Source organism: Solanum stenotomum, chromosome 12, assembly GCF_019186545.1.
Source record: "Solanum stenotomum isolate F172 chromosome 12, ASM1918654v1, whole genome shotgun sequence".
NCBI classification, from domain to species: Eukaryota; Viridiplantae; Streptophyta; class Magnoliopsida; order Solanales; family Solanaceae; genus Solanum; species Solanum stenotomum.
In genome coordinates, this window is record NC_064293.1 from 18,818,669 (window position 1) to 18,956,687 (window position 138,019).

At 32.8% G+C, this 138,019-nt stretch overlaps 15 protein-coding genes across 22 annotated transcripts; 8 read left to right on the plus strand and 7 right to left on the minus strand.

Annotated features, from left to right (window-relative positions):
• The first annotated feature begins 398 nt into the window (after positions 1-398).
• Positions 399-1,964, plus strand: LOC125847932 (homeobox-leucine zipper protein HAT22-like). Its single transcript, XM_049527655.1, has 3 exons — positions 399-1,029; positions 1,274-1,353; positions 1,441-1,964. Exons 1-3 carry the CDS (start codon positions 616-618, stop codon positions 1,703-1,705), a joined length of 759 nt encoding a protein of 252 aa, XP_049383612.1. The 5' UTR covers positions 399-615; the 3' UTR covers positions 1,706-1,964.
• A 10,288-nt stretch (positions 1,965-12,252) lies between these two features.
• On the minus strand, positions 12,253-13,998 carry LOC125848582 (1-aminocyclopropane-1-carboxylate synthase 3-like). The gene is made up of 3 exons (XM_049528463.1): positions 13,720-13,998; positions 13,457-13,617; positions 12,253-13,347 (listed from the first exon to the last, which is right to left on the minus strand). Exons 1-3 carry the CDS (start codon positions 13,996-13,998, stop codon positions 12,390-12,392), a joined length of 1,398 nt encoding a protein of 465 aa, XP_049384420.1. The 3' UTR covers positions 12,253-12,389.
• A 2,949-nt stretch (positions 13,999-16,947) lies between these two features.
• LOC125848507 (1-aminocyclopropane-1-carboxylate synthase 3-like) lies at positions 16,948-18,802 on the plus strand. Its single transcript, XM_049528385.1, has 3 exons — positions 16,948-17,315; positions 17,422-17,582; positions 17,692-18,802. The coding sequence occupies exons 1-3, from the start codon at positions 17,037-17,039 to the stop codon at positions 18,647-18,649; spliced, it is 1,398 nt and encodes a 465-aa protein (XP_049384342.1). The 5' UTR covers positions 16,948-17,036; the 3' UTR covers positions 18,650-18,802.
• Positions 18,803-19,536: 734 nt separating this feature from the next.
• On the minus strand, positions 19,537-24,919 carry LOC125847696 (squalene epoxidase 3-like). 4 transcript variants are annotated; one of them, XR_007444464.1, is made up of 9 exons: positions 24,404-24,919; positions 23,393-23,504; positions 22,602-22,776; positions 22,238-22,406; positions 21,843-22,067; positions 21,387-21,662; positions 20,772-21,050; positions 20,424-20,614; positions 19,537-19,729 (listed from the first exon to the last, which is right to left on the minus strand). XR_007444464.1 is itself a non-coding variant. In XM_049527360.1 (8 exons), exons 1-8 carry the CDS (start codon positions 24,857-24,859, stop codon positions 20,498-20,500), a joined length of 1,809 nt encoding a protein of 602 aa, XP_049383317.1. In that variant the 5' UTR covers positions 24,860-24,919; the 3' UTR covers positions 20,132-20,497. The 4 variants fall into 4 exon arrangements, 1 of the variants encoding a protein (XP_049383317.1); XR_007444465.1 differs by lacking the exon at positions 19,537-19,729 and adding an exon at positions 20,085-20,103; XR_007444463.1 differs by lacking the exon at positions 19,537-19,729 and adding an exon at positions 20,132-20,354.
• A 3,296-nt stretch (positions 24,920-28,215) lies between these two features.
• LOC125848912 (RNA-binding protein 1-like) lies at positions 28,216-31,305 on the minus strand. Its single transcript, XM_049528876.1, has 3 exons — positions 31,062-31,305; positions 28,679-29,390; positions 28,216-28,442 (listed from the first exon to the last, which is right to left on the minus strand). The coding sequence occupies exons 1-3, from the start codon at positions 31,287-31,289 to the stop codon at positions 28,237-28,239; spliced, it is 1,146 nt and encodes a 381-aa protein (XP_049384833.1). The 5' UTR covers positions 31,290-31,305; the 3' UTR covers positions 28,216-28,236.
• A 510-nt stretch (positions 31,306-31,815) lies between these two features.
• On the minus strand, positions 31,816-37,584 carry LOC125849138 (uncharacterized). Its single transcript, XM_049529161.1, has 7 exons — positions 37,211-37,584; positions 36,111-36,157; positions 35,893-36,007; positions 33,224-33,269; positions 33,085-33,143; positions 32,895-32,990; positions 31,816-32,321 (listed from the first exon to the last, which is right to left on the minus strand). Exons 1-7 carry the CDS (start codon positions 37,490-37,492, stop codon positions 32,202-32,204), a joined length of 765 nt encoding a protein of 254 aa, XP_049385118.1. The 5' UTR covers positions 37,493-37,584; the 3' UTR covers positions 31,816-32,201.
• Positions 37,585-39,089: 1,505 nt separating this feature from the next.
• On the minus strand, positions 39,090-42,710 carry LOC125847192 (protein PHLOEM PROTEIN 2-LIKE A10-like). Its single transcript, XM_049526866.1, has 3 exons — positions 42,411-42,710; positions 41,976-42,177; positions 39,090-40,333 (listed from the first exon to the last, which is right to left on the minus strand). Exons 1-3 carry the CDS (start codon positions 42,708-42,710, stop codon positions 39,276-39,278), a joined length of 1,560 nt encoding a protein of 519 aa, XP_049382823.1. The 3' UTR covers positions 39,090-39,275.
• Positions 42,711-51,793: 9,083 nt separating this feature from the next.
• Positions 51,794-60,442, plus strand: LOC125848907 (uncharacterized). Its single transcript, XM_049528870.1, has 10 exons — positions 51,794-51,960; positions 54,168-54,384; positions 56,285-56,442; positions 56,551-56,696; positions 58,620-58,682; positions 58,783-58,875; positions 59,209-59,370; positions 59,494-59,600; positions 59,775-59,896; positions 59,976-60,442. Exons 1-10 carry the CDS (start codon positions 51,852-51,854, stop codon positions 60,230-60,232), a joined length of 1,434 nt encoding a protein of 477 aa, XP_049384827.1. The 5' UTR covers positions 51,794-51,851; the 3' UTR covers positions 60,233-60,442.
• A 1,612-nt stretch (positions 60,443-62,054) lies between these two features.
• On the plus strand, positions 62,055-70,552 carry LOC125847978 (uncharacterized). Its single transcript, XM_049527749.1, has 7 exons — positions 62,055-62,298; positions 62,918-63,369; positions 63,892-64,077; positions 64,485-64,592; positions 67,074-67,277; positions 67,352-69,222; positions 69,542-70,552. Exons 1-7 carry the CDS (start codon positions 62,223-62,225, stop codon positions 70,107-70,109), a joined length of 3,465 nt encoding a protein of 1,154 aa, XP_049383706.1. The 5' UTR covers positions 62,055-62,222; the 3' UTR covers positions 70,110-70,552.
• A 1,193-nt stretch (positions 70,553-71,745) lies between these two features.
• LOC125848295 (telomere repeat-binding factor 1-like) lies at positions 71,746-82,200 on the plus strand. 5 transcript variants are annotated; one of them, XM_049528146.1, is made up of 7 exons: positions 71,746-71,998; positions 74,055-74,255; positions 74,469-74,689; positions 75,601-75,685; positions 77,150-77,233; positions 78,096-78,442; positions 81,921-82,200. In XM_049528146.1, coding segments are annotated over exons 2-7 (888 nt in total). In that variant the 5' UTR covers positions 71,746-71,998; positions 74,055-74,105; the 3' UTR covers positions 81,922-82,200. The 5 variants fall into 5 exon arrangements, with proteins under 5 accessions (XP_049384103.1, XP_049384101.1, XP_049384102.1 ...); XM_049528144.1 differs by having other exon boundaries at positions 71,747-71,973; positions 74,038-74,255; XM_049528145.1 differs by having other exon boundaries at positions 71,747-71,973; positions 74,043-74,255.
• A 376-nt stretch (positions 82,201-82,576) lies between these two features.
• LOC125848305 (ADP-ribosylation factor-like protein 8a) lies at positions 82,577-85,650 on the minus strand. The gene is made up of 6 exons (XM_049528159.1): positions 85,572-85,650; positions 83,654-83,735; positions 83,515-83,547; positions 83,307-83,428; positions 83,037-83,198; positions 82,577-82,873 (listed from the first exon to the last, which is right to left on the minus strand). The coding sequence occupies exons 1-6, from the start codon at positions 85,607-85,609 to the stop codon at positions 82,756-82,758; spliced, it is 555 nt and encodes a 184-aa protein (XP_049384116.1). The 5' UTR covers positions 85,610-85,650; the 3' UTR covers positions 82,577-82,755.
• Positions 85,651-86,721: 1,071 nt separating this feature from the next.
• LOC125847193 (60S ribosomal protein L35-like) lies at positions 86,722-87,085 on the plus strand. The gene has a single exon (XM_049526868.1). The coding sequence runs from the start codon at positions 86,783-86,785 to the stop codon at positions 87,083-87,085; it is 303 nt and encodes a 100-aa protein (XP_049382825.1). The 5' UTR covers positions 86,722-86,782.
• A 3,834-nt stretch (positions 87,086-90,919) lies between these two features.
• Positions 90,920-95,572, minus strand: LOC125848292 (adenylyl-sulfate kinase 3-like). The gene is made up of 7 exons (XM_049528139.1): positions 95,109-95,572; positions 93,957-94,097; positions 92,624-92,773; positions 92,403-92,521; positions 92,219-92,303; positions 91,488-91,534; positions 90,920-91,188 (listed from the first exon to the last, which is right to left on the minus strand). Exons 1-7 carry the CDS (start codon positions 95,410-95,412, stop codon positions 91,090-91,092), a joined length of 945 nt encoding a protein of 314 aa, XP_049384096.1. The 5' UTR covers positions 95,413-95,572; the 3' UTR covers positions 90,920-91,089.
• A 26,554-nt stretch (positions 95,573-122,126) lies between these two features.
• LOC125848307 (60S ribosomal protein L26-1) lies at positions 122,127-122,788 on the plus strand. Its single transcript, XM_049528161.1, has one exon. The coding sequence runs from the start codon at positions 122,203-122,205 to the stop codon at positions 122,641-122,643; it is 441 nt and encodes a 146-aa protein (XP_049384118.1). The 5' UTR covers positions 122,127-122,202; the 3' UTR covers positions 122,644-122,788.
• Positions 122,789-129,177: 6,389 nt separating this feature from the next.
• LOC125848266 (calcium-transporting ATPase 2, plasma membrane-type-like) lies at positions 129,178-135,126 on the plus strand. The gene is made up of 7 exons (XM_049528103.1): positions 129,178-129,721; positions 130,989-131,043; positions 131,122-133,073; positions 133,194-133,352; positions 133,832-134,003; positions 134,134-134,432; positions 134,549-135,126. Exons 1-7 carry the CDS (start codon positions 129,545-129,547, stop codon positions 134,786-134,788), a joined length of 3,054 nt encoding a protein of 1,017 aa, XP_049384060.1. The 5' UTR covers positions 129,178-129,544; the 3' UTR covers positions 134,789-135,126.
• The last annotated feature ends 2,893 nt before the right edge of the window (positions 135,127-138,019 follow it).

The window sequence follows — 138,019 nt, forward strand, 5'->3', positions numbered from 1 at the left end:
CACTTTGAATGTAAAAAAATTAAGACTCTTTCAAAATTGGAGAGAAGAGTGATGATTAAGTGTGAATTCTTTATTATTTAATATTTAAGAATTAATAATCATCTAATATCCAAAATAGAAAGAGTTCCTCACTTGTTGACACATTTATACTGGGATTACACATTGGTTTGGTGGGGGTCAAATGTCAACTTATGACAAGCGAGAAACAGACATTTCACAATTTGTTGCCAATATTATTCTTTTTCCTACCCATTCATCCCTTTGATTATGGCTATTTTCTCCTTCTCAAATTTACGTGATATAATTAAAATTTTAATAATTCATTAAAAAATTACTAATTTAAATATTTTTAAATTATTAATTAAATTAAAATTAAAAAGTTTGAATCTAAAAATTTCAATGGGACGGAAAGCAATAGTACTAGTACTATATAGTATAAACTGTAGAGCTCCATTTTAACCCACCGAGCAAGAAAAACGTCTTTCTTCAATTTCATTTTCCTTATTCTCCTGTTTCCCTAATTTAACCAGAATATTTTCTTCCTTCCAAGGCTCTCTTTATAGATTTCAACAAAACTCAGAATTGCTACTAAATATATACGATTTCTCACTGATCATGGATAGTAATTGTGATGATATATATAGCAGTGCTGGTCTTGATTTAGGATTAGGCTTTTCATCAATGGGGAATCAAACATCAAAAAAACACGGACAAATAGCTGCAGTTAAATTCGATCTCGGTTTTGAACCCTCTCTGAATTTAAGCCTTTCTTGGGGTGATCAACAGATGGTAGATCTGAAGACGGAAAATAAGGATCAATTATCTGTTGCTTCGTCGTATTCAAATGGCAGTGTGAAAAGGGAAAGAGATATTGGTAGTGAGGTGACAGAAGTAGAAAGAGTAATTTCTCATGATGAAGATTATTATGAAGATGATGATGCTTCAAATGGAAAGAAGAAACTTAGGCTCACCAAAGTACAATCTGCTCTGTTAGAGGAAAGCTTCAAGAAACAGAGCACTCTTAATCCTGTAAGCTATCCATCCTTTTTCTCGCGAGATCATTTCATTTAAAAGTTTAAATCCTTCTTTCATGAGTCAAACACATGAAAATCAATGACTGATCGTGAGAATTGAAATTTCTACTACTCTGATACCATATGAAAGTTACGAGTTGTCACTATATCTTATATTTTCTCCGTACGTAATCCTACCCAAATTTGATTTGATTTGTATAGATATTGGATTTTCTAAATGACCTTTTCGAATAATTCAGAAGCAAAAACAGCACTTAGCAAGGAAGCTTAACGTAAGGCCTCGTCAAGTTGAAGTTTGGTTCCAGAATAGAAGAGCAAGGTTTGATATCTTATTCCTTAATATCCACGCATACTCAACTATATAAATTAAGAATCGAATTAAATCAGATATTTATGTTTTTTACAGAACGAAGTTGAAGCAAACAGAGGTGGATTGCGAGTTTTTAAAGAAATGTTGTGAGACACTAACAGATGAAAACAGAAAGCTTTACAAAGAATTGCAAGAACTGAAAGCTTTAAAAGTTGGGCAGCCGTTGTACATGAAGCTGCCGGCTGCAGCCACCCTCACTGTGTGTCCTTCCTGCGAAAGAGTCGGCGCCGGCGCCGCCCAAAACTCAACCAAGCCTCGTCACCTCTACGGCTCCTTTACCAATCCCTCAGCAGCTTGTTAATTAATTAGTATTCAAATTGTCTTGTTAATTAATGTCTTGTTGATTAATTAAATTCTTAGGAAATCTCCCAAAACTTATTAAGATTTTTTTTTTTTTGGTTAAGGGTTTAATTTGTACTATAATGAAATGACTTGTATAGTTCATTTGTTAATTAGAGGTTTGTTAATTAATCATTAATCAATATTCTATTTACTCATTTGTTTCTTTAATTTGTCGTAGTACAACTATGTAAATTGTTAAGAAATATACTTATTTTTGGTTATCTGTGGTTCTTCATCTCCTGATCATTTTCAAATTACTTGAGATATTATTTTGAGTACTTTAGCTTAATATATACTGAGATTCGTAAAGAACTTTACGATTATCAATTCAATAAACAGGGCCGGATCCGTGTGGATATCCAAAAACTCAGTAATCTTTTTCGAAATTCTACAATTATATTAAAAATTCTTTTAAATACATAACCATATAAAGATGGGAACCCATTAACAACTGGAAGGATAAACGGCACTTGTTTTTGTATATTCTGAAATACCTTTATTAGAACCATGAAATTAAAATTCTGAATTCAGCTCTGAATTATAATTAAAAATGATCACTTTATTTTACAGATTATCGAATATATATGTTTAAAAATCATGTAGGTGTGTTGCCTGTTGGTGTTGGTCCATTTAATCTGATAATACCAAAAAGTTGGTACATATACAGATATATACTATTAAATCTCAATGTATACATGAAATGCAGTTTCCACGTTCTGTTGCGTCATTGGATGTAAATTTTTTTTCTTCTAATTTATGTGGGTTTTCTTTATTTACTTAAAAAATAATATCATTTTTCTTTATTTAAAATATAAATTTATTTTCTTCTCTGATTTTATTTTGATTCATAAATTTTAAGAGTTTCTCTTTATTTTTTAAATTACAAATTGATTAAACAACATTATATAAATTAAAACGAAGGAAATAATACAATTAATATGCATGATCTAGTTCTTCTCTCTCTCTCTATATATAAGAAAAAGGAGATTATAAAGTAGTGTTGTCTAATTAGGTAGTCTTTATACCTTAATTAACGAAACAAAAAGATAATGATTTGGATTGTTGAACAAGGAGAGGTTAGTCATGATAGAGATGATGTGTATGTGGAAAGCCAAAGGTAGGAGTCAGCTCACGTGCATTTGTCTCTATTTTATTTTATTTTTATTTATTGAGAAAGTATCAACATGAAAAAATGAAGGAGACATGGCCTCCCATATAATGGGCGTATAGAGATTAATTTGACATCGTCATAAAAATACATAAACTTCAAATCTTGACTCTATTTATGTGCGTACATATACGGTCTCGTTGGTTGATAAGTAGTCCAAATATATATAGTTAAGTTATGAAGAATCGTCTGAACATGTTTTGTAGTGCAATGGAATATGAAGTGTTTTTTTTCCCACAGGCCACAGTAGGATAGGGACGAAGAGAGGTGGGTGCCGAACATCCAATAAGAAGAAATAGCTTCGTCAACAGCGCACGCAAGCCGCTCAGGATATACATGCTTTACATTCTAAGTAAATTAACTTCACAAAAAGTCATGGGAGTGAATGTGAAGAGAGATATTGAGGAGATCTATGTGGGACGCACATATCATGTGATATTGAAAAGATCACACGTACCCCATGCCTAGCAAGTTTCTCATAAGTTACATTATGAACATGAAGACTAATTGTATCAGTATCACAACCTACTACTACCTCTTTGATGTTTCATTTGCAACCACTGCTTATTGAGATGTTACAAATTGCTTGTTATTTTCCTATCATCAACATGGTCCACATCTTATCCTGTTTTCTTTTCTTCCCTACTTTTTTTAATGGTTGATTTTTTTGATGATCACTCAATTAATATTGATCTCTTTGTTTTAATTTATGTGTTAATATACAATTTTTTCTAGTTCGTTTTATTTAAAAAAATATTATTATTTTTTGCAATTCTTTAAGATTATAGAATTGATACGTTATATGTATTTTTTAGATAAGATCATAAAATTAAAAAAAAAATTATTTTTTTAAACTTCATGTCAAGTTAAAATAATACAAATAAATTGAAACAAAGAAAGTAGTTATCATCTCATAAAATCACTTTTTTTATTGAAGAAAATTAGACTCAAGAAGGAAAAAAATGATTTTTTTGAGATAATAACAATTAGTTGAGTGACCACCTAAAAATCAACCTCTCTTTTTTTAATACACATTTGTTTTGGTACGTTGGGCATGGATAGATAGTTCAGAAATGAAATTAGTACTTTGTTATCTCTTTTTGGTTATTAATTCTTATAAATGGGTTATACTAAAATTAATAATTAATATCACGATAAGTTATTCCAGTCAAAACATAAAATAATAATATCATAATTAATTATTCTAAGATAAAAATAACAAAAATACCTCTAATAAGCATGGTGGGAGTCAAGTCTACCCCTACTCCCTCCTCACATACCAATAACTTAAAACCATTTGGTGATGACTTACCTAAAAAAATAATCTTTTTTCTACTAAATTAGATGAAAAGTTTTTGTAAACAAATAACTTCTTACAAAGTATGCCATATATATTATTTTTAACACAATAAATAAAACATTCAATTAAAAAAGCAATATGAAATTAATTAATCTTAATATAATTAATATCAGTATAACTAATTATAGGACTACTAAATAATTCAAAAAAATATCTTAAGTGACACGTTATATGATTGGTCATAGGCAAGAGTCCTAAGTTGAATCATTGGAGGATCTTTCATGGTCTAACTTTACGGTCCACTTTATAATTCATTATGAATTTGCCTAGGATATATTGTCCATGTTATTTGGTGTCCACTTTTAAAAGAAACAAAATAAATAAATATTTAAAAATTGTGAGTAATAACTAGGAAGAAAATGGAATGATGAGTGACTTTCCTAGAAGCTGCAACTTTCTGCTATTCTTATCATTCATCATCATGAATTTCATCACCTTTCCCTCTCGTTTACTACTTTTTTCCCTTTTTACACTGCAATAAAAGAAGGTTTTAACGATGATAGAAATATTGAAGTTTTTATTGATATTAATTAATTATTATTAAATTCAATATTGTTATAAGCTTTTAGTTATATTTATAAAGAATATTGATTGCTTTTAAAAAAATAATTTAGCAACAATTAAACACTATTATTCTTAATTAATTATCGCTATATCATCTTTTATGTTCATCTTCTCAATTAATCCCTATCGTTTTGTACCTGAAATAATAATAATAATTTTTAAAAATATATTCAGTACTTTTAATTAATTTAAAAAATGCAGTGTACCAATTCAGGATTCAATTCGACAGTTATAGCCCAATAATTTTTTATTGACATCAAACAACCAATCAACAAAGCAAACTTTTGATTTAAAGAGTATTTTAGAATACCTATATTATACTTCCTTCGTTCCATATTATATGCCATCCCTTTCTAAAAATAGCTAGACCACAATATATGTCATTTTATAAAATTTATACATAAATTACCATATTTTGCCCATTATACTCTTGATAGGTTAATTAATTAATCTTGAAAATATATTTATTTTGACTAACCTAGAAAATCTACAAGTAATTAATTTCATTGGGAGAGTACTTCATTCATTAATTAACTACTTTAATTTCTTTATTCCTTCAAATGGTACTGTAAAAATGAATTAAGTATAAAAATATAAATAAAATAATTAAAATACGATCCAAAACTTTAAACAAAACAACAAACCAATATTTGTATTTGAATCTTCTTCAATATGCGCCTCGGTATTTAAATCAAAAAACAAATAATTTATCGAACTAGAACTAAAATACATTTGTCGTCTAATTTCATTATCAATAACATCAGATTCAACAGGAAAATTTAGATCAATTTGAAGTAATGAAATTTGAATATTTTATGATGTTGTCATGTTTGCTTTAAGAATTTATATATAAAAATATAAAAAAACATTTTACACAAAATACATTTGTCGTCTAATTTCGAACTAGAACTAAAATACATTTGTCGTCTAATTTCATTATCAATAACATCAGATTCAACAGGAAAATTTAGATCAATTTTACACAAATGATTTATCGAACTAGAACTAAAATACATTTGTCGTCTAATTTCATTATCAATAACATCAGATTCAACAGGAAAATTTAGATCAATTTGAAGTAATGGAATTTGAATATTTTATGATGTTGTCATGTTTGCTTTAAGAATTTATATATAAAAATAAAAAAACATTTTACACAAAATATATAAGAAAATTGAGGTGGGAATAACTTGAATTTTTAAAAATTTTGGATTAATTGGTGAAAAAATTTGGCTCCAAAAATAAATTCTCTAAAATTTAAATAGTAATCCAAATGCATTTATATTTTTAAAATTGTAACATATTCATCATTTATTACAAAATTGTCTTAAGCAAACATTAAATAAGGGCATAAGGGTAAAATTACCTCATTTCTTAATGCAAGTGCAAATAAAAAAGGTGACATATAATATGGAACGGAGGGAGTAATCATTGATTTTCTTCAGCTTACCAGTCCTGAACCCTTGACCCATTAATCAGGAGAAAACTCATCAACCAGTTAACCACTGTGACTAAGAAGACCGGTGACATCAAATAGCCATATTAAAAATTTATTTCAACGATCACTAGAACTCACATGCTAGATCTTGTCGGAATGAAAATCAAAATAATTTTAGTTTAAGAAATGAGAAAGAAGCGTAAACACGAATGGCATTAAAGACTGTTAAAATTTTGTTCTCACGTTGCAGCGGCAATGGGTATGAAGGTATTGATAGAGAAGAAGATTTACATGTACATATTATGTATGAGTTATAAAAAGATAATTTTTAGATATATATTGTGAAGAATCGATGCCAATACGATTATTCTCATTTATGTATTTAATTTTTTTTTTTATAAGAATGTATGCATATAGCACATATATTGAGTGAGTCATTTTTAGATACACATAGATATTATAAAAATATATGTATACATTTAATTTAATGTAGATAATTTTGTGATCTAAATGTGGTTTATTTTCTTTACGATAACTATAGAAAATGGTATTGACGTATGCAATAAGTATATGTATACATTTAATTCAATGTAGGTAATTTTATGATATACATGTGATTCATGTATACATAAATATAATGAATTTTTTTAAGAGAAACTTTCACATTTAGCAAACATCAAAATCATATTTGTATGTTATAGCTATAGTTTGCATAATTGCACTTCATAACACATTTTATGTTTGCTATGGAGCTTTTGATTTGTATAATTCGCTAGATACATTTAATTTTATACAAATTGTTTAGTTTTGTATAAATTCATTTGTACATTGTGATTTTTATAATAAAATATGTATTTGTATAATTATAAGTGTATAGGACAAAAATATATGTATTTGCATTTGTATTTGTATATACACTTTTCTCTCGCTTTATACAAATACAAACACATTTTATACCGAAATGTATAAAATGACTAATTGTATACCGAATCAGCTGGCAAAAAAAATAGAATATTTGCTGCGAATTACAAATAAAATAAACTATAACTATAACATTTAATTTAAATTAATAATTTGCTATTTCATATAAATTTGTTATACATACTCCGTTTAGCTATACATTTTTAATGAATTTAATATAGTACAGACAGAATATCTTGTGAGAATTTGATTCATGTATACACAAGTAACTCGGTATATAATTTGTTTGCATTTAGATTCTCACACGCACCAAAAAAATATTTTATTTGTTTCAATTTATTTATCATGTTTTGATTTGACACATGATTCTAAGAAAGTGAAGAATTTTGTGGTCTTAAAAGTTGGGCAGCCGTTGTACATGAAGCTGCCGGCTTGCAGCCACCCTCGCAGTGTGTCCTTCCTGCGAAAGAGTCGGCGCCGGCGCCGCCCAAAACTCAGCCAAGCCTCGTCACCTCTACTGCTCCTTTTCCAAGCCCTCAGCAGTAATTAGTATTCAAATTGTCCTGTTAATTTATTTCTAATTAATGTCTTGTTGATTAATTAGATTCTTAGGAAATCTCCCAAAACAATTTAGCAACAATTAAGCACTATTATTCTTAATTAATTATCGCTATATCATCTTTTATGTTCATTTTTTCAATTAATCCCTATCGTTTTGTACCTGAAATAATTTTTTTAAAAAATATATTTCAGTAATTTTATTACTTCAAAAATTATGCTTTGATATTTGAGATAAGAAAAAAAAATGTTTTTTATTAATTTAAAAAATGCAGTGTACCAACTCAGGATTCAATTCGACAGTTATAGCCCAATAATTTTTTCTTGACATCAAATAACCAATGCACAAAACAAACTTTTTGGTTTAAATGGTATTTTAGAATACCTATATAATCATTGATTTTTTTCAGCTTACCAGTCTTGAACCCTTGATAAAGTGATTAGGAGAAAACTCTTCAACCAGTTAATCACTGTGACCAAGAAGACCGGTAACATCAAATAGCCATATTAAAATCAGTAGCCAATTTTTTTTTCTCTCTTCATTAAAATATACTTCAACAATTTTGTATCACTTTTAAATATATCCCATATCTTTTACCCTTTTCTTCAATGCCTTTTTCTCCCTCTTCATTAAAAATTTATTTCAACGATCACTAGTACTCACATGCTAGATCTTGTCGGAATGAAAATCAAAATAATTGTAGTTTAAGAAATTTAATTTTATTCTCATGTTGGAGCGACGATGGGTATGAAGGTATTGATAGAGAAGAAGATTTACATGTTCATATCATGTATAAGTCATAACAAGATAAACTTTATATATATATATATGGTTTAGGTATACATTGTTAATGAATTTAATATATATAGCACAGACAGAATATGTTGTGAGAATTTGATTCATGTATACACTAGTAACTCGGTATATATTTGTTTGCAGTTAGATTCACACACAAAACAAATACTTTATTCGTTTCAATTTATTTGTCATATTTTGATTTGACACGAGATTCTATTCTAAAAAAGTCAAGAAGATTTTTAAAATTTGTGGTCTTAAATTTAAAAAAATGTCAAATATCTTAAAATGTCTTTTATGATCTTAAACATATCATATGAACTAAAAAGAAAAGTAGGACAAACATTTAAATTTAAGAATACAAGAATATTCATCCCTCGAAACCAGGCGTTGAGAAAGAAATTACCTGACTTATCACTTTAATTTAGAAATAACAAAAATATTCATTCTTGAAAAAGGGATGCAACTTGTTTTTATTAGTTAGCGATTTAGTCCCAACTAATTAACTTCTTGTTGCTATAAAAAATATTTGAAGAAAATTACATGGTTAAGTAAACATATACTAGTTAATTAGTCATTATAGCTATAGTTTTAATTAATTACTATTCGCGATCAATATTCAGTGATAATTATGTGGACTAGGATTTTGAGTTTGTATAATTCGAATTTGTATAATATAATTTGTATAACTTTTGTATAATATAATTTGTATAACTGTTTAAAGTTCAAATGTTTGTGTTTGTATAATTCGTTATTTCGTGTTTTATACAGAAATAACTCAATTTTACAAACGTACCCGCAAATTATACAAAGTCACCCATAAATTATACAAATCTGCGAATTATACAAACGAGGCAGCTTAAACTGTAGCTACAACCTGTAAATATGCAAATTATAAGTATGGAGCATGATTAAATTTATTATAATGACTATTTACAAAAAAATTCCATTTCTTTTTTTCTTTTAGCTATTTGGCTGCCAGTATTTTATGAGTATTATTATACTTATATGTCAATTCCTCCCCACCTGTGACTCATGTTGAAGTGCAAGCCTGTCGAAGTGCAAGCCCAAAACTCAAAATGGCAATAACTGGGCTCAGGCAGACAAGGCTTTGGATGGATTGAGGCATTTGTACAAATGGCAAATACGTGATGTATCAGTCACTATCAGAGGCGGATCTATTAAGGGGTGTGGGGGTGCCACGCCATTCCCGAACTTCGACGGAAACTCTATATATACATAGGTATATATATATAATATTTATATTTATATAAAGCGTGCCACCCATAAAACAAAATTGGCTTGTGGTGCCACGGTAGGAGGGCAACTTTAGAAGGTTGATGTTGCGGGTTCGAATCCCATTTGTACCTATTTTTTTGAGAAAGACGATTTTTTAAGAAAAAGGAAATTGCTGCACACGTTCTTTTAAGAAAAATTAGAGAACTAAAATTAATTTATATTGAAAAGACGAATAATTTAATCAAATATAAAATTAATTTAATCGATAAGTCTATTTGGCACCCACGGAGTCTAAATCATGGATCCGCCACTGGTCACTATACGCGATATATCAAGATGTTGAGTGATGTATCTCAAATAGAGACGCGATATATTCGAAACTAAAACGCGATGTATCGAAATATTTTTGGAATGTATCCAAATTTCATCAAATTTAAGAAATTTTTATAATTTGAAAAAAAGTAGGGATAAAATGTAATTAGCTTTAATTATCACTATAGGATTTGTGTAAGATTTCCATATATTAAATCTAATATATTTTTAACGAAAATTTTAAATTTGCCGTTGTCATCAAAATAAAAAAATTTTTGGAGGTGGTGCCAGTCAGACAGACAAATTTTGATTAATCTGAATTGGACTACATGCATGAAATAGGAGCCAAGGGAAAAGAACACAAATAGCCAACTAGCTAATAAATGGATTGTGCAGGTGTTTCTCTGTTCCTCTCTATGGACTTGTTCATGTGAAACCCATACCACTTGTTATTTCTTGCCTTCTCCAAAACTCGTGATATCTTCTATATATATAGACCAATGTCAATTTATTATAATTTGTAATTATAAAAGGTTATTTCTATGCCGATAGCATTGTATAAAATGTTTTACACTAAACTAGTTTTATCAATTTTTATTTTCTACAAATTATCATATACTAGACTTTTATATATATATATATGTGAATAGTTGGTTAACTTTAAATAGATAGGTGCAAACTTTGTATATTATTAGTGCACAAGCACAAAATTTAACCCCATACTTAATAGTAAATATTACTTGTACAAATAGAGGATCGGAGCTTCATTTATTTTAAGGATGATTTTGTCCATATATACAGCTACCTAGCTAATTTAATTGTTTTTAGCTAACTTTTTTGTCAGGCTAAAGTGTTAACAGTCGAAATTCTTATGTTAGAGATCTACGTCTCGACAAAAACAACTCCATCCATATTAATCAAATCTTTTCGTGTCCCAAAAATGTTTCAATATTTTGTTTTCTCATCAATTCAATTTCTGTTCACGTTTTCTTTAATTAATGAATAGATTTATTTATTTGTATGATTTAGATATTTCGTGTTTTTTAAAATAATAATTTAATTGATGAGATTTGATATGAGATCGATGATCTCGATAAAATTAATATTTCAATATTTCTTCTTAGAACGTATCGATCATTTGACGTCATAAGCGGGATCAAATATGTTACCACCAGAAGCTATGCTTGAATAGCAAATGGATTCTTGTAATTGATAAAAATACAATGTTTTAAGCTCTTATGTTAATTTGTTTTCCATAATGTAGTTTTTCGAGTACAAAGGTAGATTTTATTTTCGGGCACATACATAGAGTACTTACTCAAACATAATTAAACAATATGGAAATTAAAGAACCAAAAAAACTATGTTAGTGTGTATATATTATTGTTCATTCTATACTAGTATAATACTAATGTACAATTCAATTGTGGTTTAAAATGCAGGTTTCTTTTCTTATGTACGTAATCTTAATTGTGATTAAATTTCACATTTCAAATTCTTTATTAACATGAAACAATTATAATTGCTAATTAGAAAATTGACATCAAAGTAAGATAAATGAGTTATAGTGCTATTTGAACTAATCTTGCTCCCTGTGAAGTAAACCCAATCATTTTACTTGCAAGTGATCAAGTTTAATTTCTAATGTATGTAAATTGTAACTTAGTAATATCTCCTCGGAAAAAAAGGCTCTACCCACTTGCATAGTTGATGATTTTTTTAAAAATAAATGTTAAAAACATAATTAAATGAATAAAAATATTTTTTTAATAATTAAAACTTCGAATAAAACAGTCACATTCTTGACTAGCTGGCTATGGGCAACACATGACACATTTGTCTGTTTGACACTTTTTGTGCTACATAACAACATCGTATCTTTTTCTACTTAAGAATATCATTTTCAGAGGTTAAATATACCAACAACCAACTTTCAGTTTAAAAAATAAATTATATTATTAATGTAATTTAACCGTAATAATAGATTATCACTCTATGTTTAGTTTACATATTAAATTAGATATGGAAAGTTATATGGTATAGACAAATGTAAATTGAAATGGAGTAATAGAATTAATTGAACATTTTGTGAAGAATATTGATAATGTGGATTCATTACAATATGTATGATAAGCACTTCTCGTCCTATATCGATCACATGGACGGAGTGCCCCTCTACAAAATGTATGTATTATATATGAAACAAAAATTTAGAAACTCAACATTGATCTAACTAAATGTAGAGATAAAAAAAAAAGAATCATTTAGGAACTTTCACATGTCTAGACTATCGTTCTCTTTGACGTTCATTGAACGATAGTCGAAAAACCCACTTGGAAAATGACTTCTTCTTATTAGAATGCTGCTGATTTTGAATATCTTCCTTGTTATCCCTTGAATCAACAAAAGCCTTCAAACGTTGTATAGCGATATTTAGCGTATCTTCGGACATATTAGCAAAACATGCACGAAACCAACCCGGTTCTGTACAGTGGCATGACGATCCAGGTGAAATATTTAGGCCTACTTCGTACACTATTTTCTTCCATAATTCCATTTCTCCATCAAATGTATTTGAACTTAGAAGATGTCTCATATCCACCCAACAAAACAATCCAGCATTGCTCTCAAGACACCTTATTCCAATTTCTTTAAGACCACCAACTAGCATTTCATGACGTTTCTTAAGCCTCTTTTGATTTTCAGACACGTAATTTTTTGTGAATTTTTTGTCTGATAGCAAAGCGGAAAGAAGGTATTGAGTTTGAGATGAAATTAATCCAAAACTAGACATTTTTGTGGCTGCTGAGACGACCATAACGTCGTTGGAATAAATGGCACCAACTCGAAATCCTGGAAGACCCAAATCTTTAGAAAGACTATAGACAATGTGAACTCGATCCCATACTTCAGTGTACATGTAGTTATTTTCGATTAATACTTCCATGACACTAACGAATTTAGGTGAGTTAAAAACAGTGCCAGAATATATCTCGTCACTGATGAGATGGATTTGTTTTGTAGATACGAAGGTTAAAAGAAGTTGGAGTTCTTTTTTGGTTAATGTTGTGCCTAATGGGTTCGAAGGGTTAGTGACTAAAACCCCTTTCACTCTAAGGTTCCGCCTTTCGGCTTCTTTGTAAGCTTCTTCAAGAGCTGATTCCGTGATTCTAAAGCCGTTTGAACTTGTGCATTGTATTGGAACAATCTCAGCTCCGGTTCTCCATTTTAGGTCTCTATCAAATCTGCATTATTACACAACATCATAATTAGTAAAGAACATAGTTCGTCTGTTATAACAAGTAAAAATACATGACTAATGTCAGTACTGTATATAAATTAAACAAAACGTACCCAGGGTAGTATGGAGTAGGAAGGAGAAAAGCATCGCCAGGATCAGCAAGGCAAAATATGAGTGTCTCATTAGCAGAAGTAGCACCAGCTGTAAGTACAAGCTTGTTTGAATCAAAACTCACTTTGTTCCCTCTGATTTCAGACATGAATTGAACCAATGCCTGCACAAAAATATACATTACAATGTGAGATTGTGAAGTTAATGATAAATATATGATGAGTCAGTGTATATAAGTTAAATTCTATTGTAATAACCAACTTACATCTTTGAAAGCGGGAAGACCATGGTAATCTTGAAATAAGGCAAGCTCTCTAAATATTGAGTCACCATTTCTTTTAAATGCAGCTGCATCTGGATTTTGAGTAAGCCATGACTCTAATAAATCGAAAGAGAGCTGATTCTCTGCAAGACCCATCTGAATGATTCCTTTAGGATTACGAATTTCATCGTATGGGTTTTTCTCGTACTCTTCCCATCCTAGGAAGTAGGAAGAATCTTGTCCATGCGAGTTACACATGGCTTTCTTCGATAAGAGCTTCATTTTTTCTGAGTAAGAACTTGAATTTTATGTTTATTTTGAGAGGCAGAAATAAGAAGAAAGAAAATATTGAATGGAGATTGTTGCTATGTGTCTGGCAGATATCATGGTGAGGTGTGTGTATATATATATATATATATATATATATATATATATGTATAAGAGATTAGCAATGAAGAACCAAACATATCACCATATGTTTTCAAACTTTGACTATACAATTTTTGTTTTTTTCTACTTTTTTGTCCCCAAAATAAAACAATTAATTTTAGTGTGTTTGGGATTTATACACTAATTTGACGCGCTTTTTTAGTCGTATATTATAATTGAATGTTTTATTTGTCATAGGGACATTTAGGGATCAATTTTGTACTGGCTTGTCTAAGGGTGTAACAAAAGGGTGGGACTAATGTCAAATCCATCAACATTTTTGGTAAAAAAAACACTTCGAAAAACATAACAAGTGATGTCTTGGACTCTTGGTGAATGGTGATGCTACTGCCTACTGTCAATGTTGATGCTGTTAGTCTGCTACTATAATACTGCGCTGAATTAGTACCAATATTTTCTATTTGAGAGAAGTATTGGTTATACACTTGCCACAAATTATTAGTGTTATTCTCGACTATTTACAATATTAAAAATACATTTTTATTTGACTAACTAATTTAGATATACCTATGATCTATCACATGACATATTAAGTGGTCTCAAACTCAAAAATAAGACTCTTAATAAAAAGTCGAGAGAATGTTGAAAACATCTTAAACTTGACGAGAATTTTGAGGTATATTTCACTCATATAACAAAATCGGGGGTATATTTAAGTCCAGTTGATTAAATTTATGATTGAATATATTAAGAGTGGACCCTAGATATGTAACAACTTAAACTAAAATGAAGTAATCACGCTTCTAATGAAGCATATATTAACAAATATATAATTTATCTAAACAAATAAAAGTGAGTCGATCATCTCTAATAATTTAATTTAAATTATTAAATGGGCACTTTTTTAGTTTCTCGCTAGATGTGTGGACATTTTTTGTGGTCCTATCTAATTCAGATTCGAGTTGTGTAAAATTTATTAAAGGAAAAATTATTTCTTACCAAAAAAGAAAATACATTCAAAGACTTGAAAAATATACCTTTAATGTAAGATTAAAGAAATTCTATTCATACCACAATAATCCTTGATAATCTTTTTATAATTAGATAAGTGATCACAATATATAGGACTACGTATAAAAATATGTTATCCAACTGATAGGAAAAAATATTTTTTTTTAATCCAAGTTCTAATAATTCTTTTTTATCTATTTCACGAAGCAAGCCATATCAATATGATAGCGTAATGAAAGTAAAAGGCCCACTCTCTATTAAAAATAGATGTTTGAAATTAGAAAGGTAGATCATATAGGGAACTTGAAATCTTATCATAGGTTTGGAATGAACAAAATATGTAACTTATGTTTGATTAGCTTAATACATTACATGTCGATTAGGGAAGTGAAGAAGAGACATAGAAATAATTCCATTAAAAAGTTAAGATCAGTCACAATGCTTTTGTTTGCCATTGTCCCATCTCCTCACTATGTGTTGTCCACTCAAATCTATTCTTGTCCCTCTGGGCTAAAAAATAGTTAAAAATAAGAATCCAAAATCTTTTTAAATATCTCATTTCTAATTTTTTCCACATGGTAGTTTCTTTTTCTTTTTAATTATTTAAAGTGGAGAGCCTATAAAATAATGAGTTCAAAGTCAACATCCGGTTACCAATATAGTTTGGGATTTTGCATTCGAGGAATTTTTTTTTAAAACCTTAAAAAAACACGATGCATAAGTTTAATTTAGTTTGGACATAAGAAGCATTCACATTGCTTAATGCACTTAATCTGACCCAAGTTACATTTAGACACAATCAGGATAAGTGTGTCTTGTATCAACAAAGATAATGTATCGGGATGTTGAGTGATGTTTTTGAATTTCTTAAATTTTAAGGTATTTTTGTAATTTGAAAAAGAACAGGAATATGATGTAATTAACTCTTAACACTATGAGATTTTACTCTCTTTTTTTATCAAAACCAAACTCAAATCAAATACTATCAATTTTCCAATCTAAATTGATTTTTATCCAAATCGTGAACACTCTTAAACAAAAAAGTGAAAACAATACCACAATTGGCCTAGGTATAGAGCCCCACAATTGCTAAATATAGGAATCATGAGTTTTGGAGAAGGCAAGAAATAACAAGTGGTATGGGTTTCACATGAAGAAATCCATAGAGAGAGGAACAGAGAAACACCTGCACAATCAATTTGTAAACAAGTTGGGTATTTGTGTTTTCCCCTCCTACTTCATACAAGGAGCAACTCGGTATGCTCTATTTACACAATGTTTAGTCCAATTCAGAATAATCAAATTTTGTCAAATATCTATGTCTGACCCCACTTTCCTTACCTTCAATAGAAAATTGTTTTTGTCTCTCATGTCATTTCATGAGGCGCCTAAGGAAAAGAAACCATTGTTTCATCTATAGCCATGTACTAGAATGTTATACTACTAGTCTCTGTTGAAGTTTATAGTAAAATAATGGGCACAAGTGTTACCCATTGTTTCATCTATAGCCAAGTGCTAGCAAAATATTGATAGGTGTCACATTAGTGTCACCCTTTTGTTAAACCCTTAGACAAGTCAGTGCAAAATTGATCCCTAAATGTCTCTACATCACAAGAAATAAAAACATTCAATTATAAAATACGACGCAAAAGCGCGTCAAATTAGTGTATACTTCCCAAAACACACTAAATATAATTGTGTTTTTGGGCACAAAAAAGTAGGAAAAAACAAAAATAGTATAGTCAAAGTTTGAAAACATATACAAATATGTTTGTTTCTTCATTGCTAAACTCCTATACAATATATATACCTCACCAGGATATGCCAGAGACATAGCAACAATCTCCATTCAATATTTTCTTTCTTCTTATTTCTGTCTCTCAAAACAAACATAAAATTCAAGTGCTTACTCAGAAAAAATGAAGCTCCTATCGAAGAAAGCCACGTGTAACTCACATGGACAAGATTCTTCCTACTTCCTAGGATGGGAAGAATATGAGAAAAACCCATACGATGAAATTCGTAATCCTAAAGGAATCATTCAGATGGGTCTTGCAGAGAATCAGCTCTCTTTCGATTTATTAGAGTCATGGCTTATTCAAAATCCAGATGCAGCTGCATTTAAAAGAAATGGTGACTCAATATTTAGAGAGCTTGCCTTATTTCAAGATTACCATGGTCTTCCCGCTTTCAAAGATGTAAGTCCGTCATTACAATAGAATTTAACTTATATACACTGACTCATCATATATTTATTATTAACTTCGCAATCTCACATGCATTGTAATGTATATTTTTGTGCAGGCATTGGTTCAATTCATGTCTGAAATCAGAGGGAACAAAGTGAGTTTTGATTCAAACAAGCTTGTACTTACAGCTGGTGCTACTTCTGCTAATGAGACACTCATATTTTGCCTTGCTGATCCTGGCGATGCTTTCCTCCTTCCTACTCCATACTACCCTGGGTACGTTTTGTTTAATTTATATACAGTACTGACATTAGTCATATATTTTTACTTGTTATAACAGACGAACTATGTTCCTTACTAATTATGATATTGTGTAATAATGCAGATTTGATAGAGACCTAAAATGGAGAACCGGAGCTGAGATTGTTCCAATACAATGCACAAGTTCAAACGGTTTTAGAATCACAGAATCAGCTCTTGAAGAAGCTTACAAAGAAGCCGAAAGGCGGAACCTTAGAGTGAAAGGGGTTTTAGTCACTAACCCTTCGAACCCATTAGGCACAACATTAACCAAAAAAGAACTCCAACTTCTTTTAACCTTCGTATCTACAAAACAAATCCATCTCATCAGTGACGAGATATATTCTGGCACTGTTTTTAACTCACCTAAATTCGTTAGTGTCATGGAAGTATTAATCGAAAATAACTACATGTACACTGAAGTATGGGATCGAGTTCACATTGTCTATAGTCTTTCTAAAGATTTGGGTCTTCCAGGATTTCGAGTTGGTGCCATTTATTCCAACGACGTTATGGTCGTCTCAGCAGCCACAAAAATGTCTAGTTTTGGATTAATTTCATCTCAAACTCAATACCTTCTTTCCGCTTTGCTATCAGACAAAAAATTCACAAAAAATTACGTGTCTGAAAATCAAAAGAGGCTTAAGAAACGTCATGAAATGCTAGTTGGTGGTCTTAAAGAAATTGGAATAAGGTGTCTTGAGAGCAATGCTGGATTGTTTTGTTGGGTGGATATGAGACATCTTCTAAGTTCAAACACATTTGATGGAGAAATGGAATTATGGAAGAAAATAGTGTACGAAGTAGGCCTAAATATTTCACCTGGATCGTCATGCCATTGTACAGAACCGGGTTGGTTTCGTGCATGTTTTGCCAACATGTCAGAAGATACGCTAAATATCGCTATACAACGTTTGAAGGCTTTTGTTGATTCAAGGGATAACAAGGATGATATTCAAAATCAGAAGCATTCTAATAAGAAGAAGTCATTTTCCAAGTGGGTTTTTCGACTATCGTTCAATGATCGTCAAAGAGAACGATAGTTTAGTCATGTGAAAGTTCCTAAATTCTTTTGTCTTTTTTTAAATCTCAATAGTTAATTAGATGTTGAGATTTATAAATTTGTGTACCATAATACATACTTTTAAATTGTTTTAATTGTAGAGGAGCACTCCGTCGACCATGTGATAGGACGAGAAGTGCAATTACATCATACATATGGTAATAAATCCACATTATCAGTTCTACGCAAAATGTTCAATTAATTCTAATACTCGTTTCAATCTCTCATGTTAATAAAGTATAAGAACTTTTATCTAATCAGGTTATCATATTACTCCTTTTTTTTTTTTAATGACACGGAAAACCTACCCTGGCTATCTTTGGGTACGCATAGGGTTAATCCTTCGCTCCTATGCAATAACTCGCAAACCACATAGAAGAGGTAACTTGCACTAGGCAAGTGTTGTGCGACGAGCTCGACCAAGGGAAACCCTTTGCTTTTGAGGGCGGGGAAGGGGTTCCAAAACTTGAGACCTCCAACATGGAAGTCCCAAGCCCAAATCACTAGGCCACCCAAGGGATACGACTCTTCATTTTCTCAAGGGTATATTTGGATGAGTTCCTGTAATATTAAAGATTTAACGGTTTAGATTAAATTGATTTAACAAACCTCTTAAATTTCGCAAATATGCCTTATTTATTGAGGAATAATTGCAAATGGAAATAATAGATAACACAAATTGAATCACACTAGAGTATCTTATTCCAAGGTGTTGATGTTAGATTTCAGCCTTAGGTATTAGAGTTTCAAACTCATACAGGTAAGATGTTTATTTATTTATTGATAATTGTGGTGTCTGATTCAGCTTGCACACACCTTGATTAATTCCACGAAATATCTACCACATCTCACCAGCAACAGATAAGGTAACTCTTTGCACCAAGTTAGGCGAGATGGGAAGAAGTTAGATGTTTATGAAGACTGAAAAGTTGCATATATATAGACATAAAAAAGATGCAAGTCATGTTGACAATGTGAATTGCTCAAAATGATGAAGAGCGTGTCTTTCCATGTTTTCCTTTCCTTTTTGTGGGAGGTGAACTATTGATGTTATGAAAACCTGCTAAAAATCATAAGTAACGAGTTGTAAGATGTTTGATGGTTCAGAAATAAGGAGACTCTTCACATGTATTTAAATTTCCTTTTTGGTTTAAGCCTATTTGTACACCTTTGATACTTCAATAAGGCGAGCAGTTCAATAATACTTTTTCGGAATTATGCTTTCAGATTCTTAACACAAACAAATTGTACTTCCAAAATTATGAGCTCAGACATCAAAGTGATGCACAAATCTTTATGTATGCTTCGTATTAAAAATATTGACTCCAATTGAACGCGATAAAGTAGGCTGCATCGATCTCTGAAAGGAAGTGCTCCAAAAACCACATCTTTAAACAGAGAATGAATCTAGAGTCTTCCAGCTTCATAAGGAGACTGTACGTATTTTAAAAGCATATTGAAGTTGAAAACCAAAAGGCAGACCTTTATAACAAACTGATAAATACATAAATGTGATGTACAATACAGAAACCTTACCATTGATGTCTATCTCAGAGCTACAAACGACGTACAAATTGTACTATCTAAGATATAAAGTCAGAGCCACAATATACATTTTTACAGAGTAGGGAGTCTGACTAGATTTCAACGAATACGTACTTGAAGTTCCTTTTGGTATAATATGACTACAATAAGGTTTAGTCGTCATTCTTTTTTTTTGTAGAGTTTGGGGTGAGGGGGAGAGTGGAACTTACATTTCGTGCTTCAAGAAAGGAACTGCAAAACTGTTGATGCTATTCATGGAACAAAACTTCAACAAATTTTCTGCTTAATCTGACTCTGTCTTCACGGGAGGAGCTCTGTGATACGCTGGTATTGTTGTTGGGAAGAACATTTGCCGGATCCCTTCTGCCTTTATGATAGGAAATATGATGCCTGATGCAGACTGAACAAAAAAAAAGAGCATGCATGCCAAAATGGTCAAGACTTTTTAACAAGGTGAACGAGTATTCAGGAATTTCAACTGGAAAGTAGCTCAATATATAAGACACATGCTCAAAGAGTCAACGAAGACAGTTTGAATACTGCATTAAGGTACATACCGAGATTAATCTAGCTCCGATCCACAACTTCTTTGGAGAAGGAAAAGGTACAAGTAAACGACCAACTCCATAAACGGCCACTGCAAAGAAATGGAGTACCAAGCTCATTGGATTAGGATTAAGACCAGAGAGTAGAGCTACAGGTCCAGTCGAACAAGTTCCTCCAAGGCTCAAATAGTCAAAACATGCATCTCGCATCTCCCTCCTCGCTTGATCAGGAGAAGCACAGAACACCTTATACAGAGCTCCAGCCAAAGTATTTATGGTGGAAGCCACTGGCTGAAAACACCGACCAATACAAGAATAAGTAACCGGCTAATAAAGTCAGAAAAAGTCCCTTCCTTCCAGAATTCCAGTTCTATTAGTTTGTATTCGTTTAGAGGGAATAGCTCTAAAATAGTGATGCAGTTTTAGACAATAACCCCATTTCAAATAACATATGATTTTTCTGTAGAGATAAAAGACATCATATGCCACGTTAAATTGCTAGAAAGAAGGTTCTCCCTATACTTGATCAAGAAGCTGAAATAAAATATTTTTCTAAATAAGCCACAACACATATTACAAATCAGTCAACTGATGATAGAGTAAACCAGACAACAGTTTTAGCTTTACCTTGCGCAAAGTATAAAAGGACTCCAGATATTTACACAACTCATCTGCATCATTCAGGTCTTGCAATGGCATAAGAAGACTCCTTAACACTGCAATGTCTGAAAGCGCAACAGTCATTCCCCCGCCAGTTAAAGGATGGCGCATGTTGAAAGAATCGCCTAGCAACAGAGCTCCAGGTGTAGGATAGGGAGCAGCTGGCATGCTCCTGTTTGGCATAGTTTTAATATGCCCCTTATCAATTGCAGATAGAAACGCATCACGTAGCTCAGGTGGTACCTGAAAAAATGTAAAGATACAATCACGGTAGCACGTTGGGAGGAACCAAATAGATATCTTCAGAAACAGGCAATTGTATGTGAGGTAGAAAAAACAAGGAGAGACTTAATATACTGGCTGTGTATATGACTATATTCTAAAGTTAAAAAAAATAGTACCATGCAGGGAAACTGTACGTACCTGGGGAGCCACCATAGTTTTCAAATAATTTGCCATATCACCATTAGCAAGAGAAGGAAGCTTTTGACCAGGTACATCGACCAAGCAGCGAATTTCCGTGCTACTGATAGGATAAAATAAGATGGGAGAAGGATCTGCCAGAATAACATGCCCATGGTTTGGGTATGGAAGTCGATCATTCTCCAATTCCAATACCAGACCAACAAAGCAAGAGGGAACTTCAACCTGCAAATGTCAATACTCACACTTACAATGATTTTCAAGATTTTTAAATTTGCCAAACTCAGCGCAGGTAACATATATCACCAACCATATGAAGGTTTTACTTGACCTGATGTGTGCATATGACACTACAGACACAAATCAACTGACATGTTTAGTGGTATTAACTTCACCTTAGGGTCGCAAAGTGAGCGTCGCAAGTTTGAGAAGCACCCATCACAAACTACTGTAAGAGGAGCATGTGCTTTAAGTTCTTGACCAGCCTTCGTTTTGTACTGAACACCCTTAATGGATCCATTTTCTTCAATCAGGGATGTTACGGTGCCTTGTTCCAATCGTACACTGTACATAATTTAATAAAAGCAGTCAGTTGATTATTTGCAACTATGATAAGCAAAAGGATAATTACAATTACAAGACTGCATCAATTACTAAAAGCATGAAATGTGTCTAGAACAGTTCTTTTTATTAATAAGGAGAGATAAATATGATGTGTCAAGAACAGTTCTAATAAATATACTACATGGGAAAGCTTACTTGGGAAGAGTAGCTGCTTTTTCTCTCATCTTTTGTATGAAACGCCCATTGTGGAAGCTTCTCCCAGCCACATCCGAATGGAAATTTTTCAAGGGATAGGAAACGTTTGTGCTCTTTCCATCCTTGAAAAGAGCATATCCAACCACCCGTTGGGCATCAATATCCTCAACACAATCTGCATCACAATGGCAAAGGTCAAGAGCACAGAAATTACGCAAACCTAGAATAGTACATCGAAAAGTGAATTCTATATCCTAATCAAGTTAAAACCTATGTTGCTCGGACTCTTCAAAAATGTCAATGGGTGCGTGTCGCATTCTCCAAAAGTAGTGTAGTTTTGGAGAATCCAACACGGGTGCGGCATCGAAAGTGAAGAGTCCGCGCAACTTAGGTTAAAACTACAACTTATTTTATATACTATAGTAAAATACTCCCACCGTTCACTTTTGATTGTCCACTTTGGATTTTGCACGCTCTTTTAGAAACAATGATTAATATGAGTATGTTTTACCACAATACCCATATTAATTGATGTATAGTCTTAGGTCTTGGAAAATGTTTTGAGAATAAGTAATACATGTTGAGGGTAAAACATGAAAAAAAATATGTACTTTTATTGATATGCTAAAAGTAACAAGTAAAAGTGAAAGTGAAAATGTGTTTTTAGTATAGTGGACAAGTAAAAGTGAACAGAGGGAGTATATCTTGTGCCTACCTGCTCTATCACAAAATGATCAATTATAAGCTCTTATGTTTGTTTGATTTTGTTTTTTTTTCTTTTTTAGACAAACCTTCAATGCCCAACTCAATCAATTTAAGATAACCCCCAGGCTGTAGCAATTCGCCAACAATCCGGTCTGGCTCTGTCAAATCCCTTTCAATGACGTGAACATTTCGTCCTTCCTGCAGCAGTGGCAAAAAATAAATGTTTAGATGCTAAAGGAGGATCAGGACAATTGGTAAAAGCCACTAGACAAACATTTTCTTGTTTCCTGCTCGTGGACACAAGTTTTAGGAATCAAATGCCAAATTTTCCATGACAGCTAGACTCCTAGTTTCTTACTACAAGGCAAGCCATTAAAGATCACAACTAACCATCAAGATAAGAATATTGACAGCACCTGTATGTTGGATTAAACAAAATACTCTACTCCCTCTTCCCGAAATGTTTGGCCTATGTCCCTTCCCAAGTTTCAAACTAAGTGAAATTGAGACCACATCATTAAATCGTCTTCTTTTACCATTTTAATACGAGAAGAATTGCAACTTATAATACTTTCCCTATGGTTTCCGTTAATCTCAATTTTCATTAGAGGAAAAATGAATTTATCTACTCCAATTTATCTCTAGAAGTTAGTCCAATTAACTCTTGATAAGCAAAAGTGCCCAGTAAAGGAACTAGTATCTATACATGCAAGTAATTCATATTCAAAAGACCTCCTGGAGGGGAGCTAAAAGTTAGATTTTTTCATGAATTTTGCATATCCAACAATAACAACATATCCGGTGAAATCCCACAAGTGGGGTAGGGTGTATATAAACCTTATCATTACCTCATATAGAGAAATTGTTTCCGAAAGACAATCGGCTCAAGTGCAGCAATTTCAGGTATAAAGAAAAAGAAAACAGTGACGAAAACATAATACTAATAAGAGGAATTTTCCATATCCAAAAAATAATTTTTTCATCATCCCTCTTTCCATTCCAATATTATGACCTTGCCAATAAGAAAATTTTCATTTCTTTCAAAGGAACTTTTAGAAATATGAAAAGCGTAAAGTAGAAAGCAATTGGGAATAGACCTTGGCAAGGGTATGAGCAAGAGCAGCACCAGCAACCCCAGCTCCAACAATTATAACATCCGCATCGGTCCCTTTCTCCAATTTGCTAGAAATTACGTTGTGGGTGTCACATTTTTGGGTAGATTTAGGATCCTTTTTCTTATAATTGGGGGTTCTTGGTCGCAAAATATAAAGAAGAAGGAACCCCAATAGAGAAACAACGAAACTGGGAACAATATATTTATCCATCATGAAATTCACCATTTTCTCGCTCTGAATAAGATCAAATTGTGTATTTCGCAAAGATTTGGTCAAAGAAGCCAAAGGTAACTTCAATTTTTTCTTTGTATTTGAATCAGAGGCCTGAGAAAATGGTGATTTGGATGGTGGAGGAGGGGTTGCAGATAGAGGAACTTTGTGTTTGGAGAAGACGAGGGAGAAAGTTTGGTAGAAATTGTTTGTATTTATAAGAAGCATCGAAATCCGAAATTGGGGATCCAATTGGACCGTTTGATTTTGGGTGAAAATTGCGAGGATAACAAAACAACACAAGAGACAATATTGAAATCTGGCAGAACCTCAAGAGTTCCTAGGGGCCAAGAGTTCCTAGGGGCCAAGTGCAAGAATATTTATTTTTTATTTTAATTTAAAATTTGTATTATTCTAATGTTTTCCAAACATATATATATATTATTTTACATTATTTATATTTCATTTCGACGTTCTCAATATTAACCTTTACTTCATATGATTTCATGCAATTTTTTGTATTATTCATTTGATTTAGTTTTATCTTTTTCATTAGTATAATTTTGTTATTGTTTCATTTTTTAAATTAAAATAAAATTCAATGTTGAATAAGGTTATGGGCATAAGCTTTCCTTTTCTTTTAAATCATATTTATGTATGTTGACTGTTGAGTTGAAATTCGACATAAGAGTATTATGTTAATTTTTTGTTTTGAATTTAGAACTTATTATATTTTCAATTTCATTTGTTTTAGGAGTATTGAGTCGATATTTTACATTGCAATCTATTTTTTTAATTAGACTTGATAAATTATCTTTTGTCAAATACTTTTATAATTTTATGACATCATATTTATAATATTAATATTTTTATCAAACATACATTTCATGATATTCATTGAAACTTTGTACTTTTAATTTTTATGATTAATTTAATTAAAGTATACATTAATTATTTTTATAATATTAGTTAAGAACATATATATATATATATATCATTTATAAAGACCCTTATTTATCTAGTATAACTTTTTAATTTTAGATGATAAATTTTAATTTTTAAAATTCAATATAATCTTATAATTACACTTGTACAACCAAACAATACACTTGCAATTACACTATACATTTGGCAAACAAACATATCATTGTAATTACTATACACTATACATTTGGTGAACAAACATATCATCGTAATTACTACGTTGTGTGAAGTGTAATTTACTAGGTCATTTATAAAGGCCCTTATTTATCTAATATAACTTTTTAATTTTTGATAATAAATTTTAATTTTTAAAATTCAATATAATCTTATAATTACACTTGTACAACCAAACAATACACTTGCAATTACACTATACATTTAGCAAACAGACATATCATCGAAATTACTATACACTATATATTTGGCAAACAAACATATCATCGTAATTACTAGGTTATGTGAAGTGTAATTACTAGATTGATAATAATTATACTAAATCTAATTACCTGGACTTTTCAATGTCAATAACACTTATAAATTTTTTTTTAATGCATTGCAAGTAGTGATGACAAATAAACGGAACTATCGAATTTGGGGGTATTAAAATAAAATAATCCCTTCTTTCCTAAATGAATCAACTATTTGAAAAAAATCTTCTCTTTTAGAACTCCATTGTATTTCTTTTCATCAGATATTAACATCTACACTTTTTTGATGATTCATCACAAAAAAAATGTTATAAATTCCTTTTGTTATAATTTTTTTAAAAAAATAAAATATGATAAAGTTCATATATCAATATCACAATAAGTTCGTATCATATCGACAAATCATGAAAACATAACTTTGAACAAGCCTAAATTTTAAAATTAATGATGATAAATTAGTTTTTTAGTCCCTCATATTTGCAATATTAATGCACTTTTGATTTTTTCTTAAATTTTTATCTATTTTTTAACATTGATTTTATCCATAATTTATGTATAAGATGTTTAATCATCTTTTTATATATTTAGTAGAAATAATAACTTCATGTGAGAGAAGGTGAGAAGAAGAATGTCTTATTTTGTTTGCTAAAAATATTATTACACCTAAAATTTCACGTGTAATAGTACACATTTTTCTTTTCTTACAATTGTCATATGTCAAGATATTCTTAGTTTAACTAGAATAATATTTCTACTGAACAATTAAAATGTTTTCTCCCCTTATCTTTATGAAATTATTATTTCTACTAAATATATTTAAAAAATGATTGAACATTTCATATTTAAAATTGTGGACAAAATCAATGTTAACATAGGCAAAAATTAAGAGAGGACTAAAAGTGCATCAATATTACAAATATGAGAAACGATTAGTGCTCCATATAAAAATATAATGCAAAATGACTTTAAATCTTAACCGAAAGATAAAAGGCCATTTTAGACTTTTTCTCGATCAAAGTTGGTCAAGTTCGGCAAGTTACGTACAGCATCATAAAAATAAAATACTCTATTAGATCAAATACACCCTGCAAAAAAAATTTAGACAATGTGTTATTTGCCTTAGAATGATAAGTTGAAAACAAAAAGAATCAAAAAAAAGATCGAGAAAGGGAAATAACAGAGTATGACAAATAAATAACTATAAATATAAGAAATGCTAAAAACTAAATGAGTTTTTTTGTAGCACAAGTCACAAGAAATGAGCATGATTGATTTTTATTCTAATAAATATGTACGAATAATGATTTACTCTATGCATATTCAGGACTAATTGCAGCCTATTAATCAATATATACTCCGCTTATAAGTGAATTGTTGAGTTTTGACATATATATTCTTTAAGAAAAATATTTAAAGACTATTTTTTACTATTATAGTTTTAATTATTTTTTAACTATTCTACTAGAAAATATAAAACATTTAAGGACTTTATTAAATGAAGAGAATATTAAAAAAATTCTCAATATTTTCCTTAAACTTTGAATAATTAACTTATTTTGAACTATAATCTCAACATTTCACTTAATATATAGACCAAAGAGAGTACTCTTTTGCTGTGGAAAAGAAAAAGAAAAACATCGCATGTTTTTTTTAGTTATCTTAGCTAAATTTACAGCATAGTAATAAGGTTTGAAAATCACTTTGAAAAAAAATAAAAACTCCCCTAGGCCCTAGTTAATAACTAGGACTCAAACTCGAGGCCTCTGATTAAGAATAGAGCGGTCTCACCACTACACTACAACTTATATTGGTACCTACTTATCATCTTTGATTTGCAGGTATGTATCTATTTGAGAGGTTGAAGGGAAATCAATTAGAGTAGCAAATACTTCCTTCATTTTTATTTATCCACTATTTCAAAAATATTTTTTATTTTTACCTATCATTTTTCACATATAAAAAAAAATAAAATATTTTTTATATGTTTTACTCTTAGCATTATTTTATACTAAACATCCATGAATAAGAATAATGTGATAAAATAGTCATGTCAATCATTTTTTTTAATGGAGGTGACAAATTCAAATCTGACAAGTAAAAAGTAAATCGAGAGAATATTATAAATACCAACTCATAGTAGTAAACTAAACAAAATTGAAACACTTACTTGAAACTCCATTAATTCCCTGTACTTTAGGTGTCATCTTCAGTATTGACCTGGAGAATTTTCAGCAAGTGATCTTTTCCACCATTGTTTTCTTTTGTATTGTCCTGGGGAATTTTCACCAAGTGATCTTTTTCACCATTGTTTTCTTTTGTATTGTCCTGGGGAATTTTCTCCAAGTCATCTTTTTCACCATTGTCTGTTTCTTTCTCTAGTGGCTTTGCACTCTCATTAGCTACATCACAAATAAACTTATCATGTAGTGTAATTTCAAAGGCTTTAAAATACACCACACAACTATATATGACTTGTTTCAAACGTCTTTCTTTCATTCTTAAATTGTATATCCTGTCAAACATTATTATATAAACTGGGATAGATGCTGTAATACATAAAACTTACAAATCTTTATGAAATATATTACATAAAACTCACAAGTAAATCCAATAGAGTAGATGAAAACTAAATTACCTGGAAGTGAACCATTTCCAACAAGTTGAACCTCAATATTATTGCATCCTTGGCCATTCCCTTGATTTACCACATTATTCTGAACAAAAGTTGAGTAAGAGCCCCTATTATCATCCACTTGATTATGCGTTGAACCGTAGCAGTTGACTGGATATGGATATGTAGGGGTAAAATATGGTACCACAGGCTGTGGGGGAACATATAGATTTGTACCCAAACTAGTCCAATTAGTAGGTACCATAGTATGATTGTGGCAATAATAAGGGGAAAAAATCCCATTATTATTACAATCATAAAATTGCCACATTCCATAGCCAGAATTTGTAGGGTAAAAATTATGATAATAACTACTATTCACAACTCTCCGTTCCCTTGGCTCTGCTTTTTTGACCTCAACATATTTATTTATCAACCAGTGAAGTTTCTCTTGCAATACATGTGTTACAGATTCTTCTGAATCATAAGTAACAAACCCAAATCCTCGGGGCGTTTTGGTTTCTTTATCTGAGATAAGGTTAACTTGTTCAATTGTTCCAAATTTTTCAAAAGACGTTTTAAAATCTTCTTCCAATAAATTCATAGGCAATCCACCAACAAAAATCTTTCTTCTGTTACTTTTGCTATTGCTATTTTGTCTTTCAAAATGTGGGCATTCTGAACCAAGTTGGCATTGACCGCTTGCACCTTTAGGTATCGCCAATTTAACATCAACCTATAATAATAATCATCAAACACAAAGCATTCATGGTCGCTCAACTAATATAGTTATACACAAACTTTTTCATAATAACAACAACAAACATGCCTGAGATCTTGAGTGTAAGGAGAATAGGAGATGTTACGAATAGTTAATTCTGATAGATTAAAAAATAAACCAAAATAGTATAAGAAAAGAAATATACAAAATTGATTAAAAATTAACTTCTTATATCTTTTCATTGATTAATAGTTTTACTTATTAAATTCTTAATTTTGTGAATTTTAGCTCGGCTTGAACAAGCTAACCGATTTGTGGGGCTTGAGAAATATGGAAAGGGTCAGCCCGTGGGCCAAATAAAAATTAAAAATAAAATAAAGTATTAAAAATAACAAGAGTCTAAACTCAAAATCTGTTAAAAGTTTGGAATATTACAATTTAAATACAAATTATGTTTATAAAATATGTACTACATAAAATAAAAACTCCCTAAAATTTCTAGGGAATCACTAAATAGGTCGTATCCTATGGAATATTGTCATAGTTTTTGTGTTTTATTATGATCATTGGAAAACAATTAGGTTAATATTTCTATTTAGAAATTCATGTTTTTACTTGAAATCAAACTTAATAAATATCTTTGATTAACAGGCCGTAACACTAACACCATATATTATTGTCTTGTCGATATTTATGATAATATTTTTAAATTATAATTTAATTTAAAAGATTATAAAAAATATATTTTTAAGAAAAGAGGGCTAGCCACGTAGCCCACGTACTTGTGGGCTGGGCCAACCATTTTCTGGTCTACACCAAAAATGGGCTAACCCGACCTGAGTCGTAAAATTTCAAAATCTGTATAGATTAACCCGAATGAGATGGGTCAGCCCAGATTAACTGGTCTACTTTTCACGCACGCACTCGATCAAAAAAGGTTTTTAATTGCTATTTGGCCGTCAGGCCTTTTTTATGTAATAATTTTTTTGGTAAGGTTTTCTTACAATGCTATAAATAAAAAAAAAACCTTTGAAATTAAAACTTTTTAACTTCCCTTTTTTCCTTACAACAAAGGGGATTTTGTATGCATAAGAATATTTTCTACATAGTACATGAACATAATTTAAGAGAATTGAATTCAAGTTTTAAGTTAGTTTTTGTTGATTTATTTTCAGATTGATTTGTATTAATTCATATTCATGATTGTTTTTCTTTTTTCAAGTTTGCAGATTTTTGCGGAATTGTTAATTATGCTAACGTTTCGAATTACTTAATTAGTCAAATCAGTCCAGAGAGAAACAGAGAAAAAAACGCGCTCTTGAACTATCGGAGTAGCTCTAAAATAGTCCCTGAATTTAATCTTTTAATTAAAATCGGATAACCAACCACCGTTAAGGCAATCGAAAGCTAAGGGCAATATTATTCAATATAGGTGTTTTGAAAAGCTAAAGTCTGTATTTGTATTAAAAAATACATAAAAATTCACGTGTTAATGCAGATTTTATTGTAAAACTTTTCTTTAAGAAAAACCAAGACAATTTTATGTACTGACATCACGTCACGGTAATTATGCATGATAAACTAAATTTGCAACACAGAAATACAACAAGTTACGTATCGTGATTTAAAATTATATTATGAGTTAATATAAGTTAAATTCGAGAGAAAAAAAAGAAGAGTTAGTACCGTTCTTCCAAGGATTATATGTTGCTGATGAAGAAGTTGATCGATAACAGAAGAATCGGCAAACGTAACAAAACCAAAGCCTTTTCCACAATTAGTCTCCCTAAATTTGATTACCTGTGACTTCACCACTTCTCCATAACGACTAAAGTGTTGCGTAAGTATTTCTTCACTTGTCTCCACCGATATTCCGCCAACAAAAATTTTCCCTTGCACACAATTACTCTCCATTGATGGGAATGAGAAACAATTTCGAAACTAAAATTCAAAGAGTTTATGTACGGACAAATCATATATGAGGAAGAGAAAAAAAAGGAATTATGAAAGAGTCACAGTTCGATTGAAAGTGCCCTTAATTAATTTTATAATCTTAATATATTTGTGGGTTTTCTCCCGCTTATTTTGGGGCAATATCCCAATAAACCTGGGTAAAAAGGCGGGCTCCAAATCCCAATAAACCTAGGTAAAAAGGCGGCCTCCACTGATAAGAAAAGGAAAATTTTGTGTGTGTGTGTGTGTGTGTGTTTTTTTTTGAAAGAAGGCACGGCATCATAAAAAATGTTCTTTTAAAAAAAAATTATTAGTTAAATACAAACACTACATAAGTACTTTTTCGAGAAATAATTATGACTAAAATACTTTTTTCCAAATAAACAAATTTTAAAAGCTTAATCAAACAAATTATAAAGTTATATTTCAGTAAAATGTCTATTTATAAATATTTAACTAAAGGATCCTTCGATCATGTAGAATGAGTGGTTAGTTTTCCTATGAAATACCTGAACCAAATAAAGTGGGATGATACAAAATTTACCAAAACATAACCTTTGTGATTTTTCAGTACTAGATTCTGTAATATACTTTCAAATTTTGACATGGACTATTTACCTCTCATTCTCCTCATATATTAAAGGTTATGCGCACTATATAACATTTTGTTTGGTTTGGGAACAAGTTATTTCACAATTTTATCCCAACCCATCCTAAAATTAAAAGTTATCCCTTATTGCTCGTACCAATTGAGCCCTTAGTTACGACTTCCAGATTTACATACAACATATACAATTGGAAAACTAAACCAATATATGCATCTACTTCCCTTGGAAACTGGAATAGAGATGAAACACACATTGAAGGCAGTAGTTATGCAACAGGAACTTTGCAGCAAATATCAAAGATATCTTCCATAGGAGCATGGTCACCGGTCCCTTCATCCTTCCATGCGTACAACAACTGCTTCCCTTTGAACAGAAACATCCCTCCCTGATATCAACATACAAATGAATATTACTATATATCTCACACACGCCAAGGGCTCGAGAGAAATTATGATTATACAGGTGCTAAACGAGTGTGTTGGACTACATTTGGGTCAAAACAATATACGGGTTGGATCACAATCTGCTCAATAGTTTCTTGGGTCAAGACGAGCCCATTAATTTAGACTAAACAATAGTCATAACCCCAACCCGTCCAAGTCAAATTTATATGTTTCATTTGCTCATTTATAATTTGTTTAATTAGTAAATTAAACTAATAAAGCTTTATTCTTTTGTTTATCATATATCAAACTCAAAAAGGCTTGCTTTTCTATGTTAGATAAGCTTTTTTATGGGTCAATTTGTGCTTCATATGCAAGCCTAAATTGGTCCAATTTTTTACATGAGTTAACATGGGCTATGCCCAAAACGACCTGCCAACTAATATATATCCAGACTAACCCGCTCATGTCTGGATGAACCCACGGATGAACTGGATGGGTCATATTTTTATGGCCTAAACATGACACTCCTAGTTCATGAACAATAATGCAGCAGTAGAAGGAAGAACTTAAACCTGCTGCAAGACACCACTTCTGTCATCAGGGGTTGCTTCAATGGTGTAGTTCTTCGTAGCTTCCCGCAGTTCATTGAATCTAGAGAGCACTTTAGCCTGACAAGTAAAGGGAAAAAATAGTTAAAGATCAAGTCATTCTCATGGAGCAGAATGATCATTTTTATGAAGGGAAATTCCTTGAGATCATTACACTAGCTGGGTTGAAAAATGTGCGGCCAATGCCATAATACAGGCCTAGAACATCGTATGCCTGAGATACAAGGGAAGTGTCAAAATCGTCAAAGGCAAAATGAAGCATTCACATAGTTGTGGAGATAGACAGATACTATCCTTACGGTCCGGATCAGCATACAAGCAATCCAATGGAAATGGTAACTGGCCATAAATATGAAGCAAAAAAGAATCAGCTCAGGATCCTTAAAATATACAATCAAGTTGTTGAAAGCATGATAAGTTCACAGTTTAAATTAAGAAGTATGCCACAGTACTAAATAACTTTGGGTCACCTCAATGAATCACCATTATTGGTTATTTGACAAAACATAATGAAAACAAACAGTGCCCATAAATCATGAAGTCTAGTCATTGTGTTACTTAAGCACAATTTCTGAGATATACTTGCTAGTCCTCCTTATGTAATTCATTTCGTAGGGAAATCAACTTTCCCTTCTAGTCCAGATTCCGAGATAAACACCAATATTTGGAGACCTTACTTTATTCAACATCAAGGACATATCACAAATGAAAAATCACTATGTATGTTGTGGGACATCCGTTTATTTTCTTAAACAAACATAGCATGCAAAACAAGGATAAAGCAAAATGCCAGACACAGAACGAAAGAAGGATTCAAGTCCCTGGATTAATTCCCAACCCTTATTCTTCTTCTTTTTTAAAACTGAACCCTTATTCTTCTTAATATTGTATAAATTAGTTATTACCAAAACTCCAATTTTAATTGACGTTTTTCAGTAGCACATGTTTTTAACTCATAATATGTAGATATCAAACCTCCAATATTAGTCCACATTTGCAGCAACAGCAACAACAACAACAACAGTGCTCTTTGTTATCCGTGGTGTTGGGGCCAGCTTGTACGCACCTTAACATAAAAAGTTCTTGATATTCTTATTGGTAAAATCTGCAATAAGGTTAAAATACTCCTGGAAAAACAACAGGTTCAAAATCCACACTAATATGACTAAAAACTTATTCTCAAATCTCAACTAGTAGATATCACTTATATAGATCTTTTTCTTCCATTGTCGTCATATTCTTAGCTAAGTTTGCATTTGTTCCAAGAAATTATAGCTCTTTCGAGACAACTTATTTCCCCATGATTTTAGGTCCACCTCGTTCCCTTTTAACATCTTCTATCACCATAGTTTCACATCTACAAAACGATGCATACGTAGGTAGGTCGACTAAAGACATGACCAAACCATCTCAAGCAACCTTCTCTCGTTTTATCCTCAACTCGTGTTACTTGCACCTTTTGGAGATATGGTCATTTTTAATCTTATCTGATCTTGTATGACCACGTATCCATCTTAGCGTTCACATCTCTGGAACACTCATCTTTAGAACTTACCTTTCACTTTGGTAGACATCCTCCGATCACATCAAACCTTAGTAGTAGTTTTCCTTTTCAACAACAACACCAACATATCCAATGTAATTCGCAGGTGGGGTTAGAAAGGTAGAGTGTACGCAAATCTTACCCCTACTGGGCTGTTTTCGAAAGACCCTTGGCTCAGTAGTTTTCCTTTTCAACCATCTAATATTCTATGAGTAACGTTCATCTGCCATTCCATTCTCGTGAAACAACAAGCCTAGATACCTAAGTATTTGGCACCACAGTCTCATTTAGCCTCATCTCAACTTCGCTCTTCTCATACGGACTAAACTTGTCGTGCATGTATTCAGTCTTACTTCTATTCATCCTAAAACCCGTACTCTCTAACTGCTTCCTCATTGATCAAGCTTCTGGTTGACATCCCTGCTGGTTTCAGCAATTAACACTTTTGTCAGCAAATAGTACACCCCACAGAACCATCTTGTATTTTGTTGGTTAGCTAATTCATAACTAGGTAAACAAGTAGGGACTCAATATCAATCTCTGTTATAGACCCAATGTTATAGGAATTTTTTTTGTATCTCCTACTACTATTTCACACTAGTAACAACTTCTTTATACATGTCCTTTATGGCATTAAGATATTTAATATGGACTAATTTCTTTTCCATCACCCACCAAATGACCAAAGGACCTTTCATGGTACTTTATCATATGTTTTCTCTCGATGACACCATGTTTAGATCTTTCCTCTCTTCACGATAAATTTTGATCAATCTTCTTAGCAGGAATATAGCCTTTGTTGTAGATCTACCATGCATAAATCCATATTGGTTCTCTGTTTAGGACATACTAACTCTATATTTAAGTAACAAAATCAAGCAAACTTCTTCCAAATCAGAATAGAGGCAGATTCAGACAAACAGTATCAAATTTCAACCGACGACATATAGTTCTATGCTTCCAAACTAAGGTCAGTCAAGAGTTAAGGCAAGTCACACACTATTTTCTTGCAGAAACCACATTTTGACATTTCTTGAATCAATTATGTGGTGTTTGTTTGTGGACTTGACTTGCAAATAAAGAGATTTAAGCTTGCATGTTAACTTTTATTCATGAAACTGAGAACGCAATTGTAACTTGAACTTGAATATATTTTTTCAAGTTGAAGGCGTATTTCGAGTAAGTTTTCACAAATATTCAACTTCCACTCATGGATTTCAACTTTGAATGAAACAATTCAAACAAAACTTCAACTTTGAATTTGAATATGTTTCTGAAGGAACCTTAAGTTCATGGAGCCAAGTGAGCCAGAAGTTTGATATGACATGTAAGACCTTATCTAGCTTATTTGAAACACTAGAAATAATATGTCAAAGAACTAAATCATTCAAAGTAACAGCCAAGGTGAAATGAAGATACCCTTTCAGCAAGAATACGTGCTTTATTAGGAGCACCAATACCAACTGCAATTAGCTTTACACCAGCAGAATCAAATCTCTCCTTTGTCTCTTTGAGTGCTTTAGCAAGTTCCCAGCTAACAAACAGCAATGCATATCGAACGAGAATATCAAAAACAAAAATTGTAGATAAAACACCAAAACAAAAGGTCTTGCTAGAAAAGTGAGGTCATAATTTACCAGCAAGGACAGCCAAAATGCCTCAGAAGTGCAACAACAGCTACTCCCTGGTGAAGAAAACGACCCAATAACAAAATGTAATTATGTTACCAGAAAACGTCGGTCAGCCATTTGAAATTCATGAAACGGAGGTAGGTAAGGGTAACTACAGGATAACATAGGCTACAAGCCCCATTTTTCCATATAAACCATATATGCACCACCAAATTGTTTGCCTTAAGTTTCTAATCTTCCCTATCCCTATTTAGTAATTTTCCTTTTTTTTTCTTCTGTATTGTTTCAGTCAACCTGGGCATACCTTAAATTTAATGTACTAGTTATACTGTTAGCTTTTTATTATTATTTATTTTTTAATGACCATGGTGTCCGCACTACCTTTAGCACACCTCAACTAATTCCACGAGATACATGTCACCTCCCACCAGCACTAGGTATTAGGTAACTCTGACCATCTAGGCTAGTACAAATGAGAAGAACCACCTAGTATTTTTGTTTCAATTGAGATTTGAACCTGCGACATCAAGGCTCTCAACCACTTCATTAGCACTAGTTGTATTGTTATAGTAAGAAAGGATTTCTCTTTACAGTTTGTCTGGGTAATTGTTAATTATTGTTTCATAATGTATCATATTGTGTTATATTGTATCGTACTGTATTGTTTAAATGAATGTAGCGTTTGAATAGATTGTATTATTCTCCGTCATTACATAATGCCACACATCCATACTTTAAACAATAAACCTACTAGAAAAGTAGGGTACGTGGTAGAGCTACTGTGAAAAAGATAGGGTAAAAGATAAAATATAATTATTAAATAATTTAAATAAAGACAAAATGAGAATAAAATATTAAGGTAATGATGCGATCACACCAAATCGATCATTACATAAAATATGGGTCTTTTCGTTGTTTCGTAAGGATGGATTTAAATCAAAAGATACAATAGATTTTAAGTAATAATCAAAACAAACATTGTATTTAAACTAATAATACAGTACCATACAACGGGTAACAACCATCCAAACAAACAAGGTGTTAGCAATTCAAAAAAATCCCCAAAAATAGGAAATTGAGTTGTTAGAATTGTGAAATAGCAATACCTCATTTTGATCCCAAAGGTCCTCAAACTTGACGGACTGACCAGTAGCAGTGAAAATTGTAACATCTGCAAGTACATCACCAATGTCTTGAGGAAAAGCAGCGGTGGAAGCAGCAGCTTTAGGCAGGAAACTAGAAATTCGTTTTGGTGTAGTGGCGGGGAGAGAAATAGCAGAGGAAGGGAAAGGGTGAAGAAACTTGAAGGTGTTGGGAGTGGAAGAGAAGGAACAAAAAGAAGGAAATTTTGTAGTAAGTGTTAGGCTACTCTGCTGCAGAGATACCATGGTTGCAAGTTGCAATTGGGTTGAAATGAAAATTTGTGGAAGAAATATGTAGCAAAGAAAATTGGCAACTTCTTAGCCCATTTTTTCTAGCTAGAGTACTAGATCAAAATATAACCATCCATTTTTTATTTTCGTGGCTTTACTAAGTTTGGACTAGACTAAATTTATCATTCAAAAATCAAAACAGGATATTTCATTTATTTTATTTTTAAGGTGGAATTTATCTCGATGAACTAACAAATATAGCATTTAAAGGGTTGTCATCAAAATAAGTCATAAGAAAATACTATAAAGTATGAAAATTTGTAATTTAAAAGTATTTTTAACTACTTTTATTAGGCAAAATTAAATTCGTTGATTTTTGAGAACTTATGTTATGTGGTATAACTTGTGTTACTGAATTTATGAGGCATAGCTTGAGTCACTAAACTTATATTTTGGGCTTAATTTTTTTTTTTTTCTTTTTGCCTTCAAATATAATATGTGACACTACGCTTGTGCCTTGGAGTATTACATGTGTCTTAATGTAATCCTTTTGTCTTGAGGCATAACTTATACCACTGAATATATACCTTGTGAAAATTTTCTTTTGAGTTACAACTTTTTTTGTTTAGTTTTTTCGATGTCAGAGACATCTTCAATCATTAGTTTTACTTAAAGCTCTGAAGGGAAATAATTGAAGATCAATAATTTAAAGTAGTAAAAATTTAAAGACCATGTGATGGACCCAAAAAAGGAGACAAATTCATAAAAACATGTAGTTTAAGGTTTTTTTAAAAAAATTATTTAGTTTAAGGTTATATTTCAATGCACAAGGATAATATTCTTATAATATAACTTCGCGATCTCTCTTATTTTTTTAAAAATTTTTTTTTTTTTTAATTATTCATATCTAGGATACAATTCTTGTAATTGTGCCCATATTTGACTAGCAAAAGCAATTAACAGGATAGCGTAATTTAATTAGGTGAAGTAGGTAATTTTCAAAAATTAGGATTGTGTTGATTTAATGCGCCACTAGGTGAAATCAGTTCGTCGGCACTTGATTGCTTTCAAAAACAAGGATTGCAATCAACGCGCCACTAGGTGGAATCAGTTCGTCGGCATTGATTGCTACTTGATTACCTGTGTATTGCGTTAAACTTTTAGTTTTGCAAAGAGCGCAAGTGGGCAACGCTCTTTTAAAAACTTAATAACTGCAAAATCTCTCAAATTTCCACTTAATTCCGCAAATCTATAATCTAAATTCCTTGCTTTGTGGCAATCATTGGCCCGCTTCACTTATGCAATTGATGATAGTATTATAAAAAATTGTCAAGCAACTGAGGATAGACAGATGTAGAAAAAATGTAGCGATAAAGTACTAAAGTTAGAAGGTAACTGTGCTCCAATTAAAGCTCGTAACGGTATGAGCATGAGTATAAATGTGTAATGTTGGATTGAAGAAACAGCGCAAGGACTTAAAATAAGTATCTTATTAGTATTAAAATAACTATATAATGGAAAAGAAGTTAAATTTAAAGTTTCGAAAGATCATTAATAATAAAATTTTCGTAAGAAACGTATCAGATAAACAGAAGGTCAAAACGAAGTCACTATTCAACAGATTGATAAAGTTAACTGAAGTATACATTTCCCTCAATAATTTCTTACCAAAACCATGATCATAACCTAGAATATAAAAATCAAATACAACAACTAAAAGAGCATAGACAATACACTTGAGATACAATATACAATGCTAAAATTCATCATTCAACAACCCCTGATAAAATATTGCAACTTAAGTCATAACCAAAATCCAAGGACCATTCAGTATGTCCACACACAAAGTAAGACATAAGCTAACAACAACAGAGTACTTGCAACTCACACACCTATAAACTTCAAAACTCTGCTCCAAAACCTCCTCATTCATAAATTCAACATATATTCTCAAACGCTCCCACAACTTCTCCACAAAAGATCTAACACACTCAAAAACAACTCTCACACTCAAATCAAGAATATACCTTTTACTCATTGGCACAGTTAAAGCAGTACTAATAGGCACTTCATCATCCATTTCTGTACTTGTCAAAATTTGATAAGAAGTTTTGACAAATGTTTCTGTTGCACCATTACATATGGTCACCAGCATTTCTCTCATTTTCGCTTCATTCTTTGGATTTGTCAAACCAGAAAAGATTTCATTGTAAGTGTTGATATTCATTGTTTTGTCTAGATAAACAGTAACAGCAGTGCTCACAAATACTTGTACACAATTCCCTATCAAAGTATCAACATATTCAGGAACAGAGTAACCCTGTTTAACAGAACAAAATGTAAGTACCAAATTCCTGGTGAAATTCCCAACAATTACAGAAGCAAAACCACATCCTGCATCAGAAAACAGTTTATTTAAAACCTGATCGAACAAATCAGAATCTAATTCCTCTGTTTCTTGATTACAATAACCTCGAAGAATTCCGATAGTTAAAGCACTAGTGACCTTAACAATAGACTCTGAAAACTCAGCTGAATTAGTAATCTTGGAAATTTGCTTCAAACTTTTTGGAATTTCATCAGAATTTGATAACATAAACTCCTTTAGATCTTTAGAGAAAATCCCAATTATATCAGCAGAATCAGACACCATTTCAGCTAAAGAAACAACTGAACCAAGAAACTTCAACAATCTTTTCCTCTTTTTAACCATAGATGGTGAGTAATAAGCTTTATATGCACCAAAACCAGTGATTCCAAGAGCTCCCAAAGCAACAAGCAAGTTCTTGTTTTTTTGAGTATACCCCATACCCGTTTTTATTTGTTTCATATCCATACAATTCAGAGCAAAATCTCCTTAATTCTCAAGACTCAAAAGGGGTTTGAGAAACAGATTGAATAGAACTTGCTTAATGTAGAAGAATATGAACGGATTTTATTTTTTTTCCCTTTTTGGGGTCACAGAAGCTAATCCGGTAGAAATTATACATGTACTATGAATCTTTTGATAAGAACGACTTAGATTAGGACAACTGGTTTCACTTTCAGCTTGCAGGTGTCCACATTTTTGTGAGCTAAAAAAAATATTTCAAAAAGAATGATCTTCTTTGTCTGTTTCAAAAAAAAAATTTTTTTTTTTGGTAACATTTTAATTTCAGCTTTTCACGTGGCATGTTTAAAGCCACAAAATTGAAGAGCAATTTAGTACATTTGACATAACTTTAATTTAGTACCACAAGATTCAAAAGTCTTCTTTATTTTCTAAAACTTTGTGCCAAGTCAAATCAGATCACTCTTTGTGAAACGAAGGAAGTAATATTTTTGCTCTGAATTTATGTGATATACTCCTCCCGATCATTTTTCTTTTTATACGCATATTAAGAAATCATAAATAAGAGGATAATTTTATCGATTAAGCCCTTAAGAACTTCTTTGAAACTTTACAAACGAACACTTTCAAAAATAATTAATTACAAAGATAATATGAAAAATGTTTTTTTTATTTAGTCGGTGATCAACTACAAAGACAATTATATTTAGTATAGTGATCAATTAATATGGGACAGAGAGAGATAGTAATTTAATTTGGTAAAGAAAAGTTTAAAAAATAAAATTATAATCTAAAATAAGTTATAAATATTTGAGCAAATATTATCTCTTATTTATGAAAATAGATTTATTTTGATCTTTTAAATATAATTTTGAGCATAATTAATTTCTTTTACTAAAGTGGAGCATTTTTTAATATATTTTGAAGGATCAAAATAAACACATTCTCATATATATAAAAGATAACTTAGCCCAAAATAAACCTACTCTCAAATTTAAAATAAGTTTTTTTTAAAAATAAACTACAAAAAATAATGTTACGTAAATCAAAGAAATATTTGGTTGATATTAATTGGAGGATGATTTCTTCTTAACAATTTCCTCAGTGATTGATATTTAAATTAAAAGCTACCTAAATTTAAAATATGTTATTTTGCTTCTCCTTCACGCGAGAGAGAATTACAAAGCGTAAACTATAATTTATACACGTTTTTCGTTTGACCATAGATTATCAAATTTAAAAAATTAAATTTTTTAAGTTGTGTTTTTTAAAATAATTATTTTTTTAGTTGCTTTTGAACATGAATGTCCATACATTTTATAAATGAAAATAAAATTTCTCCCAAAAATTGTTCGATAGGTTTTTGAAGACAATTTTTTACCACTAATCTAGTAAATAACGAGAAAATGAGCTCCAATGCACTTGTAGATAAGCTGAGAGTATATCAAGTACGTACAATTGAATTTAGAGTAGGTTCAATTAAATTCACTATTTTTCGTATTCGAACTATAATTTATTGAATTTAAATTTTAAATTCCCCTTTTGAGCTAAGGTATTAGAGAATTGTGCTTGTATCCATAGAAGTACTCAGTGTGTCGGGGCTCAAAAGAAGAGAGGAACACCACGCGAAAGAAGAAGGCGATTGAGGTAAGCCTAGTGAAGTTGTACCGCATGCTCCAAAAGTAGTACTATTCGATTCAATATGTTTTTCGCCTGCTTCAATAATTGACTCATTAGAAACCTCGTCATTTGATATCAACATTGAGGAGCAAGGAGGAAGAAACTCTCTCCATTGCCCACCAATATTACTCTTACTTGATAATGAATAAGTTGGTGAAAGATCAAGAGGGGGAGGAGGAGGAGGAAAGAGCTAGTAATGTTTCATTTAATATGTAAATTAATTTTTTAGATCTGATCATACAATTCAAACACGATATTATACGTCTAGTTAGCTAGCTAGTGTTCAATTTTCACTAGAACTACTCATTATAAAAAGAGTAAATTAATTAAGGGATGCATGTAATGTAATGGTGTGTGCTTATTGCTTAAGATAAAGTTTTAACTGAGATGATCACACAATTCAATTCAATATATATCAGCAACCTCTCGTGAATGTCCGGGGTTGGAGGTGGAATTGGAGTGAGATTGAAACTCGGGTGCAGCAGTTAACATTTGGACAACTTGTCTGAAATTAACAACTTCAACCCTATAGATTTTAGGGGGAATTGGTGGCGATGGAGCGATGGGCTTCTTGTTGATTGATCTTGATGAAAGGCTGCGAACTCTATGGAGAGAAGAAAGATATGGCTTTTCTTTCGTTTCTTCGTGTTGATCATGACCAGCAAAAGAACTTGAAGAACTAGAGAAGGAAGAAGAAAATATTTTACTTGAATATGATTCCATTTTTGAGTTATCAAAGTATAAACTTGTTAAGTAGAATTTGTATTGTTAATTTTGATGAGGCCTTGTATATATAGTGATTAGTGAAGGTGGCTAACAAAGTTGGGGGATTTTGTAAGGACAAAATATAAATTGTGGTGGTAGTAATAGAAATTAAGAAGGTTGTGAAGAAGATATTTAATGAAAAATGAAGGGAGGATGTAATGTGAAGTTTGTCTTGAGCGTCGGCTATATATATGGATGGATGAAGCTGATCAACAATAAATCCAATATTAATGTCCACTGCTCAATTTTGACCTAATTAATAAATTGCTCTCTTTTTTCTTGTTTCTAGTAACTTTCTTTGTTTCAAAATAAGGGATGTTTTGGTTATAGTAAAATAAATGAAAAAGAAAGGAATATGACCTTTATATCTTAGCGAAAAATATTTTTTGATTTTTTTATGAAAATAAAAGTTCAAGTGTTTAAAAAATGAAACATTTTTATTTATTGTGAAATAAGATTGGAAAGAGGGACCTCTTGCGTCTCATTATCATCGCTCACTCGGTTATAATTATCACTTTAAGAAATAATCGTTAAAGAGATTGGCCAATTATACAACCCGAACTAAATTCGTGCGACTCAATTCATTTTCTTTCCTAAATTTTATATATAAATTCCCACTCGATCAACCAAATGTACAATCTAATTCAATTTTTTTCTCGAATTTTATTTAAAAATTCTCACGTTATTTGTTGTTACCATTAAAAATATACTTTACATGTTATTTCTTACAAAATTATTATTATAAGTATCTTAGTAATACAAACTAACCACAGATAAATAGTATTACAAGATTTTAAGAAGGAACTGATTTTATTTTTTCAAAAGTATCCTTATTTACATAATCAACAATAATGGAGTATTTTTCTTTTATTATTGTTCGGAGTAAGATAGTTCCTTATTTTTTTTAAGAATAAATGATTTTTTAAAAAGATTTGTCCAATTTATATACTTCTTTCGTTAACTTTTACTTGTTATAATTTGATTTAATGCATTTATTAAGAAAATAATTAAATGATATAAATATTTTATCAAACTATTTTCTATTAAATGATGTCTTAAATAGTGATTTGCAAAATAAATATCTAATGCTGAGGATAAAACATAAAAAAAAATTAGTATCTTTTTTTGATAAATTAAATAAAAATAAAAATTTATTTTAAAAATAAATAACAAAGAGGGTAGAGGGAAGGTAAAAAAACAAACGCCATTTATTTTTGGGAGTAATGAAGTAACCTTTCTTTAATGCTTGATGACTACCTGAGGACTTATCTCAGTTACACGTGCAGCCTTGGAGTTATTTAGTGGCGGCGCCGATCTTCTCTCTCCTTCGACTGATCCTTCACTGGTGAATAATTTTAGCTAGAGATGTATAAAGAAAATCAGCATACCGGACTAAATTGATAATTTGGGGGGTGGGGGGAATCAATAAATACAAATTTGATTTGATATTTTTAGTTTATGTTATAATAATTTTGACGTAATAAAATAAAAGTTTGATTGATCATCCGCAAATTAGAGCACACTATTTTGTAATTTATCTTATTCAATTTTCTGATGAGCATTTTATATATTTTTACGTGTGTGGCTCTATTATTAGTACATTGCTTGTTAATTAAAAGTTTAAAAATATTATGAATGGACAAATAAAAATGAATTGAAAAAATATAACAAACTTTAATTATGTGCAATCTTGCAAAAGTAACGTCAAACAGTCTATTCAAACCTTCATTTATAAAACTCCATATCCAGACCATCTCCAACCCATCTCTATTTTACTCTCCATTCTCTATATTTGGAGAGTAAAATAGAGAATGGGTTTTCCAATCACTCTCTATTTCACTCTCTATTCTTCAATTATAGAGAGGTGAATAGTAGTTCTCCAAATTTGGAGAACTACTATTCACCTCTCTATTTTACTTTTTGATTATTATAATATTATTTCTATTATATTACTATCATTTGTAATTATTTTCTAATGTAACATAACATTTAAAAATATATTATCAACAAGTTATTACTTCCGCCCAAATTAATAATTTTTCTATTTTATTTTTTAAAAGAAATGATCACTTTAAATATGTAATTTAAAGTTATTTTAATATTATTGATATTATATAAGATTATTAATTATGTCTCTAATATTTGTAATTATTTTCTAAGTAATATAACATCTAAAACATTATTGATAAGTATACTACTTCCATCCCGAATTAACAATTTTTCTAATTTAATTTTTAATATTTTTTTTGTCATTTAAATATGTAATTTAGATTATAATTATTTTTCATTACGAAGGATGCACAAAAATTACATGATAATTCAAACAATCTACTTTTATGTTATAATGATAAATTATTAAACTACACTTTTTAAAGAGCATGCAAATATTTGATGCAATAGTTNGGATTTTGTAAGGACAAAATATAAATTGTGGTGGTAGTAATAGAAATTAAGAAGGTTGTGAAGAAGATATTTAATGAAAAACGAAAGGAGGATGTAATGTGAAGTTTGTCTTGAGCGTCGGCTATATATATGGATGGATGAAGCTGATCAACAATAAATCCAATAGTAATGTCCACTGCTCAATTTTGACCTAATTAATAAATTGCTCTCTTTTTTCTTGTTTCTAGTTACTTTCTTTGTTTCAAAATAAGGGATTTTTTGGTTATAGTAAAAATAAATGAAAAAGTAAGGAATATGACCTCTATATTTTAGCGAATTTTTTTTTTTTGATTTTTTTATGAAAATAAAAGTTCAAGTGTTTAAAAAATGAAACATTTTTATTTATTGTGAAATAAGATTGGAAAGAGGGACCTCTTGCGTCTCATTATCATCGCTCACTCGGCTATAATTATCACTTTAACAAATAATCGTTAAAGAGATTAGCCAATTATACAATCCGAACTGAATTCGTGCGACTCAATTCATTTTCTTTCCCAAATTTTATATATAAATTCCCACTCGATCAACCAAATGTACAATCTAATTCAGTTTTTTCCTCGAATTTTATTTTAAAATTCTCACGTTATTTGTTGTTACCATTAAAAATATACTTTACATGTTATTTCTTACAAAATTCTACAAAATTATTATTATAAGTATCTTAGTAATACAAACTAACCACAGATAAATAATATTACAAGATTTTAAGAAGGAACTGATTTTATTTTTTCAGAAGTATCCTTATTTACATAATCAACAATAATGGAGTATTTTTCTTTTATTATTGTTCGGAGTAAGATAGTTCCTTATTTTTTTTAAGAATAAATGATTTTTTAAAAAGATTTGTCCAATTTATATACTTCTTTCGTTAACTTTTACTTGTTATAATTTGATTTAATGCATTTATTAAGAAAATAATTAAATAATATAAATATTTTATCAAACTATTTTCTATTAAATGATATCTTAAAAAGTAATTTGCAAAATAAATATCTAATGCTAAGGATAAAACATAAAAAAAAACTAGTATCTTTTTTTGATAAATTAAAAATAACAAATAAAAATAAAAAATTATTTTAAAATAAATACTCCCTCTGTCCCAATTTATATGACTCACTTTCCTTTTTAGTCAGTCCCAAAAAGAATAACACATTTTTATATTTAGTAACAATTTAACTATAAAATGTCTATTTTACCCTTAATGAAATGATTTACAGCCACACAAATTTCTATCATTTATTTTGGACCATAAGTTTTAAAAGTCTTTCTTTCTTTCTTAAACTTCATGCCGAGTCAAATTACATCACATAAAATGGGACGGAGGGAGTAACAAAGAGGGTAGAGGGAAGGTAAAAAAACAAACGCCATTTATTTTTGGGAGTAATGAAGTAACCTTTCTTTAATGCTTGATGACTACCTGAGGACTTATCTCAGTTACACGTGCAGCCTTGGAGTTATTTAGTGGCGGCGCCGATCTTCTCTCTCCTTCGACTGATCCTTCACTGGTGAATAATTTTAGCTAGAGATGTATAAAGAAAATCAGCATACCGGATTAGAGCCTGTTTGGATGGGCTTTTAAGCTGGTTAAATTGGCTTAAAAGTCAATTTTTGATTTATTAGAGTGTTTGGCAATTATCAAAGTGACCTATTTTAAGTAAAAAATGACTTATTTTAAGCCAAAAGATAAAAGCTAGGGGAGGGGAGCTTCTTTTTTTTTTAAACTTAAAAGCCCTTTTATGTTGACCAAGTATATTACCTTTTTGCCCTTAATTCGTTTATACAATTTCCAAATTGCCCATATTGAATTATTATTATTATTTTATTTTTTTAATTAATATATTTTTTTATTATTATTATTATCATTATTATTATTATTATTTTATTATTATCATTATTATTATTATTATTATTTTATTATCATTATTATTTTTTAAATTATTATTATTATGTTATTATTATTATTTTATTATTATTATTATTTTATTATATTATTATTATTATTATTATTATTATTATTATTATTATTCCTCTTATAAATAATTTGTGGTGGTAAAGAAATATGTGAATGATAGGAAAATATTATTACTTATGGATGTAAAATATAAATTAATTTTGTTTTAATTTTTTTTAAAGTATAAAAACCTTAAATTAATCAACTTTTCATCATGTTAACAACTTAAAGGGTATTTCAGATATTTTGATAAAAAAAAAGTGTTTACCAGCACTTATTTGCCAAACACATCAACAACTTTTTTTTCAACTGTAACACTTTTATCCAAACACATAACTACTTATTTTAAAAATAAGTTCCAGCACTTTGAAAAGTTACTTTTTTATACAAATTTGATTTGATATTTTTAGTTTATGTTATAATAAAATAAAAGTTGGATTGATCATCCGCAAATTAGAGCACACTATTTTGTAATTTATCTTATTCAATTTTCTGATGAGCATTTTATATATTTTTACGTGTGTGGCTCTATTATTAGTACATTGCTTGTTAATTAAAAGTTTAAAAATATTATGAATGGACAAATAAAAATGAATTGAAAAAATATAACAAACTTTAATTATGTGCAATCATGCAAAAGTAACGTCAAACGGTCTATTCAAACCTTCATTTATAAAACTTCATATTCAATCTTATTTGAAAAATTCAATCAAGCAGAGTCATAATCTTTGAGAAAGACAGTAGACGGGATTCTTCTAGAACATAATTAATAATCCTCTATTTCTATTTACTTATCTATTTTCAACTTGATATACTTATTAATTGTCATGAACTCATGACATAGTGAATTTGTTTTGAAATTAATTTACCTATTAGAGATATTTTACTTCTTTTCAAGAACATCTCTAAATGAATTGAGGGACAAGTCCAAACAATATTTACCGAGTATAAAGGGGTATAGAGAGTATCTTGAATTGTTGGGTGACGCCAAGTTAATTTGATGCTCATATTATCAGTGTCTTTTGAAATTTTACATGTATATTCACATGATACTCCTCTGTTATATTTTACTTGTCAAATTTGACTTAACACACATATTAAGAAACTATTGATGGTTAATAATAAATTTATCATTTTACTGTTATAAATTGATAGATTCGGAAATATCTTTACTTACTATTTCCTCTCTGTTTTTATTTATATGTCATCCTTTCTAAGAATATAGATAGTCTTTAAGTATGTGTCATCTCATAAAATCATGCATAAATGACATTATTTTTCCCCCTATTTTACCCTTGAGAGTTATTAACCTTGAAAATAAATATTTGACCAACATAGAAAAACTAAATAAATAGTTTATGTCCATTGCTCAAATAAATTAATTCATGTTCATTTATTGAAAACTTGTCTTCAAGAGAATGCTAAATAAGAGTATAATGATAAACCTACCTGATTTCTTAAGGAGCGTGAAATCTAAAATGGTGACATATAAATAGGAACGGATGGAGTATATTTTTCAAACACATTAACTTAATATTAATAAATTAAGGATATTTGAGTATAGATTAAAAAAAATCTCAAAAATAACACGTAAAAAGAGAAAAATTGAACAAATAAAAGGTGACAGAAAGAGAGAAATTAATTTAGTGTTTGTCTAACTTATTCATTGCCTTCATTTATATGTCATACCCAATTAACACTACAACAATTGATAACTAATTGAAACAATAGTGTAAATTGAAAAATAAAAAACATTTGTATCAAATGATTTTTTCCTATAATAAAAATACGCATAGTTTGAAATAAATTCAATTTATCAAAACAATCAATATTTGAGACAGGTAGTACCATTCTTGGGTTTACGTAGCCAGGAACTACATATTATCAACACTTGCAATCACTTCTGGTATTAATACGTTAATTACTCTGTCTATTTGTGTTATTTTTTACTTTTTGATATTAAAGTTATGTAAATTTTGGTAACATTTTAAAGTAATTCTATGTTTTTTCATGCCATTGATATGACAACTTAATTTTTCATACAAAATTTAAAAATCTAGAGCTAATCTCAAAATATTTAACTAATCTAATGCAACACAAATGATTGGTTAAAATAATTTTTGGGAACTAAAAAGTACCAGATAAATAGATAAATTGATACTGCGAGAGTATAACACCTAATATGTCTTAAATATCGTGACGTCTTGGGAGTAGTAATCTGTTTCTTGTTATGAACATTTAATTAGGGGTGTGTATCGGATGCTTTGGTTTTCTATTATAGATTTAGTTAATTGATTTGTTTTTTAAACATGTTAAGTTAAGAATGATAAAGATATTTTTTATCGATTTTTGATTTAGTTCGACTTTCGACTTAACAAATAAGAAAATATTTATAAAATAAATATATAATTTCTTCAATTATTTGACGCAACAGGATAATAATGTAACTTTAAATAATGCTCACAAAATAAAAACTAAAAAAACTACACATGAAATTAAGAACTATACAAGTGCAACACAAATAAAAGAACAACGACAATAATGTGAATTAAAGACTAAAGAGCAAGGTAATCATCAATAAAGTAACGCTATTATTATTTAATATTTATGTAATGGTAAAGTAGTAAATTACTATAGTTTTATGGGTTATCGATTTATTTAATAACTTATATTTAAAAATTAAAACCAAACTAATAATTCAATAATTTTTTTTTATAAACCATTAAAACCTGTTAACTCAATATCAATAAACTAATAATATTTTTTCGTCGATTTATTAATCTATTCGATTTTACAGACCCAACATTTAATGATCAAAATGTATTGCTTGCCAATAATTTGGAATTCAACTAAGTAGTACAATTACGAACAAGAGTTTTGGTCTTCGAATAACAAACTCACTTGTAATAATTCAAAACAAAGACCAACTAGTCATATGCCCAACTTGTTGAAAAGTCTCGAATCTTTCAAGGTTCATTATTGAAAGTCATACTACTACATTATTTTGTTTTGACTATGAAGCACCTACGTATCACTCTTATGTTTATTTTTATTTATTTATTATATTAAAAATAATTATTTATTAAGTATACAAATTTAAGAGATAATTTATTATTTAGTTTTTAATTGTCCTTATTAAATTTTCAAGACGGTGAAGTTATTATATTCAAAGGTTAAGACTTGATATAATAAAATTGTCATTCTATTTATTATAAAAATAAAAATATTTTTTAAGTTTTGTCTGATTTAATTTTCTTGATTCTTTTTCTCTAATCCTATTTACCTTCTTTTTTTAATTTTTAATTTGGAAAGACATATAAAAAGTTAAGGTAAAGTTTAATTCTTTTTACCTATACTTTTTCCATTTGAAAATTACTCATTTTTATTATTAAAGACATAATCACACTGTTGAGTGAAGTGGATTTGCTTTAAAACAACAAATTAATTAGATATTAATGCATCAAGGTGGAGGCATAGTCGGTTTAATTGAGAAAATCGTAGATATTGGTGCTCATGGACAATCCAACAATATTTTTTTGCAACAGAATACAATATAGTATTTGAATTTTTTATGAATTAATTACGAACAAATATAATTAAAATGTTAATGCTACTATAATTGATCCAAATTTTAGAATCTTAAGCAATTTGGTCCACAACAATTGCCTCTTCTTTTTCTCTTGTTTTTTTTTTTTTTACCATCGTCCTTTTTTCTTTTTCTTTTTTTTTGGTTTTTTAGAGAGGCCCCACCACCATGGAGCTATAGATCCCACAACAGGTTACAAGCTTAAAATGAATTTAAATTTTTAAACCTAAAGTATTTTGGAGTTGTTTTGAATTAGATTTGAACTAAATTTCAGATTTGACTTTTAGAATTTGTTAATTATTTGTGTTGGTTCAATAGATTTTAAACATTAAGAGGAGTGCAAAATTTAAATTTGAAATAGAATTGAGTTAAATTTCAAAAAAGACGTTAGAAAAAAAGACGAAGTAAGTTTTTGTATAATAATGTATATGATTTATAAAAAAAAGGAATTGACATGTATATATAATCCATAAATTAAATTCGCATATTTTAACCAAATATATACTTAGCAAATAAAAAGAGATTTTTAGGAGATAACAATTGATAAACATAACATACAACTATATTAATCTAGATAAATAGAGGGATTGAAAAGTGGTAGAGAAAATTTAGGCGAGAGAGAATATGAAATACATATAAAAAAATATAGAGAGATAAAAAAGATAAAAAAATACTACTTAAGAAGAGAAGGAAAAAATAAAGAAAATATTTCTCAACCCGACAATTCAATGCCAAAATGAATATAAAAATATTGTCAAAAAATAAAAGTGAGGTATTTACTTCCAATTAAGTCTATATGTATTTTATAATTTTGTATAATATTTATATAATAGTGTATATGGTGCACACAAATTTCAAATTTCTTATTTATTTGATTAGCGAATGCAATTATTTTCTATCAACCGGGAAAATGTGTAATTTGCCCTATTGCTCAAAATTTCTGTTTCTACCGTTGATGGGCCTAAAGGATCTTTCAAGTTGGGCTTGCTCTAAAACTTGCACAAGACCAATCTTAAATTCTTTACATATAAACTAGAAAATAACGAAATGACCCCAAAGGACTTGGTATTTTCAGTTTGCTCCTCCATAAAAACGCTCTCTTAGTTCCAAAGCAACTCGAATGGCAAAAACAATGGATGTAGCAATTCCTTCGCGTGGAGTATTTGCTCTTCTTCTATGGCTCCTCGTCACATTAACCTCCATAGCCCGCGCTGATGAACTTTCTTTAGGTAACTTTCTCTTAAATTCTAGGGTTCTGAAATATTCTTTTATCTTTATCTTTTCTTTCACGACTTAAGCAAAAGTTTCTGGAGAAATTATGAATTATGTTAAGATTAGTGAGTTTTTTGATACTTAAAGAGTCTTGCTTTAGGCTTTTAGTCCTTGTAAATTACTACAATTACAGAAACTATGCCTCAACCCCGCGTGCGGGATCACAGTGGGTATATTGTTGTTGTTATTGTAATTCTAAGAAGGGCTTACTGATTTTAACGTTGAAGTTGCTATTATTTGATGGTGTAATTTGAAACTGTATTTGAGTTTTGATGGGTTAAAGTAGAAAAAGATAAATCTGTTTGTTACTTTGCTTGTTGCTTGTCAAAACTGTGATATTGGGAAGATACATTTTTTTTAAAAAAAAGTAAGGTAATGTTTTATGTATGAATGACCAGCAACAAGGATGAACTGGAGCGAGCATTGAGAAAATTACATGCACCTGTTGGTTATAACAGAGTATGTTTGTTTGGATATCAAGCATGTCTAACCCAGGATAACTTCGTATGTGTTCGGTAGGAAGGAAATTGTTTTCCAGCAAAACATTTTCTAGGAAAATAAGTGGTTTCTTATTTATTTTCTTGTATTTGGTATGTAAGTAAAGAGTATTATCCTAAAATTATTTGTATATGTCTAAGACAAAATTATGAGGATGGGGTGGGGAAAGGAGGTAGGGGGGCCAGGGAGTGGGCTGGGGCTGGGACGGGGGTAGGTGGTGGGGTTGAGGTGGGGCAAGGGGTGATGGGGGTTGGGGGTGGGTGGTTGTGAGGGTGGGGAGGAGACAATGCGACTTGTTTTCCCTACTTCCATTATGAAAGTCATTTTCCTTATTTTCAAGGAGCTTGCTTTTCTTGATGACAAGGAGCTTGTTTTTCTAAAGAAAATATTTTCTAATTTTTTTGACCAACCAAACAAGAGAAAATGTTTTCCTCCATATTGAATACATCCTTTAATCAAAATATCTTTTCCCTTCACTTAGTCAACAGATTCTACATGTGCAAGCAGAATGCAGAAACTACTCGACATCTTCAACTACACTGCCTAGTAACAGAAGATTTGTGGAACATGCTTTTGTCTCTTTTTGTACTGAACTGGGTAATGTCTGGTAGTATAAAGGAAGCCTATGTGAGCTAGAATAACTGGATAGTTGGTACGTCCATCAGAAGAATCTGGAAACTAATCCCTTTTTGTATCCTTTGGTGTGCTTGGAATGAAAGAAACAGTAGATATTTTGACGGAATAGCAATTCCAATGCACTCCCTTAAAGCTAGATGTCTTTTATTTTTATACAGCTGGAGTGCGCTAACACATGCGAGTTCCCCTGACAATTTTTTGGACTTTGTTATTTCCTTAACCTAGCATATGATGTACTATATTGGAGCTAACAAAATCTTTTGTATTTTCTTCCTATTTTATTTTTGCATCTTCATGATGCCATCAATGATATCACTTCATAAAAAAGGAGTTTAAAAAGTCAAACATGGCCTCAATATCTTGAGAAACATTTGCATTTGCAATGTTGTCTCAAAAAGATAGAAACATAATAGGCATTTTGTTGCTTATCAGAATTGCTACATTGAATATGGTATAAAAAAGGGGTTCCTAAGCTCCACAGTTAGATGGCCTGGGTATGTTTTCTCTTTTTTTCCTAACCTTTAGTTCCCTTGTGGTTTTTACTTCTCAACTATCTGTACCACTGATTTGCAATGCACTATAACCTCATGAATTGGTACTAGCATGTTCTTTGTTTGTTTGTTTTATTTTTATATTTCATATTCAAGTACTTGCGCATATTGTGCTTTCTCCTTTATTGAGTTCACTTTGATTTTTTAAATCCCTATTTTGTGTCGAGAGAGTGAGAGAGAGAGCTTAGTCAGCAAGTATTGGAAGTTTTTCTTGATAGCTCCTTCTTTAGTGTGGTTGGTGCCGCACTGCCCTTGCATAAAATCCAACAGTTAGGATTGGGCTTGCTGGTAAGAGGTGATCCTTAGGTGAAAAAGAGTTGTATAGAGTTCTCATTGTTCCTTTTTCGCTAGCTGTTAGCCAAGCATGACCTCCTACAGAACATTATAACATGTTTATACCTTGAAATGGTATGTTTTTTTTGAACAATTAGTAGCTGGTTATACTCATTATAGTTTATTTTTCTCTTTGTGTTGGACAGTTGTATCTCAATCTACCACGCTGCAGATATCTCCAGGAATAGTAGTGGAAAATTCTCCTGACTCTAAGCCAGGAACTAAAGTCATTTGTGAGAGAGTTCAGATCCATGGATTGTCAAGGCTAAAAAGTCTAAGAAAGTATGCCCATTCAGTAAAGGTGAATGTGTCATATCTGAATCCAAGTGGGCGTCCACCTAATGCTGAGGTCTGTTTCCATAGGTGAGCACTAACCCTTTGTTTCTTTGCTAATTAAACTGAGAACTAATGGAACTCCAAGTCTCCAATGATGCTTCTTGTTGCATATTTTATTTCTTCTGCTGACCAGTAGTAATAGGCTAATAGCATAATGGCTTTTATGATTGTGAAAAATCACAATAGATGATTTTCTCAAAAACAAAAATCATAATAGATGACCCTTCGGGGTGGCCCATTGGTTTGGGCTTGGGACTTCCATGTTGGAGGTCTCAAGTTCGAAACCCCTTGCCAGCGAAAGCAAGGGGTTTGCCTTCTGGGTCGAGCTCGTCGCACCGGGTTTGCCTAGTGCGGGTTACCTCTCCTATGTGGTTTGCGAGCTATTGTATAGGAGCGGGGGTTTTACCCTGTGCGCACCCAAAGGGTAGCGGCTGCAGGTTTCCCTTGTCATCAAAAATAAAAATAAAAATCATAATAGATGAGTTGCTGACAACTTGATATATATAATGTCGGTGTATGATCTATCATCCTTCTTTTTATTAATATTACCTAGCTCTCAACATAACAATTAGTTATGTGATAAAGAAATTGTTTGAATCTGATGGTATGTTAATTAATCTCCAACCTTAAGTATTTGTTGCTACTCGTTAAAGTTGTGGCTGTATGCCTTATCATATTTTTATTGGTCTGATAGATACCTAAGAACTCAGGTGCTTTATTACGTATTAAATCTGTATGTTTGAGGGACATCATTTCAAGAGGTAAAATCGATACCCTTTCTCTTGTGTAGTATAATGGCTAAACTAAAGGTGATGACTGTTAGGGATTATTTATTACTAGTATGACCCATTTATAAGAAAAAAATAACAGCTTCATAAAAAAAAAAATAAAAAATAGCAGAATAATTTCTAGTATGACTTGTCTAATGGTAGTTGCTTTTGCTTCCAAGTTTATGCCTTTGAGCTCTTTTCTTTGAGAATGGTAAACTTTACTTCTATATATCCACATCCACAGGTATACTACAACAAAATGTAGTCCCCCATTACAAAGAGTTCCCTTTCCAAAATCCTAATAGTATATCTAATTACAGCCAATCAATTACATTAAAAACATCTTTTGTGGCTCTGTGCAGTGTGCTGTCTATAACTACTTGTTTACACCAAAAATAGTAAAGCCCTAAGCAGTCTGTCTTGATCTTCAGTATGTTGCTCTTTTGCAATATAAAACATCTCTGATTCCTCTCTTTCCATATGATCCATCTAATACATGAGGAACCATCTTCCATCTCTCCTCCTTCTTCACTGCATTGCCTTCTCTGTTCCAGCTTCTTAGCACTTATTTGATTCTCCCAGGTTTCACCCACCTGATCTTCCTCTTATGGATGAACATCTGCCGCAACTGGTCTGTCCATTTGCAGTGCAAAAAGAGATGGTTGACTGCCTCTATCTGTTCTTCTCATAGATAGCATCTAGACCATAGGTTGACTTTCTTCTTGGTAAGGTTTTCATGAGTGAGGACTGCTTCCTTTGCCAATAACCATGTTAAGTAGTTTACCTTATAAGACACTTTGGTCTTCCAGATCATTCTCCATGTCCATCCTATCTCCTGAGTATTTGTTGTAAGCTGACCTGACAGTAAAAATACCTCTGCTATCCACCTTCCACTCCAAGCTGTCCTTTTCTTCTGTAAAATTGGAACTTTGAGGGACTGTATTATGAAAAGCTGCTATAAAGGTCATTTCCCAGTCATTTAGGTTCTATCCTTTTAAGCTCTTAATATGAAACTTCACCAACTGAAATGTCATCTGATACAAAAGGAAGATCAAGAGTTAAGAACCTTTTGAAAGTTAGATAGGTATAGGTGATCCACTTCATCTTTACTGTTTTAAATTTTTATAAATTGTCAAGGGTTATTATCATCTTTGCAGGAATCAATCCCTTGCAATTGGGATGTGTCCGCCAGGCCAATGGATGAAACTAACCAAGGGTTCATGGGTGAGATCAATGTCACCTTTCGAGCACAAGTTCTTGGATATTAGGATGACAGGCTCATCTAAGGAAACTTTTCAGGTCTCGCTGCATGAAGGTTTGTTCTCCCTGGGCCAATCTGAAATCAACTTATTTTTGTTGTTTTATTGCTTTTGGAATTTTAATTCAATTTACCAGCCTTAATATCCTTTATCCTTTTATGCAGATTTTTTTTTGTATCGTGTTGTGTTTCTGGTATTGGGCATATTGCTACTTGCTCTGGCATCCTTCCTTAGCAAGTCTCTAGTATTTTTCTATGGTGGTGCGATGGCAGTAGGGGTTCTTCTTGTGATATTGATGGTCCTTTTCCAGGTAACTTTGTACCCTTCATTCTCAAAGAAGTATGCATACTTCCGTAAACTTGTCCCTTTTCTGAGTGCAAAGAAGAGCCTCTGCTAGGATTGCTATCTTCCCTGTTTTTAATATTGAAGAAGCATGTGCGTTCTTGTTGGGATTGTCTTTTCAGTTTCAAATCTTGATATTTTAGTTCAAATTTACATAGCAAACTGTTTTAGTTGATTTCAGTAGCTAAAATAATTTTTTCAATCGTATTGTGCGAGATAATATTTTTCTTGAAATGGAAATTGCTTTGCAACTGTAAACTGCAGAGTAGCACCATAATAACTCCACGGTAGTATTTTTACAAAAATCTTGTGCTGCTGAAGATATATCTGTAACTTACAAAAATAACCCAGATGTTGGTGGGTAAAAGAGGGAGAATAAAGCTAACAAGATCGCTAAAATTGTTGACAAATCACATCACAAAGTAGATAAAAATAAAATATCCAAGAAGTTTAAAGTATCTTTGTTACCTGAGATTTGGACTTGGAAAGTATGTTTGACTAATTTTGTTTTCTTTTGCAGTGATAGTTTTTATAATCTAATGAATCTTTAACTTCTAAAGTGTATAATTCATAATGAATAGTTTAGGTTTCTTCCCCTAAATGGCACATGTGAATTAAATCGCAGATATGCTTAAAAAGAGGGAGGAAATGAGAACAATACAAATATAAGAAGATGTTGATAAATGTACTTATTGCAAGGCATTTTCTGAATGTCCCAGGTTTCTGTGAAAAAAATGTTGTAAAAGGTCTTGCATAACTTTTATCATATAAGATTGGCTATTATGCCCTCTTTGGAGAAATGGCATTTTTTGGGCCATTAGAAGGATTTGTAGGCAAACCAAATCCCAACTAAAGAAAAGGATAAGTAGGCAACTAAATTGAACAAAGGGAGTACAAGTAGAACTTATCAACAATTTTTTTTTTTTTTTTGAGTTAATTCAAACTCTCATTTTATTCTTACTTCACGGCAATATAATAATTATGAAATGTTGGAAATCTGGAAATAATAATTTCTGCTGTTCAGAACTACAACAAAATAGAGCATGTGAACTGAAAAGCATACGGACGAGATATGAAATAATTCCTAATTACTAATCATTAAATAGATGTTTCTCTAAAGAAAGCTAAATGGCTTTTAGGTGATACTATTCCATTGCAAAACTGGCAGGTGGTGTCATAACCCACGATGGATGAGCGATCTAATCTCCGTGTATATAGAAACAAAAAAGAAACAATTTTATGTCCACTTTACATATCGATAATCTTTTATAGTTGTTAAATCTTATAATTATCATGTTAAAGAAGGCAATTTTTTTTAACTATAAAGAAGGCAAATTACTTTGAAACTATAAAGAAGACAACTTTTACACTGTTGTAGACGTGATTTCCTTTTTTCATATGAATTGATTCAACTTGAAGTGGACGGTTGATATCTGTGGTGAATTAGTCTTAATTTTGATTTCATGATGTAGGCGAAGATCATGGCATTTTAGAGATGTACAAGAGATCTTTTTAAGTGTACTTGAAGTCTTAGAGAGTCTTATGTGGTAAATTAGTTTAGCTTAATAAAAAGCTAATATTCCAATTTGGGAGCTAATCAAGAAATTTTAGATTTACATCTTTGAATGCTACATTAGAAACATTATTCCAACTAACAATCCAATCCTGTGACGTGAGTATATCATCGTCAACAATGTTAATCAATCAGAAAATATTCAATATTTTATTTTATCTTGAGCTCTGTGCATAACATCTGTATCATGTACGAATGTGTGTAGATGTATAATTGTAGGTATACTATCATCCTTATCAAGAAAACCAAACATGTAGGTGTATATCATGCTTCTATGTTGAAATTTTCTGATTGACAGTTGTTGTATTCTAATGACAGGGAATGAAGCTTCTTCCGACTGGTAGGAAGAGTTCACTAGCAATATTCTTGTATTCATCCATTGTGAGTATCTTTGCTAGTATGAGTATACCTATTAACGGTTATTCTTTGAGTCATTCTTTTCAAATTTTGTTATTAAGAGTTGCCATTGTTTTGCATTCAGGTTGGTGTAGGATCTTTCATTCTAAGCTATGTGCCACAATTATTGCGTTCAATACTGCGCGAGATTGGTGTTGGTGAAGACATGTACAACCCTGTATGTAAGTTCTTCTTATTGGTTTTATTAGTTGCCTTATTGTTTGAACTTAGGGTTCGTCCATTCATTTCGTTTAATATTGGGTTCCTGTTAGGAAAAACCTTTTGCTGAGGGTTTCTCATGCCAGTAAAATCTACCTCATATAACTTGATTTTGACTGCCTTTATAAGTTAAATGTCAAAATTTAATGGCTGAAAAGCATATGCTGCTAACTCCTGCTGTTATTTCACGATAAGATGACTGAATTTTCATAAGTTCAATCTGATTGGTTTCTGCACTGAGCATTCCACTTACCAAGGAATTTAGGATGACACGGACCGTCTTTTGTTGCAGCTGGCAATATTTCTGCTGCTTTTCCTTGTGATTGCTGGAGCTTGGTTGGGGTTTTGGGTTGTTCACAAACTCGTACTTGCAGAAGATGGATCAATTGACACCGGAGTATCTCAATTTGTTGCTTGGTCCATTCGATTTCTCGCATCTGCGTTGATTCTTCAGGTTTCCATTTATATGATAATACTACGAATCCGTTTAATCCTCCAAAGTTCTCACTCTTTTTGTTAGTCTATATCCCTTAACAGAGTTCAATTGGGCACTGACGTAACTTCATTTGTTTGTCAGAGTTCTGTGGATCCTTTATTGTGTGCCGAGGCATGGATATGTGGAGTTCTGATATCATCAATCTTGAGGAGATTATGCCGTCCCAAATATGTTCTGCGCTTTTTCAAGTGAGTGCCTTTTTTTTAAAAAATAAAATAAAATCTTTTACCATCCTTTCTCCCCATTTTCTGATTGATGCTTATGTAGTCTGGTTGCTTTATTCTATTGTTATGTATATGGGCGGATGACTTCCGCTTTGGAGTCGCTTTGTATTTTCACACTCCGGTTTTCATGCAAAGCAGGAATTTATCACAAATAGACACGAGTTATTTCTGGGAATCTCAGGATTTGTACACATCACTGATAAAAGGGCCATATGATTCCAGGACGTTCAAGACAAATCTAAATGACACAATCAGCCCAGGTTAGCCTAAACTAATTATTAGTAAGATGAAATGAAGAAGTATTAGGTGGAGTTTCTCTGATATGTATTTTTCCTGCAGGTTTTCCTCTCAAGCCGCGAAGCTTGTTGTCAGAAAAAGATACCTTCTATTCTACTTTCCATAACACTCCTGAACGGAAGAAGCTTTCAAAGGATGAGTGGAACAAGATAACTAAAGACACCACAAAGAAGGCTATGGAAGAGCTTGTTTCTTCCCCAGATTTTAGCAAATGGGCCGTTGCTCACGCAGATAGGATTACTCTTGCTCCAAAGAAAGAGACAACTGCTAGGCAGAGAAGGTGGTACCAATGGCTATGACTTTAAAATGTGATTCTTGTGGGTGGAGAGCTTAGGTGTCCAGAATTGTTGTAACGTGTTCCGCGTTTTTCACTTAGGTAGTGAACCTTTTTTCAGTGAAGTATGTATTATGGTGTAATTCTCAACACGAAAAAAGTACTATGTAATATGTATTATGGTGTGATTACATTCTTATTAGTCTGAGCTAGTGTAACCTTATTGACTTTTACAGGCACTGAAACTGACTACTTCAAGCACCGTGCATTAATGTTTGCTGAATGTATAATAATCAGCGAGTAACTACTGTTTTATATGACATGGTGTCCTTGGTGATTATTATACAGTTTGGTTAAATTTTCACCACTCTCTTTTATTTAACTTGACTTATGTTATCTAGGCACAATGCTTAAAGAAAACTTATTAGAGATGTATTTTTTATACTAACTTCATTAATGAGAATCATTTGCACAAATACCTCCATTTTAGCGTGGTCTTTAATTTTCTCAAATTCATAATTTTTAATTTTGCCTCTACTGTTTATTTAAAAAAAAATTGTGTGTCAAAATATAATCAACTAAAATCGAATTCCGCTGGACAATTAATTTTGCAAAACAAAGTTTTAGAGAATGTCTGCCTTGAGACACAAGTCATGTAGCGAAGACTTCAAAGAACTTTGCTTGCTTTTTATGTCTTGTGGCACTAAATTCATGCTTTGGAGCATAATTTTTCCCACTGAACTAATGTTTTGTGGAATAACTTGTGTTACTGTAACTTATGTTTGGGAGCCTAATTTGTGCCACTGAACTTATGTCTTGCGATTTTTTTTTCGTTGTCAAGGGCATTTTGACATTTTTTATTACTTAAAGTACTAAAATGACGAAAATTAGAGACCACAATTTAAGAGACTAAAATTAAAGACCATCTCAAAATTGGGACAATCCATACAAAATTTTTGTATTAATGATGTTTTGAAACTCTAAATTTGACTATCACTCCCTCTAGTTTATAATAAGTGAATCATTAGGGGTATGACACCCTTGAGAAAAATATTTAAGGACATAAATCAAAAATTACTTTCCACTATTACTCTTTTGATTATTTTCAAATTAGCTTCCTAAAAAATGTAAAATAATTAAGATTCTCATTAAATGATGGCTAAATATGAAAAAAAAAAGTCTCAATAACTTTCTTGAACTTTGAATAATTCACTTAATTCAAATTATGAAAAAAACACTCAACAAATTCACTTAATATGAACTAGTAAAAATACTATTTTGTGTAGCTATTTAATATTAAACATAACATGTAGAAAAAGTAATAAAACTCTCTTGATTTGCTAAAAAGAACAAATAAAGAAAGTTATTTTTAAAATAACGAACAAGTAAAATGAATTGGAAGAAGTAATCTAATTTCTCAAATATTTCTATAAAACTAACAAAAAAAACTTGTATTCTCGTTAAAACTTTCATAGTTATTCCATTTTATATTACTTGATTCATATTAATTTGTCGTAATTTTTAAGATGAATTTTACAATAAATATATTTTATTAAATTAATATGATATTTTAAAATTCTAAATTTGACTCCAACTACTTTATATAATTATTTAATATTAAAAATAATATAAGAACAATTTTTTTTTATAAAACACTCTTAATTAGCTAAAATGATCAGATAAAAAGAGAAAAAAAATATATAGGGTCATTGATTTATTTTCTCTTAATTAAAAATTTTACTCCGCTATATTGGCGACGTCCAAAGTCCAAACCCTTATAATTTATTTATTTATTTTTTTTCTGAAAAAGAAGAAAAAGTTCGTCGTCGTGAAGCCTCACTCCTCCGACGGCACGAATTGACTGATTGAACTCCTCTTCTTCTTTTTTCCTTATTCCGATTCTACAGAGGTACAATTTTTCTTTCCACTCATCTCTCTCCTTACTATCCATTTTTTGCTGTTGATTAAGTTCAATTCAGAAAAAATTCAAGCTCATTGTCCTTTGAGAGAAGATAATGGAGAAAACTCCATCTGCTTGTGCTATGCAATGGAACATAGAACTTGAAAAAGGCCTCCGTTCTAAAAAACCTGGTGAGTAACAGTTTCTTTGTATGCTTGTTACCTATTCTATTGTAATGTATTTTGTTGTTAGTTTGAATTTAATATTTGTTTTCGTTGTTACTTAAATTTATCGTATCAGATTGTTAAATTCATAGTTAAGTAGCTACTAAAAGTCTCATTTTACGTAATGTGATCACATCATTACTTTTTTTTCTTCTCATTCAAAAAATCTTATTGGATGATAAGTTTTTTTTTTTTTAATAATAGTTCTACCTCGTACCCTTATTTGTCTTGTAGATTTGTCGTTGTTGATGTGTGATACTATGTAACAACGGAAATGATACAATCTGTGCAAATGCTATATATATCAAAGTAATAAAATACAACACAATACGATACATTATGAAATGATATGTAACAACCATCTAAACTAAGTGTTATAATGCTGCACTTTGTAATTTTGTCAGCCAAATTAACTCCTTTTTATAAGACCTTCTTTTTGTTCTTAAAATTTTCAATGATGATTCCAGTTTTATTGTCAATGTATCTTTAATGCTGTTATGAAGAGTTATTGTTATATTTAAACTATTTTATGATAACTATTATCGTTTCTGACTGATACTTTTCTATTCTTTCCCACGATGGTTAGGTAAATCTATCGAAGCCATACTAGATATTGGACCAAGACTTGAGTGGTGGAGTAGAGAGTCCAATCTTCATGCTGCCGAGTACAAAATATTTGGCTTAATTCCGGGGGAAGATAAGCTATTTGCAAATGCTATCCTTCTTAGGCTTGCAGATGCATTTATGTCAGGAGACAAACATATGAAGATTTGTATAGTGAAGATTTTCTTGTCAGAGCTCAAGCAGAGGAGGCAGTTGAGGAGCCAGGGAAGAAAAGATGAGGGAATCCTTTCGAAGGATAAAGTAGATAGCTATAGAGAACTTTTGACTAGAATAAAGATAGTATTCGACTCTGGAAATGTTGAAGAGAGAGCACTGGCTTTAGTTCTATTTGGTTGCTGGGCTTATATTGCAAAAGATAGTGCTGATGTTAGATACCTCATCCTTTCAAGCTTGTGGTCGATGCATATTCTGGAGGTAAGACCTGTCCATCTTAATGAGTACTATATACAACAGATTATCCACTGCTTGTAAGATTCAGTATAGGGAAGCCGTTATGAAGGTATAGCAGTACACAAAGTTTAATCTGATGTTGCAACCTGTCCTTAACACATTTGGTTGGAAAATCTGCTTGCACTTAGAGCTTCCCGGTTCCCAACACACAATTATAGGGATGATCTGGAGTAAGGTGTGCTGAAGAGAATTACCTGTTGGGACGGAGCACTAGTGTTGTAAGATATGAATGATCGAAATTTCCTGCCATTTTACCGAAATAGGACTCCAAATAATTTCCAGAATTTGGCAGCTTACTATCCAGTCATAAATAAGCTCTCCATGGTTTTTTCTCCATAATTAAGGAAGTGCTTGTAGGAATTTACACTTTGTGCAACGCACTGATCTAGACTATTGTATCATTTACAACAATTACATATTGTTCCGTTTGCCTCTAACTTTTGACATGATTGATAATTGAAACAACCATTTTGCGTCTATCTACAGGCAAAGGCTTCTTTGTTTGCAGCTGGATGCTTTTCTGAACTGGCAGACGATTTTGCTTATGTATTTCTGGAGATGCTTGGAGGTCTGTTGGTGTCATCTGAAACATCAAGGGCTATAAGGTTAGCTGGAGGACGTGCTTTTGCTAAAATGTGGTGCCCAATTTTACTAGCAGATATAGCTCATAAGGTTCAGTATTTCTCTTTCATATGAGTTTCTGCCACCAAATACATGTAAATTTTCTTATTGCACCTGTGACTCATTATATGGACCCCCTATCCTTCTGTCCCTTTCTGCTCTATTCTAAAAGAGCTTGTTTTTTGAAAAAGCACTGTTCAGAAACCATGTTGTAAATACTCATATAGATGACAACATTATGCATAGTGAAATGCAATGTTTTTCTTTTTTATGCATGAAATGCAAGTTATCATCTCTTAACTAATTGTGACTATTGCTGTAGTTTTTGTTACAATTTCCTTAAAATAAGTTTTTAATGATACCAGGCCAATCTGTATTGTCTGACAATTTGCTTACATGATGAAGAAGTGAATTCAGATTTCTATTGCAGCACTAAAATTGACTTTTTCATATTGCAGACTGGTGTAAAGCTTATCCTAGAATCTTCAGAAGAAGAATTCTCTTTGGTGATGTTAGTTTCACTTTCCAAAATTGCTTCTAAGTGGACACCTTTAATTCCTAGACAGGTATATTTTTTACTCATTTCGTTTGATTTGCATCTTTTCTAATGTCAACCAATGTAGGAAGAGAAAGGCAGAGAAATACAAAAATGATAAGGAAAATAAGAAAAGAAATGGAGTCTAAGTTTTTCTCCGAGATGAAGGTAAAAGAACCGCACACTCTAGGTTGTGGCCTAGTAGTCAACCAAGTGGATTGAGACCTCAAATCCAGCGAAGGCAAAAACACTAGGGGGTCATTTGATAGCTGGCTAGAGTTATGCAGGTATTAGTAATACATGAATTAGTTATGAGAAAGTTTATGTATTATTTTATGCAGGGATTAGTTATGCATGATTTAGTTATTCATGTATTACTTATAGATGTATTAGTTATTCTATCTTCTATCCTGCAAAAATTATACATAGATTCCCTCATAACTTGTACATGTATTAATTATGACGGTTTCTAAATTACAAACCAAACATTGTATAAATTTTATACATAATACTAACCAACTACCAAACATGGTGTTATGTATGTAGGATCTAATACATGTATAATATTTGTCCTAACAAGTTACCAAATGACCCCTAGGTGATTTCTTCCCATCTGTCCAAACCTTGGGGGATAGAGATACCTAGTACCTATGCTGGTGGAAGGTAGGAGGTGCCCTGTGAAATTTGTTGGGCTACGCGCAAGGCACAAGCTGGCCCAGACAATATCTTTATCTCAAAAAATGAATAAGGTAAAGAACTTCAACAATGATAAACTTAAATAAACAAAGAAGATGAAGCCAGGTTAACTTTTTTGAAATAAAACTTAAGACCCTAAAGAGCACAAAACAATGTTTACCATATTCGGAGGTCTCTATGTAATGCAACAAGATGGATATGTTGGTAAATGGTATGACCTATAGGTCACGGGTTCGATTTGTGGGAGCAGACAATAATGCTTGCATTAGGGTAGGTTGTCAACATCACACCCCTCGAGGTGTGGCCCTTCCTAGGACCTCGCTAATTTAGGATGCTTTGTGCAACGGACTATCTTAATTTGAGGTTAATTATAGAGAAAATACATAAAAAAAACCCTGAACTTGGTTGGACAACTTACTTTAGCACTTAAACTAAACGGGCATTTAAATACTCCCCTTAACATTTTTGAAGTGAATTAAATACAACCCTAAGGGCTGACGTGGCAAAGAGAGTGAGTTCACTCACCTAATAGCGTGTGAAGGAATTAAAAAAGGAAAAAATAATTATAATCATAAACATGGCATTTTTTATAGGTCAATATATAATTAATATTTTAAATATTATTTTCCTTATATATTAACTTTTATTAAGATCCAAAAATAGATTAAAATGAAGTTTTTACCTCTTCTTGGCTTAGCAACAACTTTAGCTTCGAAGTTTATTGTTAAAGATGTGGTGGATCTATTTTAGGAAATTGGAAGTAACTTGGAATTCGATAAAGATGTGGTGATGCTGGAGAAGGAAATGTGGAGTAAATTTTATGGGGCTGGGTTTTGGAGAAGTCCCTCTCAAAAGCTTCGAAGCTCACTGTTAATGGTATATTCAGGAAGAGAGTGATAGCGAAGTGGTGGTTTGGGAGTTACGATGAAAGGAGTTTGGATGGTGAAGCTCGTTGAAAAATATGAAGAGGAAAAAAAAATGAACAGTGAAAAGCTAAAAATGGTGAAGCAGAAGAAGGAAGAAGGAAGAAGGAAGAAGGAAGAAGAAAGAAGTGAGGGGGGTGGGTGGGGGCTGGGTTTGGGGAAATGTATTTTTGATTAATTAATTGATTAGTGTAAATTAATTCTAAGAAGTGTTACGAAAAAATGGTGAAAATAATTAATAAACAAATTAATTAATGACGGTGCTGACATGGCTATGTTGTGGCACTTACATGGCTATAATGTGGCAAGTGAGAGTGTTATTATAATTTATAACACTTCAAAAATGTTAAGGGGGGTATTTAAACATCCGTGTAGTTTAAGTGCTAAAGTAAGTTGTCCTGCCAAGTTCAGGGGGGATTTTATGTGTTTTCTCTTAATTATATAATGTCATAATCTTGCAAAATTATAAAACAGGATATGAAAGGAACCACATGAGGTTGCCAAAGATGGTTATAGCATCTCCTATGTGAACTTCCAGATATATCATTGTAGGCATGGAGTTGGTTATAGAGAAGCATTTGCCAGTGGAAGCATAGTCTGAAATATAGAGAATCTCCAGCTTTAGAGGACCCCTAATTTGCTTTAGAAGACCAATTTTTCACCAATATTAGAATGAAATGGGCCTGGATAAGGCACAATGTATATAGAAGATTCATATTAACTTACACCAACTAGCTGGTTGATTGACTGATTTAATAGGAAAGCCATGCAATTTCTGTCATGGCTGAGTTGGTCTGTGCAAACAAGCTGAATATATAATATTGAAATTAAGGATATCTATTGTACTTTATACCTGATTTTTTTGCATATTTATCTCTTGATTTTGGTTACAGGTGGAATTGCTTTCCTCATTTTTGACTAAGGATAGAGGTTTGAGCCTGCAAGTTATGGCATTAAAATGTCTTCGTTTCATTTTAGCCAAAGGAATGTATCACTTCCCGGCCAATTCAAATGTGACTCTAAAGTTGTTTGGCGTCATAAATCAGTTAGATTTTCCACCAGCTTTGCATTTTGATGCTCTAAGAGCTTTATGCAAGGTATTTCCTCTCGATCTGTCAAATTTGTGCTATTGTAATCATACTAGTACTGCTTACATTCTCTTACTTTGCAGATACTTCCCCCCAACCTAGATACAATTCCATGCACAGAGATCCTCACTATTTTCTCCAAGTTCTTACAAATTGTTGAGTTCAAACTACAATCTCCAGTCATCTCAGAGAGGGTGTTTGCAATTCATGTATTAGCTTGTATTTTTGACAAGCTTTTGGGGATACTGAAAGATGCAGCAGGTGGAATTGGCTCAATTGTTTCATCTCGTATGCTTACATTCACCTTAGATCGCATCTCCCAACTAATTAAGTTAGTGGTTGATAATCCTCATCCAGACAAAGGAACGGAACAGGAGGTAAAGAGTTTACTTTTTATTCTAGTTGATTTGGTTGAAAGACATCAAAATCTCTCTGGTATTGTGCTGGATAAGATCTGTATAGTTATTGAACATCTGGTCGGCATGCTTAATGAAATCACCAGTATGACGGATTCAGTCTCAGAAGATCATCATATAACAGAGCTTGACAAAGAAAACCATACATCAACTGCATCAAGAGTCTTGATTTATTTATCCCAGATTCTGATAACTTGCTTTGAAAAGCTGGATGTCTCCACTGGTGGTGCCACCCTAGTCTTTAACAGAATGGAGCATCTGGTTGAGCATGTGCACCAGTGCAGCTTACTTCCTGTTTACATCCACCTAATATATGACCTTTTATTGCACTTCCATGCTGCATATCAGTGTATGTGGCTGGAGATAGGGGAAGATCTGGGTTCTAATAGAAATTTTCGTCCATCTCGTTATAGTTCTCTCTCACATGATGGTTCCCTGTCCCAGCATGAAATTCTCATTATTGATCGTGTGAAGCAAATTTTGGTTAAAAAAGATTATTGGTTGTCTTATAAGCTGGCAAAATATGCGGCATGTAATGGTGCATGGTTAGTAGCTGCGTACATATTTGGGGAGCTAATACCTATGGTTCAATCTGATATCTGTTGTTTTTGGTTAAAATCCTTATCCCATCTTTCAGAATTAGAAAGGAAAGTTCAGTTGTTCGGGCTTACTCTTTCTGGAAATGCAGCTGGGGAAATTATGACAGCTGATCACATTGAAAATGTTATTGGGGTCGCCAACAAGCTTTGTTCTTTAGAGGAAGCTTTTGATGCCTCTGTTTCTGGTCTTGCTTTTAGTTTTCAGAGATGGTTTATTACTTTAAGATCAAAGGTTGTCGGAACTGTGGCAGATGTACTAAAATTATTGAGCATGAATTTGCTTTCACAAGATGCCACCGGAAGTACAGAACAAATAGAGGCGAGGATTTTGGTTCAGCACTCGAATTCTTCGAAAGGACTCAGCTCATTGTTGCAATTGCTTGCCCATGCTTCTTCCCAGTTCATGAGGCTAGTAAAGGAATTTGATCTCTTAGCAACGTCATTCATTGTCATGGACAGGAAAAGTATGAAGATAGTTTCTGATCTTGGATTAAGTTGTTCACTGTTAGCCTTTAGTACTGGATTAACACTATGTTTTGCCAGTTCCCATGGTAAACAAAATTGTAGTACTTATGGTCTTGAAACTACAGACGAGCAATTTCATACTCAGCTAGTTCATGACTTGTTAAGAAGACTTGGGTTTACAGACTTAGAGACTAGCAAAAATCTGCGGCATCTTTTGGATTTCCATCGAAGCTCTAGGAGCTGTTCCATGCAAGAATTCCGAAATGAAGTCTCTACAACTTGTGTTGAAGCAAGAGATGTTGCTAAACTTTGTAAATATTCCATTCAGAGATTTCTTCGTTTGCAAGCGATTCATGTACATGAAAATAATGGTATATCCCGAATTCCTCGTGATGCTTTGCAGTTGCTGTTCAATATTATTTTCTCGTGGATACAGATTCCTTTCCGGACTCCCAAACATTTTTTTCAATTAAGGTACATGAAGTTTCATTCATAGACTTCTGCAATCAACTAGAAGGAGCTATTATTGAATTTATTGAGATATTCTACTGCTGTTAGTCTGTTTCATATTTCATATGGTAGCCAACTTATACTTTGATGTCATCGACCCTTTTTGATCTGAAATTGTCTTCGGTGGGAATAGAAGTAGCAGATAATTTGAAACAGTAGTGGATTTTTAGACAAAACAAGTTTTGAGATCTGTTTGATTCAATTGGATTGGTTCTAGAGTTGTACATTTTTATTCAATATTAGAATTCTGATAGTATTCTAATATTGAACTGTGAAATGGCAGGCCCCCTGTTTCTGCTGAGCTTTTCATAACAAATGAAGATGGTCAAAGGATAGACGATATATCTGTCTTGTCAGGCTTTCGGCTCCCTCTAACTCTGTGTATTCAGCTAAGAAATATATTGCCAGACCAGCTGTCTCAAGTGTCGAAGTTGTACTGCATCCTTCACTCAAGGATATCCTTTCAAGTATTCAGTGCAAACAAGGATAAGAAGGTATCAGAGTCCAGTTGTCAAGCTTGGAAAAGCGATCACATGGTAGGCCTTAATGACAAGCTATTGCACTTCACAACAGGGACTACCGAGAGAGATGGATTACATGCTATGGAGAATGCTGGAGGGACTTCAGCCGTGGATAAATTTGTGTGTTTTGATCCTAATGAGAAAGGGCAAGGATTTGCAACCTGCTTGCTAGATGTTTCTGCATTTCCTGTGGGTTCTTACCAAATCAAATGGCACAGCTGTTGTATAGACAACAATGGTGCTTACTGGAGCCTTATGCCCCTGAACACTAATCAGTTCTTCACTGTACAGGAATCTTCTAATAGTGGTCAGTCTGTTAGAGTGCCATAGACTGCAGTTATTTAGTTAGAGCTAGGATGATGTTTCTATTATATAGAGCTCGAATGGTATTTCTATTATCAGAACAATTAATTTGAAGCTTCTTGGTGAATTGCCTAGAGTACCATGGACCAATCTGATTGTCAACAATAGTGCCAGATCCAAAGCCATGTTTACACTATGGTTGATGCTGCAGGTGTGGTTGTTAACTGCCACTACTTGGTGGATGGTAGTGGATAAGACATGTGCTTGTGCCAGCAACATGAAGAAAACAGAGAACATCTTTTCGCTACATGTGTGTATTTACTCAGGGATTATGGAATAGAATCCTTTAATGGCTACAGGGACAACCTCTGGGATCACAAAGCTGGGAGCTACACTTCCAATGGATATTAGGGAATACTAAAGGGAATTTTAGAGCCGCACAAGCGTTTAAAATTATATATGCTAAATGTGTACACAGTATCTGGAAAGAAAGGAACCTCAGAGTTTCTTAACACAAGCAGAAACTGGGACTCTCTAGCCAAACGAAATTTCTTATGTTTGTAATATTATAGCTTCTATTAGAATTAGAATTAGAATTAGAAGTAGACTCCAACAGCTTGTTTTTTGAAGTTCTTGTTAGGTAGTTAGACTTGACAGTTAGTCTTTATGTTGATATTTGATAGCCGCTTGTGTTAACTATGATATGGCTCTTGTAAAGTCACTTTGGTAATCAAGGAAGTTGATAGTCACCAAAAAAAGTGGGTAATTTTGATCATTTGCGTATTAGTTCGTGGTATTACTCGACTTTTATTCGAAGTCACAGCATAGTTGTGCAGCTCTTCCCCTCTTTCTTTCGATCCTTTATTTCAGGGTTCTCTTCAGTCTTCCACTAATTAGCTCCTTTCAAAGTTGGCCTAATCTTACTCTTCCTCTCTTGATTTGTGTGCATGAATATGATACTCTTCAATCTCACATTTTATCTGAATTTTTTAACAGGATTCTAACTTGGAGATCTTATGATAGTTTTAATATTTCTAACGTTTGGGAGAAGTAACAGGTGAAAGGTTGAGCTATAATCTAATTAATCCAGCGATTTTATGAATATTTAATAAGGATTCTAAGTTGCGGATGTTATGATGGTTAAATATTTAATGCTATTTTTTTTTGGGTTTTCTTTTCTAGGAGTTCTAGGGAAGTTATTTCTCTCATTTTTAAGATATTTGTTTTGCATAGAGAAAATGTTTTTTTCAATAACTTTGATTAATAGCTATGAAAAAAAATTAAAAAATATTTACTTTAGTGTCAATTACTTTGTTTGATGAAATTATATTTTATTAAAATGGCGTCAAGAATCTTAAAACGAGAGTTCGATTAAAATTTTATGTACGCTCCAAAAAGAAGAAGAAAAAGGTTGGGAGTTGTTTTATTTTTATTAAGTACTTTTTCTCAATATTGTTAATAATATATTTTTTATGTTATAATTTTATAATCATATACACAAATTCATACATAATATAATAAACAAATGTTAATCAAACAAAATTTAATATTTTATTTATTAAGTATGCATAGATTGTGAATATTCATTTTCTTTATAATATAAAACAAACATTACAATAGCACATACATTATTTATGCAAAAAATTATTTTTTGTTAGTACGGACTACGGCATGAAGTCGATACTATCGAGGACTGCTTGCAAATTTCACTGAAGTTATTGCAAATCTCTTTTTCGTCCCTAGGGTTTCCAATTCATTCTCGTCCCTTAGATTTCAATTTCAACAGTTCGCCGGGGTTTTGTCAATTAACAGGATAACAATGGCGTAAATCCTGTTCGCCGGCGATTTACTTTTGTCACCGTCACAAACTCTGCGCCGGCACTTTCTTCCGGTATGACACAAACAGAACTATCCAGGCTATTTATGCTCTCTAGAAACTTCGATTCCTTTTCTGATGTTATTGTTCTAACTTTAAGCTTGAGAAAACATATTTTTTTCGTGCATGTATAATTATTTGGACTGATTTGGTTTGACACTTTAACCAAATCCGCTAATGAATCTGACTTCTCCTTGTGAATTAGCTGAAAGCAGTCTCAATTGGATTTTTTTGTGTAGTAAATTAAGGCTTAATAACAATTGACAATTTTATTAGGAACAAAATTGAAATTAACAAAATCTCGTAGTTCTGGAGATGATCACATTCTTTTTTTCTGAAACTGGTAATGTTGTATTCCTCAGCATCCTATATGCTGGAGAATAAGGAAGAAACTACTTACAGAGAGCCTAACAGACCTACAAGCTCTAGTTCCTCTATAACTGTTTCTTTACACCAAAAAGAAAAAGAGATACAATACAATTCCATTTTACTCTATGAATAGAATTGGACCTATCTTCAAAAAATCTGCTATTTCTCTCTCTGCATAGTCCACTAGATGCAATGTGGAATGATTTTCCACCATCCCTTCTGGCTCTTGCGTCCACCTCTTCTAATCCAGATCTGCATTGTGCTCAGGCACAGTCGATTTTGTGTCTGTGAGAGTAAAAAATAAATTCCATAGTTGTGCTGTTTCCCCACAAAGTTGACATCTGGATACTATAATCCTCCCATTTTTCTTCAAAACCTCTAGCAACCATGTGAAACATTTTACTTTAGTTGGTGCTATGTTCCAGACATTGTTCCATAAACCTTGTTATCTCACATTCTTTTAGTATTCCAAGCATGTTGAATGGAATTCAGAATTGTTCTCAAGTTCTAAATGAGAGATCAATAAAGTTTAACGAACTGTGCTCTGAATACTCTACTTCAAACTAGGAAAGGATGCCTTTGTAATGCTACAAATCTATTGAAGACTGTCATGAAATTGAGTCCTAATTATCCATACTAAAGCATTAAGTATGACTGCAAGTGCCTTAAAGTTGACGTTCCACTGGTAAACAGCCAGTAGGACAAGGAAACATGTGTTTAGCTTTCCAAACCAAGGTGGCACACTAAAATTTATTCTAGTCAAATTTTATAAATTGTGTTTCTTCATTCAACTTGTTTGTTTGACTGTGTGCTGCAAATGTGCTGCTTCTATTTTTTTTCAACTGTAAATGTGCTTCACTATGCATAAAATGCTATTTAAAATCCTGGCTACATGAGCATATGCCACTGTCATGGTACAAATTTTTTTTCCCAACCGCTATTCAGACAATTCCGGGTGGTCCTTCCATCACTTGCAATATAGATAGTGTACATGCTGGTGGCCGTATTACAGCTTCTCATACCTTGTCAATTAAGTGTTATCTTAAATAGTTGTCAGCCAAGTTTTGTTATGTCAGTTTCAAATATTCTTCTTTTGATCAGTCATATTGTTGAATATTCTTTTGAGGATCAAAAAGGAGGTGGCGACTACTGATTGGACTTTTTTTCACTTTTCTTTTTTTCTGTACACCTTTGAGCATATCACTGATGGTGTTGGTGTGCCTGACTCAGTTTTCAGTAGTTGTCAGTATTGCGTAAAAGTGCTATCCTTCCAGCCTGGAACAGTGCCAAAAAATTTAATTTGAGGTTTACCAATTTAAGCTTTTACAAAATTTTCATGAAAGTGTAATCTTCCTTGGGGAAAAAGTTTTGACTGTAAAAGAATTTCTCTTACTCGAAAAGATGACTTTTCACTTTGTGCGTGTACTCAAAGGCTTATTTCACCTACTCTTTTTGTTGGTAGTTGATTGTGTGTTTGGACTGATGATAAAGACACAACTGTGTTGGTGCGATTTCACGCTTTCAGGGTTGTCTTTTTGTATGATGAACTATTTTAGAAGAAAAAGTAAGGTAGAACAAATACATCCTATTTTGTAGTTTTAAAGTATGGTTTCCTTGAGATGGTTTCGGCCTTAAAGGTTCTTTGAATACTTTATGCGATGGCATTGTTACTTTCTTTTTTCACAACTTAGCCTTTTATTTTCTGAATAGTGAAGACGCTTCTGTAGATAGGAGAGCTCAACTTCTGTATTCAGTGCTAGAGAGTTGTCAACCTATTAATGGGTGCACCAAAGCAGAAGTGGACATCAGAAGAAGAAGCTGCCCTTAAAGCTGGTGTAGCGAAGTATGGGGTTGGCAAATGGAGCACCATTCTTAAAGATCCGGAGTTTGCTGCTGTGTTGCGCTCTCGCTCAAATGTGGACTTGAAGGTACTAGACAGAACAACATTATCAAATCTTGTCTTCTCATTCTGTTGGAAGCTTGTTTAGCCAGCTGGAGTATGTCATGTATTCACATAGTAACAGTATTGATGCGTTTCTACAATGTCTCTTCTGTCTGGTTTTGCCTTTTCTTTTTCCCATCGTTCTGGCTTGCTTTGGTTAGTAAAAGTTGCCTTGATGGGCTTAGTTTTGCCTGGACAGGATAAATGGAGGAATCTACATGTCATGGCAAGTGGTTGGGGATCTCGGCATCGAGGGAAGATTGTGTCTAAAAGTGTTCAGCCTACACCGAAGCACGATGACAACACCTTGGTTAGCTATGTGGGTGAGAATGATATAGAAATTCTTGATGTTAAACCTCTTGCATCGACTGGAACTGGTGATGTACTGAAGGATGTTGGCACAAAAAAACCACTTTCAAGGTTATTAAGCCACCGATCACTTAGATCTTCCTTATTCAAATCTTGGATTCCTTACAACTAGTCTTGAATGTTGTGCTGGGAGAGTGTTTGGAGAAAAATACTACTTTATTTATTGACTTATATGAATCTGAAATCACTTTTTAAGAAAATAGTGTACTCCATAAGATATCTAACAATTCAATTTTGAGATGGTGAAGTACTCAAACCCTGTTAGAAATAAATAAACAATCAAAGCATATTTTGAGATACAACTTTTCATGCATTTAATGATTAATACTCCCTCCATTTCAATTTGTTTGTCTTACTTTCCTTCTTACTCTCTTTAAAAAAGAAGCCACTTGCTATATTTAGTAACTCCTTACCCCCATATCCTACATGGCATATTTAAGACCACATGATTCAAAAGGAATTTTTGGTACTTACATATCTTTATTAAGACCATAGAATTCAAAAGTCTTGATATCTTAAACTCCGTCCTGAGTCAACTAGGACAAACAAAGTGAAACACAGAGTAATATTTTTCATCAAAAGGATAATTGTAAGTTATCTAATATAATTTTTTGTTTTTTGAACTTGGTAACTTAACTTATCTAATACCCTCCTTTAGTTAAGGAACTTAATGTAAACCATTTAGTTCTGGAAGTCATTTGGCTCTGTTATAGAAAAGGTTTAGTGGCCAACTTGATATTTTCTTATTATTGATACTTGTAGTCCTTGATAGATGTTACCAACTATGCAATATAGCTTTTTGAAAATGATTGATTTATATCTTTTGGTCTGAATTCAAATTTGTAATAACAAGTTTGGAATTCGAGTAATTTAGTTCTACAATTGCCTCTTTTTTCCCTTCTCAAAAATACTCACCCACTTTACAATGTATCAAACTTGTGTTGTTTGTTCATTGGTTGTAGATTAGATGATCTTATACTGGAGTCAATAGCCAAATTGAAGGAATCACGTGGATCTAGTCGGAATGCAATTTCTTCTTACATAGAGGTAATATTTTCCTATTTTGAGCATATTTGATATAAGTCCGAGAAAGTGATTTAATATTTTTTTTTTAAGATTTAGTTAATTTTATATTGCTATTAGTATTAGAATGCCCCACATTAGTTGAGGGAACAAATTATTGTCTTCTTAAATGGGTTTTGAGCAATTCTCACCAGATGAGCTAGTTTTGAGGTTGAGTTAGGCCCACGGTCATCCATTTCTTTTTTTGGTGTATCCATGCTGGATTCCCATGTTATGTTGTCTAGTATTGGGCGTACCCCAGCAGTGGGGAGAGGGAGGGCGTTGTTAGGATGTCCCAAATTGGGTGAGGGAATGATTTGTTATCTCCTTATATGATTTTAGACAAGCCCTACTTAATTAGCTTTTGATCGAGTTAGGTCAAGGTCTATTTTCTTGACATGTTTGGTTTACCTAAGTATCATACCAATTACTATTGGAGTCACCTTCTGTTTATTCTATGTTTTCAATTTTTGATGACAAAACTACGTGTATATGCTCTCAAGTTCTGCCTAGTTAAACATTTTCAAGACATTTGTATTAATTTTATTTTTTTCTTCTAACGAAAATCTGCCGCCTCGTACACAAGAAGGAGAAGCAGACCCTTACCGTGTTCTTTTCAAAGAACTCTAAAAGATGTTGAGGTATAATGAGTCAAGCAGATAAACAAGTTTAAATTGTTCCTTGATTTTTCAAGAAAACAAAAAGAATAAATATAAGTTGCTTTTCTGCCTTGTTTGAGCAAGTCCTGTAATATATGTTAACAATTTGCTATAAGTTAAACATGCATGTCCTGTCTGTATCTTAGTTACTGATTTCACACGGGAGCCAAGACTTGCTGTGAGCTAAACATGCCTGTGCGGTTTGTATCTTAGTAGCTTATAGTTATGATGGAATTTCTGTAACTTGGCTTTCACTAGTTGGCAATGCCTTTTGATCTTCATTGCACAAACCTGAGCACCCGGAACTATTTAAGAAGTATCAAACAGAAGAGGAAAAAGGTGGAAACTGGTAAAATGTACTAGGGAAAGGTTATGTGCCAACTGGAAAATGGCCCAACTTGGTCATTGGGATTGCCAAAGGTTGCAGGGAATTGGTAGTGGTAATTGTTCTTCCCCATGTGTTGTGTTCTAGTCAAATTTCTCATCGTACACTGGGACTCTTTTGTGTTTTCAACGTAGACCAATGTAAGTGAGATGCTTATGCTTCTTTTTCAGGGGTTAAGATGGGATTTGCTTGTAAAGGTTGAAGTTGCTCACTGGGCAAAGTTTCTTTAGTTTTAAGTGCAGTTTATACTAATTTTATCCAAAAAAAAGTTTGCTTTATCCTTATTTATTCTACTCTTATTTTTAACTTAGATGATACTAGTGTATGAGTCTTTTAAATGCTGGCATAGTCTTTTCATTACTTTAGATGCCTATAACTCAACAATTTCTTTTGTTTTGTTTAAAGGAGCGGTATGTGGCACCTCTAAACTTTGAAAGACTGTTGGCAGCAAATTTGAAGGTGTTGACTGAAAAAGGAAGACTGATAAAGGTAATCAACATGGGAACTGGTATAAAATGATGCAGAAATCACTCTACCCCTTCTTTATGTTCAATGAGGATGCATTTGCTGCATGTTAAGACATGCAATGCCTGTTCCACGTTAATGTAGCATTAACATCAGTAGATCATGTTTAGTGATTACTGAGGAGAATTAAGATAAACTGTGTCATAGATTGAATTGTCCTTCTTGTGTTTTTTTTTTCTTGTCAATATTTGGTTCTTTTCTATTGCTATGTTGAATAGGAGTTGGTGGATGTCAGATTATCATGCCCCAAAGATTTAAGTTTCATCACACACTACAAAACTCTAACTAAAAGGTGCTTCTAATTGACACTAAGCTCCATTTGTTGTATCACATCATGCCTAAGTGTGGAAGGTATAAAGCAATGAGAGAATGAAATGTCTGAATTCATTCTTTTTGGTTTGCCATGCAATTCTCGTTCAGTTATGGACCCTCTCCTGAATCATAATGTGTTTTCTTGAATTCAAGAAAATGAAAGCTCATACAGTGGTCTTGTGGCTACTTTGTTTAGAGTTTTGAATTTTGTTAAAGAATGCTAAAAAATTTCAATGCTTGGAAGCATAGATGTTGGTTGTGGAGTAAAATTCTTCAGTTGATTTGAAACTGCCACCATTTAATGCATGAATTTAACTTTACTATTGTTCAGTTCTTTTATATTCATTCTTAGAGGATCAGACAAACACTGTGATATGGGTAAATGATCAAATTTCCATTTTTCCTTTTGGGGGATTTAAAAAAAATACTTTTTTGTGGACACTGGACGGCCCAATTATAGATATACTTGTCTGTTCCATAACCTGGATCTTGATACCTCCATCCACATTGATAGGTAAAGCATCACTACAGGATTGCACCGAGTAGAGCATCATCTGATGGCAAGGGAGGCCCTTTCTCTTCGCTTATGGGCGGAAAGCTTGATTCCACTATGGTAGAAAAGAATGAAACTAGATTACTGACTAAAGCACAGATTGATGCGGACTTAGAGCAAATGAAGAGCATGAGTGCAGAGGAGGCTGCTGCAGCCGCTGCACAAGCAGTTGCAGAGGCTGAAGTTGCCATTGCTGATGCAGAACGGGCCGCAAGGATTGCAGAGGAGTTTGAAGCAGAGGCGGAGGCAGCACAGTGCTTTGCTGAAGTAGCATCGAAGGCACTACAGCATCAGACTATCCTTGTCTGGTAAGCTAACCTTTTAAGAGTGAACTTATTGTGGTGGTTGTTGACAAACTTCTTCTAACGCCACAATGAGCCCATTAATTCTCTAAAACATTGTATTATCAGGTGATGTTATGCTGGTGATTCTCCAACTGCTAAAATATCATTGACAAAGGAAAAGTTTTAAATTGTTGGAAATATTAGAATTCTAGTCTGAGGACATATTAAACATTAATAAAAATATTTCATTTTGTTTAATATTTGGTGCAAAATGCCACACATATCATACGTAACTTATGCTCCTTCTTAAAACTCTTATGTTGCTTTCAACAATTTTCATTGTAATGTTTTTTGAGAATTGAGAGTCTTGCTTCTCTAGGAACTAGAGGCGAACCCAGTATTTGAAGGCTTCGGGTGCACAAATATTACTTTAGCTCAAATATGAGCTCTAAGCTGAACTTAAAATAAAAATAGTTGAAAGGGCTTTAGCTGGATTTGAACCCTGGTCTCACGGGTGATTTTTCTGGCTTGTACCAATGACACAAGGGCATTCATGCTCCTCATGGGTGCACTGCTAATTATATCCTAGTATCTTTTAGTTTCTCAAAATAGATATACACAGGGGAGGACCCATGTGGGTAACAGGGGGTTCACCCCAACCCCCTCAGCAAAAAATTACACTGTATATATATAAGGTAATTTTCTGTATTTATGTGGATATATATATTTTGAATCCCCTCAATGACAAGGAGAAAGAGATAGCCCAGTGGCAAGTTCCCTGAAAATTAAGCCTTACGTCGAGGGTTCGAATCCCTGCATTAGCGTTTTATTTTTTTCTTTTTCAGTTTCAGTTTTTTTTTTTTTTAAGGTTTCAGTTCCGTTTTTGACGTTTTTTTTAGTTTTTTATTTTATAAAACATGCTAAAAGTGTGGTTTTAAACCTAAAAAAATTCAAGGGTCCGCCACTAAAACTAAATACTACTACTTTCTTGAAATTTTGTTTTGTTGGCTTATATATACACGTTTATACTTTTATTTTTCGAACCCCCTGAACTAAAATCTTGGATCTGCCACTGGATATACATATATACACATGATTTTTTCCGAAGTTGACGGGTGCACGTGCACCCCCATTTATAGGTGTGGGTCCGCCTCTGCTAGGAACTATAAGTTTTAAAGACAGTTAGTCTACCTAATATGAATTAGTGACAGCGTGACACCTGTCTTTTCTAGAGCAGCTAGTGCCATAAGCATTAGAAGAATTGCCATATATTAGAGATAAAGTGAAATTCCAGTAACTTAGGACTGACTGTAGATCCCTCTAAAAGTTATATATAGGTTAATGCCTCTAGACTGAAAGATCCCATACAATCATATTAGATACACCCTTCTAGTATTCCATGACCACCCTTATGTATAGATTCTGTGATATTTCTCCATTTCGTATTATCCCTTGGTAGTTGGTACTTTGTTTGTCAATGCCTTCTTTTAATTATTTATATACGGAAGTTCTAATAATGGAGTGGAGAAGAACTGGGGATTTGCTATTAAGACCTACAAGAATAATTTACAAGAAATTTATTATGTTATTGTGAATTTCATTTTGGCATGATTTCTTCATTATTGTATTTTTTTTTCCATACTTGAGTTTGATATGTTTTACTTGAGCCTAGGTCTATCAAAGATAGCCTCTAAGGCTGCCTACACACCACCCTCTGTAGACCCCACCTATGAGATTACATTGTGTTTGTTGTTGTTATTAATTCAGTATTAGAGAAAGAAGAGTACGTATGCTTCTGGCATGCACTTTCTTTTTCTCATAGTCCCTTAAGCTACTGCTCTTCCACATGCCTTTTAATTAATGTAAACCAGGTTTTTAACACTGGGAAATATGAGCAACAATATAATAATCAGTTTGGTAAGTTCAAAGACTTGGATGGAAAAGAAAGGAGGATTTGCTTTCAGACTATATAAAATCATATTGTTATCAAATGTTTTTCCTTATACAAATTGCAGAACCTTATCTGGTTGCTGGGACACATGCCAGCATTGAGTTCATCCAATTCCATTATTTTTTACATGGAGTAGACGTGTGTGCATGTGTGAAAACCCACTAAAATTTAGCAAATACTAAATATGAACCCATAATTCTGAAAGTAAAATTAGTTCAGTGTTATAAACCGTAATGTTTGAACCCATCAAGTTTAAATCCTCAATCCGTCCCTGTCCAGTTGGAAGAACCAAGAGCACTTGTTTCTTTCAACAATCTATTCGTTTAAATCTCTCTCTCTCTCTCTCTCTGTGTCGTACGCACACGGCGCACACTACCTAATGTAATCTGATGTTTAAATGTAATTTAATTTTAGCTACTCCCCTTTTCCCTAGAAAAATTGACCTGCTTACTTGGTGGAGAGCCAAAAGTAGTTTCCTTTACTATTGAATTTTTTGAGTAAAAAAATAAGATTTTTCCCTTTTTTTTTTTTTTTTTTTTTTTTTACCTTTTTTACTTTTTGATTTCAGATTATGTTTTAAACAGCATTCCTGTAGTTTCTAAATCTTTAAAGTTTCATTTCCATAAAACAAATAAATTCACCGCAAAATGAATAGAAAATTGGTCAGTCTTTTATCTGGTCACCTTCTCTGGGTCAGGGTTTAATTCATTGAAACTATTTTATCTTTGATTAGTATATTGGTCCTTATTTGCTGAAGTTCTGTTATGGAGTTAGGTTGTCATCAAAATCTGTGTTTTAACATGATATATTTAAGGTCATCTAGAACTTATATGCACCAAATTTCCTCTCTAATGTTTAATAGTTTAACTGCATTTTGTTTAATTAGAGGATGAGGAGCACTCCATTAACTTTGGTCTGTAGAAAGTTGGTTATCTGAAATTTTGTTAACTGCAAGAGATCATTTCTAAAATGGGGGTTTTGCAACTATTGAATATATAGTTTTTGCAAGGGATTGATGAAAACTTGAAGCTCTTCTTTTTGTATGAGCACACAGGTTTACACAAACTTGCATGAAGGCAACATAGCTAGATTCACATATGCTCAAATTAGACATTGACTCATCATTTGGCATTGTATATAGTGTAGGTCCATATTGCATAGTGGATAGGCAATTTCATGAAGTTGCTGTAAGTTTTCAATATTGAATGGTGATATAGCTTTAAGTGCTACTAGCACACATCATATTAAAATTCTATCACATTTGCTTGATTTGGAGGCTGGAATGTTTTCTGCCTTCTGAAATACTGGTATCTCTTCCAATACAAGGTAGTGCAATGTTGTGTTCACTCCCGTAGGTTCTGAATTTTTACCCTTTTTGTACTTCTGAAGTTTCTCAATATGTTGTCTTTACCAAAAAGTTCGGCAATATGTATTATCACAACCAATGGTTAATTTCAACTTGATTTAAGCTAAGTTGCGTGACAACAAAACCTTAACGAAGTTGCTTTCTAAAATGTCATTTATTTACGAAATCTTTCCTTGTTTATGCAGATGGCACTATCTGGATCTATCGCTAGGGTTTTCATCTTCAGTACAGTTGGCAATTTATTGTTGATATGTGGATAGAGCTGTAAATGTGGAGATTTCTTTCATTGCTAGTGATCTTAAATATAGCATTGTGGTCATAATGAAGTTTATAGGCAAGTGGAGTTTAGTCGTCCTCTTTTTGGTGGTTGACAAGCAATTTGTATATCCTTTAAAAAACTGTACCTTTTCCCTCTTAACTCTGGTTTGGTCCCAAGTGGCTGTAAAAAATGAGCTTAGTTGAATTGCCGTTGATCCACGAACTTTTGGTGAACCAAGGTTTCAAAAGATTGATTATGTTGTGTTTTGAGGCTACGTATTGATATTGCTGGAGCATTCATATGTTGTGCCCTCGCATACTGCTAAGAATTGTTGATGAATGGAATTTATCAATGCATAGGTTATCAAAAGAAGCATCAGCACTTCAATGGGGGTATGCTCTCAGCCACAAATTATTGGGTGCATAACTTTTTTGCTATATGAAGCCTATCATAATTTTGTTCAACTTTTGCCAACTTTAGCTGTGTTGAATTTTATGTATCATATACTATTTTCTTCCGTTTTTTGGTTCAATTATCCTTGCAATATACGATACCACAGACGATGTTTCAGTGCAAGAAGCATTACGGAATCTACTCTGAATTGAAAAGGTCTGGGATCCAAGCATAAGATATGACAATCAGAAAGATAAGACGGATGACAGCTCTCTCAATCAACAAGACAATTTAATTTACATTTAAGAAACAGCTCTGGAGAAACCAATAGCCTCACAAATTTAATATACAAAATCTGTAGGTCATCCTTAACTCTTTGATTTTGAGTGCTTGACAAGCCAATCAATGACAGAGTCAATATTGGTGGAGTTTTTGCATGATATCATATAGCAGCACACCTCTCTGTCTGTTACTGATTTCAATCCCCTGCACAACAAAACAATTGTTCTTAAAAGAGTCCACATAGATATAAATATATCTGCCCTTCCTTTAACTTGATTTCCAATTTTAGCCATATTCCAAGGGGAAAGATATGTATTCCCTAAATTCAACTAAGACAAAGCATACTCATGAAATATTGTCTGCTTACATCTCATCAGTCAAAGCCTGCTTGGACAGAGCTCCAGGTTTGTCAATCTTGTTCCCCAATACCAGCAACGGAATACCACTCAATGATGGCTTGTTCAGCAGGTCATGGAGTTCACTTTTAGAAATGCTAAGATTATCATGATCAGCAGCATCAACAACATAACTACAGAGAAGGAGATTTAAATGATTTAGAAACACAGTACTCAAGTAGTAGAAGTTCAGTGAGGTAAGTAAAGAAAGAAACCGAATAAACAAGAGAAAAGATGCATACACTATAGCTGAAACTGCACGACAATATCTTTCCCACATACTTCGGAATCTGGGTTGACCTCCGAGGTCCCACAATTTTATAGTGACATTACCTTTAGTCACTTTCCTCATGTTAAATCCCACCTAAATATCCAGTAATGCTCATATTGTTATCAAAGAACCTATTAACATTGAAAGCGATATCACATAACACTAAGATGGGAACTTACCGTTGGTATCATATCTTCACTATATCCACCAGTCTAAGAATGACAAAAGTGGAGCAAATTTAGTCACGTCATATGGACAAAAAAGGTTAACGGTATATGTAAACGCTGGCACTAGAAAAGGTGTTAGTTATCTACTCACAGCAATAACATTTACAAGTGAAGTTTTCCCTGCATTTTGCAGCCCTATCAAAGAAAGCTCCATTTCCTGTTTAAAGAAGAGGCTGCAGAATGAACAAGTTTCCTGTTTCCGTGAGCTCATATGAGGAATCAACATGTTGCTGTACAAGTGCGAATGCAATATGAAACTCCAACAATTTTATAATACTATACGTCTAGACCAGCTCAGAATCGAGATGACAGTAAGTTCCCTTTGTTTGTCTCTAAAGTGCATATCCAAATTGAAGTAACAACTACACGAAAGTACACAGACACCAATAGCAAGTAAATGGTATGTGCTCAGCACACTCAGTATTCTATGAATGCAACGAGGAAAGAGGGTAAACGAAAATAAAACCAATAACTAGTCCATTGATGGAGCTCATTTTTCTAAGCCAGTCCTCTTGAGCTTCATCAGACGTTCAAAGTTTCAGGCATAAGATGGAAGCTCGAAAACAACTCTTTAACTGCCAAAATGTAGAATCGGAATAAGGGGCCGCTAACAATTCTCTTGACAAATTATTTCCATCTTTTAGTATCTAGACCTTAACAAACTAGAAAAAGTCATCCCGGCTATAAGGTCATGTGATACAGAGTCTTGTACTAAACACCTACAGATTGTATTTCTAATAATAGGTAGTCTCAATGACAATGCAACAATCTACCTACAGAAATATATCTCAAGAAGACAGAGTGCCACACACATTAAGAACCACAACTTATGTAGAAAAATCTACAAATAATTGTGAAGAATCATAATAAGACTATTGAGATTTGAAATCCGACCTCTCTTGTTCATTCATCCACAGTTGAGAAACGGAATAATTGACCTTTTCTTGATTTCCTATTCCATTTTTTTCTTTTTTTGATAAGGTAAAGGTATCTCCTATTCCATTTTTTTTCTTTTTTTGATAAGGTAAAGGTTATCTCCTATTCCAATTTATATAGCTCTTTGCCTATCTTTCCTAGAGTCGTCAAAAAGGGCTTAGCCCATGGGGCCAGCCCGACCCAACCCGTTATTGGGGCAGGGTTGGAATGTGATTTTTCAAGCCCGTTTAAAATCGGGGCTTATAAGCCCAACCCTTTTAGGCCCTTAGCCCTTGAGGCTTGATCGGGGCCGGGCTAGGGTTGGCCCATGGGCCAAATTATTTAATTTTAATTAAAATAAATATTAAAAACTAGAAAACTTAAATGTAACCTCTAACCTATACGGCTATAGTAGATTAGTACTACTAGACTACTAGTACGTGAAGATTTAAAAGGCTAAAGCCTTATAAATTCTAAAGTCATTACTCTTAAAAACGTAAGTCCCTAAACCCTAATATCTAAATTCTTGAACTACAACTCCTCTGTCTCTTTACTCTTATAGTTTTATTGTCGTCTCGTTTCTGCTACGACATTGGACAATTTTTACGCATGTAACAATTTTCTTAATTTCATTTAACAAAATACTTAAAGTACGTAATTATGTATTGCTGACTAAAATTTTAGTCATAAGTGTTCTTTAGTTTACTAGTTTGTTTTTCAGATATTATTTACTTAAGAGATTATTATTTTTTTCTTTAAATATTTATTGCTAGATTTTTTATTTAGAATTATTGAAACAATGTTACTATTTGTGACATTGATTTGACATAAAAAAAAAAAGGAGGGCCGGCCCACCCCAGCCCAGAAATTCTTTGGCCCACAGGGCTTGGGCGGGGTTAGGGTAGGGCTGGGCTGGCCCGTTTTGACGGCACTAAATTCTTTCCCATGTCATCAATATCAGTGTTAGGAAATACGTATGATACAAGAGGCATATCCTAAAATGGTCATTATTAACAAAATTTCAGAATAAAATTCACAATGAAATCTCAGCAACTCAATCTGAAACTAGTTAACAGAGACAATATGAAGCTTACCTTTGGAGCCAATTGAGAAAAGCTTCCCAGAGACCCATGGATGATGCGAGGTATCGGAAATGAGAGAGATAGATAAGCAAATCTCTCCCTCTGTCTCTTTCGCTGTTGAATTTACCTTTCCTTTTTCCTGCCTACTGTTTGCCTTATTACTATCTGCATTACGAAAATTTGAGAATGAAATGATTATGGTACAACATTACAAAATTTTGATAACATTTACCCCTAAAATTCAAATATAATTACGAAATAGCCATGGTTCTTGGAAGCTACAGTTTGTTGTATGATGATTACGTGGACCAATACGATATCATAAAGTTGTCATAAAGGGGGACACTCGCGAAGAAGTGCGCGTGAGAGTCACGACCAATGAAATTTAAAATTGGCTGGCGGAAAGTGAGATTTTGCGGATGATTATTTGGAGTGTATGTAGTGGACAAAATGTTAATCCAACAAGTAAATGCACGCGTGTGCTACTCATGTCCGGTCATCATTGGTTATATACAATTCTTAACCTTTTTTCCTTTTTTTTTTTGGGTTCTTTTATTTGTTCACTTTCCTCATTGAAAACATATATGCACAATTTCATAATCATATTTCTTTCATAAATAGATAAAACATATATTTATATTAGAACACATATAATTATGCTAAAATATATAAACTTGTTAGAATTTAATTTGAAAAATATCTCTTGAAATGTGAATATATGGTTGGATTTGAAAGTGAGCATGACGTCAAGCTTACAATTTCAAATTAAGACGGTGATGAATTAGATGACAAAAACTTATACTAAAAACATAATATTATTATATGAAAACTAATATAAAAGAAAAATATTAAAACTGTTAGAGAATAAATGCTCGGCGAAATGGTCTGGTGGATTCTTATACTTGTATCAGTTTGTATTCTGAACCCTTCTACTTACACATTTGTCATCTGGACCCTTAAACTCAATAAAACATAATTTAACAAATTTATCTGACCATTGACCAAGCTTATGTGTCTTTAAGATGGCTGAGTTGACGAAAGTGTGTGACTTCACGCATCTTAAGGCGAGGGAACAACTTTTTTAAGTTAAAAAAAATATTAAAATTATAAAAGAAATATTTTTTTAAAAAAACAATTAATTAAAAAGTTATTTCTTCTTCCAAGCTTAATTGCTTTCCAATCTCCATCGTCGTCTGAGTAGTAACCTCAAAGGAGCAACAACCATGGCGAGAATAAAGGTTCATGAGTTGAGGAACAAGTCGAAGACATACCTTTTGGCTCAGTTGAAGGATCTGAAGGCGGAGCTTGCTCTTCTCCATGTTGCAAAGGTCACCGGTGGTGCTCCTAACAAGCTATCCAAATTCAAGGTGGTAAGGTTGTCAATTGCACAGGTTTTGACTGTCATCTCACAGAAGCAAAAGTCAGCTCTTAGAGAAGTTTACAAGAACAAGAAGTACTTGCCTCTTACGAAAAGTTTGGCCAGATCTGGTTGTGCGGTGGCCAAATCTGATTGTATGGTGGCTTAGGTTGTTGTTACTGTGGAGGTTGGAGGAGGAAAGAAAAATAGTGATGGTATGCGATGGAGATGAAGACGGGTGAGGGAGAAAGTTGCACAAGTGAGATTCTTGATGAAATCTTGAGAGTCTCCATTGATGTTGGAGTTTTTGGGGGTAAAAATTTGCAAAGGCAAGAGGTTTGCTTCAGTCCATGTATGGAGGTGTAACGAGCAAGTTCGTCCATTTATCCACAATTCTCGAATTCTTGGTGTTTACAGCAACAAAGGCCGTATTTTTGCTTTTACTCTTACATGTAAGCTCAACACAGTAAAAGGGAATAAACCCAGCAAGGAAAAGATACCAATTTCAATTCCAGATTCTGATGGTGTGGCGCCACTAGTACTTGAATTCTGTAAGAAATGGTGGAAGGAAGGTGGAGGAGACGAAGAATGGTGTTGTTGGTTTTGGGATTGTGAAGAAATTGCCTAGAAAAGTTTTAGGGTTTTTGTCCAATTTGCCTTTGGCTATTGCTGAGATGTTTGCTATTGCTGCCTTAATGGCCTCAGGAACTTTCATTGACCAAGGCGAGGCTCCAGATTACTACTTAAGGGAGAAAGTATATGTGATTCACCGGCAAAAATGGCGACATCGGTGATGGCTTTGTTTTGGCAGTGAAATAGTGAAAATAGGGAGAATTAGAAATGCCAATAATAAATTAAAATGTTATTATTTTATATTTTATTAAATAATTTTGGTTAATAATTTTTAAAAAATAGTTATGAAATAATTATGATGTGGCATTAATATATGTGACGTGGATATGACATGTCAATTATATAAAGGAGAGTGAGCTACACACATGGTTGGAGGGGCTTAAAAGTCTCATCTTATTTGAGTTTAAGGATCCAGATGACAAAAGTGTAAGTAGAAGGGTTCAAAATATAAACTGATACAAGTATAAGGGTCCACCAGACCATTTCGCCTGAATGCTCCATAAACTGAACTTTTAAATGTCTACATTGTGGATGTTATTGTGTTATTGATATGAGAAGAGAGATCTTCAATTTATAGAGTTCCAAACTTTCCTTTAAGAAAAGAAAAATCAAATATAGTAGAGAAATATATTTGTCTTTCAGGAAAAGTTCAAACATTTATGTTAATACTTTAACTTTTCTTTAAAGAAAAAAGTAAAACTCAAATATGGTAAAAAAAAATCAGAGCAGAATCCTAAGACAAATATTTTCAAACAAATTCACAAGTACTGCCAAGTTCATAATCAAAATCTCTCAATATTTTTATTGGCAAATATCGTATAGAAAACTGTGTGTCTTTCTAAATTGATAGATACAGAGATTGTGTCTCTTTCTAAATTGACAGATATAGAGAATTCTTCCAAATCCAAAAATGAGGAGAAAAAAATGTAGTCATTTTCTTGATAAGAAAACATATGGTACTTTATTTCCTTTTCCCTTCGAAATAGAATTCTAAATTCTAGTTAAATATAAGCATTGTCGACCACATAATTAGATATTGAGACTTATGGATATAATTCAAATAACTAATGGAAAAAAGGGTCATATTTATCCCTGAAGTATCATAATCATATTTATCCTTAATCATTTTATTTTTTTTTGATATATTAGTCCGTACCATCCATCTTTAGATACATATTAGCCCTTGGACTATTAATCCTATGTGACACCTATTTCCTCTTAATTTATTATTGTACCCACTCATTTATTCCATAATATTGGAGTGAATTGGGTCCCCAAGTAAACATGATTTCTTGGTCATCTTGTTTTGATTGACCTATTAATTGGCTTGGTGGATAGAAGCTTATCAATGGAATATTTCGAGAAGAGAGCAAAATGAAAGTGAGTTTCTTGGCGGAGAAAGTGGTCTGCCTATGGGACAAGCCATTTTCTTATTTCGACAATAGTGGTATTGATTGAATTAAAGAAATCAGAAAGACAATGAGGAGATCAATGGTGGTGGTTGAAAATGACCTTGCTCCCGCTTGGCAGCAGCATAACAGTATCAATTGACGCTAAGTTGACTTGGTTTTCTTCAGTAAGTTGAGTTGGTTCTCTTCGGTTAAAAATAAAAAGATTTGGTTCCTTCAATTTTTCAACTTCAAATAATTTACTGCTACTTAAATACTATCCACGCGCCTACCTAAAATAAATGCTAGCTATCTTTCTCAGCTTGGTGACAATGGATCTGAAAAACCATATAAACTCCGGCCTGTCGGATTATCTGCGATGACATACTTCCATTTTCATCATATTTACTTCTTTCTTCTGTTTCAGATAATGTGAATGGACCAGTGCAGTGATTGGCATATATAAATAAAAGACATACACCATTGGCAAATGCAATATTTCCAAACAGATCTTAACCTATGATTGTGCATACTCGTTATCTAACCTTTGTTAGAAAATAGCATACACAACGAAAGCATTCCAGAAACATACATCTTGCATGAATATAGATAACAATCACAAATATGCATCACATACAAAGTATGTTGAAAATTAACTTAGGATTACCTTTGCACAAATATCTTGAAGTAAATCCGACTCCAGCTCTACGGTCGTGTGTGCAGATATATCCGACTCTAGCTCTACGGTCTTCTACAGTGATCCCAATTAACAATTGAACTCTCTAAATACTTGGGTGGGCAAGTATTGTATAGAATACTTTCTGTTTTCTAGATTAGAAAAATCCCTACTTATAGAGATGTCTGCTAGTCCAAAGAGGAGAAGAAAGTATAAATCATTTTTCTTCAAGAAAACCCAAAACTCACGTTTCTTTCTTGGAAGAAATATACACGTTACTTTTCCTTCTTCTACTAGAAAATAGGTTTCTAAGTTCTAGTTAAAATGACACTAGAGGGGCCACATAATTTATTACTGAGGCTTCCAATTATGGAAATAATTCCAAATAATTAATTTGAATTATTCTTACCATAATAAATTACAAATCATTCCACTAAAAATTCGTAATTGCACTCGTCTATTTATATTTCGAAATTCACCATTAAACACTTATGTAATTTCCCATGTTAAGATTACAGATACTAATCAATACATTAAATTACTGATGAATTTAATTCAATGATTAATTTTCTTTAGAGCAATACTTAACTTATTTCATGTGCCAGATTCATGAATCTACCGGCCGGGTTTACACATGAAAACTTATAAGTTTCTCATAAAAAGGTGTATCATCAATCTCTATATTGAGACATAGATTCCATCAACTAACTAATTATTTCATCAATATATATTATCATCATCCAATCTACCAGGCATATTGACCCATCTCAGAATCTCACCTTTTAATAAATCAAAACGATAATTAATATATACAGATCATAATCGTTATATCAAGATTAAGAATATAAGTACATTTAACAGTTTAGAAAATATGTTTTTATCAGTCAGTCTAAAACATCTATCTCTGCTCGGTCTCGTTCAATACATATGCACTAGCACGAGAAGTTAGAACTATACCATTCTCATAATCAAGATAAATTACATTTAATCTCGTGCTACAATCTTTCTGATGGTTTTGTCCAATTTCCATCTACGATTGTGAACTATAACTTTTAACTTATAATAACCAATGATTCAATCTTCTGTGTATAAGCTTAAACTCTATACACCAAATTATCTACTATATAAGTTAAGGACACATATATGACAAATTGATACTTTATTGAATTGAATAAATAAACAAACAATTGTTCAATAATAATACTATATCAAAACGCATGGTTAATAGTATATCCTAACAACCTTGGCATTCAGTACTTGGATGAGTCCTATCAAACCCACTGTGAAACATGGCCTCCTCATAGACGCAAGAACATGGCAAGTTGAGTGAAGTTAACTCAATTTGCATAAATACAATCAACTTATACAAGAAGGAAAGGTGAAGTTTCCTAATTATGAGAAGGTTTTATTTCACCAACACAATAGAAAATGGTGGATGCAGATTGAAGTTGCATTCTGCAGATGAGGTGTGAGAAATTACGCTTTCAGGTACCCTTTTTTGTCCAAGTATGAAATAACTATATCGGCCAAATCATTAGGAGAATCGCATATCCCTTGGTTCTGACGTAAAACTATCTGCAAATTGGAAATGACACAAAACCACAAGTAAAATGAGCTTTGAGGAGGATGACAAGTAATTTGCTATCAAGTGAACATCCAAATTAAAGTAAGTTGAGATTGACAACTCAGAGATGAGAGGATTGCAATAACTGTATCAATGGCATATATTGACTGATCCTAAGTTTGATCCAGTAGGTCAAGGCATCTAGCTAAAACATGCTGATAATCTGAAACAAGGCAATCCCAGAATCTAGGAGCACAATCAATCCCCTTATGGACAGCATGTTAAACAAGCAAAACAGACTTGATCTTACCTCAGACGTTTGGGGTGGCTCGTATGGATCATCAACACCGGTAAAACCTGTGAAGTACAAAGCAAATATTACTGTAATAAATAACGTGAAGTCTTAGGTGAATAGAATTTTTTAAAATAAAACAAGCAGAAAGATGAGAAAACCAAAAATTAGGGGGATAGGGGTGTAAACTGAAGAGCATACAAGTTTAACTAGCCCAACTAGTCCAAGGTTAGGCGGATAGGTTGGTAATCTGCCCGCCTAAAAGTTTGGATCTTAACCAAGATAGCAAAAACTGACGCACACAAAAGATGGAAAATATTTTGGTTTTGTTGGTTTGTTTTGTGATCATCCAACTTCTCTCTCTATAAGGAAAAGAAAGTTGTTTGTCGTTCGACTTGTTAAGCAGACAAATTATAGGAAAACAAATACAAAATTGGTTGAGCTGGTTGGGATGTCGGGTTGGATATGAGTCATATGACCCATTGTTAAGGCTAAATTAACATAAACAAAGGTTGAACATATGGCCTCATTTAAACCTACTTAACCTGCTCAGATTTGGTTCAACTTGCCCATTTGGCATCCCTAAAGTAGGGTATATTGAGGAAAGTTAATCATCTAGCTGCCCAATGGATATCCACAGACTTCCAACTGACCACCCTCGTCCATCAAGATAATAAAATTTTCTGATACAAAATGCTAGTTCACAAACAAAAAATAAAGTAGAGAGATGTCAACATAACAGGTAATACCTTTTATTTTCCCAGCTCGAGCAAGTTTGTACAACCCCTTAGGATCCCTTGCCTCACATACATGCAGAGGAACATCCATGAACACCTAAAAAAATTATCCAACTCAATCACCTAATAATATGTGCCAAACAGCAATTGCTCACTGGGAAAGCTAATCCTTTAAGAACCATTTATTAGCACAAACCTCAATGAAATCCCCTTTTGCCAGTAAAGCACGACAAGCATCTCGTTCCTTTCTATAGGGAGATATCAAACTGGCAATGCAAATAACTCCAGCATCCGCGAAAAGCTTTGCCACCTCCCCTATTTATATATAAAGCATTTGGAATTGTTAATTTTCTAATAAGAATAAATAAGAGGGCTTCAGGAAATATTTGCAAAGCAAGGACCAGAAAAGAAGCCAACCAGTCCGTCTTATATTTTCTGCTCGGTCTTCTGCTCTGAAACTAAGATCACGATTCAGACCATGGCGAACATTATCACCATCAAGGATATAGGTGAGTTTTCCTCTAGAGTGTAAGCCACGACCTAGAGCACATGCGAGAGTGCTCTTCCCTGAAATCAAGTTCAATATAAAAAAAAAAGCCCATGTGTGCATGTAGGTGTATGTGTGAGAGAGAAAGCTCAGTCATTAAAGTCCTTGTTTAAAAATCAGAAATAAGAGTAGTGAAAATGACAGCAGTATGCTAAATAATAAAAAAGGATCCCCGTGCACTAGGTGCTCTAAGCTCCCACTATGCATGGGGTCCAGGGAAGAGCCGAACCATAAGGGTCTATTGTATGCTAAATAATAGCATCTTGAAGAAACTAATCAGCATCAGGAGAAAAAATAGATATTCATATTAAAATGTTCTGCCAAAACCCACAATAATTCTTAGGTGTTTCCAAATCAAGGCAACTCATACAGTATCTGGCAATAGCTTGTCGACAAATAATGTTCATTTCATACAATCAACATTGCAATTGAAAATGAAATAAAGTGCACTGTTTGAGGCTGACAGAGTTGAGACACCCTTTTGCAGTATTTTACTCTACTTTCAGGTTTCTGTGATGAAGAGTGTCAAACTAATGACAATTCTGCTTCTTAACCAGAATTTAGTGTTCATCAAGCAGACCAACTGATGGACTGAGAGATAAAGGTAATGTCACAAGTACACACAAGATTATCTCATCATTCTTAATATTATAGTTTAATCAACTCTACGGCTCAACTTGCTAACATAACCAAACGGCCAAAAAAAGGGGTAAGTAAAGTTGCCTTATTGCTGATTTGGATTTTAGCTATTCTGATTTTGGTATGTCCCGCTGTCATCTTTTCAAGGAAGATTGAATCCCAAAATCAAACAAACAGCATCTAGCTTTAAAAGAAGGTCAGTTAGTTAAAACTTTCGTACTTCACTGGATAGTACCCTATAAAAGCAAAACTTTGAGAAAGGCTGCTAGCAGTGAGTTGTTCTTCCTTCTATATACATGTGATATATAAACCACTCAGCAACTGCTGCTCTTGTTCTTTATTAAGCAAAGACATGGTGGATGCAAGGCCCAAGTTCTAACAATAACAATACCCAGAAATTTAGGAAATGGATAATGATACATATAAAATGGTTGGAAATGGATTGTAAAACATAACAATGGTATGATAGAAAACAACATCTGCAAAGGCAAGAGATCCACAGAAAGAGAGAGAACAGAGAAAAATTCCAGATCCAATATGAGGATTCTGACATTTTAAACTAACCTGAACCACTGAGACCAGTTACCCATATAACACAACCCCGTTGTTGAAGCAACTCCTCTCTGTCACATTTCTCTACAGAGCACTTGTGCCAGACAATGTTTGTTGAATTCCCTATTGTAGACATCTGAGGTGTACCTTTACCTAGTTAGATGATTGTCCGATTAGTAACAAGAAACCAAAATTATTTTTCATGTACAGTCAGCTGAATTTTGAGCTAATCAGAAGCATTGAATTAGAGATTAAAACTGTTGCCTAAATCCAAGGAAGTCGCAGGTTCACAAAAAACACAGAGTTTTCTATTTTTTCACAACAGCAAATGACAATATTGAGTCCAGGAGTCAATTCTCACATTGACTTGGCATTATATATATATATATATATATATATATATATCAGCAAAGCAATCTATTAGCACAATAATGTTAATGCGGGATGGATTGGTGTGGCTTCTCTACTCCTAGGACACTAGAATATCGAACCATGAATCCTCCTAGAATCCAGAGCACTTCGTTGAAATACATCCTGCATTTTCACCTTCCTATGCATAATCAGTACTACTGCCCCAATCATGGTTACTAATAAAATATCACAAGAAACCAAAAACCAGACGAAATAGTAGGTATAAAGTAAATTGTCCAATGTTTCCAAATTAGTCCAACTTCGTACCATCTCCGGCATAAACAGTATATCTCAGAGAGATCGCATTTCTTTGGGTTGGTAGTATTGGAATGCTTTCATCATCTAAAACAAAGAACATCTCCAACCAAAAGATAAGTTCAATAATACCACTCACCGGTAAATATCACAATACTTCTTGTGAATCTCCGTGATCCACTTTTCCCTGGAACTATCAATACACCAAATAGCCGATTGGGAACTACACTCTTTCAAAACTATACTAATAAGGGGTGGGGTAACGGAAGTACAGAAGTGAAGTAACGAACGCAGCTCATTTTTCACATTGATTTAGCATTATATATATATAAGCAGAGCAATCTAAATTAGCACAATAATGTTAATGTACGGCAGATAGCAAGCATTTGAATTCAGTATTTCCCTACTAAGCAGAATTATTAAGCATAAAAATGTAGCTAAGAAGGAAATAGGAAACAAATCAAATGAAAGAAAGTTTTTTTTAAAAAAAACATCTACCAGCAAAGCCATTGCAATCATTTGTAGGCAAGTCTTCGTTGGAATCACACCCTGGCCGCTGAAATTTTTCAGCTTTTCTGTTGACATGAGACGTCCTAGAAGCCTCAATTGCTCTTAAAGGCCCTATAAAGCTCGTTTTGACCTCGCTACTAGAAACACTGAAGCCAAACGATTTACCTGGTAGCTTTGATAACCCTAACTTTCTCGACGATGTCTCCGGAAAATCAAATTCCGGCGAAGTCCGATAAATCGACGAACATTTTCCAATTGCAACCATTTTGAATCGCAATGAGCGAATTATCATTTGTTCAAAATAAATAAGATGTACACTTATATAATAACAAATAAATACATAAAAAAATGTAGAGTGGACATGAAGATAGGAGGAAAAAATAGTAATCAATTAGATTCCAATGAGGATATATTATAAAATTACAGAATACAGTTATGTACAGAGAGAGAGAGAGGGGCCAGGGGTCAGAAATCCATGGAGATCGCGAATGGCGTGCAGTGGTCCAGTGAATTGGTGCAGATTTTACGGTGGTTGGCGGTAGAAGTGGTGGATTTACGGTGGTGAGCTATATATATGTGCCTCAACAAAATTTGAGATCATGATAAACCAGCAAATGGTATATATAGCAGAAGTAAGGGGTGGTTTGTTAGGCCGGATAAGTTGGGATATTTTAGAATTAAATGTAGGTTTAGCCATCAAAATTTTCTAATTTAGGAGTTAATTATTTTTCTTTTTCTCTCTATTCTTAATATTATCAATTTTATTTAAATTCACGCTTCAAATACATATATATATATATATATTAATCATTTATATATAATTATTATATAAGTCTGATTTGTAATGGCTGACTTGGAGTAAAGATATAAATTATAAAGAAATTTAAGAGCTTTATTTTAGATTAATTTAAAGGAGAAATATATGTAACTCCAAATTTAATAAAAAATATATTAGATAATAGAATAATAAATAATTATTTAAAAGTAATGCATAAGACAAATGGGAGCTTGATTATTATTCGAAGTTGAGACGTGAGTTTATTTTTAAAAACAAAGTTGGAGTATGCAAGTGTAATTATCTAATTTTTCGTCAGACTTACACTTATTTAGTCAATGATATAAATTTAATTTTTATTTCATCTTCTTTTGATGAATAAATAAATTTTAAAAAAATTAGTATTTTAGAATAATTGAATTCAGGTACAACAAAATTCCAAAGTGCCTTGCTGCCTGTCTGCTGGGTTCAATTTAGTTGTTTCTGGTCCTTTTGAGCTTATCAAATTACTTGTCTTTAGTTTTTATTCATTATTTGTCAAATTTTAAGAGTAATTTCCCTGGACAGTCACCCATGTTTGGAAAATTACCTAGAAATATCACTTATGTTTATTTTAGGATCACAATATCACCCAATTTTATCTCTTTTCCTCAAAATATATTTGACACAAAAAAAACATTATCTCTCTCTTAATAGGATGTCATGTCACATTATTCCTTTTTTATATTAACATTTTTTTAATTTCTTTTTTATTATTAACATTTTTTTTTATTCTTTAAAAAAATTATATCCTTTGTAGTTTGACAATATGGTTACCTTATTACTCTAATGAATTAAAATATCAACAAAAAGGGAGTCCGAAGCCAAAAGGATCATTTTTTCCTTCAAAAAATAAAAACGGCATATCAAAAAAAAAATTAACCAAAAGGGTAAAATCGCTCTTGACGGAGCAATTTTCTTCTGACAAAAATTGACGCCGTTCCGTTAAAAGAAATAAAAATCACTGACTTAGCAACGATTTTCTCAACTAAAAAAAAATCATTATTTCTTTAAAATCGCTGCTATAGCAGCGTTTTTATAAAAAAAAATAATCTATTTTTGTTAAGGAATTAAAAAAAAAAAACATAAAGAACAAGTTTTAAATTACAGCGGCAGCCATTTAAAAAAAACAAGTTTTTCAGTTTTAATTTTTTTTTTTAATGTTCATTTAAATCGTTGAAAGGGTAAAGATTTTTTTTAAAAAAAGCTTTTTATGAAAATCGCTGGCTTCAGTTTTAATTTTTTTAAATTTTTTTTATTAAATTCTCTGCAAGGGTAGGATTTTATTTTTTAAAAATTTAATTTCTTAAACAAAAATAGCAGCAATTTAACTTCAATTTTTTTAAAAAAAAATTCTTAAACAAAATCGCTGCTATAGCAGCGATTTTACTTTTAATTTTTTTTTATATAAAAACGCTGCTATAGCAGCGATTTTAAAGGAAAAATATTTTTTTGAGAAAATCGCTGCCTTCGCAGCGATTTTTATTTCTTTTAGCGGAATGTCGTCAATTTTTGTCAGAACAAAATCAAGAGCGATTTTGCCCTTTTGGTTAAATTTTTTTTTGATGTGCCATTTTTGTTTTTTAAAGAAAAAAAGTTGTTCTTTTGGCTCCGGACTCAACAAAAAGGTGCCATTGCCCGTTAGTGCCCATATAAAAACATTATCTCGCTTGAAAAATCGGAGGAAGCCACATATTTTCTTGAAGAATCGGAGGAGCTCATATTTGAATTTGCCGCCTAATCCCCCAGAACTAGGGTAGAAATTTTTGGGCTATATAATTTTTTTTTACTAGGTAATATGGGTTGTCTAATTTTTTTTTTTAAATGTTAATAATAAAAAAGGAATAATGTGACATGGCATCCTATTAGGAGAGAGATAATGTTTTTTTTGTGTCAAATATATTTTGAGGAAAAAAGGTAAAGTTGCGTGATATTGTGGTCCTAAAACAAACATAAGTGATATTCCTAGGTAATTTCCAAACATGAGTGACTATCCAGGGAAAATACTCCAAATTTTAATTATTAAAGAACTTGTAAAAACCAAAAAATACTTTATTCGTTTATTTTTATTTGTCACTTTTTTCTAAAATATATAGTATTTTTACTTGTCACTTTTGACATATCAAGAAAAGACAATTATATTTTTTCATGTTTATTCTTAATATTAAATACTCCTTCTCCAAATCATTTTCCAAGACTTAACGCTAAACATCATTTAATAGGGATAGTTCGATAAAATATGTATATTAATAATTATTTTCTTAATGGGTGTACCAAGTCAAAATGCGACAAGTAAAAGTGATCGGATGGAGTATTTGATAGGAGTTCATTTGGAAGTACAATTTTTATTGTTTATGTTATTTTTTTAGAGAATCATTAAAAAGTAAGCGCATACTTTTTAGTTTCATAATTATTGATAGTCTTAAAAACATTTTTTACTTGACCCTGATCTTGTAAATTGAGTGAAATACTTCCCTAAATTCAACATGTCTCTCTACTTTTTTACTAGAAGTTTCATTCTCTCGAAACTATTTATTATGTCATGTGGCAGATTAATGATATATTTAAATTTATTTAGTAAAGTATTAAGGTATTTTTAAGAGTATCAATAGTTTGAAAATGAAACTAAAATTCCTAAATTATAAAAAAAATATAGAAATTAAATACAACTCAAATCTTACGATACGGTTAAAATACACCCTTAATTTTTTTGTCTGTATTGCGAGGGATCCTCTTCAAAATGTGTTGGATTAAAAGATTTTTTTTTAAGAAAAAATCTCTTTTTGTCGGCATTAGAGGGACTATTCTTCCCTTCAAGGAAAATGTGTTGAATTAAAATGTACCGGATATAGAAAATATAAATATAGTGGCACGCCTCACGAGGGAGTGCATATGGAATAAGATAAATCTAAAATTTTAAGTAGAGGTGATCACGAAGTTCATTAAGCATATTAAATTATTATGATGGTAAATAAGAAATCTTTATATGATTATGTTTGATCAAATATCTGACTTAATATTGCAAAAATTTATCAGTGAAACAAAAATGTAGACCTTTTTTTATTTGTTCTAAACTAGATCGAATTTTATAACAATGTCCAATGTACGGTTTAGTAGTAATTTATATAATTAATAATAAAGTGGGTGTTTGGCATTAACTTTTTAATAATTTATTATTCGTACAAAGTCTTGTGGGTGTATGTTATTATTCGATTTTAATTTTATTTTACAAAAAGTAAAATCAAATCCCAACCAAAATAAATTCTATTTGATTTTTATTTATTTTTAATTCAATTTTTTGGTCTGATTATTTGATTATGTAAATAATTAATAATATAATCGAAGTTATATTTATAAGTTGAAAAAAAACATATAAAAAAAGTAATAATTGTTACAAATTCATTTAATTGTGAATTTTCTTTATATCAACAACATAATGTAATGTATCTATTTAATTTAAGTCTTAAAGATGTACTAACGTATTTGATTTAAGATTGTAAACGGATGGTTTATTGTATATCATATAATAAGGAAATATTCACCCATGTGAAAGACATACTTCAAGAGATTAAATAATATCTTTCTACTCCTTTTCATTACCATTTGTCTTCCTTGTTTAGTATTATTGTATTTTCCTCTCGTTTTACAACACGTTATCAACACGAGTCTCTAACAATTGAGACCTACTTAATTCAGAGTTATCTTCTTTTTTTTCTTCCTTAAAGTCAATCAATTTTCTTTTCGGGTCAAATATACATTTATATGTTTATAACAGTTCTAATAGGACTTGCATAAGTCTTTGATCTGCAATCTAATTACCGCATACGTAACTTGTTTTAGGTATTATTATGATACTTTACTGGGTATAATGATTACTACGTTTTAGGTTTATATTATTATATGCTATTTATATGCTACTAACTTATAACTCTAAATTAAGTACCAAGCAATATGATAGAGTGCTAGATAGTAGATAGAATACTTGTAAGTATTTTCTTGTCATACATTTATGATAAGTATTTGTGGGTCATAAAGAAGAATAGTGTGTATTAAGGGTGTGTTTGGTATAAAGGAAAATATATTTTCCAATTTTTCCATGTTTGGTTGATTTAAATGTTTCGAAAAATGTTTTCCAAATCATCTTAGTTTCCTCAAATTTAAGAAAAATGATTTTCCTTCAAAAATTATGGAAAACATTTTCCAAAACTCTACTTCATCCTTAAATTACAATAAATTTTTTCTTACCCTACCTCATACCTGACCCACCCGATCCAAAAAAAATTGAAGTTTCTAAATTTTCTTATTTCTTAAATTTCAAATTTTAATTCCCCCGCCCCCCTCCGCCACTCCATCGATTTTTTTTTAAAGAAAATAATTTTTGAAAAATATTTCAATTTTTTTAAAAAAATATTTTTGGGTGTCCTTAGTTAGATCTCAGGATCGGATTTTGAAACGGTCATCGGGGTTGTGTCCTAGTTCGGGTGTCAAGGTCAGATTCAAAATTGATTATTGAGGTTGGTTTTAGGGTCATAAATTATATTCCTAATGAGTATTTTCTAGTCTCAAGCCAAAAATAAAAGATATTTTCTGAAAAATGTTTTTCATTCACCAATCAAACATTAAAAAGTACTTATTAGAAAATATTTTCTACTCACCATCCAAACATGAGAAAATAAGTTAGAAATCCACTTGTTTTTCAAGAAAATAGTTTCCTTCATACCAAACACATCCTAATATGACTTGAAATTCTTACAAAACTTTGAAGTTAATATCTATTGAAACTAGTAATAAATATTGTAGAATAATTAGCAAATATATTAAATTTATTGTTTCAATATTCAAGAGTTTACATGTTTTTTAAGATTACATGTTCATGCATATAATATATTTTATACTTGTAACGATCCGAACCGTCGTTATTTAGGAGAAACAAAAATCGAGAAAAACTCTGGGCCAGTGTCCCGCCAGAGCAGGCCAGTTGCCGCTAGGACGCCGGCGCCAGGGCGGGATAAGTTGGCGCCAGAGCGGAATAGGCAAGACAGAATGTAAATAACGCGAAAACCTATTTTCTCCTTGTTCCTAAAATACCTAATTTAGTCGTAAAACACCCTAGAAACCCTCAGAAAACTACTTTAAGCTTGGGAATGAAAGAGAAGGAGAATTCTGGAGTGAGAATGGCAATTTCTTGTGGATTCTTGGTCAAATTTACCGGCATGTCGTCTGGAAAACCAGAAAATTATGTACAATTCCTCCGTGCAGCTGCTTGGCTCCCAGGTAGGCTAGGTTTATGAATTGAGTAGTTATAAATCTGTGTTCCTTGCATAATATATGTAAATCAATGGTAGAATTATCCATAGTCCCTCGTGCACCGAACAATTATGGTTAGATCCTATAAAGAAGCCTTAGATGATGATCTAGGGTTAGGAATGGTTGAATTAGTTCTTACATGATATATGTGGTTAAGTAGTTCGGTGGTGATGGTTGTATTTCTATCATTGAGGGTGGTATATTTGTTCTTGTGTTATTGTAAATCGTGCATGTATGTGAACGAAACATGTTGATCACACCTAATGCGAATAAGTATGAACAAAGAACTATATGCTATGAATTACCTCTGGTTGTATGATTGTGATGATATACATTGTGATTGTGAAATGATGAATGGATCGGTTGTCACGTCCCGGCATAACTAACTTGGATCAGTTGCCACGTTCTGACATAATTATGGGATCGATTGCCACGTTATGACATAATATTTGGATCGGGTACCACGTTCCGGTATGCTAACAGTTTGGATTTGAGTTCCATGAGAGAACCAATGATTTGATGTAATTGTGTATCTTGAGATAATGTGAATTTGATCATGGTTCATAATGATGTTGATGTTGTATTACTCGGAGTTGTGTTATGGTTATAAGGTCTTATGCGTGATTGGCCTTCTATGTTGAGTAGGCTTGGTAATTATATTGATGAAAGGTGAAACATGAGTGGGGAGTAGACATTTCAAGAGTTGTTAATGTTCAAGTGAGGGAGTCGTGTGCTGTATTGGCAAGGAGTGGGGGTGGTGCACGTGTTGTAAGTGCTTAAGGGAATTTCACCTTGGACAAATGGATGTGTTTAGGACTTAGGAAGCGCGACATAATGTACCATGTGGGCATGACTGGATAATATGTAGAGGAAGTAAGGGTTGACGTGATCGGCTAGTTGGAAGACTTGTAGTTGTACTTGGGGATTATCCATGTGTCAGAATGGTTAGGCTATGATCAAGAACCAAATAAGTAGGTTGACCGGAAAAAAGGGGTTAGTAAGTTAGAGTGCTAGGACTTTTCTTTCGGATGCACGACCTAACAACTCTTTTGGGCTTTAGGTGATTGAAGAGTCGCCACCTAACGAATTAAGGTGCGTTAGGGCACTTATCTAACCTAACTAATTCTAGCTAAGGTCAACGAACCAGAGATCAAGGTAAGGTTTCAAGTTACCTCGAAGGGAAGGTGATAGGCATCCCTCAAGGTCCATAAATGTGGGTCCCGACCGTATCTCATGCAATTTATGTGGGGTTACAAGTAGCAATTACGGTCACTTCATTTATTTAGGTTATTTAACTTAAACATGCTTACTAAGTGATAACATATAAAGAATGGTTTGTCATTTACCTATTTTATCAGGGATTATTATACCACCCAAGGTATACCCTAGACGAGATATGGTGTACAAGACCCCGAGAGACCCTACACAAGCCACTTAGCATACATCATACAATATAATAGAGTTTTAAAATATTTAAAAGACAATTCCAAAACATATAGTTTTACAAAACGAAGCGAAAATCTAACAATGTCTCAAGTCATCTAGTACATAAGAAGTGCTCGGGACGTAACCCGTACATCAAGTTCTAACTGAAATACAAAGACATATTGAAGTAAATGCTTGGTCCTTAGAACTTGAGGACTCACCAATCTTCAATCCTCTGCAAATAAATCCCTAGCATGGGATAGAATCGTCGGACCCTACATTAGTGAAACAATATGCAACAGTATACGCTAGTACAAACTTGAACCAAGTATGATATAGCAATGCATAAAAGTATGAAATCATGATAAAGGGTCATTTTCGTAATATGCAAAAGCCAAGTTACCCAATTTTTATTCTTGGATCCAGTGGCATTCCCCCAGAAGAACTTTGCAAATAGTTTGTGTAACTGTTCAATAATACTGATTGGAGGATTCATAGTTGATAGTAAATATAGAGGCATTGACTGTGGGACTTGTGTAATCAAAATATACCTTCCACCAAAAGATTTGTTCTGCCATACTGTCATTCTTACTGCTACCTTCTTTATTAGTTCTTCAAAGTGTCTTTTATTCTTTCTCCCATAGAAAATAGGGAATCCTAAATATGTGAATGGGAAGCTACTTTGCCTGACTCCAGTTATTCTCTTTATTTGGTTACGCACCACCATGGGTGTATTTTCATGTAAGTTGCAAACGCTCTTGCCTATGTTAATCAGTTGTCCAGACACATTCTAATATCTTCTAAGTACCCTCATTATCATTCCCATTGATTTAGGCTGGCCTGAACATAAGAGGATCGTATCGTCTGCATAAGAAAAATTATTTATGGTTGGGCTCCATTTAGGCATCCCAAATCCATTAAATCTCGTTTCATCAAAAAGAGAATTTAAGCTCCTTGCCAAAACTTCAGCTGCAATTATAAAAAGAGTAGGTGACCAGGGATTTCCTTGTTTTAAGCCTCTTGATGATTGAAAAAATTCATACGATTGTTCATTCATCAAAACAGAATACCAATTATTTCTAATTAATCGTACTACCATATCAATGATCCTTTCTGAAAATCCAAACCTCCTCATTACCTTTACCATATATTTCTAGGAGACTTTGTCATATGCCTTCGCCATGTCTAATTTTACCACCATATTTTGCAAATTACTTCTCTTATTGATATCCCGTACAATTTCTTGGGCAAGGAACACATTTTCAGTTATTCTCTTCCCTTTCACAAAGCTTGAATGATTAATAGAGATTAACTTAGGTAGCACTACAGAGATTCTCTCATGAATAATTCTTGAGATAATTTTATTAGCAAAGTTACTCAGGCTTATATGTCTTAGATCCCCAAAATTTTCTACCACCTCTCTTTTTGGTATTAAAACCAGATTTGTATGTGATATAAATCTTGGAAGCTCATGTCCACTGTAGAAAGCCCTCATCATATTCCAAACATCATTTCCAACAATCTCCCAACAAATCTGGAAAAAGTGTCCTGAGTAGCCATCATGTCCACTAACACTATCCCCATTAAGCTCAAAACCACCTATTTTACCTCATCTTTAGACGGGACCCTTTTCATTTCCAGATTATGTTCCCCAGTGATAAATTTGGGGATACACTGCAACTTAGAATATTTTGTAACCTCTTGCGTTTCCCTGAACTATTCTTTGAATACATTCACTGCCTCATCACCTATATTTTGAGGGGTCGAAATAATGTCACGCTGCATTGTTTTGATTTTTTTTTATATTCAACTTTCTTCTTCTCCCTTTCACATATTCATGGAAGAACTTGGTATTTCTATCCCCGTACTTGAACCAATGCATTCCAGCCTTCTGCTTCCAGAAATCTTCTTCAATTTTCAATAGTTTCTTTAGATCTGCATTTTCCCTACTAAGCTTTTTTCTATTTGTGTATGTTGGGGCCATCTCGAATTGTATCTCTTTATCTTTAATGACATCATCTAGTGTTGCAATTCTTTGAAATATATTCCCAAAAGCCTCCTTGCTCAAAAGCGATATCACTGCCTTCAGTCTTTTCAATTTTACATACATGATGGTAAAAGAAGAACCACAAACATGTACCTTCCAACTCTCTTATACAATCTTTTTGAAGTCTGAATGTTTGGTCCAGAATTGTAGGAACTTGAAAGGTTTAATTATTTGTACCTGATCTGAGTTACAGAACACGTGTAATGGTGCATAGTCGGACCCCCTTCTTATAAGATGATGTACTTCACTTTCAGTCAATATATTCATAAACACTACAAGAAACAGGACTTTTTGNACAAAAGGTTGTTTTAGTGGCGACGTCAAGAAGTCGTCACAAGAAACATTTAGTTATGGAAGTACTTGCCACGGCTGTAAAGTCGCCACTAAAAGAAATTTGTGGCGATTTTCAGGGCATCAGTAGCAACTTTGGTCGCCACAAAAGAGCTGATTTCTTGTAGTGAAACTAGGTGTTATCAAAGACTTTATCTAATCTCTTGAAAACGCAATCCTCCTCAATTCTCCCATTACACTATGTATATGTACTTCCCGTGAACCGCAACTTCGTCAATGCACAAGAGTTAATGCATTAGATGAAATCATGTGTTTCTGATTGTGTTACTGGCAAGCCTCCCAACTTCTCTGTCTCATCAACTATAGTATTAAAATCTCCTCCTACTAGCCATGGATAATTCTGATTAGCCATAGCTTCAAGGTTTTCCCAAAGTTCTAACCTTTTAAGAACGCTGCACCTAGCATAGACGACTGTCACAACGAATCTATCTTGTGTTCCTCTTAATATGAAATTCATAGTGAGTTGTTGTATAGTATATGTATTACCTTCTCCCAAAAAATCCATATCTTTGACGAACAGTTAGCCCTAGCATGTTGCAAACCCAATTTTCTTTTATAATTTTCTATCTCTGAGGAGTTTTGAAGAGGCTCTAGGATTGCTATATATGAGTAGTAATGTCTTCTATTTAGATCAATTACTCTCTCAAAAGTATTTTGAGATTTAACCGACCTAATATTCCAAAACAGTACTTTGTCTATCAAAATTAGCGGATTAAGACTAATTATGATACTATAGTCAATTCAAGAACGTAGATCAAAAGTGATCTAGACCCCTATTATGAAGAAATTAGAGACAACAATTAGTATAAGACTAATCACTTTCTTTAATTTACGAATAGAAACCAAAGATATCAAATTAAGAATTAATATCACCTTATAAGGAATCGTTCTTATAAGGTTGTAAGATAAATCCATAGTCACCACACACAAAGGTGTAAAGAAGAAAAACCTCTCAAATAATATTAATCATGTATTGCTTAGTCACCTAAAGCTCACCAAAATCATTCAACCATTGCCGCTTATAAGGAGTAGTGTATTTAATGCATGTAAGTTTCAACTTCTCCACAACGTATGAACTTACCACATTAGTATCACTTTCACTATCAATAATCATAGAGCAAATATTACCATTTATTCCACACCTTATATGAAAAATAGTTTCTTTCCTTAAATTAGCTACGGTTTTTAATGAGAGAAACTACTTTTCATACAAGGAGTGGGATAAATGGTAATATTTGCTCTATGATTATTGATAGTGAAAGTGATACTAATGTGGTAAGTTCATACGTTGTGGAGAAGTTGAAACTTACATGCATTAAACACACTACTCCTTATAAACGACAATGGTTGAATAATTTTGGTGAGCTTAAGGTGACTAAGCAATGCATGATTTCTTTCTCCATTGGGAGATATTTCGATAATGTTCTTTGTGATGTCATTCTAATACAAGATTGTCACATCATGCTTGGGCGGCCTTGACAATTTAATAGGAATGCAATTCATGATAGGAGAAAGAATAGATTTTCTCTTAAGCTAAGCAAAAGAAAATATACACTTGCACCTTTAACCCCAACCCACGTTTATGAAGATCAGAAACGCGTGAAAGAAGCAATGGAGAAATTTGAGAGAGAAAAGAGTGAGAGGAGAAAGGGAGTTCACTCTGACATTTCAAGAGAGGAAAAAAGAGAGGTCATGTTGTGTGAAGAGAATGAGATGTCAAGTGAGAAAAAAAGTGAGAATGAGAGAAAAGAAAATAGAGATGACCGTGAGAGCAAAAAAGAAAAGGATGATAGTGAGCTCAAGAGAGAAAAACAAGAGAGTTTGAGTGAGGTTATCTCTTATTCTAACTCTAGCATTCCTACTTCTTCTTTTAGTTGTTTTGACTCTCTTGTAGATAGTCATCGGAAAGTATGCATTGAAAAATCAAAGTCATTGGATGAACTTAATTCTAAAGTGGTTAATACTACAAGTCCAATTGGGAAAGTGTATGTTGATGAGAACGATAAAGCTAAAGAGAATTATTTTGGATCTGTCCAAGATAAGGCGCTTAACAAAAAGTTCAACAAGGCCATTGTGGATCTAACACCAATGAGAAAGGAAAAACGAAGTGATGTTATTCCTTTGCTACATAAGACCAAGTATGGTATGTATAATTGGTTCCTTCACATTCTTGGTATTCCTAAAACACCTAAAGTCTTCTTGGAGGTAATGAACTACACTCTTAATTCTTATGTTGGTGACTTCATTGATTTTAAGGATGATGATATTTTGATGTATAATAAGTCACTAACTTCAATCAACAAGTTCAATACGAGTAATTTGAGCTCTTTTAAAATTGAGCATGACATAGTTGATTGTGGATTTCCACTTGTTGAAAAGAGGTGTGATGTTTGTGCATGGAAGATTGTGAATGAGTTAGTTGATTCTTCTCTTATTCAAGTATTTTTGTGTAATAACTTGTTGGAATATGATTCTTTATATGTAATGAGTCATAATTCTTCAATTGTTGATTATTGTGAGTTGAAAAGGGTGCTTGCTACTAGTGATGATGAGGTACATGATTATGAGCACTTCAATGCTTATTTGGATACAATGTATATTGAAGAATGAGTGAATAGTATTAATATGGAAGAATCTTTGGGAGGTATAATTGAAGATTCTTGGATATATCATAAAAGTGTCTAATTTGTTGCATGTTTTAGGGATCTTGTATCCTCTTTGTCATGCCCATTGGATTACTTTATTGATAGAACTAAATTGAGGTTGCATGTATCATTCGCAAGGGCATTTAGACAAGGAGTTCGTTGTGTTTATATAAGTAGGAGAATTTTCTATTGGGATGATGATGTTCACATGCTTTATAAGGGTGTATTTATACATGTCAGGATTAGTTGGGTTAAGTGGACACATGGTCACTATCTTATTTTGTTCCTACCAATATTGCTTTTGATTGATCGGTATTGTTTGCTATTGCATGTCTTCTTGATTTTGCAAGATTCAAATTTGAGGACGAATTGTTTTCATGAAGAGGGGAATGATAGTATCCACATTGGCATATGCCATTAAAATTGATGGGCTTCAATGAAAAATCAAGAATATATTTATCACGAAAGAAGTATCCAAATGCAAGCCAAAAGGAAGAAGATTGGGCCACACGAAGCCCAATAAAAGAGCCCAAAAAGTTGAACGCTCAAAGTCAAAGTTTCCTAGTTTAAAAATTTCCCTAGTTTAAAGTTTTCATGTTTTCCTAGTTTAAAAGTTTCATAGTTTAAAGTTTTCCTAACTTAAAGTTTTCATAAAAGTAGGATTTAAATCCCATTCTATTTGGGATAGGTTTTCCCTATATATAGGGGTTGATTTTATTATTTTAAGGACATACATGATTAATATTATTTGAGAGGTTTTTCTTTTTTTACTCCTTTGTGTGTGGTGATTATGGATTTATCTTACAACCTAATAAGAACGATTCTTTAAGAGGTAAGATTAATTGTTAATTTGATATCTTTGGTTTCTATTCATAAATTAAATAAGGTGATTAAACTTATACTAATTGTTGTCTCGAATTTCTTCGTAATAGGGGTCTAGATCACTTTTGATCTAACTTCTTGAATTGACTCTATTAGTATCATAATTAGTGTTAATCCGTTAATTTTAAATACTAAGATCAATTAGGGTTCTTAGCACTTTATCTTGAAATTGGGGATTTTATTCTTGAATTTTACATATCTTTCAATTTTTGTATTTAATCTTTATAATTTCGCTTCTGCATTATTTTCTTGTTTATTCTGGTAACCCGATTCTTATAACAATATATGAAAATGGAAAAGGGCCTAAAATACCCCTCAACTAGGCGAATTGGTACAATATTACCCTTCTTCTACCTTTCGGGCCTACAATGCCTTCGACATCAACCTTTTGGCTCTATTTTGCCCTCATTTTAACGGACTAAATTATAACCTCAATTAACAAATTTATTAATGACGTGTTACCATCCCACCGGTTAACAATTAATTAAAATAATTGAAAGACAAAACTCACCCTCCACCCAAAAGCCCTACCCGTAAAATCCCCAAATCTTCTAACCAAACCTAAATATCGGCATCTTGAGACTTGAAACTTTAAAGTGATTACAAAGTGGTTTTCTGCGTCTATTGGAGTTTCAAGTGTCAGAATGGAATTTTGTCGATTTCGTCAGTCGCAGAATGTGAAATCTAATTTGGGGCAGTTGTCTGTTTCAGATTCGGAGTTTTTTTAAGGATTTGAGGTCCTAAGTTGTGAAATTGTGGGAATTTAGCTTCTGAGTTGATTTTGATCAACATTTGGGGTTCGAATGCTCGTATCAAAATTTCGGGAGTTGTGTTGGATTCGGGGAATGATTTTAGGCTTAGGGTGGTCTTGTTGATTTTTGTGACATCCCGAGTTTGTTTTAGTGGCATTGAGTTAGTTTCTTGTGGCTTTTCCGGATGTCGGGTCAAGAAGACCCTAGATTATTTTTCGACGGTTACATTGAGTTCGAACATCGAGTATAATTGATTAACATACGTGATTTCTGTGCATGAGGTTCTGCACGAATCTCGAAGATTGATTTGATGTTTTGGTCTAGTTTGTGTTTTCTAATGCTGCAGGCCTCGCTTAAGCAAGACCCGAGATTTTTAAAGCAAATTCCTGGTCATTTTTTTGACATTTGAGAGGAATTTTACTAGTCATTTTCGGGGTTTAAGCCCATTTTCTATTTTTGAGCTTGGGAAACTCTTGGTGGCAAATTTAAAGGATTTCTTGTGTTAAATCATTTGTGTATGCTTTCTTGATCCTAATGCTTCATTTTCATTTAGTTATTTATGAATTCTAATATCAAAATTTGGGATTTTTATTGGTAAATGAAAAGGTTTTTCAAGAACTCAAGCTCTTAACTAAAATATAGATTGTGAACTGTTTTAAGTTCTGTTTCGAAATAATTTTCCCCAATGAGTTCTTGAAACCTCGAGTAATGTTTTCAAGTATTAAATTTCAAATTTAAACCTTGTTTTTGAAATCAGGTTTATTGTGAATACTTGCTAGTATATAGAATGTGTGGCTTCGAAAGTAATTCAAAAGGGGAAGACTCAACTCTTGGAGTGATTTATCGATTGATTTAAGGCAAGTGATCTCCTAAACCTTGTATTCTAGTAGAATCTGTGTATTCTCTTTGTTGTTTGTGTGTTGGGAGTACTGGGGATGAGGTGAAGGGTTAATTGTCCATGTAATAAATCCTAATGAATAAAAAAACTTTGAAATTGAAAAGCTATGTGATGAACATGATGATGTGAATTGTCTTGTTATGATCCTTATTGATTGATTGATGATATACTTGATAACATGAATGTGGACTCTAATTGCATGACTTGTTATCTTTTCAATGTGGTGTGATATTGCTTGTGTGTATTGATTGTTGAACACGTGATGAGACATGCGATGGTTATGATGCTGAGGTCTTTTTTGGTGAGTGTTTTTGATGTCGAGGTCATTGCCGACAAGTGCTATTATGCCAAGGTCATTTTCGGCTGGTGAGTGATATAAAGCCAATGGGAAATGATTCCGACTAGTGATTTGATATAAATATGATAAGAAATAGTTTCAGCTAGTGATGTTGTGCCAATGAGAAATGATTCCGAATGTGAGATTAATTATTTGATATTTGATGTATTTTGATGCTTATGTGTGACTTACTTGTTAATTGTGATAGATACACTTGTTTCGTGTGATTGATCTATTTGACATTGAGATTGACTTACTTGATTCGTTTGGTTTTTGATTTGTGACTATTGAACTGTGAATTTCTAGCTTTGTGAGTTGTGCATTGTAGAATTATTAGGCTGGACTTATTTCTGTATAGGTTGTAGTTTGAGTAGGTTTAGTTGGAGTGTAAGGGGTATTCGTTTTCTACCTAGATGCCTTGTTTATTAGGTTGCTTGCCGAGTATCGTGTTGTTGATACTCACTCTTTATTTCTACACTTGTGTACGTTTCGAGTCTGATACTGTGTGATCGCCCTTCTTCTCTTACTTTCTGAGGCTTGTCAAAGGACTATAGAAAGGTAGTTGTGTGTTATTCCGATGGGCTCTCTTTTCATTTTCTTTAAGCTTTGTTCTATTTGAGAAACAAAAATCGAGACTTGTACTTTTCTGCACTTTATGTATTTAATGGCTTGTATACGTGACAATCAGATTTTTAGGATTTTAACATAATGGATAAGTTTTCCGCTTTATCTTGTTCTTGCTTTATATTTTCACTTTTTTTTGTTTTCGTTGGGTTGAGGCTAACTTGTCTTGATAAGAATAGACAAGTGTCATCATGTCCATTTTTGGGTCGTGACAAAGGTATCAAAGAATTAGGTCCTTTTACAGAGTTAATGTCTTAAGAGTTTTTCTTTGTAATTGAGTATTGATGTAGTCTTAGTTCAGTGAGTTATGACTTGAATTATGAGCGTTGTCTTCAAGTTATTGGGAAAACTCGAAGAGTTGAGAATACATACCTTGAGAGGTTTGTTTTGAAGTTTAGGATTTAGAGTTAGTTCCTAGGAGTACAAGAGTAGTAATCTGAATTTATAACTTGAAGTTTAGGAATCAGAGTTAGCTCCTAGGATTGCAAGAATTGTAATCTAAATCCATAACTTGAAGTTAAGGAATTAGAATCAGTTCCATAGGTTACAAAATTTGTAATCTTAAATTGTTAAGGCTTTTAGTGAAGTTGGAGTTAAATCATGTAGGAGCATAGGTCGCGGGTTTTTACACATTTTGAGCCAGGTCTTTTTCACGTATAAACATTGTATTCTTAACTTATTATTCTTACTATTTCGTTGGAACACGTTATAGGCAATCTATTTCACTCATAGGCGATTCTATAGAGTAAATTAATAGATCGTGCAAATTATCACAAATAATAATAAAATAATGATTTTCCTTGAGAATTTTTGTAGTGCTCATGGATTTATTAATTATAGATGTGATAAAATATATATGTGGTGTCCCGGTGGATTGTATATAAGATGTATGTTGAATGTATTTTATTTGTGACATAAAATGACATACATGCAACATACAAGATACAAGTATATATTGTTTTATTTTTTTAAAAAAAAAATAGACTGGTTTAGAGTCGCCACTTAATTTTAAAAGTAAAATTACGAAAACTGTTTTTTTTTCAAAAGATTAAAACAGAAATCTAATGAAAATATTAAAAAGGGGTTCGGGGTTCATATTAGCATTTCGGGAAGGGTTTGAAAGCACCCGAAATGCCTGCTAACACGCAGTTATCCGATAATTAACTATTTGGCTAAAAATTTAAAATAAAAATATGCTTTGTTTGAAGAGATAACAACTTAAGACTTGAAATTGTTTTTAAAGGGAAAAGGGGATAGTATAAGGATATTACTTAAATAAAATATTTTTCAAAGCAATTTAAGTAGTGAAATAAGTATAATTATTTAATCTTTAGAAAATCTAGAAATGACTATCTTTTTGGAGAAATCAAATTACGAAAACCTTAAAATTAACTAGCAAATAAGCAATTAAACAAATATGAAATAAAATAAAAATATGCTTTGTTCGCCTGGACTAGTACTTGGGCCTAATTTCATTTGGGCCTTTGACCCATTTTGTACCTGTCCTAGGCTAACAAAATAATAGCCAAATAAATGGGCCTTCTAGCCCAATAATTACAAAATACAATTGCTGAAAGTTTAGGAGGGCTTTTGGCCCTCTTTCTGCCGTATCACAATGTATACAACATGTATACAACCCTTGATCTCACTCCGAACACTTGCATTTCAGCTCTCGAGGACATGTTCTTCGGCTTTCCAGCCTTATCTGCTTCATTTCCACCTACTGCCTGACTCGATGGAAGATAAATTGGGCCTCCATGGCCCATTAGGAGATGTGAGGAGAGGAGATAGAGTCCATGAGGAACTCGGACAGATTTCATGATGAGGAAAAAAAGAAAACAAAAACAAAATAAAATTAATGATCAAAACTAGAAGGACTTATCAATAACTAAAAATGTAAAATGGCTAAAATATATTCCTCCCAGTGAACCCAAATCAAAATTTCAAGACACATGTGATGTTAACAAACAAACCCATACATGGCATTATATATATTACATTTTGACATGAAATTTCGAGGTAACATTTGAAGCAGTCAACAAGTGATTTGAAAATATTTTAATAAAGAGCAAACTCAGAGCCGTTAAACATTTGATAAGGGACATATAAACATTCTTTAATCAAGATAAGAAAGAAAACATGCTAAGGACAAATGTTTTGGTCCCATTTAATGACTATCATTGTTTGAAACACATAAGAGAAAAGCATAATAGTAACATCCCAACATTTATGCATTCACAAGACTCGAACTTCCAGGACAAAACACCTATTAGCACTAATTGGAAGGAAAACAAAACCAAGGAAATAAGACACTAGTGACTAAAATACATATTGGACTACTGACAGTAAATACAAACAAATGCATTCATTTTGAGAAGTAAAAGAAGTATCTTGATCGAGTACCAATGTACTCTAATAACACGAAGACTAAACCTTTAGAGAGATTAGACATCCATGACTCAAAAATAAACAATTGAAATGATATGATCTCAGAAGGTAGCACTACTAAACTTTAACAAGAAAGTAACTTTTTAAGCACTTACTAAGGGTATTGTAAACAAAAGAAATTTTAAGATACCATTTTCATGAAACAGAGCAGAATTTTTGAAGCAACACATTAAGAAGATTTAAACAAAAAAAAATGAATAAATTATGACTCTTTTCGGATAAGCTTACACACACAAAATGAACCAAACATCCTTATGAATCTGAAATGACATATATAAGACAAATGAGATAGAAAACAATCACGTATGACGATAATACGGTGAAATTGCCAACTACATAATAGAAAACACACCATCGACTGAAAACTCAAATCATGACCAAAACGAGTTAACCACTATCTCAAACATATTTCATATAGCACAAGACGAGCTCAAACTTAACTATAACGAATGCACAACTACTTCATCAAATGGATCGCTAACCAAAGTAAAGTAAGGGGAAAGAGAAAATTACTCTTTTCGGGGCAGCGAACTAGACGAAACAAGCTAATCACGAAGACGATTCCACCAGCTAAATGAGACTCCGAGAAACAGCAAAAGTGTCAAGTTCGTAAGAGAAACCGAAAGTTAAGTACTCTATATCGCACTTGTCAATTTTTGGGTCTATTTTTGCCTCAAAAATCTGTGTATTTCTATGTATCATTTCCCTTATATCAACTCAAAATTCCCAAAAACCTAGAACGAGGCAGAAAGGGCCTTTTTATGGACGAAAAATAGGGTCGACAATGGGGGGAAATCGGGAGGGATTTGGAATGAATTTTTGAAATTCAAAATTTGAAATCCTTGAGGATAAGGTTGAAGTTGCTGGAATAGTACAAACTTTGTACAATTCCTCAACAGAATTCAAAGGAGGAGCGTCTGATTTGGTGCAAGGACGAAATCAAAAGGAGATTGCGACACCTGAAAAATTCTCGTACGAAGAGGATAAGGGAGAGAGGGAGACAGACGCGGGTCGGGTTTGGTTTTTTTGGACTGCTGGAGGTTCTGGATTTCGATTGTTGCTTGAGGAAGTAGAAGAAAACGTACAGGGAGTGGGTTGGTATGTTGTGCGTATTGTTGATGTTGATGTATTGTATGAAAAAAAAAAGTGGGTTGGGCTGCTGAAAATTTTAATTAGTTGCATATTTTAGTATTGCTAGAATGGGCTTGCTAAATGTAGAATTGGGGTTATCAAAAATGAGCTGGAAAAAAAAAGTGTTTAAGAATGGGTTAAATTTTATGTTTAGGAAATGGCCACATCGGTTATAATTATAGTCATTTAAGGATATAACCGATTTGAATTAATTGGGGAATTCGACTAAAAGTTAAATAAGAAGATTTAATATAAATCAATTAACGAGCTTCTTAATCGTAACAAAATAAAATAATTAACTTAATTATAAACTAATTAATTCAAAAAAAAGTAAACTATTATATAACTAAACTAATTAGTAAAATATCTAAACAAAACAAAATCTTTTTTGAGATGATTTTTGACTATTTATAAAATGTACTAATTATATGTAAAAAATATAAAAAAACACATATATTATTTAAACATTATAAGAGTGACGAAACTATTTAAAATAACTTGCAAATTATTTTATTTTGAAATTTTCTAAAACTAATTATTTTAAATCGTTTGAAATTGAAGAAGCTCGATAATTAATCTATATGCGGAGGTCCAAAATTGGGTGTCAACAACTGTCCCTCGTTTGACTTGGATTAATGAAAGAAATTTGAGGCAAATGCAATTGACGAATCCAATTTTAACCGATCATATCTTCATCCTTTAGAAAAGGGATTTTGGTACGGACTTTAGGAATTATGGCCGACGCCCGAAATTGGATTTTCGACATATCTCAGGCTATATGAGAATTCAGGCCACTTGTAGTTCGATACGATTGATTTAACATACGATTTCGAAAGAATTCAAAAGTAATCCCGATATCGAATCATGAAGGGACCAGAATGCTTGAGAATAAGATTTAAGAGCGAATGTCTGAATATAACCGAGTTTTTAACACTGATCCTGCCTACATATCCCTCAAACTTTAGGAATCAGGCTGCTTGTAGTTCGATTCAATTGGTTGAAAAGGAATCCCTTATGCTAAGATATCCTTCGATTAGGAAGAGTGACAGATAAATCGAGTGTGAAAAGTAGGCTTGTAACCTCTTAGCCATAAATGTGGTGCACTTCACACCCATAAGTAATAACTTACACGGACATAATTTCCAAAGTTCTTGGTGCATTGTCGCTTGAATTGGGAAGTTGCTTTCGATTAGAGCCAAGGTTTTCCTGGAAGCGAAACTGAAACCGATAAACCCAAAGAAAAACCCACATGTCTTCTGATAGGGGAGTGGTTTGATTGTGGTGGAAGCGCTCCTCAGCTCGCGTCCTAAGAGTTTGATTGAGCTTAGTGAATGTCGACTTGAGTCGAGACAAAATTGATTGTATTGTCGTACTTTTGATTTTCGATTGAGATGTAACTCTAATTTCTTTGTAAGAGTTGAAAAAAATGGAATTTTTCAAAAATGGGGACCGAGCCTTGAAAGGCTGTCTACGTATCTCACTGAGGAGAATTCAGGTCCTACGTAGTTCGACCCATTCAAATCTCTTTCAATTTGAGATGATGAATCTTTTCTGATATGACAAAGTAAGATGTGAAAAATGAAGTTTGAATTTCGTTGGGAAACTAAAGACTCGAAGAGTATTTGGACACACCTTTGATAGTGACTTGATATTTGTGCTTAGAGATTCTAAAAACAATTTGAACAGGAGTGAACTTGTAACACCCCGTATCCAAAAATAGAGATTTCAGATTTCTGGTGTTACAGGTGGCACTCACGGACACCATCCACGGACCGTAGATGGACTCACGGTCCGTCCTGCAGGTCCGTGGTTCGTGACAGAAAACTTCCCCAGAACTCAGTCAGAAAATTTGGCTAAGTCCCGACTCACGGACAGACTCACGGTCCGTAGATCAAACCACAGTCTGTGGTCTGTGTCCGTGGATCGAGACATTCCTTACCCAGCCTCTGACACAACCTACGGTCGACCAGCATGGACCGTCATTCGATCCACGGTCCGTAGGTCTGACCGTAGATGAGGGTCAGCAGCCAGTTAGCTGAAAAATATTAATGGGTCAACTTCAGATGGTCATAACTCTTATCACAAAATAAATAATGTGTCCCATGACCTATGGTTAGATAGATAATTGAATTATCTTTCCAACGCCACCGAGTTTGCTAAATTCTGACCTCCGAGTAAAACGTTATGCTCGTTTTAGTGAAGCCTTGTCGGGCAGACTCGATCTATGGACCCAATCGACGGATCGTCGATTGATTGACGGACCGTAGGTCCATTCCGTCAGTCATTCCGACAACAGTTAGTTCAGGGGTCTTTTGGTCTTTTCCTATTTCGTTTAACCCCTTAGATACGTCGTTTAAACCCTAAATCATGAGGTTTTAATCAGTTTAAGCCTAGAAACATAACTAGAACTTATTCAAGTCAATTCATTAATCAAAACTTAGAAAATTAGAATCAAGAGAGGAGAAAAAGTTCAAGAACCCTGGTTCAAGAACGTAGCAAGTTTCCTTCAGTTCCAACCCCAAAATCGAAAGATTTCTCTGTAGAATTCGTCACCAGGTATGAGGGATTTCACTAGTGGGTTCCTTTCGCCCATTAGGTCCCTAGAATTCAGACAGATTCTTGATTACACGATTATGAACAGACCTAGGGTTTCTAGAATTTGAACAAATCATCATGAGTTAGTTATTTAAATGTTCCAAATCAGATTATCATGTTATTGCTCAGTTTATCGCATGAATTTCAGAACCCTAGCTATGTATTTCTTTAGTTCTTGAATTACACATGCTAGGTCAGATATTTCAGTATTCAGTTTTACATGCCTCAGTTTATGAATGCATCATTATCAGATTAATTGTTGCATTCTCAGTTTGCATGTTCAATTTCGAGCTATCCAGTATTTACAGAAATTCAGTCATAACCAGTTAGCCACTTAATTCATTGAGAGTAGCATAATACCGAGTTGGACTAGGGTTTCAGCGTACCCATATAGTCCCAGAACTACGAGCCACGTAGGTGTAAGTCCCCTCTGTGGGCAACATCAGTTTAGTGATCACGCCAGCATGCCTCTATACCTCTGGCAGGGTATATTGGGTCCTCTCGATGGGGCGTATACATCGGACTCCACATTTAGCTCATGTGGTTTTATGTCGGTTATTAGTAGCTCCCACAGTTCAGTCAGACTCTATTGCATTGACCACATTTACAGTTCAGTCAGTATTCAGTCTCAGCATGTTATAAATTTGGTCATTGCATCAGTTAGCTCAGTATTCAGTATTTCAGTATCTATATCATGTTCAGATTATTTCATTGCTTTATTGCTTTGTTCAGTTATATGTTATTTCAGCTTTACTCTATCCTGCATGCTCAGTACCTTTCAAGTACTGACGCATACGTGCGCTACATCTTCTCGTAATGTAGGTTTAGGTTCTCAGCATCCAGACAACGTTTAGATCGGTTCTCGATCTTCAGTTCAGCAGCATCAGTGGTGAGTCCTCATTCTTCGAGGACTAGTGACATGTTTATCTTTATCGTTTTTAGTCTTTAGTTTCAGTTTTGCTAGATCTAGTTGGGGCATGTCCCAACATTTCTAGTCAGTTTAGAGGCTTGTTTCAGACATAGTTAGATTCATCTTAGTATTGAGTTAATATCTTCTTTGTATTAAACTCATCAGTTATCATATATCTCAGTTATAGTATATGGGTAGTCCCCATCTTTTCATCTTATTTATGATTTAGCTTCCGCACAATTTCTATTATTCAAATTATATTTAGTATGCTCATGATCATGCCAGCAGGGTTAGCTTGGGATCACTTGTGGTCCTAGGTCCCGTGTCCGCATCTCGGGGGTAGCTCGAGGCGTGACAGAACTAAAATATCTTCAAATAAAGCAACATAATCACACAAGCAGTAAATAATTATTGTGCGTTCTAAACAAATATGTGACCCTTTTGTGCCAAGGGTAGGTCTAACTATTTGAGGAATGTATACATTATTTGAAACATTCCAATACCCCCAAAAACTCAAATTTGTACAAGTTTTATGAATAAACTAAAAGGGGATACATAATAGGGGAAATGGGATAAAAAATAATTAGTCCCGCGTAGGGGTACAATCCTAAACTATGCCTCTATAAAAGGTCCTTCCTTTTTTATTTCTTCTCTTCTCTGAATGCTGACACCTTTAAATGCAATGATGACTCATGAAAATCTTCATTTAACTAAAGTAAGCTAATTAAAATAAACTCCTAACCCCGAGGGACAATGGTTTGCCTAACGACGTATACATCTTTCAAATTTAAACACATAAGTATGATCGCTCGTTTAGGCCATGGGCCGATTTGGACTCAAGGTGGTCTTTCTAAGGAAAATTCACTTTTATCTAGGAATGCAACATTGGAGCCCTTAATTACCGGCTCTAATGAAGGATTTTTTTAAAGAAAAAATACGAATAGTAATATTTTTTGATAAAATATATAAAAATGGTAAACCATATTATTGATATACATTAAAGGAATAAGGGTCTGAAAAATACCCCAACTTTGGTCGAATTTGCTGTTGCGATACTAAACTTTCATGAGGACCTATTACCTCCCTAGACTATTTACTGTATTTTAAACATATACATTTGTCCACGTGGACATAAAAAATAATACAAAATTATAAATAGTAATGTGTCCACGTGAGCACATATATACCTTTAAAATACACTATTAAATAGTTCAGGGGGTAAAAAAATATGGAATTAAATCGTCTAGGGAGGTAATAGGTCCTTATGAAAGTTTAGTATCGCAATAGCAAATCCGACCAAAGTTGGGGTATTTTTCAGACCCTTATCCCTTTAATGTATATCAATAATATGTTTACCGTTTGTATATATTTTATCAAAAAATATTACTATTCGTATTTTTCTTTTAAAAAAATCCTTCATTAGAGCCGGTAATTAAGGCCCCAATGTTGCATTCCTAGATAAAAGTGAATTTTCCTTAAATTTATACTTCTTTCGTTTCAATTTGTTTGTTCTATTTTGTCTTGGCATAAAATTTAAGAAAGTATTTTTTAATTTTTTTTATGGTCATAAACTAAAGATATGTCAAATGTATTTAAATGTTCTTTAGTTTTGTGATCTTAAACACGTCAACAGAAAAGTTTAAATTAAAAAATTGTCAAAAAAAAAGAGAAAAGAGATATTCTTTCGAAAATGAACTAAAAAATAATAAAGTAGAAATAAATTTGGACAAATTACTTAACTACACTCTTTTACTTACTTTAATATCCATTTATCCCTATTTATTTCAAAAATTTCAAAAATCCCTTATTTACCTATATATCCCGTGCACAACGCTATGTATCCCGCTATGTGGAATGTATCAAACCTAATGTATCCCGTGCGCAATACTATGTATCCCGCAAACATCATTTTTAAGGGATTTTTGATAAATAAAAAACTAGAAGGGATATGATGTTATTTAGTACTTATAATATATGCGAAATGGTCTGGTGGGCCCTTATACTTGTATGTGTTTGTATTGTGAACCCTTCTACTTACTCATTTGTCATCTGAACCCTTGAACTCATCAAAACGCAATATTTTAAACACGTTTTTTACCACTCAACTGTGTGTGTATCACAAACGCCTGCCACATAATTTTAAAAATAATTAAAAATGACACGTATGATTATAAAATGACACATGTATATATGGTCACTCCATGTCACTTTTCCTTTTATTATATTTGATTAATATACCTATACTTTCTCTTTCCAATTTTTATTTCAATTTGCCATTGCCATCTGCATCTCCATCCCCACAATCTCATTTCAACTTTTTCTTATCTTCCTTACCCTTTTCCTTTTTCCAACCTCTTCTACTCTTTCCATTGAAGTAAAAAATGTTGGCACAATTTGGGTTATGTTAGATTGGGGTTTTGGTGGTGATTGGTGGTGCTAAGGAAAAGTGGAGATCTATTGGATGGTCTGATTGTTTCTAGTTGTTCAGAACTGGCGGCGTTGTGAAAGTTGAGACTTATTGGCAGAGTTAGTTTGGGGTTTGTTGTTGTTGTTGTTGGTTCTCATTTATAGTTGTTGGTTGAAGCTTGCCGGAAATGGTGAGAACGAAGATAGTTTGGTCGGAGAAGGTGAGGAGGACGAGAAGAAGGCAATAAGTTTGGGTTTGGTTTGGAACTGAAACAATGGGTCAATGTCAAAAATTATTTGAGTTTTTTTGTTTGATTTTCAACTTATCTAGGTAGGTTTTCCAATTTATTTGTTGTTTAGTTTGGATTTGATCTCTATTTGTGTCTTTGTTTGGTTTTGGGGTTTTAATCAATTATATTGACTTTGTTGAAATTCTTTGGGGATTTTACATTTTTGGGCCTAATGTTAGTGTAAGATATTTCGGTAATCGTGTTATGCCTTCCATGGTGTTTTTCATAGAAAAAGAGAGCCGTATAATAACAAGAAACGATAGAGAAGAAATTTTTGGGAAAAAGATTGGAAAAGAGGCCAAGAAAACCTCAAATTTTGTCCAACAATGGTGTTAGATGCAAATAGAAAGATGATGGCTTCACAAAACCCTAATGTGACTGTCAGACCCTTTTCCAAGGGTCTCACGCTTCTAATAAGTGTGTGTCACACACTCTTTAGTAGTAATTGCCACATAGGATGCCAAGTCAAAAAACGTGTTTAAAATATTGCGTTTTGATAAGTTCAGGGGTTCAGATGACAAATGAGTAAGTAGAAGGGTTCACAATACAAACATATACAAGTACAAGGGTCCACCAGACCATTTCGCCTATACTATATGTGACTCCTATAATTTATACAATAAATTTTGGACAAATTACTTAAGTACACAACATTACTTTACCTATTCTCAATATTTCCCTACTCTTTTACTAAAATACAAAAATCTCTTATTTTCCCCCAATTCAACTTAACCGGATACTTTATTAGTTTAAGTATCCGCCCGTTATTAATAATGTATCTGCGCTGCTATATTATGCATCCACCCGTTATTAATTAAAGGATTCGTGCCAACTACTTAATAATTTAAGTATCCGTCCTTTATTAATTAAAGTATCCGCGCTGCTATATTATGTATCTGAAAGACACTATAAAAGAGATTTTTGGTAATTAATGAAAGAGTAGGGATAGAAAGTAATTTCTTTCTTATATTATGTGATTTGCCTAATTTTTACATAAATTTTCCCAAAGACATATGCAACACCAGAGCCCAAAAGTAAGCCTTCCCATAACACAGGCCCAACACATCGGCCTCCGAAAGCTGAAAAACCAACTTTAAACCCTAGCTTCTCGAGCCCACCATTTTTATGTATAAGAACCCAAAAACCCTAATATTCGTCTTCTTCATCGGCTGCCATTTGCAGAGAAGCAGAGGAGAGAGCAACAGAGAAATCAGCAAAAAATGAAGTATAATCCTAGAGTATCCTCCTCCCGCCGGAAGAGCAGGAAGGCTCATTTCACGGCGCCGTCAAGTGCGCGCCGGATTTTAATGAGCGCACCCTTATCGTCCGAGTTACGTGTAAAGTACAACGTAAGATCTATGCCGGTGAGGAAAGACGACGAAGTTCAGGTTGTTCGTGGAACTTACAAGGGCCGTGACGGGAAGGTCGTCCAAGTGTACCGTAAGAAATGGGTGATCCACATTGAACGTATAACCAGGGAGAAGGTTAATGGATCTACTGTGAACGTTGGTATTCATCCTTCGAAGGTTGTTGTTACAAAGCTCAGGCTTGACAAAGACAGGAGATCACTACTCGACCGCAAGGCTAAGGGACGCGCTGCTGCTGACAAGGACAAGGGCACTAAGTTCACTTCTGAGGAGATCATGCAGACAATCGATTGATTTTTCACTCATTTTGTCTGGTATTTCTATTTTAGCTAAAGAGAATTTATAGCAGTCCGTTTCAGTTAATTAGTGTTTTGTGGAGACATTGAATTTTGTTGAAGTTTCTGTTTTTGCTTAAATCAATGATGATGATACTTCAGAATCCCATAATTTAGTTAAATTATTATGTTAGCTACCATATTTGACTGTTGGCTGTACCTGTTGCTCTGCTTTGACACTCATGAATGATGCTGTTAAGCCAATTGACTCGCTTTGGTGCTTAGTATGTGTTTTACACAAGAAGCATTATAGCTTTAGAGGTTGTCTAGTAAAGAAATGAGATTCTAGAGTATCCACATAGGGCAAACTTGGATCATTTGATATCCTTTAGAAGTTGCTTCTTTCTGAACCATGGACGATAGGATATACTATATGATTACCATCCATGTGAGCTTTGAAAACCATCAATATTGCTAAGCTTTTGGTGAACAATAACTACATACCCGGTATAATTCCACAAAGTGGGGTTTGGGGAGCAGTGGTAGACTAGAGGTAGTCAAGGTATTTTAAAGAAATTTTATGTCTTTATAATTGATTTTGAACCTCCTAAATGTAGGATTAGATGTTGGCTTAGTGGTTGTGGGGTTCAAAGCTCACCTTGAGGTTCCAAGATCAAATCTTAGGCACTATTTTTTTTTCCAACCCCCTTATGGAAATCTTCGATCTGCCATTGTTGGTGAAGTTAGAGTATCTCTACAACGTAGAGAAGCGTTAGTGAAGTTATGTTCTAATTGGCGGCAAACATCATGAACACCTCTATTGTACACTTAACATTGCATAGAATTGCTGGTTGAAAGTGTGCTGTATATTTTTGTGAGGCTTCTCATTTTCTGTTTAATCAGTGTAGTGCTCTATTTTTCATTTGAGCCCTCAACCATGTTGTGTTTGAATTGTAGGCATATTACTGATGAATGATTTTTCAGAGTGGTAGGAGTGAATGACCACAAGAATGAAGTGTCATTTAAAGTGACTAGTACTGGATTCTCTTGCCTTTATATTTTACATCATATAGCTGCGACAACAATTTCTGTTCTTTCATTCCTCTAGGAAATAACATTAGTCATCCTTTTTTTGGGGTCATTTTTTAGTAGAGCTAGGGTGTTGGAGTAGCTGCTATAGTTTTCCAGTTCAAGTTAGTTTATGTTAAGTTAATCATTCCATATGCTACTTGGAAATAGTTTCCTGTTAGTATGTCATACTTCTAAAATTTCTGGTTTATTATCCTGAAGCTCTATTCATTATCTTGATACTTTCCAGTTTTATGCATTTTGTAGAAGTCTCTTAGCTTCGAGGTAGTGTGTTTTACTGCTAACTGGGCTTTTTACTAGTCAGATTTGTATGACTTTCTTGAGATGCTAAAGGGTTGGTGATGTCAATGTGTTATACCTTGCGGATACACGTGCAAGCAGTACTTCTTACCCGGAAATCAGATTAGATTATTTAGATGCTGCTTTTTGAGTGCTCTACCACAATGTGTTTTTCAATTTTCATTTTTTATGCTTAGTGTTTGTTTAGCCCTCTGGTCATGAAAAGTCTCAGCGGTCAGTTCATTTAACTATGTAACAACTTGAAAAGTTTAAAGAACTCATCTTCAAATGTATTGTTGAAGGCGATTTTGATATTTTATGCTCCTGCCCACTTGTATTCATTTTCTAGCTATATTGGCCTTTTTTGATCAATAGGCAAGAGTTTATTGTCCCTCTCGTCAACTTCATCTCAGCTATCTGTCTTTATTCTTTGACAGCTATTCTGTGCATATATTCTTGTGTTAAAGCTGTTGAATGAATGTTTTGTTGAACCCTTGGGGGTTGGCTCAAATGGTTTGGCTTGGGACTTCCATAATGGAGGGTCTTGTTCAAACCCCCTTGCCTGACCCTATTGTTGAGCTTGTTACACGGGGTTGGGTTGCCTAGTGCAGTTTACCTTTTGTAATTTGAGAGCTATTGCACTGCATTGGGGTTTATCCATGTGCACTAAAGGGATCGTTTGGTAGAGTGTATTGGAGAAAATAATGCTTGCATTAGGTTGATGTATTATTAGTACCTTGTTTGGTTCACTTTTCTAATCTATGCATATCTAATAATAATAATGTTTATGTTAGTAATACACTATTGTGTATTGAAGAGTATTACTAATATAATCTAGTTCTACGCATTAGTAATGCAATGGGTTTTAATGCATGCATTAACATTATTGCTAACATTATTAAAGATACAATTGCCCTCAAAAACTTATTTTACATCATTTCCACTATATTTGTGGAGGGTATTTTTGTAAATAAATAGTAGTATTTTTTCTAAAAAAATTATGTAATGCATAATATATTTTTTACACCAAACCAAACATTGCATAAAAAAAATCTCATCATAACTAATGCAAGCATTACTAAAACACTATATTTTGCATTATTCTTATACATTTTACCAAATGACCGCTTAAAGGATAGTTGCTGTGGGGTCTCATGTCATAAAAAATTTCCCTTTTCCTGCGAGTCTCCATGTCTTCCACCTCCTCTGGCTCTTGCGCTGCAGAAGATCAGAGGAGTTTTAAGTATACAGCATTACCTGCTAGGGGAAAAGCTATGGATATCTACTCTATACAATTAAAGCAAGATATGGTTGGGCCCTTTGCTCATTTACCTACTAGAAACCGTCATCCTACCTTCATGAGATAGGGTGAGGTCTGCGTGCACTCTCTACCACTTGTGTGATTTATCAACTATATAGTTGTTGACGTGATAACTCAGTAAAAGCTCTTTCCCCCCTTCTCTGATGTGTACATACTTTTGGGATCTAACTAATTCTAATTTGTCCCTTAATTCTCACTTTGGTGTAAAATTATGTAAGAATAATTTGGATTTGTGCTTTAGTATGTAACTTTGGGATAAAATTGTCTCATCCAAGGCTCGAAGGTTAGTATTATGAATTTTATCACATGGATTGAGAGATGCACTGGTGCTACGTATAAAGGTTCATAATTGTACGGGAAAAAGAATCATTTCAAGATAAAATATGAAGTTATTTGTGTATGACTGAATTTTTTATTTCGATATAGGTAGTGTTCGTATCTAAAGCTCTTCTCTCAAAAGTTCTTTAAGAATATTTGTGTTAAAATTCCAGATGATCTAAATATTTAGAGGAAATAGCCAAATCACCCCTCAACCTATAACTAGATTATCAACTTCACATTTATACTTCACGAGGGTCCTAATACCTCCTAGATATTTTCAAAATGAAATATATATCCCCTTAAAATTGAACTCCTAGATTCACACCAAGAAGTGATATCCACACGCCCTGCCATGTAATATTACCTTTTTTTATATATAAAAAAATATTTCTTTTTCTCTATTATGCTTTTTCCTTTTCTGCTTTTCTTTTTTCAGTTTCCATTCCTCTTTTTCTTTGTCTTCAACAATGCTTTTCAGCTAAAAAAAAATGCCTTTTTAGATAGGATACATGTCAATGACTACTACATATTCTTAGACTCTTAGAGGAGATATGGTACCAACAAAATTTCGATGTTCTTTATTGAAGCTTTAGGAGAATGAGAAACTACATCGTTGGAATCACTTCTGTTTTCATTGCTAGTATTGAAATTAAAACAATAGAAATTACTAGTAAGCAACACTAGTTGGCCTAAATAAGGTTACTAGTGTTGGCTAGAGGAGAGACCAGTGTTGATTTCGATTTAACAATGTTAACCTAAGAAGTTTGATGGATTATTGCAACCATTTCAATAAATGGGTTTTCTCCATTAATTAGTTTGTTACCCAATGATTTTGTAAATATATTCTTCTAAGTTAATGGGTTTGTTACCCAATGAATTCTTCTCCATTTTTACTCTACAGTTCATTCCTTTTGACTTTCGATTTTAATTTTGAGTTACTGCAAATTTTTCAAATCGGTGAGAAGTGAAGCTACGCTAACAAATATGTGATTTGAAGATGAGAGTTGACTTAGTGATAAATGGATGATGTTGGCCTGGTGGTGGATATGAGTTGATGTTTCCCCGTTAAAGAGTAAAATAAAGAAGAGGAAGAAGGTAAAAATGAAAAAATAAATAAGAATAAAAGAAAGTATAAAAATTCAAAAAAAAATAATCAGAAAAGTAATATGAAATAAAAGAAATACTTATAAATTAAAGTTTTAATTATTTTTATTGCCTCTCACTCTCTCAAAGAGAGTGAACTACACCTTCTTTGCCACGGCAGCATTTAGGGAGCAAATATTTATATTTTAAAATAGTTCAGGGAGGTAATAAGTTTCTCGTAAAATATAGGTGTGTAGTTGGTAATCTGATAATAGATTAAGGGGGGCATTTGACTATTTTCTCAAATATTTACAAGAGAAAATTATGTATTCTATTCTCGTATTACAAATGGTCTAATTTTTTTAATTATAGAATTTCAAATTAGATTAATTTGAAGTTAAAATTTTGTTTGGACATACAATTTACATATTCTTTAATTTTTGTCCGCTTATTTAATGAAAGTTTGTGAATCAGAGACCTATTTGTACGGCATAAGTTTAGAAAATTCATACCTAAATTTTGTAGGAATTAAGTGGGTTTTGAAGTTGAATTTTTGCTTCTTAGTTCTTACAACATAAGGAAATAAGTTATGTCTTTTATGACATAATTTGTTGTTTATAAAACTAAACTTTTTGCCTCTTACAAATTTTGTAGGAATTAAGTTAGGCAGTATGACACAACTTTGTGATATATTATGATAAGAAAATATAAATTTATGTTAAGCAAAAATTGTGTCATTTTGGTGATAGAGGTATTTTTGGCGATTCATTTTTTATTTAAAGTGTTAAAGGACAAAAATTAAAGACTATTTCAACATAAGGGTATTTGTGTGAATGACCTAACATGAAATCCCCACAATTTTTGAAAACTATTAAATCTTTCTCAACTTTTATAAAATTTTACCAACTGTGCAAACTATAGTTCATTACAAGATATTGAATTATTCTAAAGTGTTGTATTAATGAATTACACATTTTCGTATTTTTTTAATAAATAATTTTTTGTGATCATAAACTTTCAAATACATATAATTTAATAAAAAATTACTAGTTCAAACAACAGCATACCCTACTTCTACAAAATACACAACAATAATATACCTTCCACCGATAAAATTTGAAAAGAATAAGATGTACTAGATCCTATCCTACCTTCGTAAGGGGTGGATGGGAATGAAAAGACAATTTGTGATAACTAATATACCTACCATGATATTTTTATAACTCTTACGAGAGTATGTCACTAAGGTTTAAATTAGAAACTTAAAATAAAAAAAGTGCTCAACAGATCTTAAATTTGAAAGTGTCAAACCTCTTGAACAACAAATCTCTTGTCATTTGGCCCATAAACTTTTGGCATGGAGCAGTTAGACACGTTGTGTTTCGAATCAGATAGCGCGAATAATGGTGCTCAGAGTTGCATTATTAACTTTAAAGAAATGGAATCCACGACGAAATTACAAAAAAAGTTAGGTGATGGACCACACAACGGATTAAAAAAGAAAAAAAGACCAGAAAAGTAGTAGTCCTATATTAGTGAAAGAAGAAAAAGAAGGTTCTCTACTTCCGCGTAAATGCCGTGTCTGACAAAACGCGTAACATATTGATTGATTACCCTCCTCTTCCATTAAACATCATCATCTCACTAAAAGCAACATGGAACAATAATTACTTATCTCAAAAGGATGAACATATGGAATAAATAAAGGCATAATATAGTGTTTTTAAATTTGATCTCAACTTATTTATGTATATTAATTTGCTATATGTATATAGAAAGGTTTAAATTTGTATAAAATTTAATAAATAAATCTATAAGTCATACGTGACGTTTTATATGTAATTTGTCATGGTTGATGTTTGACATATGTGTTTACTTATTCAATATTCTACAAATTTAAATGCCCAATCGTGCATATCAAAAGTTGAAGCATATAAATATTAGCTAAAATCAAGTTAAATAACACATTTATATATTATGTTATAAATAAATAAAAGTTTCTTATTGTTAATGTTTAAAGTTTTAAATCATCATCTAGAAATTTGTGGTCCGTTTGGATATGTGGTACAATTCATATTGAATGTGTAACATTAGTTCAAATTATAATTTTATATTGCATGTCTAAATCACTACCTAATGTTCAAATATCTCCATCTCCTATTAACAAATATTTATAACTTTTAGTTTTACTGAACTTAAAATCATAATTTTAAATTACATAATTAAATGTGTATTTTTAAAATCACATGTCCAAATTCCTTCAAATATCTCTGTCAACCTAATAACATATATTCATAATTTCGTAAGTCTATCAAACAAAAACATGTTAAAAATACGAAATAGTAATATAATAGGAGTTAGAAATATCACATCTATTAATTGGTTTTAGAGCATTGACTCCACAATTCCATTGACCCCGTCCGTTTTGATCAACTATGCCATAAAACAAGGAATAAAAATTGAAAATGTAGTGATTAACACAGCTTATTTCTTCATGTCCATTGGCCATCAAACCTTAACACTTTCTCTCCCCCAAAATTCGGATCTTTCTTCTTCCCTCTCTGAATTCTTCATCCATTTTTGTTTGTATCGATAAAGCTTCAATTTCCCCTAAATTTGTAGGTTTGTTCTTGCACCAAACTCCTCCATTTCGTTTCAGTTTCTACACAATGTGTGGGAACCTTCCTACTCCCTTTTAACTCTTTTTTCCTTTTTTTTTCACCGCGTAGGACAGACAGGTTTTTGTACTTTGTTTGAACCCTCTTAAAGTTCATTCTGTATATATATGTATTTCATTGTTTTGTAAACATAGAAATTAAGAACAAGTATGGAAAGCTATTTGAATGAAAATTTTGGAGATGTGAAGCCGAAGCATTCCTCGGAGGAAGTGCTGAAGCGATGGAGGAGCCTTTGTGGTGTTGTCAAGAACCCTAAACGTCGGTTTCGTTTCACTGCTAATTTATCCAAGCGTTATGAGGCTGCTGCAATGCGACGTACTAATCATGTACATCCCCTTCTCTCTCATCTTCCTCTTTCTGTTTTTTCAGTTCGCCTTGACTAACCGGTAAACTTAGTTCCATGTGACCAAGAGGTCACGGTTCAAGCTGTAGAAATAGCCTTTTGTAGAAATGCTTTCATATTACTTGACCTTGTACACTCCCTCTAACAAAGTTTTAATTAGAATGTTTTGAAACTCTAAATTTATTTTTTATATAGTTATTTAATACTAAGGATAGAACTAAAAAAATATAGTAAAATTCTCTTGATTTGGACAAGTAAATTGAAACAACTATTTTTAGAGTATGTGTGCTAAGTAATATGAAGCGGAGGGACTGGCTTTTCTTTGTGTCTGCTGAAATTTGAACCCTGATCTCTCATGAGTTCCACCATGACTTGAGGATAAACTAGCCTAATGTGTGAGCATAATTGGTTGAATATTCGAAGAAGAAAAGGGGCTGTGAAAGAATGATAATAAAAATAGTCAAATTACTACATGAATTTCTCATATTGATAAGTATAATTCATGTAACCTATCTCAAGTAGTACTAGTTTTTTTCGCTTGAGTCCTAAATTAGTGACTGATGTGTTTGAAGATATACGTAAAAATAATGAATATACAGAGCTTTCAACATGCTTTTTCGGTCAAGCTCATCAATGAATATACAGAGCTTTCAACATGCTTTTTCGGTCAAGCTCATCGCACGGGTTTGTCTAGTGCAGTTTATAATTTGCAGGCTATTACACTAGAGCGGGGTTTAACATATGCACACCCAAAGGGTAGCTATTGCAGGTTCCCTTGTCATAAAAAAATAAATAATCAAAGCTTTCAGTAGACCTGCTGACTTGTTTTTTAAAGTGTCAATATTTATCTTGTAGTCTTAACTTCTGTTCCTGTTCCAATCAGCTTTATTCGTGCTGTTGGACTTGCCTCACCTTTTACATTCGACATATTGTTATCATTCCTCCTATAGCATGGATCTTTTCAGGAGGAAATTCTACTATTAACAATGTATAAAGCTGTTATTGTTTGATGGGATCATATTCTTGCTTGTCACTTCTTCTTGAAGCAGTTCCACTTGGTAATGTCATTTTAAGGAAGAATAATTCTCTTGCCTGATTTTATGTGACTGATAGTATTGAATTGGGGATGCATTTGAATTTACAACAACATGGTGAATGGATTGAGTTGGGATGCATTTAGATTTGCTTCACCTATTTCATATGGTAAAACCAGGTTAAAGTGGCTAAGCCTTCTTTTTTATGCGTTACAGGAGAAACTGAGGGTAGCAGTTCTGGTTTCAAAGGCTGCATTTCAGTTTATACAAGGTGAATATATAATTTTTTTCTTTCTTTCTGTTTAGTTACCTCTTAAGATGTTCTTAGATTAATTCTTCGAAATGGCAGGCATGCAACCAAGTGATTACAGTGTCCCAAAGGAAGTTGAAGACGCCGGTTTTCAAATTGACGCTGACGAGCTAGGATCTGTTGTCGAAAGCCATGACCTGAAAAAAGTCAAATTTCATGGAGGAGTGGCTGGGATTGCAAGTAAGCTGGCCACGTCAAGTACCGATGGGATTTCTACTAATAATGAAACTGCCCTAATTCGCAGACAGAAACTTTTTGGAGTTAACAAATTCCAAGAAAGTGAAGCTCGGAGCTTTTGGTTGTTTGTCTGGGAAGCTCTTCAAGACATGACTCTCATGATCCTTGGTGCGTGTGCTTTTGTTTCTCTGATTGTTGGCATTGTAATGGAGGGATGGCCTGTAGGGGCCCATGATGGTCTTGGTATTGTAGCTAGTATTTTGCTGGTGGTCTTTGTTACAGCAACAAGTGATTATCGTCAATCCTTGCAGTTCAGAGACCTTGACAAAGAGAAGAAGAAGATATCTATCCAGGTTACTAGGAACGGATACAGACAAAAGATGTCCATATATGATCTAGTTCCTGGCGATATAGTTCATCTTGCAATAGGAGATCAAGTCCCTGCAGATGGACTCTTTCTTTCAGGATTTTCTGTTTTAATTGATGAATCCAGCTTGACTGGAGAAAGTGAGCCAGTAATGGTCAATGCTCAAAATCCTTTTCTTCTTTCTGGAACCAAGGTCCAAGATGGTTCTTGCAAGATGTTGGTTACAACAGTTGGGATGAGGACTCAATGGGGAAAACTGATAGCAACTCTCAGTGAAGGCGGTGATGATGAGACTCCATTACAGGTTAAACTGAATGGAGTGGCAACAATCATTGGAAAGATAGGCCTTTTCTTTGCTGTTGTGACTTTTGCAGTACTCTTGCAAAAAATGTTTGGCCGAAAACTGCTAGAGGGATCCCACTGGAGCTGGTCTGGGGAAGAAGCTAGGGAAGTCTTGGAATACTTTGCCATTGCAGTTACCATTGTGGTTGTTGCAGTTCCTGAGGGACTTCCTCTGGCTGTGACCTTAAGCCTTGCTTTTGCCATGAAAAAGATGATGAATGATAAAGCACTTGTCCGCCATCTAGCAGCTTGTGAGACAATGGGATCAGCTACAACCATCTGTAGTGACAAAACTGGCACTCTAACAACCAACCGCATGACTGTAGTGAAAACATGCTTCTGTATGAATGTCAAAGATGTGAGCAAACCAGGTGATGCATCTGCACTTTGTTCTGAAATGCCAAATTCTGTGCTCAAAACTTTGCTGCAGTCGATTTTTAACAACACAAGTGGAGAAGTTGTAGCTACCAAGGGCAAGAAGTGTGAGATGTTGGGAACCCCAACTGAGACTGCTATATTGGAGTTTGGTTTAGCTCTTGGTGGAGATTTTCAAGCAGAACGACAAGCAGGAAAGCTCGTAAAAATTGAACCATTCAACTCTACTAAGAAGCTGATGGGTGTGGTGCTTGAGCTTCCTGAAGGAGGTTTAAGAGCTCATACCAAGGGTGCTTCAGAAATTATTTTGGCTGCCTGTGACAAAGTAGTCAACTCAAATGGTGACGTTGTTTTCATGGATGAAACATTAAGAAATAATCTTAATGCCACCATTGAGCAGTTTGCTACTGAAGCTCTTCGTACCTTGTGTCTTGCCTATATGGATCTGGAAAATGGATTCTCTCCTGATGATGCTATTCCACTCTCTGGGTACACTTGCATAGGAATTGTAGGTATAAAGGATCCCGTTCGTCCTGGAGTCAAGGAGTCTGTTGCACTTTGTCGTTCAGCAGGCGTGACTGTTCGGATGGTCACTGGAGATAACATTAATACTGCAAAAGCCATAGCTAGGGAATGTGGTATACTGACCGATGATGGTATCGCTATTGAAGGACCAGTTTTCCGGGAAATGAGTCAAGAGGAAATGCTTAAAGTGATTCCCAAAATTCAGGTACTGTAGTCATTTTTCGTTTGTTAGAGAATGAAGTCATTATTGCTGTGAAGTCTTCTGGAAAAGTTCCAACCTAGTTGTGATTTCTCATTAAAGAATACACTCTTTTTACTTCTACAGGTGATGGCTAGGTCTTCTCCACTAGACAAGCACACATTGGTAAAGCAATTGCGGACAACATTCAATGAAGTTGTTGCAGTCACTGGTGATGGGACCAATGATGCTCCTGCACTTCATGAAGCAGATATTGGACTTGCAATGGGAATTGCTGGAACTGAGGTGAATACAATGATTTCATTCCTTTTAGTTCATTTTAACCACAATCCCTTGTTTGGATTCTTTATGAAGTACCAAATGCTCATTGCATGAGATGGTTACATGCACAATCAGTTTGAGAACTATAAGTATGGTAGGACTGTAAATACGAAGCAGGAGAATTAAGTCACTACGTGCTTTTGCATTTTACTGTCTGGATCATGTTTTTAAATAGGTAATGCTTCTAATGCTCGCAACAACTGTCCCAGAATATTTTGTTTTCCTAGTGAGGAAATTAAAGGACTATTACCTGACAAATGAATTTCATGAAAATAAGATGGAAATATGCATGTGTCTTGGGGGGGAAACAAAAAGGAAAAGAATTATGTCCCACTTGGCTGTTCAGCTTCTAAGACCACTGATTCTATATTGCAAATTTTTCCAGATAACACAATTAGATTGAGACGTAACATCATTGACCTTCCCCTGACTTTTGATTTCAGGTTGCCAAAGAGAGTGCTGATGTTATCATACTGGATGACAACTTCTCCACAATTGTTACCGTAGCCAAATGGGGACGCTCAGTCTACATAAATATTCAAAAATTTGTTCAGTTTCAGCTGACTGTTAATATTGTTGCTTTGGTAGTTAACTTCGCTTCAGCTTGTGTGACAGGTCAGGAACCCTTTTCCTCTTGTTCTACCATTCTTTCAACTGTTTTTCAGTTTAGTCATAATTTCTGAATAGCCAATCAAAATGCATTCTTTTTGCTCATTCCTATGTTTTTTTGCGAACTATGCTTCAGGAAGCGCTCCCCTCACTGCTGTTCAACTTCTGTGGGTCAACATGATTATGGATACCTTAGGAGCACTTGCTTTAGCAACAGAGCCCCCTAATGACGAACTAATGAAAAGAGCACCAGTAGGGAGGAAAGGAAACTTTATCAGCAACGTCATGTGGAGAAATATCTTGGGCCAATCTCTATATCAGTTCTTAGTTATATGGTTCCTACAAGTATATGGGAAAACAATATTTCGTCTTGATGGCCCGGATGCTAACCTTACCCTCAACACAATTATTTTCAACTCATTCGTCTTCTGCCAGGTAAATTATAAACATTTTAAAAAGTTTAGTGAAACCGTTTGGTTTCTAGTACCAAGTATGGTTCGGGGACAAGCCTCAGTGGTTTACCTGACACATTTTTCTGGTTCTAAATGCAGCTTTTCAATGAAGTGAACTCCCGAGAGATGGAAAAAATTGAGGTTTGGGAAGGCATACTGGATAACTATGTATTTGTGACAGTTATCGGTGTAACTCTCTTCTTCCAAATCATAATCATCGAATACCTGGGGACATTTGCCAACACCACTCCCCTCTCATTTGCTCAATGGTTCGTAAGTGTATTTTTCGGGTTCTTGGGCATGCCAATTGCTGTACACTTGAAAAAGATGCAGATATGAAGTCCATAGTGTTGTCATATCTTTTGTACAATCATTTGAAGGAGCAGCTGTTAATAGTAACTCACTCTTTGTGGTAGCAAAATGACCTCTTCGGCCCAACTAGGAGGAAAAGAAGTAACAAATCTTGGTCCATTGTAGCATCACTAACACAGTTGTAAGATACCAATTTTTTTCTTCTATTTCCCTGTTTTTTCTTTGTATTGAAGAAACAAAAGGAGGTAAATCTGTGTCGTAGGATATCATGCTCAAACTTGTAAAGCAATTTCTTGTAGTTTACTTCAATTTCAGTGCATAGAAACAGTGCTGCTCCTTCAAATTATGATATTTTTCCGCGTTAAGCTTTGCTTCTGTTTCCTTTTTACTTTTTGTTAAATCTGATTACAGCTGCTTAAAAGATTTCTGATTAAACTCTTGAGCAAGTTATGCTTCATCTAAGCATATAATCTTCTTGGAAGATTTCTTAGTAGGTTTATGAAATTTGGGTTTACTGTTAGAACCTATGATACTTGAATAGGTAATCTTTATATTTAGTTTGAAACTTTCTTATCAGTACCAACAAAAAAGGGTAACCTCTTTAATTAGAGGGTGTCCATGGTTAAGCTCGACTGAGTATGTTAAAATCTTAAAGAAATTTATACCATATTAGAATGATCTAATGAAGTTGTTAGCTTTGTTTTTGAATAATCAACACAACAATAAGAGAGAGGGAGATTGAATCAAGAAATTAAAAATCACTTCAATTCATCTTTGTTGTTCAGCTTGGCACACAACAAGGAGTAATACTTTTACAATTTATATTTGATTCATTTTATTGATTAAAGAAAACATCTTTACCTTGTGGATGTTTTCGTTGTCGTTCATCTTTAATTTCATTCAAGAATATCACCTCTAACTACGACAACTATTGTTTCTATAAATCATTACTCCATTAACGAATACCAACGTAATAGAACTAAAATATTATATTATATTAGATTTGATTTGAGTATTCTAATTAATCTTTTCAAAGTAATAACACACGAGGCACAACTTGATCCATTAAGGCAGGGAGCACATCATCTACACAAGTTTTACCCCAACTGTACTCAAGGAGATTGATAGAAGGTGAGAAAGGTCAATGATGATTTCGATTACATATCCACAAAAGATTTTTTTTTTTTGGATTCTGTTATCTAATTTAATTTCTTTAATAAATATAAACAATTAAAATTTTATATATGACATTTATTAGACTAATATTTTCAAGTTATAGCAGTAGAATAAAACTTTCAAGTTGTAACAATAAAAAATTTCAGGTTATAACAATTTATTAAAAAAAAATATTTTTTTAATTGTAAAAATAATAATAAAAAGATAAAAAAGAAAAATAAATCGATTTTGAAGAAAAAAAATGGAAATAGGTGTATTAATTAAATTTGAATTGATTGATGATAATTATTAGTTAGCATAAATTTAGGAGATTCAAACTAATTAGGAATATTTGTTTTCCTTAATTCACTCTAATCTGTTAAAATTAATTAAAAAGTCTTATTTTATCCATTTTTTCTTCAACGTTTCTCTCTCTACGTTTTTTTTTCAGAATTGTTATCACTGATGAGTAAATCAATTTTTTTTTGTTTGAAAAATCTTGATTGTGTTGTGATGGACGACTTCTTATCTATATTAATTAAACATGGTGGTAGATAGGATCCTTCGGGTTAGTATTTTTTATGATTTATTGCTTGTATTTGTATATTACTGAAATGAAAAAAAAAACAATGAAACTGTAAATCACATTTTTGTGATTTTGTTTTTGTTTATTAGATTTAAGTTGTGATGTTTTTTGTATAAACAATGCATTTTGTTCATAATACATAATAATTTTTGTGAAACAGTAGTTAATGAAAATCTCTGATTTTGTTGGTACGTTTCTGATTTTTTTTTTGTTATTTTGTATACTGTATATACCCTGATTTCATGTGAAATTGGCTTAATATATGAATGATTTGAGTATAAATGTATATAAAATTAATAGTTTTATCGTTGTAAAGTTATGAAATTTGTGGGAAAAAAAGTATGAAATTTGTTGTAACATTGTTATGAAACATGTATTTCTTTAGTCAATTTGATAATAATAATTAGATGAATTTGGTATGCAGATTAAAATTATAATATAGAATACTGTTTTGTTTCTTGAAAATATAAATAAAATGTATAGGTAGGAATGAATTTGGTAGTGTAAATGGAATGATATTGGTATGAAAATGTATTTACTATTGTGTAAAATTTTTTTAGTAAAAAGTATGAAGATTTGTATGAAAAGAGTATTAAGTTGGTATGAAATGTGAAATGTTATTTTTTATATAATGTGTTTTATGGTGTGAATTATTGTAGAATGTTTTGAAATGGTATTGTTATGAATAAGTAGTGACGATTGTGTATAAATTTGTGTGAGAAGAATGAACTAATTGGTATGAAAAATTATTTAGTATTGTGTAAAAAATATGAGTAAGAAGTATGATTATTTGTATGAAAGGTGTATTAAGTTGGTCTGAAATGTGAAATGTTATTTTTTTATGAAATCTGTTTTATTGTATGAATTCTGGTAGACTGTCTGGAGTGATATTTGTATGAATAAGTTATGACGAGTGTGTATAATTTTGTGTGAGTAGAATGAAGTTGTGGATGAAATTTGTATTATCTTTGGTATGAAAAGTTAATATAAATACAATATATTTATAATTGTTTTGTATTATGTAAGACTAACTGTTTTTTTTTTTTAATGAAACAGGGAAATATGTTGATTTTCAGATGGAGGAGATAGTTCGGCGTGGTTAGTCGGAATCGCCGATTAACTCGGTGATTCGCCCTTTGGTGTAGTTCGTCGCCGTCTTGCACTAACATTCAACATGGTCGTGCTCTGTGTCATTGGGCAAGATGGTACTGCTTCGCGGAATTATTCGGCCAAACGCCAACTGCTCCTTTCATTGCCTTTTTGATCTTGCTCCTTCAGGGCTTCGCGTACTGGAATAAAGGGCGGAGTGCGTCCCTTCGGCGAATTGCCAAGTGTGATTTGCGATGCTCAGGCTTCAGCTTCTTCGTTCTTTTCAGCCTTTTTGTTCCTTTTTGCACCTAAGTGTCCATGCTTCCACTAAAACTTCAAATACCTGAAACTTAAGAGTTTTTATCAGATATTGAGACAAAATAAACATTTGAGGACACTATTTCTATCAAAATAAAGCCCTAAATGAG

Coding starts and splice junctions, on each gene's coding strand:
- LOC125847932 (XM_049527655.1), top strand. CDS start 616: ATGGATAGTAATTGTGATGATATATATAGCAGTGCTGGTCTTGATTTA. Junction 1,030..1,273: donor AACAGAGCACTCTTAATCCT/GTAAGCTATCCA, acceptor CGAATAATTCAG/AAGCAAAAACAGCACTTAGC. Junction 1,354..1,440: donor TTCCAGAATAGAAGAGCAAG/GTTTGATATCTT, acceptor TGTTTTTTACAG/AACGAAGTTGAAGCAAACAG.
- LOC125848582 (XM_049528463.1), bottom strand. CDS start 13,998: ATGAAGCTCTTATCGAAGAAAGCCATGTGTAACTCGCATGGACAAGAT. Junction 13,618..13,719: donor GTCTTCCCGCTTTCAAAGAT/GTAAGTTGGTTA, acceptor ATTTTTGTGCAG/GCATTGGTTCAATTCATGTC. Junction 13,348..13,456: donor CCTACTCCATACTACCCTGG/GTACGTTTTGTT, acceptor GTAATAATGCAG/ATTTGATAGAGACCTAAAAT.
- LOC125848507 (XM_049528385.1), top strand. CDS start 17,037: ATGAAGCTCCTATCGAAGAAAGCCACGTGTAACTCACATGGACAAGAT. Junction 17,316..17,421: donor GTCTTCCCGCTTTCAAAGAT/GTAAGTCCGTCA, acceptor ATTTTTGTGCAG/GCATTGGTTCAATTCATGTC. Junction 17,583..17,691: donor CCTACTCCATACTACCCTGG/GTACGTTTTGTT, acceptor GTAATAATGCAG/ATTTGATAGAGACCTAAAAT.
- LOC125847696 (XM_049527360.1), bottom strand. CDS start 24,859: ATGCTTCTTATAAATACAAACAATTTCTACCAAACTTTCTCCCTCGTC. Junction 22,407..22,601: donor AAAGCAGCTACTCTTCCCAA/GTAAGCTTTCCC, acceptor AATTATGTACAG/TGTACGATTGGAACAAGGCA. Junction 22,068..22,237: donor GCTCACTTTGCGACCCTAAG/GTGAAGTTAATA, acceptor TGACATTTGCAG/GTTGAAGTTCCCTCTTGCTT.
- LOC125848912 (XM_049528876.1), bottom strand. CDS start 31,289: ATGGAGAGTAATTGTGTGCAAGGGAAAATTTTTGTTGGCGGAATATCG. Junction 29,391..31,061: donor ATATAATCCTTGGAAGAACG/GTACTAACTCTT, acceptor TTATTATTATAG/GTTGATGTTAAATTGGCGAT. Junction 28,443..28,678: donor TGGAAATGGTTCACTTCCAG/GTAATTTAGTTT, acceptor TTTGTGATGTAG/CTAATGAGAGTGCAAAGCCA.
- LOC125849138 (XM_049529161.1), bottom strand. CDS start 37,492: ATGGTATCTCTGCAGCAGAGTAGCCTAACACTTACTACAAAATTTCCT. Junction 36,158..37,210: donor ACCTTTGGGATCAAAATGAG/GTATTGCTATTT, acceptor TTTCTTCACCAG/GGAGTAGCTGTTGTTGCACT. Junction 33,270..35,892: donor CACGTATTCTTGCTGAAAGG/GTATCTTCATTT, acceptor ATTTATGGCCAG/TTACCATTTCCATTGGATTG.
- LOC125847192 (XM_049526866.1), bottom strand. CDS start 42,710: ATGGAATCATATTCAAGTAAAATATTTTCTTCTTCCTTCTCTAGTTCT. Junction 42,178..42,410: donor ACCCCGGACATTCACGAGAG/GTTGCTGATATA, acceptor AAACATTACTAG/CTCTTTCCTCCTCCTCCTCC. Junction 40,334..41,975: donor TACTACTTTTGGAGCATGCG/GTACAACTTCAC, acceptor TTGAGAATTAAG/GAGATTTTGCTCTGAATTGT.
- LOC125848907 (XM_049528870.1), top strand. CDS start 51,852: ATGGCAAAAACAATGGATGTAGCAATTCCTTCGCGTGGAGTATTTGCT. Junction 56,697..58,619: donor TATTGATGGTCCTTTTCCAG/GTAACTTTGTAC, acceptor TTCTAATGACAG/GGAATGAAGCTTCTTCCGAC. Junction 58,683..58,782: donor TATTCTTGTATTCATCCATT/GTGAGTATCTTT, acceptor TTTTGCATTCAG/GTTGGTGTAGGATCTTTCAT.
- LOC125847978 (XM_049527749.1), top strand. CDS start 62,223: ATGGAGAAAACTCCATCTGCTTGTGCTATGCAATGGAACATAGAACTT. Junction 64,078..64,484: donor TAGCAGATATAGCTCATAAG/GTTCAGTATTTC, acceptor TTCATATTGCAG/ACTGGTGTAAAGCTTATCCT. Junction 67,278..67,351: donor CTCTAAGAGCTTTATGCAAG/GTATTTCCTCTC, acceptor CTTACTTTGCAG/ATACTTCCCCCCAACCTAGA.
- LOC125848295 (XM_049528146.1), top strand. CDS start 74,106: ATGGGTGCACCAAAGCAGAAGTGGACATCAGAAGAAGAAGCTGCCCTT. Junction 75,686..77,149: donor CAATTTCTTCTTACATAGAG/GTAATATTTTCC, acceptor TTTTGTTTAAAG/GAGCGGTATGTGGCACCTCT. Junction 77,234..78,095: donor AAAAAGGAAGACTGATAAAG/GTAATCAACATG, acceptor CCACATTGATAG/GTAAAGCATCACTACAGGAT.
- LOC125848305 (XM_049528159.1), bottom strand. CDS start 85,609: ATGGGTCTCTGGGAAGCTTTTCTCAATTGGCTCCAAAG. Junction 83,736..85,571: donor TTTCTCAATTGGCTCCAAAG/GTAAGCTTCATA, acceptor TTCATTCTGCAG/CCTCTTCTTTAAACAGGAAA. Junction 82,874..83,036: donor CAGGCTTTGACTGATGAGAT/GTAAGCAGACAA, acceptor TTTGTTGTGCAG/GGGATTGAAATCAGTAACAG.
- LOC125847193 (XM_049526868.1), top strand. CDS start 86,783: ATGGCGAGAATAAAGGTTCATGAGTTGAGGAACAAGTCGAAGACATAC.
- LOC125848292 (XM_049528139.1), bottom strand. CDS start 95,412: ATGATAATTCGCTCATTGCGATTCAAAATGGTTGCAATTGGAAAATGT. Junction 94,098..95,108: donor TGATTGCAATGGCTTTGCTG/GTAGATGTTTTT, acceptor TCATCTAACTAG/GTAAAGGTACACCTCAGATG. Junction 92,522..92,623: donor AGAAAATATAAGACGGACTG/GTTGGCTTCTTT, acceptor ATATATAAATAG/GGGAGGTGGCAAAGCTTTTC.
- LOC125848307 (XM_049528161.1), top strand. CDS start 122,203: ATGAAGTATAATCCTAGAGTATCCTCCTCCCGCCGGAAGAGCAGGAAG.
- LOC125848266 (XM_049528103.1), top strand. CDS start 129,545: ATGGAAAGCTATTTGAATGAAAATTTTGGAGATGTGAAGCCGAAGCAT. Junction 131,044..131,121: donor TGCATTTCAGTTTATACAAG/GTGAATATATAA, acceptor TCGAAATGGCAG/GCATGCAACCAAGTGATTAC. Junction 133,074..133,193: donor AAGTGATTCCCAAAATTCAG/GTACTGTAGTCA, acceptor TTACTTCTACAG/GTGATGGCTAGGTCTTCTCC.